Here is a 144,179-nt window from a genome sequence, read left to right as displayed (position 1 = left end):
ATAAATCATATCCACATCAAGAGCAAAGAGAAGGGGCTGGAGGGATGGCTGAGTGGTTAAGAGCGCTGCCTGCTCTTCCAAAGGTCCTGAGTTCAATTCCCAGATACCACGTGGTGGTTGACAACCATTTGTAATGTGAGCTGATGTCCTCTTCTGGCTGACAGGTGTACATGCAGGCAGAGCATTGTATACATACATACATAAATAAATATTTTTTTAAAAGAGCAAAGAGAAATGAATGCATACATGCTACTTGCTTGTTTGGTGGGTCTCAGTTCAACTTCATCACTCTGACACAGTTCAGGCCCCTAACCTAGGGTATGGTCCTGCCCACAGTGGGCTGGGTCTTCTTGTATCAGTTAATGAAGACAACCCTCACAGACACGCACACAGGTCAACCTAAAGTAGACAGTTTTTCATTGAGATACTCTTCCCACCTAACTCCAAGTTGCATCAAGTTGGACAATTAAAGCCAACAATCATACTGGGCATAATAATAGGAAACGAGAATATTAGTTTTAAATTCCATGTATATTGCCACAGTGTTACAGAACAGCACACCAATACGCAGTTGAAAATAGACTGGAGGCCACTTGAAAAATATAATGATCCCTAATATTGCCCACAGCTCCATAAACTCAAAGAGGAAAGTGTCACTCAGCAATTACTTCTCAGGCAAAGTTTTGAAGCTGCATGCTAACTACCCCAAGTCATTTCATGCTCCATGTAATGGCAGCACTAGCCTCTCCTGTTCCTGAAGTAACAACTAATTCTACAAGGTCTAGAAGAGGCGACTCCCCCTTCAGATGTTGAGTGACCATAGGCAAGCCGTCTTCCCAGTCCAGCTCTGCTTTTAATTATGGTAGACCCTCCAGAGCATCTCCTGGCCATCACCCCCAGATTCAGCATGATAGCACTTGGGCTATTTTGGTACAAGCCAGAGCTAGCATGTTCTTCCACCCTTCTTACTGCTGTCTGTCTCTCCTCCAATCACACCTTTTCTTCTCACTCTTCCCCACTCCAAAAAGGAAAGGAGTGACTTTTAACCTTTTCTTAGCAATGTAACCTGCCAAAAAAGATTAAATTTTGATTTAATAGATATAATTTGCTTGAATTAAACATTTGCCAATGTGTAAACTTATCAAAACATCAGTATATAGTGTCCTTCCGGGGTCTAAGGTCACTTCTTCCCTTTGGGGTCAACAGGATCTCAATGAGTACATGGAGGGGGCATCTCTAATGCAACTCTTTCATTGATACAGCCCTTTACGTGACACAGCTTTCCCAATGATACGCCTCTCTTTATTGGGTAGAATAAGGGCTATATATAAACCTCAGGGAAATAGGCAAGGGTTTTCAAGTGAGTGTACATCATTGGCTAGGGCTGAGGTGCTGGGAATGCTTAATTTGCATGGAGAGGAATTCCAGTGGCTATCTGGACATGTCCTTAGAAGGAAATAGAAAGTTTTAACCTGAAACCTGGCCACCAGGCTATGTGACTACCTCAAGGGTGGCAGAGGTCGAGGTACCCATATTGCAAGGACCCCCAAAACCACCAGGAGTCCGAAGTCATATGTAAAAACAAAGATCCTTTATTCCAGCATGCTGGGGTTGACCACTCAAACAAAATGGCAATGACCCTGAGGGAAACGTGCAAGCCTTTTTTTAAAGGTCAGAAAGGAGAGTTCCAAGGTGGGTTGACAACCTTTAACATGATTGGAACATTCAAAAGGAAAACAGGGGCAGACTGAAAAAGTGCGGGCAACCTTAATCTGCGCTCATGAGTTAGTCATAAAACAAGAGATCTAGACCAGCAGTAAACTAACTTTGAACAACCCTATCTTCCTCAGGCCAAGGGTCCTGGCTGTTCCTGATCGACTGTCCATTGCTAGGGAAGATGGTCAAACATTATCAGAGGTGAGTTGATGAAAGCACATTCTTGTGGGCTTTTTGAAGTCCATGCCCAGACCACTTTTCCTTGTCAGAAATGGGGCTACACAGGCCTCATGTCCATTTCCTAATCAAGTCCTCACTCCTGCCTGGAACTTTATGAGGCCAGTTGTAGGCTCAATTTTCTTTCTTTCTTTCTTTCTTTTTTTGTTTGTTTTTAGGCTCAATTTTTTTAACCTATATATTTCATTAACAATTTAGTGACCGAGCATACATCACTTATAACCCGACTAACCAAAACAATAGGAAATGAGGATTAATGGAACAATAACAAAGCCATGAGGCTATCAGTTCCGAGGAACGATTCTCTTGGCACAACCTGCAGGTTTTCTTCTGCTGGAACCTAGCGTAACCAGAACCCAGAACCTCAGCAGGAGCTGGAGCCCCGAAGCCTTCCCTTGAGCAGTTCTATCTAGGAGCATCTTGAAGTGCAGCGATGAACAGGCAAAACTATCCCAAGTCTCCAAAAAGCCCCCCCTCCAGTTCTGGGCTCATTTATATATCTCCTCTCAGAGTCTGTTCACGGGATCTTTTCAGCTGGCAACAATCAAGCTCCTGCACAAGCTGGTTGGTCATCTAGTGGATTAACCTCACCTGTTCTCTCACAAGACCGTTCACCATCCCACACTTGGGAAATAGGTTTGTCTCTCCTTCAGCCAGTCTTTACTGTCTGTTTTTCTTGGTCTTTTGAACATTCAAGAGAATGCCTACTAAGCTTTGTCTGTACAGTAGGCTTCTTCTCCTCCTCCTTTTGAGATAGGGTTTCTCTGTGTAGCCCTGGTTGTCCTAAAACTCTCTCTGTAGACCAGGCTAGCCTCGAACTCACAGAGATCCTCCTGCCTCTGCCTCTTGAGTGCTTGGAACTAAAGGCATGAGCCACTACCACCTGGCCCCAACTTTGCTATTTTTATGTAGAAGTAACTAAATGCATGACAATAACAACATAAGCCAAGTACTTACTTTGGCTTATGTTTCTAAGCATTTGGTCAACAGGTTCTCCATATCACGCAGTTGAGCAGGACATTGTACCTGTCTTCCAGTGATCCACTTACTTCTTCCATTAGGTCCCAACCCCAAAGCATCTAGAACCTCTAATCTAACGCTGCTGTCTGGAGAACAAGTCTTCAGAACACCTGTGGGAGTAGAGCATGTCTAAGGCTCCCAACTGACTCTCTTTCACCTCTTCTTCTTTTTGGTTTTCAAGACAGGGTTTCTCTGTGTAGCCCTTGCTGTCCTGGATTCCCTTTGTAGACCAGGCTGGCCTTGAACTCACAGAGATCCACCTGCTTCTGCTTCCCAAGTGATGGGATTAAAGGTGTGCCCCACCATGCCCAGCTCGGCCACAAACTTTTAGACATACAGTGAAACCACATTAAGCAGTTCCATTTTCTATCCATCACAGATGACGTGGCATCATCCCCCGGGCTTAAAAGAATCCTCACTTACTCTTCTGACTCCCTCCAAGGTGATGCTCAGGGTTTTCTCAGTCCCCAGTGCAGTCTCTTCATTTCCCTGAGGGCTGTTTGATCCTTCCTTGGTCTACACTGAGTGCCTGCTCCTCCTGAGAGGATGCAGAAATGATGAAAGACGTCTTACTTAGCCTGTTCTCTTTTCTCTTTTCCCCTCTACTCTTTCCTCCCTCTCTCCCTCCCTTCCTTTCTTCATTGTCTTTCACTAACCACCCATAGCCAGGCCCTGTGATCAGCATTAAGAGTGAGACCATAGATGAGGCAAGCTCAAGAGGTGTCCCGCCTCTGCTTCTTTATACTGTTATGGCTCCTTTCTTCAGCCCGGGCACGCTCACTAAGTATCTGACTCTGGTAAAGACAACTTCTGAGTTCGGGTGACATGTGTTCTACTACCTTTGTGCATTGACTGCATCCAGATGATACAGAGAGCAGAAGAGGGCAAGGGACTGGAGTCTGTGGGTTTTTTCTGGGGTAAGGAAAGAATCCATGGAAATCTGAAGGGGGAAACATTTAGAAACAGATGAAATTTCTTCTTGGAGTAAAGAAGTTGTGGAGAGAAGGACACACATGGCTGAGAGATCAGAAGGGGGACAGGTCCCATCAGGGAAGTTTCACAACGCAAGCTTGGTCCAGGAAGCTTTCCTAATAATACCATAAAAGACACCATCGAGGCAGCAATGTGCATCAATGGTAAAGGCACTTGTTGCCCAACCTGAAAATCTGAGTTCAATCCCCAGGATTCTGACTTTACAAAACTGTCCTCTGACCTTCACATGTGTGCTTTCTTACACACACACACATACACACACACATAAAATAAATAAATAAATAAATAAATAAATAAATAAATGTGATGTAATTTTAAGAGAGGAAATAGTGGCTTTTTCTGGCCAAATTACCAGCAGCAGGACATGACAGAGCATCAGAGATGCAAGGCAAGCACAGCCCTGTACCACTGAGCTGCTGTCCAGCCCACCCAGCCCCATACATGGGCTCCCAGGACTGCTATCATTAACGTAGCCAAAGTTGCAGGGTTGAGAACGCACAGATCAAAAAGCTCATTTTCTCTCCAGCAGGCGGTTCCCTCTGCCAAATACCATTGCAGTCTGACATATCAATGCTTTCACTCCTAATAATCTCTTGTTATAAGAATATTCTAAACAGCATGATCTTGCCAGAAAAATGGTCATATAGAAATAACAACAAACAAACAAACAAACAAACAAACATAGAAGAGAGGGTACTCCAGGAGATCTAGTCTCACAAATGCAGTCAACTGACCTTGGACAAATGAGCAAAAACAATTTTAAAGAGAAAGGGTCAGCTTTCCAACAACTCTACACACACAGACAATAAATAAATAAATAAAGGTAGAGACCTTACTCTTCACAAGCTACAAAACTAGGAGAAAAATATAAAATAAATCTAGGCAATATTGGACTGGCAATGTTCTTTAAGAAGACATAACCAAAGCATAATTTAAAGAAGTATATTGGCAAATTGGACTTTCATGAAATAACATACTTTGGCTTTGCAGAAAGTTTTGCTTAAAAACTGAAAATTATCCAAGCATGGTAGTGTACAGTTGTAATCCCAACCCCTTAGGCAAAAGGATAATGTGCTCAAGGCTAGCCTTGGCTGCACAGTAAAATCTTTTCACAGAATCTTTTAGAAAAAATGCAAATAACCTTCTTCCCCGGATGCATACGGACTTCATTTATTTATATTAAATTATATACAGTAAGAACAGTTATGAAACAATCAGGCAAGCCATATGTAAAAGTTACATTCAAAATGTTTAGCTCATTTGTATTTGGCAACCTTGAAGAAAACACTAGCTATCCTATTTAGGGGAGTCTAAAGTTTTGTACCTAAATCGTTCTCTATCATATCTTATATTTATCAATTTTTAAAAAGTCTTTCTAGGGCTGAAGAGATGGCTCAGAGGTTAAGAGCTCTGACTGCTCCTCCAGAGGTTCTGAGTTCAATTCCCAGAAACCACATGGTGGCTCACAACCATCTATAATATGATCAGATGTCCTCTTCTGGCCTGCAGGTGTACATGGAGGCAGAGCACTGTATGCATAATAATAAAAATATCAGGAAAAATCTTTCCAGTCCCTAAAACATTTTCTTAAAGGCCAGGCATGGTTGCACATGCCTTTAATCCCAGCACTCAGGAGGCAGAGGCAGGTGGATCACTGTGAGTTCAAGGCCAGCCTGGTCTACAAAGCTAGTCCAGGACAGCCAAGGATATACAGAGAAACCCTGTCTCAGAAAAAAACAAACAAACAAAGAAAACATTTTTCTTAAATCTTAAACAACTTAAGCCTAACTGTGAAACTATATAACTCTCTAGTCTTTCAACGTCATCAGAGACTTGAGAAAGAATAATATTATTACTTAAGTAGGAAGTACAGGCAAGCAGCTTCCAAAACCAAGAGATGACAGAGGCAGTTGCCTACGTGGTCATTCACCCATTCTCTCTATATATAATGGTCGGAACATCATCTTCAGCCTTCTGGCCCAGTATGTTTGGCAGACATAACTGTGAAGCAGGAACTATGAAGGATTTGCTTAGAGTCGCAAAGAAGCTAAGAAACAAGGAGGACCCAAGGGAGGATGCTTGACTCCCACTCAGAAGAGGACATAGAATAGACATCAGAAGTGGATGAAGAGGGGAACTGGGTGGGAGAGTGTGTGTGGAGGGCAACTAGGGTGGGGATCAGATATGGAGGGGGCGGGTGGAAGGAGAGATGGGGGGAAGATGGGAAATCAAGAGAGTCGGGCAACTCTGGGACAAGCTGGAGACCTTCCACAGAACAGGCTTCTGGGAGGATGTGGGGATGACTCTAGTTGAGACTCTTAAGCATCAGGGAACATGGAGATAGAAGTGGTCGCCTCCTAACCAGGTAGGATTTCTAGTAGAGGGAGGGGTATTACAGGATATTTAATCCCATTGTGAACACTGAGACTGTGAACTGCAAAAACCCTGTTTCTAGTTGTGGAGTGGCTCAGCTCTAGCACACACCTTTAATCTAAATGCTTTCTGTAAGCAGGAGTAAAGAAAATTAACCCTAGGTCAAGAGGCAGAGCAAGTAACCATCCGACAGGGAGTAAGCAGAAAGGAGGGACTTTGAGTTTGAGTTGAAGGGTATTTAAGACAGGAGGAGGAGGGGGGAGTGGAGAAGAAGAAGAAGAAGAAGAAGAAGAAGAAGAAGAAGAAGAAGAAGAAGAAGAAGAAGAAGAAGAAGAAGAAGAAGAAGAAGAAGGGGGCTTTTGACTTTTGGCTTTTTTCCTTTTTCCTTCTGCGATGTTGGCTGGTTAGGAAGATCAGCTGGGTGCTTTCTCTGCCTCTCTGACCTAGTAGTTCTCACAGCAGCATCTGCCTCCTGAGTTTTCTTTGGTAAAATCAAACATTCAGTATTTTCTTTCTTAACAGAGGGGACACCAACTGAAGAATCCAAGTTAGCTTAAATTAGCTATAGCTCAGCCATGTTACTTATATGCTTGCTGCTGAAAGTAGCCAAATAGGTCAAGTTCAGAAAAATTTCCACTACTACATCCCACATCCCCTACCCCTCCTTACCCGGAATCCGTTAGCCTGAGATAGTGTAAGGTTCCAGGTGGCCTGAGCTCAGCCACCTTAACAATAGCATCGTAGGCTGATAGCAAGAACAAACAAAACACTGTTAGCCAAGCAAGAGCCCCCACCTCACCTTGTACTGCTTCTACCTCACCCTGCTCAGAATTTACCAGCCTCCGAGAAGAGGTCACATCCATATATCTTACCGCAAATATCTGCCAGAATCAAACTTCCCCCAACCCCCAAAAGGTCACCTTTGTTAGCCCAACAGTTAATAACTAACCACTGTTACTGAGTTCTGCTTCTGTAAAGGGTATTTAAACCCTCAGCTTTTACAGGGTGGGGTCCCCCAACTCTTCTGAGCTTGGTGGACCCCGGAATGTTGGCTCAATAAAATTCCTTTGCTTTTGCATCGACTCTGGACTCTAACTCTCAATTGGGCTTCCGGGAATAGGCTCTGACAATCTGAGTCTAACACAATCTACTCACAAAACTTTCGACCCCAAATTTACCCTGCCTTCAAGATGTGCAGGGATGAAGATGGAGCAGAGATTGAGGGAATAGCCTATCAGTACCTGTCCTAACCTGAAATTCACCCCATGGGAGACAACCAACCCCTGACACTATTAATGATACTCTGCTCTGCTTGTAGACAGGAGCCTAACATAACTGTCGTCTGACAGGCTCAGTAACAGTAGCAGATTGAAACAGACACTGAGACCCACAGCCAAACATTAGGTGGAACTCAAGGAGTCTTGTGGAAGAGTTGGGGGAAGAACAAGAAAGACCCAGAGGGGACAAAAACGCCACAAGAAGACCAACAGAGGCAACTAACCTAGGCTCAAGGGGACCTACAGAGAATGAAGCACCAGGCGAAGAACAGGCATGGTCTGGATCTAGGTCCCTGACACATTTGTAACTGATGGACAGCTTGGTCTTCCTGTGGGTCCCTTAGCAAGTGGAGTCCGGGCTGTCTCTGACATGGACTCTATTGCCTGTTTTTTGATCACTTTCCCTTGGCTGGGCTGCCTTGTCTGGTCTCAATGGGAGGAAGAAGCCTTTTAGAAACATATTAGATAAAGAACCTTTATTCGAAATATGTTAATGAACTTTTAAAATTCAATAATCAGGAAACAATCCTTTTTTGTTTTGCTTTGTTTCGTTTATTTGTTTGGTTAGGTTTGTATTTAGACTGGTTCTCTCTACATAGCCCTAGCTGTCAAGGAACTCACTATGTAAAGCAGACAGGCCCTGAACTCAAAGAAAGCTGCCTGCTTCTGCCTCTCAAGTGCATCAGCACACCACACTTGCTTTTGTTCTTTGAGACAAAGTCTCACTCTGTAGCCCAGGCTAGTCTTCAATGCACAATAATTCTCTTGCCTCGGGGCCCCAAACACTGGGATTAAAATGTAAACCACCATACCCAATGCAAACTATTCTTGGAGGTTGGTCTGGTGTATTTTGATGCTAATTACTGCTTGCTGTCTCTGTGACTCACCTGTACCTTGCCTAGAGCCTAACCTGTTTGACCAATAAAAGGCCATCACACCTGGGTAGGGCAAATGGATAGGCTGGCTAGGATTCCAGGGCTTGGGGAGGCAGAGAATTGGGAGGAAGAGAGAGATGGGAAGGAGAAGAGAGGAAGAAGGAGGCTGCCCCCTCATGGGTTAGGTGGAGGAGAAGTACATGGCCAGCGTGGATGGAGACTTGGCCCACATAATGATAAATAGCAAGTATTTGAAATTATGGATGGGAGGTAGCTTGATAGAAATTATTAGAAGCAGATGGCATGGGATTGGGGCAGGGATCCCATACCTGCCCCACTATGGGAAGTAGTTTAGGGGATTAATATCTGCCCTGCCCAAGGTTAACTAAGGGTATTTTAAAATATATCTGTGTCTTGATTGATTGCTAGCAGGTTAGAAAACACTGTGGTAATAATAATTATAGACCTAATAATAAACATTACATTATTAGGTCTTACTAGTAAAATAACTGCAACAAACTATTTTTTAGCCAAAAAGAAAAAAAATCTAAACAGCTATTTCACTAGAAAAGATAGAGTGCAAATCTGTAATCACAATGCTTGAGAAGCTGAGGCAGGAGGATCACACGTTTGAGGTCAGACTGGGCGAGTGCATTGACACACTGTCCCAAAACACCAAAAATAAGTAAATATAATTTTAAAAATATACATACGGCAAAAGAGCATATGAAAAGGTAGCTAATATCCCATGACATTAGAGAAGGGTACATTAAAGCCACAATGATTGATTTAGTAGAATGGCCAAAACCCAAATAAAGTTGTGAAGCGACAAGAAGCCTTTGATATTTTGGAAATTTCTTTCTTTCTTTCTTTCTTTCTTTCTTTCTTTCTTTCTTTTTTCAAGATTTATTTATTTATTATGCATACAGTTTAATGGCTGCATGTAATGCCTACATACCAGAAGAGGACACCAGATCTCATTATAGATGGTGTGAGCCACTATGTGGTTGCTTGGAACTGAACTCAGGACCTTTGGAAGAGCAGCCAGTGCTCTTAAACTCTGAGCCGTCTCTGCAACCCTGAAAATTTCTTAAAACACACACACACATACACACACACACACACACACACACACACACACACACTTTCAGCATGTGATCCAGTGAATACATCCCTTGATAGTAAGTTTATATCCATAACACCCCCGCACACAAGTGTTTATAGCAGCTATATTTGTAATTGACAAAATTTGGAAGTAATCAAGATGTGCCATTATAGCCTTATATGATGGAAAAAGAAAAGAGCTAAGCTAAGAGTCCCTGTGTGTATTGCTAAGTGAAAGAAGCTAAGTGAAAGACTAAGGGTCCCTACATGTAAACTGCTAAGTGAAAGAAACCAGTCTTGTTTGTTTGTTTGTTTGTTTGTTTGTGACAGGGTTTCTCTGTTTTAGCCCTGGTTGTCCTGGAACTCACTCTGTAGACCAAACTGGCTTCAAGTTCACAGAGATCCTGCTTGCCTCTGCTTCCCAAGTGCTAGGATAGGAAGCCAGTCTTAAATCAACATACACACTATGATTCTAACTATATGACAAAACTACAAAGAGGACAATAAAAAAGTCCACAGCCACTAGGATTTAATAGGAGGGATGACTAGGTAAATCAGGAGTTTGGGGCATGAAACTATCCTGAAAGTTCTTATAATGGTAGATATATATTTCTTAAAATCATTTGGTATTAAAGTGCTTGCTGAGCAAGCATGAGGACCTGAGTTCAATTCCCAGCACCCATGTAAAAGCAGGCACAGACACAAACCCTGTGGTTCCAGCACTAGGGATGTGGAGACAGGAGGATCCATGGGCCTGCTGGCCAGCTAGGTTAACCAAATTTGTGGGCTCTGTGTTCAATAGGAGACATTCTTCTCAAAAGAAGGTGAAGAGGGGTTGATGAAGACATCTAGTGGTGGGCTGGAGAGGTTGGGCTCAGAGCACTGACTGCTCCTCCAGAGGTCCTGAGTTCAATTCCCAGCAACCACATGGTGGCTCACAACCATCTATAATGTGATCTGATGCCCTCGTCAGGCATGCAGGTACACATGCAGGCAGAGCACTGTATACATAGTAATAAATAAATAAATCTTTTAAAAAAGAAGAAGAAGAAAGATGTCAACATCATAATCTCACAAACAAGGGAGCTGGATAGATTTTCCACATTGCGTTAGAGTTTGCAGGTCTAGAAAAGAGTTTGCAAGTTTTCATGCTTTTCAGAGATTTATTCCTATTAAATTTATTTATGAGCAGAGGCCCATAAACAACAAAGCTGAGAGGTCATCAGATCTCAGATGGAGCTAGAGAAACAAGTAGTTAAGTCCCACATTGTGGGTCCTGAAAACTGAACTCAGAACTTCTACAAGAGCAGCATGTGTTTAGGTGAAAAGCCATCTTTCCAGCCTTCAAGAGGGAGCTATGTATGGATGTTTGTTTAAAAAAAAAAATACAAGTTTTTCTATGCCTACCCTTGCTCTTAATAATGACATGGAGACCTTTATATTCAAAAAAGCTTTAGGCAAGCTGGGCATGGTGGCACATGCCTTTAATCCCAGCACTCAAGAGGTAGAGGCTGTGAGTTCAAGACCAGCCTGGTCTACAAAGTCCAGGATACCCAAGGCTACACAGAAAAACTCTGTCTCAAAAAACAAAACAAAACAACAACAACAACAACAACAAACTGATGCCAAAGTCCAGACTGCAATTAGATCTCTGGGTACAGAAATCAGGATCTGAGTACACAGTGCACAAAACATCCTCCAACATGCTTGTTTTGTTTTGCTGAGACTGGGTCTCAATTTGTAGCCCTGGCTAACACAGAACTCACCATATCAACCAGGCCAGACCCAGATTACAAAGATGTACCTGCCTGCACCTTCTGTGTCCCGGTAGAAGAGTGTGTGCTGCCATGCCCAGCATAAGAGTATTTGGAAAAAAAGTGCTTTCTCTCTTTCTTTCTCTTTCTCTCTGTCATGGACACACACACACACACACACACCCTTTTCTCTGCCTCTTTGCCCTCTTTCTCCCCCCCCCCCAATTTTCCACAATAAACCTCCTTTATACCAAGAAAAAAAAAAAGAATATTTGCAAGGAGCGTCCTCTGATCACTTGGATGTGACTGCTGTCAGTCACAGAGTTAGTGGCAGGACAGGGACTGGCTTGCTTAAAGATCTTTCCAGATCTTCATGGACTCCTTGTGAAAAGTGTAAAATGTAAATATAAACAAAACACTTATTTTGGTTCTGAGTTTTCAAGACTCAGATTTCTCTGAATCCAAACTAATGGTCAATGGTTTATATCCCTATAGGATCAGATGTTTTTAGTTTTTTCTTTTCTTTTCTTTCTTTTTCTTATATATATATGTATTTTTTCTTCTTTTTGGTTTTTCAAGACAAGGTTTCTCTGTGTAGCCTTGGCTGTCCTGGACTCACTTTGTAGACCAGGCTGGCCTCGAACTCACAGCAATCTGCCTGCCTCTGCCTCCCGAGTGCTAGGATTACAGGCGTGTGCCACCACGCCCAGCTGACCTTTTAAATTTTTTATTACATTTATTTTTTAACGTGTTCAGGGAGGTGTGCATGTGTGGAGGTCAGAGCAGAAGTTTCAGATTCTGAGTCTCTCCTTCAATCATGCATATTTCAAGGACTGAGCTCCCATCAGGAGGCTTGGCAGCAGGTGCCCCTACCTGCTGAGCCATCTTGCAAGTCCTTGTATGATGTTTTAATTATAGAAAACAATATCATATCCTCCCGAAAATGGGCAATTTGTGTAATCAAAGCAGCTGAGCTGATGCAAAAATAGGGTAGGCAGAATTATCCAGCAAGGCTTCAGCTTGGCATCTGTTTCATTAAAAATATCTTTTTAACTGATTAAGGCACCAATGATATAATGGTTTATTTGAAGCACAAACAAGATTTCTGAGTCCTATTCCATTGGGGTTGTCAATGTGCTACCTAACCACATTTTAAAATGATTCTTTAGACATGTCCAATATCATGTGAACATCTCAGCATCGTATACGCACCAAGATGGGTACAATAGCTTCACCCACAATTGGCTAGAATAACATTATGTGGTTCATGACTACGTGTGTGTATGTGTGTTGTGTGTGTTTTGTTTTTTGTTTTTTTCAAGACAGGGTTTCTCTGTGTAGCCCTGGCTGTCTTAGATTCACTTTGTAGACCAGGCTGGCCTCGAACTCACAGCAATCCACCTGCCTCTGGCTCCCAAGTGCTGGGGTTAAAGGCATGTGCCACCACCGCCCCACCCATGACTACTTTTATTGTGTGCTGTGTGGATGACATGAGGCAGGAATGTGTGTCATGGTGCACATGTGGAGATCAGAGGACAACTTCATGGAACTTACACTGTCCTTCCATTTTAATTATTTATTATTTTTGGTTTTTTGAGACAAGGTTTCTCTGCATAGCCTTGGCTGACCTAGACTTACTTTGTAGACCAGGCTGGACTTGAACTCACACTGACATACCTGCCTCTGCCTCCCAAGCACTGGGAATAAAGGTGTGTGCCACCACGCCCGGCTCCATCCTTCCATCTTTAAGTGACTTCCATGGCAAGTGTCTTTATTCACCAAGCCATCTCAACAGTCTCTATCTTTACACTTTTAAAATTTCTCATTGGGGAGATTGACATTGTGGATGGGAATTAGGAAAACTTCACGATGCCCTAGGATATTGTTTCATGGCTTTATAGGGACAGATTAAGTTCCTGAGTAAGGAGAGGGTCTGGTCATATCTCAGACATCAAGGGTCGTGACTCTTCCTCACAAAGACATGGTAGACTTGGAAGCAGGGCAGAGTTCTAAGCAAAGGAAGTGTGGCCGTGGGTAGCCACTCCCTGTGTAACAACAGCAGATCAGCAGAATTAAGAAAGAGATATGAAAGCTGGGTGTGGTCGCCCATGCCTTTAATCCCAGTACTTGGGAGGCAGAGGCAGGTGGATCGCTGTGAGTTCAAGGCCAGCCTAGTCTACAATGCAAGTCCAGGACAGTCAAGACTACACAGAGAAACCTTGTCTCAAAAAAAAGAAAGAAAGAAAGAAAGAAAGAAAGAAAGAAAGAAAGAAAGAAAGAGATATAAGAGGAGGGAATACTATTCCATGAAAGTAAGGTCAAGATTCTGTCCTTAAACCAGGCGTGATGGTGCACACCTTTAATGCCAGCACTCAGGAGGCAGAGGCAGCAGATTGCTGTGAGTTCAAGGCCAGCCTGGTCTACACAGTAAGTCCAGGACAGCCAAGGCTACACAGAGAAACCCTGTCTCAAACAAAACAAAACAAAACAAAACAACCCAAACAAACAAAAAAGAAAGAAAAAGAAATTATTAGAAGCAGATGGCATGGGATTGGAGCAGGGATCCCAGACCTGCCCCACTATGGGAAGTAGTTTAGGGGATTAATATCTGCTCTGCCCCAGGTTAACTGAGGCCATTTTAAAATATAACAGGTGTCTGTGTCTTGATTGATTGCTAGCAGGTTAGAAAACACTATTGTAATAATAATTATAAGCCCAGTAATAAATGTTATTAGGCCATACTGGCAAAATAACTGCAACACTCTGCTTAGAGTGAACACATGCCGTGTCTGCAGATGTGAAGTGTAGGATGAGTTCTGACAGAGGCCCATAATCTCACTCAGAACCCTGAGATGGTACGTGATGTGACGCCTAGAGCATACCTAACAGCACGCGCCCAGCCTCCTAATGGAGCAGGGTGGCTTTGTCACTCTATTGTTTCCACTCTCACAGCCTTTGGATTTCAAAGTGACACTTAGGGGGTTGTGTACCACGGAAATAAAGATGTTAGTGGGGCCAAAAGAGAAAAGGACGATGTGCAGAAGAGAAAATATTTCATGATAGTTGAGACCAAAAAACGTCCCCAAGCAGGCAGGGACACAGATTGTTTTCCTGGCCACACCAGACTGGAGGTCACTCTTGGAAGCTCTTTGATGTAGAATTGCTTTGTAAAAAGGAAGATGGAAGCCAAGTTCCCTCTGCGCATCTGGGGAGCCAAGGGTGACTCACGCCTGCCTCAGCTCTCACACACAGCTTCTCCCTAACCTGCCTAAGAATTTCACAGAGCTGCCAAAATAGAAGGAGAAGGAAACAGTCATTTGAGAGCATCTGCTTGCGCCGTGATTGGCATTGCCAGGTGCTGTGCTCCTTACTCTTTCCCAAGGCAAACCACGGGAAGGAGCAGACGGGGTGCTGTGCAAACAGGAGGAGGCGCAGAGTGACAGTGGCACATGTGCTCCGTGGCATGGGGGATGGGGGAGAGGGAGGTTGGCTGACACTTGAGATTTACCAGCTGGGTATTTTTGTTTTTGTTTTGTTTTGTTTTTCGAGACAGGGTTTCTCTGGGTAGTCTTGGCTGTCCTAGACTAGCTTTGTAGACCAGGCTGACCTCGAACTCACTGCGATCCGCCTGCCTCTGCCTCCCGAGTGCTGGGATTAAAGGCGTGCGCCACCACTGCCGGCTCAGACGCACACTCTCATGTCAGTTATGTAGGGAACAGATGTGAAGCAGGAAGCCCACAGTGGGCGGTTCTGTGGGGCTGATGGATTTGCAAACACCTTGGCTTGAGCTGTTCACGTTCTAAAACCCAGCTTCACTCTTCACAGGAACTACTGAAGACGGGGTTAGACGTCTGACTCAGAAGTCAGTGCTTTTCAGCCTCCTAATGCTGCACCCCTTTAATACAGTTCCTCATGTTGTGGTGACCTCCCTCCCCACACGCAATCATAACATTATTTCTGTTGCTGCCTCATAGCTGTAACTTGGTTTTTGATATGAATCGTAATGTTGTTGGAGGCAGGGGTTTGCTGAGAGGGTCATGACACACAGGTTGAGAACTGCTGCTTCTGAGACAGACTTGGGAAAGTTCTCGCAACCCATGGAATATGCTACCCCCCAAACATGGCACCTTAGCTTCTAAAGCAAGAGCAGAAGCAACAGCCACGGCCCTGTGTCTACACCCACTGTGCATGATGGCACACATCTTTTATCTTAGCACTCAAGAGACGGAGGAAGGTGAATCTGTGAGTTGGAAGCCAGCCTGGTCTACATCCAGATTTCCAGGCCAGCCAAGGATATACATAGTAAGACCCTGTCTCTTTCAAAAAAAATTTTTTTAAAATTTTTGTTGATATGCATGATATGAGATGCAGAGGTCATGATGGGAGAGAGAGAGAGAGAGAGAGAGAGAGAGAGAGAGAGAGAGAGAGAGAGAATATGCTGGGGGGAGGGGCGTGTGCATGGGGAGACAATGGAAAGTTACCTGCACTTGTGAGTCACCTGACATGGGTGGCTTTTAACCTTGACATGCAAGCACTTGTTTGTTTTGTTTCCTCTTGTATTTTGAGACAGGGTTTCTCTGTGAGGTCTTGGCTGTCCTGGGACTCGCTTTGTAGACCAAGCTAGCCTCAAACTCATGAAGATCCACCTGCCTCTGCTTCCCAAGTGCCGTGCAAGCACTCTTAACCACAGACGTATCTCTCCAGCAGACTGGCACTGCTGTTACAAATATCCAGTGGACAGAAGGCTGCTGTGCACACAGGGAGCAAACTGAGTCTCTTTTGGTTTTGAAACGTCAAGTTTATTGATATGTTTAGAAGGACCCAATGCAGGTTAAACGTCGACTTAGTGAGCACCATTTTGTAGGTATTTTTTCACTGAAGTTTACATGAAGCCTTTTCTTTGGGGAACAGAATGATGACACCACCTCGGTGTGCAGTTTTGTCTGTTCTCGCTCAGTGGTTAGACAGTGGGGAAAAGCAATTACAAAAGCAACGTGCCAGTGCATCCACACTTGGCCCTTTGCCCAGCATTGCACATGCCATTTCTCTGCATGTTCTGTGTATGTTGCTCGGCTGTGTACACGGCGCATGTAATGGACGGATACATACAAAAACCTTCAGGATCTCACTTCCGCATGGGCAGCAGCTGCCATGGCAAAGCAGCTCCGCTAGCACCTTCACACCTTTGTGCTGAAATTCGTGGGACAGTTGTCCTAGGTAATGAATTTGTAATGACTTTTCATTCCACTGTGGTTAAGCTCTGCATATTCTGTACCTGCGCGCTGAGTTTGAAGGCGGGGAGAAGGAAGGAAGGAGGACCCAAATGTTTATATTTACTACAGACTTCAGATCATAGCTGGTGCTCCATTTGTAATTGAAGGAACCAGCCCCCCTTAAGGACCCCCATTAAAGCCAAAGTCTGGGAAAATGTAAAAGTCACCCTACTCAGTCCTCCCTTAAAGACCCCCATTAAGGCCAAAGCATGTACATTTCTAGTGAGTCCAGCTTGAACCGAGGACAGACAGATATCAGATCACTGTATGTGTATGGCAGGGACAGGAAAAACCTTGAAGAGTCCAACTTGACTTAAGGTCTCAGTCTGTGCTCAGACTCAAGCACAACCAGCTGTGTTTAAAATTTCCACTACCCCTCCCCAACTAAAAAAGTTGCTAAACGCCCCTGTGACTGCTTCAACCAATCTTTCCCATAGGTCAGCCTACCCCTCCACCCATTATCCAACCACCAAACGCCAAGACTTGTAACTCCTTGTTGCAGCTTTTCTCCCCAAATGCCAACCAATCACATACTGTAAAACTCATTTCTTTGTCTAAAACCTATAAAAGGCCTGTGCCTCTGTTTCTCGGGGTCTGCAGCTTGAAAGAGCTGGACAGACCCCATCGCGATGGCTCAATAAATTCCTATTCCTATGCATTTGCATCGACAATGGACTCCGTCTCTTAGTGGGGACTCCGGGAATAGACTAGAGATCTCTCTAGAAGTCTCAGTCTTACATAATTTTCTTTTTTTTTTTTTTCTTCTCTGTGTGTGAGAAGAGAGTCCGTGTATGGTTACATAGGTGTGCTCACATGTGCATGTGTATGTGGAGGCTGATATTAATCTTCATTATTCATATTAGGAGCCAAACAGCTGTCCAGGCCATGGTCCGTGTAGTGACCCCTCACCTCTCACAGATGCCACAGGAAGCCAGCCTATTGAGAGGTCCATCTGTGAATTACTGCCCCCCCTCTTTGCTAGAAGGGAGGGCTCATGAGGTGCCACACCTTCCTTAGGAGGTACAGTCAAGTAATACTGTCTGGGGAATGGAAACATGTTGATTCAGGGGTTTGTAGAAAAAAGAATTATTCTTTAAAAAATTATTCTTTCTATATTAAATAATGCAGTAAATTATTACAGCAGTTTTCTTTAACCAGCTAGTTCCCCAGTGACTGACACAGAGAGACTATGATATTTTTTTAACCTGTAAGGCCTATGCTGGGCAGATTCTGAGCTACTCTAATTCTAGTACCTTTAAAACCCATATATGGGCTGGAGAGATGGCTCAGTGGGTAGGAGCCCTGTCTGCTCTTCCAGAGGTCCTGGGGTCAATTCCCAGCAACCACATGGTGGCTCACAACTACACATATAGATAGAACATTCATAAAAACATAAATAAGCTGGTCGTGGTGGCACAAACCTTTACTCCCAGCATTTAGGAGGCAGAGGCAGGAGGATCTCTGTGAGTTCGAGGACAGTCTCATCTACAAAGTGAGTCTAAGCCAGCTACACAGAGAAACCCTGTCTCGAAAAATCAATCAGGCTGTTTCTACAGCCACCTGCTCTGTGCTGGCTTCTTTCTCCCGACTCCTTTCTCTCTCCTCCACTCCTCCTCTGCCTCTTCTGTTTTCCTCCTCCCTAGACTGAAGCCCCAGCACCTAAAACTCTTCTTCCTTCTCTTCTACCTGGCCATAGGCTTCAGGATTTTATTTAGCCAATCAAGGATAATTGGGGAACATTCTAGCCTCATCTACAAAGTGAGTCTAGGACAGCCAAGTCTATTACAGAGAAACCCTGTCTTTGGGGGGGGGGGGGGAAAGCACCTCACCCATGCTCATGAAAGTATCTCTAATTAAATGCATTCCTTCACTAACAAATGCTTTTTTAAAAAAGGTGGTGAATCTGTCAACTTGTAAATATGTGAAAATCTACAGATGTCTCTTGGGTATAGAGTAGTTACGACACTTTCGAGCCAGTGTGAGTTAGGGCCTGCTGATTGGACTGACCTGAGAGGGGAAAAGGGGTGACAAGAAGTGATGTTTTCAGATTTGCATATTGAAGGGCACTAGCACACATGCATCACCTGAGGTGCGTATTTAACATACCAACGTGGACTTGGCCTCCAGATTCTCCCAGCATCCCTCAGTCCCTACCTGTTACAGGGCATAGCTAGAATACCACGCCTCTACGCTGAGCTCTCCAGCCCAGGGACTTCTCTATATAATCGAGACATTTTGGTTCCCTCTCACTCTCTCTGCATTTTCCCTCTCTGTGCCCACACGAGCTCTTTCTCTTCCCCTTCCTCTCAGTCTCCTCCGCCCCCCCACCCCCCACCCCTCCACCCCGACCCCGCAGGCGACTTCCCTGGCCTCATTCCTTGGGACTGTTGAACCCGCCTGAGAACTGCATCCGGTAAACCTGCCTTTATATTTAACTCTGACTTGAACTGGCTCATTTCGTTGCTGATGCCCTCCCTATCTGTTTGCCTCTGATAATAAACTCTGAGAAACGCCACACCGAGCCTAGTCTGTTGCTTTGTGCTTCCTTCTAAATTGCACATTAAGAAAATGCAGAGTTTCGACGGGAACTCTGCCAGTAATTCTAGCTAGAGGCCTATTGGCATTTTTTTGTGAAAATTCTATCGCCCAGGAAGTCAGGAATACAACGTTTCCTCCCAGATCCAGTGGGTGTACAGTGTTACGGGCTATCAGAATACCACACCGCTGGCGTTATTCTGAGTTAGGGAGTTAGTGGACTGGTGCATACTTGGTGTTCGGGGAAAGCATGCCACACACTGTACCAGCTCAGGAGCTGTGTGAACACTCCTCCTCCCCCTCCCTCTCCATCTCCTCCCCCTTTTCTCTCCATCACCTCCCCTCCCCGCCCCTCCCCCACCTTCTCCATAACACCATGCATGTGTTCTCAGCACCTGAGATGTACAGGCAGGAGGATCATTCTCAGCTACCACAGTGCTCTTGAGGCCAGCCTGGGTTTCATAAGACTTCCCCTCTTAAAACAGACGAACAAGAACCCCTTATCAGATCAGTCAGCCTACAGCCCCTTTTGTTTCCAACATTTCCCGTCCCTAACATTGTCTTCTGAATTATATTTCTCTACATAGCCTGACCTAAGTCTTGTCATGCTCTGACCCTGGACCATGTGAAGTCAGACTGAGCATCTGCTTTATGCGATACCAGCTCCTCAGAATCTAGAACGATGTCTGGCATACCTTAGCAGTTCAATAAAATATTTGCTAAATGAAAAAAAAAATGCTGAAAGATGAGATGTTGTTTCATGAGTCTTTGCTGTGTGCAAGATGCCATGCCAGGCATACACAGCAAGATTGGATCTAACCTCTGTTCTCAAAGAGTCTTCAAACTAGGTGGGTGGTTCAGAACAAGATTATTACTACAGTACTGATGATTACAGGAGCTTAGGGAAAGGCAAAGAGCTGAAGGATAAAGCAGAAAGGATCTGCTGGAAGAGACCACACCGAAGTTTCACCTCAGGGAACAGTAAGGGCTCCTGTTTGCCTTGGGTGTTACATCCATCATCACTCTACAGTGACACACTGGAGTGTAAGGGTCTACACCTGTCTGTCTACAGTAACACTCTGGGGTGCTCCACGTCAGGGATACAAGGCGCTTGGATTGATAGGTACAGGGTAAGGCTTTGGGTGTTCCCACATCTGGAAAGTGTCCGTAAGAAGAATTTGAAGGCCAGAAATATCTAACAGAATGGGGTTCAGAAGGTGGACAGAGCATGATTTTGATCATGATGTGTAGAGAAATTGACCCGAGACAGGAATTTTATCCTTCTGGGCCTGGAGGAAAAGAAGATGCTCTGACGTTAAGACTTAAGTAAATGGAAATCAAGAATAATGTTTCCATGACCAGCCAGAGCTGCAAAGAGAGACCAGGTCTCAACCAACCAACCAACCAACCAACCAACCAACCAAGGAGTAAAAAGCTAATGGTGTTTATGACTTCACTTGCCTTCTCAAAAGGTGTGGACCCCGGTGGAGACCCAGGTGTGCAGGAAATGGTTAGAGATAACACACTGTGTTGAGAGGTTCTGCAGACAGGCTGGGCGTGTTGTGGTTAATGTGGACCTACTATGTATGCAAATGTCAATTACTGCCCCCCTCCCAAGTTCTGACTATCCCTCAGATGAGCACATTTTCATGTACACCAACTAATACAGTGTAACTTTGCCTCCCAACGCATGCCTGATTGGCTAAATAAAGTGGCCCACAGCCCGGATTGGGCAGAGGAGAGGTAGGTGGGGCCAAGGTTGGAGGACTTGGAGGTGGCAGAAAGACCACAAGGCAAGAGGAAGGAGAAGAAAGGAGCAGGTCGACATGGGTTAGCATGAACCAGAAGCACATGGCTAAGAGCAGCTTGGTCTATGGACTGGCCTCACGGAGCAAAAGCAGCCCAGTTGGAACATGCCCAAGTAGTTATGGGGCTTTGGAATGGGAAGCAGCCCGGGTAGGAATGATGAAAGGAAATGGCATGGGATGTGTAGCTGGGAGACAGTAAAGTAGCTTAGGGGGTTATATCTGCCTTGCTTCAGCGCTTTGTAAAAATCTAGTAGGTTTCTGTGTCTTTTATTTATATAATAGCGGGTTAAGGAATAACTGCTGCTGAATTAACAATCAGGGCTAATTACTATTATTAGTATGATTAATCCACTTATATATGTATTAGTTAATAATCATTCTACATGGGTGTGGTGCCTCACTCCAGAATCTCAACATTTGAAAGGTGGAGACTCAGGAGTTCAAGGCCAACTTCAGTTCAGCTAGCTAGTGAGCCTGAGTCCAGCTTGGGGTACCTAAGACTTTTTTTTTCTTTCCCAAAGGAGAGATTCTGCAAGCAGGTGTCTGGATTTGCATTTCAGTTTGAACTCTGGCACTTGGTAACTGGGTGGCCTGCTGCAGATTACATCACTTCCTTCCTCACCTGTAAATTGGAGAGGAGGCATCAAAGTATCCCCATTACAAGGCTGGTGTGAGAACTGATACATGCATGACCAGCGCTTTGACAAGTCCTTGGCACAGTGAGTGTGTTGATGGAAGATTCCCAGTGAGCTGAGTGAGAAGCAGGAGAGAAAGGAAGTGAAGAGGGGGCTGGAGAGATGGCTCAGAGGGTAAGAGCACTGTCTGTTCTTCCAAAGGTCCCGAGTTCAACTCCCAGCAACCACAAGGTGGTTCACCACGATCCATAATGAGATCTGGTGCCCTCTTCTGGCCTGCAGGCACACATGCGGGTACTGTACAAATAATAAATAAATCTTTACCCCCCCCCCCCCCCAAAAAGTGAAGAGAGTTTCCAGTGAGGTCCAGGAAACTACAGGCTGAAGTGAACTGGTGGACTACAGGAAACCCTTTCTGCCTCCCATGTGGCCTGGTTAAGACAAAATGTCTCAAGGCCAAGAGTGAGTGCTTCTTTTATTCAGCACATACCAGGCAGATCCAAGACGGCCACTGGTAGCAGACCCTGAATCCCTTTATACTTCATCCACTAACTGAAATCCTTAGTGCCTTGATAGTTGGTTAATGGTAACCACCTGGAAGAGGGTTGGGCCATGGTTGAGTTGGTAGCAGGCTAGCCCAGCATGTTCGAGGCCCTGGGGTCCATCTCAGCTAACATAACCTGGGTGTGGCAGTGCTTCTTGCAACTTCAGAATTCTGGAGGTGGAGGCAGGAGAGACAGGCACTCAAGGTCATCCTTGGCTGCACAGTGAGTTTAAGGACAGCTTGGTCTACCTGTCTCTAAAAAAAGAAAACAAGATGGCCCTGAGAGATGGTATAGCGGTTAAGAGCACTTGCTGTGCCTACAGAGGACCGGGGTTTGGTTCTAAGCACCCACTTGGTGCTTTACAATTATCTGTAACTCCAGTTCCAGAGGATCTGATGCCCTCTTCTTGCCTTCATGGACACATACATGCAGGCAAAGCACCTACACACATAAATAAAAATAAGTAAATATTTTTTTTAATTAAAATAAGTAAATGAAGGAGGTGGTTCTGAAATACCCAGAAAATCTCTGCCCTAATCTCTCTCTTTTTATTCTTTCTTTCAAGACAGGGTCCTACTGTGTTGTCCTGAATGGGATAGAGCTCAGTACACGTGCTGAGCTGTCCTCAAACGCAGATACAGCCTGCCTTTGCTCCCAAGTGCTAATGCCAAAAGCTTGTGCCACTACATTCAGTGCCCTCATTTCTTTTATTTTGTACCTTGCAGCAGACTGAAAAAAAAAAAAAAAGCCTAATCTCCCTCATCTTTTAGGATTTGCTGGGAACACTGAAAGAAAAAAAAAAAAGAAGCTATGCCTGATTTTTGAGACAATGCCTTGTTATTCATGGGTCTGAACTTGGCACATTGCTGATGACTCTAAGTTTTCAAACTGTCTATACCGCCCCCCCCCATCAGTCTAAACTACAGTCTGCCATAGGCTGAGCTCTGAGCCTCAGACTGTTTAACAGGAATTCATCTGTGACAATAGGTGAGTCACCAGATGGGAGGAAATCACTGCTATTCCGAGTAGTTTCCAGTAAACTACCATTATCACGTTTTGCGTTTAATTGTCTAAAATGAAGTACTGGAGGATTTTAAGTTTCTCCAAACATTGCCATAAGTGAGGTGGACCCAAATGTACTTATTTTTTCTAGTAAAACAAAAATATTCTAAGAATAAAAATGGATGCATTAGCCTATTTTGAGAATTCGGAAAATGTTTACTGTGTCATATATTTTATCTAATCTATAAATGAAAACATACAAGTTGATTAGCACGGTTCCTGGTTTATATACATCCATCCGGCAGCCATTTCTTGCTCTTCTCTTTTAATTAGACCCCAGGAGATACAAGTGTCAAGAGCTGGGGGGTGACTTGCCCTTTCTGGGTTATCACTTTCCTGGTACTGTTCCATGTGTAGCAGCACCTGGAGATTTCAATTGAGTATCTTTCTTAAAGGCTCACCTTCTGAAATTGTGGTAAGTTTTGTCAAGTGTAAACGGGATTGAAAGTTCAGATTTGAGCCCAGTGTGGTGGCGCACACCTGTAATCCCAGAACTAGGGAGGCAGAGGCAGGTGGCTCTCTGTAAGTTTGAGGCCAGCCTAGTCTACAAAGCGAGTCCAGGACAGCCAAGGATACACAGAGAAACCTTGTCTTGAAAAGCAAAAAAACAAAAACAAAAACAAAATAAAAAGAAAGAAAGAAAGAAAGTTCAGATTTGTTCAGAAAGTTGAAACCTCAGTGGGGCAGTCCGTGCAAGGCTTCTGAAACAGCAGGGACAACAAACGCTTCTAAGGAAAGCCATTGTGCAAATGAGGAGCCATTAAATGCCTATAGAGTCATAGAAATAAATGCCAGGTCCTGCTCTGGAAGAAGAGAGAAGCATGATGTTTTTGTTTTGGGGGGTGGGTTTTTTGTTTTTGCATAGGTTACCAGCCATTTGGGCCTGACACTTTTCCTTACACCAGCCCAGAAACTTTGTCTGAACCACCAAGACAACAGCTTCTCTTTTGAAGGACGGTCAGCTTGTGCTCAGTTCCATCCCTCAGGTCTGTAGTGAGGAGCATGTTGGCTAGCTAGACTCTGCATGTAGACTCCTGTAGAGTTACAAACTAACAGACTATTCCTAAAGCCATGTCAGTGCAGTCATATAGAAATGATATCACAGGCAAAGTTTGATCACCACAGGAATGGTTTTTGTTGTACTATGAGTATTATTATTTTTGTTTTGTTTTGTTGTTGTTGTTATTTTTCTAGACAAGGTTTCTCTGTGTAGTCCTGGCTGTCCAGGAATACACTCTGTAGACCATGGTAGCCTCAGACTCACAGAGATCCACCTGCTTCTGCCTTCTGAGTGCTGGGATTAGAGGTGTGTGCCACCACTGCTCAGCTTAACATTTTTTTTTAATAGATGTAGTTTTGATGGGGAGGAAAGTGGTTTGGAGTATTGGTAGCCAGGTGTCCAGTTACCCCTGCTCAGACTTGATTAGGTTTTCTTACTTGCAGGCTTAATTAGGTTTTCTTACTTGCAGGCAAAGGATACAGCTGAATGCATTCCTCATTCAATGCCAATTTCTATTGGGTGCAGAGGTGCCTGACTACAGCACTACCTCTTAATAGAACCAGGCAGGAGGCTGGCTGCAGCCTAGAGTTCAGAAGGCAGCCTGGGAAATATAGTGAGATTCTGTGTCTTTGAGCAAACAAACCAACCCCACAAGTTTAAAAAAAAAAAGTCAAGTTCGGTAGTTCACTTCCAACCTTAGCACTTGTGAGGCTATGATAGGGGCTCTCCAGTTCCAGGCAGCCAGGGCTATGCAGTGGTACCCTCTTCCCCAAACTTAAACAAGGTCTGACAAGATGGTTCAGTGGGTAAAGGCACTTGCTGCCGAGCTTGAAGATCTGAGTTCAATCCCTCCCCACATGGTGGAAGAAGACTCCTGCAAAGTGTCTTCTGAATCCCATAATTGCAAGGGTACATGTGCACATGTTTGTGTGTGCACATACATACAATACATAAAATATGTGTAATTAAGGGGGCTGGAGAGATGGCTCAGTGTTTAAGTGCACTGGCTGCTCTTCCAGAGGTCCTGAGTTCAATTTCCCAGCAACTGCATGGTGGCTCATAATTGTCTATAATGTGATCTAATGCCCTCTTCTGGTGTGCAGGCATACATGCAGGTAGAGCACTGTATACATAATAAATAAATACATCTGAAAAAAAATAAAGCAGGGGTAGGTGGCACATGCCTTTAATCCCAGCACTTGGGAGGCAGAGGCATGTGGTTCTGAGTTTGAGGCCAGCCTGGTCTACAGAATAAGGTCTAGGACAGCCAGGACTACATAGTGAGGACTTGTCTCTAAAAAAACCAAATCCACCCAGGTTATGTTTTCCTTTAAGAGTTCATTAGCCCAGCCCTTTCTCCTAGCAATGGAAAAAGACACACCTTGTTGGTAGCGTTGTTCTTTTTTGGGGGGGGGGTGTCAAGACAGAGTTTCTCTGTGTAGCCTTGGCTATCCTGGACTCATTTTTTTAAACCAGGCTGGCCTCGAACTCACAGCTATCCACCTGCCTCTGCCTCCTGAGTGCTGGGATTAAAGGCGTGTGCCACCACACCCAGCTGGTGCTGTTCTTTTATATCAGTCAGGGGCAGAGCAGATGGCAGTCCTTTGCCCATTCTAGCTTGATGCCTGGCTTGATGCCTGGCCAAACCTGTCTTACACCTAGGACACATAAGAATCAAATCAAATCCAATCCAGGCAGTGCAGAGCAGGAGGAGGAAGACAGACAAGGAACTGCGGACTGCCATGCCACCCACAGACCTCCGGTGCATGGCATGGGGGGGCCGTAGCCACCTGCTTACTGCCACTCCATGCATTGTGGGTAGAGGATGTCACCTAGGGTCCCTCCAGCCAAGTGACTAGCCTGTAGTAGGAGCCAGCACAATGCGTTTGTGGTGGACAGATGGGAGAGGAGAGGAGGAACAGCTGGAGCATTGTGAAGAGAAATGGAGCTGGAGACTTGAGGGTGAAAAGGAGTAGCATGCGAGTGGCAAGCCCTGTCACCATGGGCCATGCGGAGGTCCCCACCCAAGCTGCAGAGGCCAGTGTTGATGTTTGTGACCCATATTACCACTAGAGAAAATGGAGATAGCTCTGGTTGGGGCAGCCACTGAAGACCACATGGATGGAACTGTGGGGGGGGCAGGGGCAGGGGGGTACACTGTTCATAAAGTGGCTCGGCTCACTGGCCCTGGTGGTGGGGATGGGGATAGAGGGTGGAGGTCGGATGGGGTGAGGGGATTGGGGAGTGGAGGGTGGGGGTGGGTGGATGAGCTGGTCCCAAGGGTGTGAGTGTGGGAGAGCTGACCCTGCCCCTCATCAGCCGTGTGCTTCCTCTAGGATTTATTTATAAGAAAGTTCCAGGTGATTCTGAAATCCTGCTTTAGATGGTTGTGTTGGTGCCAGTTATGTTCCGGACTGCAAGTCAGCCACCCAACAAATGAGGCAGAATTATTGGACAGCCTTTCTAAGAAGAGGAGGGAACAATCGGTGGGCCCTCACATGGCTTTATCTTCCCAAACACCATGCCAGAAGCAGATGGTGCATTTGCAGGGATGTGTGTTGAGTCAACTTCTATAACCTAAGCCAATGCATAGCTGTAATCTTAAATTATGTACTCTTGAATGTCCTGGATCCAGATAATGCATGTGTGTCATTTGCTGAAAGCAGCAAATACAGAAGAAGTTAAAAGTAACTTCCTAAAATGTACCAGATAGGCTGAAGGCAACCTGTTATCTGATCAGTTGGAGGCAGTGATTTAATCCCTTGTAAAACTCTGCTAAATATATTCTATAAAATATCCCACTCCTTTCCCATGTGATGTTTCTATGCTGTTCAATAAGATAGAGCAAACCCTCTGTTAGGGACAGACACACTCAGAGAGAGACACAAACAGAGAGACAGAGTCACACAATGGACACATACAGTCACATAACAGACACATACAGGGACAAACAGACACAGGTTGAGACTCAAACAATAGACAGAATGGAAGACACAGGAGTATGAAGGCGAGAACTCAAATCTGGACTTGTTCTCAGCTAAGTGACTCCAAAGGGAAATGCTTTGATTTCTTTCCTTAACGTGACATTGATGCATTATCGGTGACTCAGAGTTAACTGCTAATAAGTTATACTCCCAGCCCTGTATGTGTGTGTGTGTGTGTGTGTGTGTGTGTGTGTGTGTGTGTGTGTGTGTGTGTGTACACATGTAGGTACAGGTGCCTCTGGAGTCCAGAAGAAAGCGTTGAATCTCTTTGAGCTGGGGTTATAGGAAGCTATTTGGTGGCCCATTGTGGATGCTACGAATGCTAGGAGCTGATTCAACTCTTCTGTAAGAGCATTAGTTTAAAAACTCACCAGAGGGCCTGGAGTGAGGGCGCAGTGGTCTAGAGCACTTGTTAATTTTGAAGAGGGCCTGTGTTTGGTCCAAGCACCCATATGGTGGTTCACAATCATTCATAACTCCAGTTCTAGGGAATCTGAGTCCCTCACCTGACCTCCATGGATTCTAGATATACAGATGGTATACATACATGCATGCAAATAAGGCATTCACACACATAAACATATTTTTAAAAAAGAAAGAAAGAAAGAAAGGAAGGAAGGAAGAAAGAAAGAAAGAAATTCATGCCAGGCAGTGGTGGTACATGCCTTTAGTCCCAGCACTGGGGAGGTAGAGGCAAGTGGATCTCTGAATTCGAGCACAGCCTGGCTCAGAGTTCCAGGACAGCCAGGGGTACACAGAAAAACCCTGTTTAGAAAAAAAAAAAGCAAAAAACAAAGAAATTCACCAGAAGCTAGCCATGGTAACACATGCCTAGGAGGCCAAGGCAGGATTGATGTGAGTTCCAGGCTAGCCAAGGCTTTTTAAAAAATGGTATCAAGAGGTTTATGGGCTGGAGAGATGGCTCAGAGGTGAAGAGGACTGTCTGTCCTTCCAAAAGTCCTGAGTTCAATTCCCAGCAACCACATGGTGGCTCACAACCATCTATAATGAAATCTGGTGCTCTCTTCTGGAGCGCAGACACACATGCGGACAGAATACTGTACAAATAATAAATAGATACATTTTTTTTAAAAAAGAGGTTTATTATATGAGCATGAGGAGAGAAAGGAAGGGGAGAGGCCGAGAGAGAGAGAGAGAGAGAGAGAGAGAGAGAGAGAGAGAGAGAGAGAGAGAGAGAGGAGAGAGAGACAGAGAGAGAGAGACAGAGAGACAGAGACAGAGACACAGAGAGAGAGACAGAGAGAGAGAGAGAGAGAGAGAGAGACAGAGACAGAGAGAGACAGAGACAGAGACAGAGGCAGAGAGACAGAGACAGAGACAGAGTGAGGAAGACAAGACTTGTAGTCCTGTTCTAGGCAGGTTGGCCTCAAACTCAGAGAGATCCATCTGTCTTACCTCCTGAGTACTGGAATTGAAAGTGTGTGCCACTACATCCAGCTGGCCAAGCCTGTATGGTGGGACACTATATTAAAAAACAACAACAACAACAACAAATAAATCATCATCAGAGGATTCCTTAATATGGCAGGGTAATAAGGCATCAAAGATTAGCACAGGGCAGAAAGCAATGGCAGAGGAAAACCTGCTCCCGTGTCCTGCGCTACATGTAATGAAACTACATGAGCAGAAAAAGCCTGAGAATTCCAAACAGGAGATCTTGGATGTTATGCAAATGACTCATATGGGCTCACCTTACTCCACGCAGAAGGTCAATATAGCTCCTACTTGTCTCAGCTCTCCAGGCTGCTTCCGTTTTTGAATTGATTAAACTATCTCTATTTCTAAAACTACCCACATGGCTCTGGTCCAATTCTTTGCTCTAGGATACAAGAACCTGGACATCTCAGCAGATGCCCTTTGGGCTCAGAACCATACATCTATACAATAAACTCGTTTCCTCTTTGCTTTTAGATTAAAGGAACATTCCTGGGAAATCCAGGCTTTGGAACTGTCTACTCTGAACAAGGAATGTGAGGAGGTAAATGCCACACTCTGATGAGAGGAACAGCCAATTTTGTTCTCGTCAGTCTTCTGCACCAGCTGTGCCTAATTAAATGACCATAATAACTGGTTCTGTGCATTTAGAGAGTTGAATAGGTGAAATTTGGAATTTAAATTAAATTGCTAGAGCTTCGTTTGCATAAACCTCATACCAACTCCAAGCAAGTAAACTGAAATTGCAGTTTTAAACTTCAAAACAACTTGCTAGGGTTGGAGAGCTGGTTCTATGCTATAGAACCCTTGCTGCTCTTTGAAGACAACCTGGTTAGGTTCCCAGAGCCCAGAGATTCACAGAAGCTTTCTATTCAGAGAGCTGACACCTGGTTCACAGCTTGTTATTTCCTTCTTTATACTCATTCTCCACTTGGCTTTATGTGGTTATCAGAATATTCTATATTTAGTGTAGCTCCTTCCTGTGAGAGATTGGGTGACATTACTGAGGATTGGAAACTCTTGCCAGATACACTAGCGTTGCCTTTAGTCTCTTATTTATCAGGAATGCCTCGGCGGCGTCTCCCTTTCTTAGCTGTTGGGGTGGTGCGGGTGTTGTGGGTCAGACCAGAGCCTTGTACCTGTCCCCTCCCCTCCCCCCAGCACTGAGCAAGAGTCCCAGCATGGTTTCTAGTTCACTTGCTTTTACTTTGTGTGCATGGTGTTGTCCCTACAAGTCTGTCTGTGCACCACATGCACCCCTGATACCCAGAGGTCAGAAAAGGGTTTGTTATAGATGGCTGTAAGCCACTGGGCGGGTGCTGGGAAGTGAACCCAGGTCCCTGCCTGGAAGAGAAGCCAGTATTTTTAACTGCTGAGCCATCTCTCCAGCCCATTTTGTAGTATTTTAAACTTGAAAAAAAAAATCACTACTGATTTATTTATAATTTCTTCTAAATTGTGTTACTTTTTAAAAACATCCCTGTCACAGCTCCCTGCTTCCTCTTTTAGCCCCACCCTCTCACTCTCTCCCCTTCTCCTTAGAAATAGGGAATGCCCACCAGGCTACCCACCCACCCAGCATATCCAGTTACATCAGGACTAAGCTCATCCTCTTCCACTTAGGCCCAACAAGGCAGCCCAGCTAGAGGAAAGTGACCCAAAAGCAGACAACAGAGTCCATGTCAGAAACAGCCCCCAACCCTGCTCCAATTGCTAGAAGACCCACATGAAGACCCCCACAATAAAGCTGACCTTAACTGAAGAAGTTAAATTCTGAATTGCACATCAAATAGGGGATAGCTTTTTTTGGGAATTTAAAGTTGTATATATACTTTTCATTTATGAAAGAAAATGCCATGTACATGTATATGTGTGTGATAGAAATCTTTTATATCTATAAATATATTCAGTGACCCATAGAAATAACTACAGGGTTTCTCTGTGTAGCTCTGGCTGTCCTGGAGCTGACTCTGTAGACTAGGCTGGCCTCAAACTCCGAGATCTGCTTACCTCTGTATCCCAAGTGCTAGGATTAAAAGTGTGCGGCCATCACCTGGCCAATAACTACTTCTTAAAGATTTAAATTTATGTGTTTGTTTGTGCCTGGGGAGGCTAGGACCTGAGGTTATGGTAGTTAAGAAATCTGAAATTGCTTTGTCATTCATATAAAGACATGCAGACTACAGAGCAATCTCCTCTGTCTGCAGAGACCTGATGATCGTCAGGTGTGGAATAGCAACAAATCCCACTGGAACTGCTTGCAACACTACGCCAGAGCATTCCAAGTCTGCCCAATCCCCTCAGCACTTGTCCAGTAGTTATGACAATGCCTTAATGCTACTCCTTTTGTTGTTGTTTGAGGCAGGGTTTCTCTGTGTAGCCCTGGCTGTCCTGGACTCACTTTGTAGAGCAGGCTGGCCTTGAACTCACAGTGATCCTCCTGCCTCTGCCTCCCGAGCGCTGAGATTAAAAGCATGCACCACCACTGCCCAGTGCTTCTGCCACTCTTAGTATTCCTTGAGAGAGTTTCCTAAATGTCTAAGGGTAACCACAGGGAGCACACTTCCTGGGGAGACAATTCTCCTTGGGTCCCTAGTTCTGTTAGGAGCATCACGCATCCTCCACCTTCTAATTGCCTTTGGGAGCAGAGATGTCTGCTGCCCAGGGTCACAAAGTTAGCATACTGCTCTGCGTGGAGGCAGAAAACCAACTCTCATGTTAACCTAACTTCTACATGGTGTGCATGTGAGTGTGACACACACACACACACACACACACACACACACACACACACACACACACACCCTAAATAAATAATTAAAATGTAATTTAAAAGCTTTTAAAGCTGACCTCTGGCAGGTCAGAAGGTGCCTGTCAGTGACCGCAATGCTCAGCTTGAGTGCTCTATTAAAAATCGGTAATGTAGGCTGGGAATGCGGCTCACTTGGTAGAGTCCTTGTCTAGCATACACAAAGCCCCAGTTACATTCCCAGCACCAAGTAAACCAGGCACAGAGGCGTACACCACACCCGCAACCCCAGGAGCCAGAAGGAGAAGCGTCAGAAGTTTAAAGTCATCCTTAGTAAGTTGGGGACCAGAGTGGGCTATATGAGACCCTGTCTCAAAAAATGAATGGATTGGTGCCAGTTTCCAGCTCCTTTGGGGGCACCTGCATATATGGGGTACACACACACACACTTAAAAATTTAGTAAAATCTTTAAAAAGCAAAAACTATTCACCTTTCCCCTCAACTTTCTGAAGCTTCACCTCTTACAACACTGATTTATGCTGGAAGACACATTGATGGCAGCACGGAAGGAAAGCTGCACTCTAGCACCCCCCTGTGGTTATGGCTGGTGTCAGGAATCCCTTTTATGGCAAATTCTCAGACATTATACTGTCTTTTCTTCTTTGTAGTCTCATCTTGCCTGAATGCCCAAAATACACCTGGATCATCTCCTTAGGGTGACTTCAGCTCCGCCTTCACCTCTCTCCTTTCTAGTCTGTCTGCATTCCTGTTGTCTCCACTTGCAGTCTCTACAAAGGCTCCTACACAAGCTTGTCAGTTTTGCGCTGAATTCCCACTAATGGAAAAACTGGCACTGGTAGTATCCTCTTCCTAGCTATACTGGAATCAAGAATTAGGTTTGGCTCCACTGCTCTTACTGTGGGGCTCATATACACACCTGGAGAATGAACGGGAGGATTTGGGAAGCCGCCGTTAGCTTACAGCCATCTGAACTGAATGCTCTGGCTTAGTCTACAAATATACTTCACTCCCTTTCTGCAAAGATATTTTTTGCTGAGTTTAAAACTGTGGCTAAGGGCTGGGGGTGTAGTTCAAATCTTGGCTTCATATGCTCTTTCAACATATGTTGTATTTAGTCGTCGTCGTCTTCTCCTTCTTCTTCTTTTTGGTTTTTTGAGACAGGGTCTCTCTGTGTAGCCTTGGCTGTCCTAGACTCACTTTGTAGACCAGGCTGGCCTCGAACTCACAGTGATCCACCTGCCTCTGCCTCCCAAGTGCTGGGATTAAAGGCGTGCACTACCACACCTGGCTAGTACTCAGGATTTTAAACTCCAGCCAGGTAAAGTAGCTTTGCTTTTAGCCTCTCACTTATGACAGAAGTGAGAATAATTGCTGCACAAAGCCCTGGTACCAGCCCCAGCACTGCAGAAACTGGGTGCACTGATACCCGAAGCCCTGGTACTGACCCTAGCACTGCAGAAACTGGGTGCACTGATACCCGAAGGCCTGGTACCAGCCCCAGCACTGCAGAAACTGGGTGCACTGATACCCGCCTGAAATATTAGCACCTGGAAAGTAGAGAGAGGGGATCAGGAATTAAAGGTCATTCTTGGCTATACAGTAAGCTCAGAGCGAATCTGGGATGCACAAGACCTGCTACATAAAACAACACGCCGTTCAAGCTTTCAGACATCCCACTGGCTTGTACTGTGTTTATGAAGCCCTCTATCAGTTGTAACCACTGCTGCTCTTCTGGAGCTGACTCCTCTACGTGCATGAGGTCCCATGTGGCAGTACTGCATGCAGGCAGTCGAGGGAGGAGAGGCACTTGTTTCTGGCCTTGACTGTCTGTCTGCCTTTGCCCTCCACCGCGAGCAGTTTTTCCAGGATACATTCAGACGTAAGCAACACATGATCTGACATCACCTAGAAGCCTGTGAGGTTCTCCTACCACTGCCTATATTCTTCCTCTTCTCTTTCCAGACTCAATCTTTCCCCCCAGTTCTTTTCTTGGCTTGCTTCAATCTGCACATTGCTGCTGACTTACAGGTCTTGTCTTCCAAGTACATTAAGTCTGTGCCTGTCTCTAAGCCTCTTCTTTGAAGGGAGCAGACCCTAGGAGAACAGTCCCCTAACACCAGCCTGCCAGCTCTGTGCTTTGCTCTGGACTTTGGTCCACTAATCCTAGACTCACAGGATACTGCTTTAGAGCTGTTTCCTGTTCAGCTCAGAGACTGTACTTCTCCCCAGCAGGAGTCTGTAGAACCGGCACCAGAGCCTTCCCACGGGGGAAAGGGCGAAAGCCAGACCATGCAGACCTGAACTCAGCATCAGACAGGACGTGGACAAAGAAAAACTTCACTTGCTCTTCAAGAGCAAAGGCCTGCTTCATTTTTGAACAATGGCAATGAAGCTTTCACAGGAAACTAGGCTGGTGCCTACTGTACACGGTTGACATTTATTTTAAACAAAAATATATTAAGTCCTCACAAAGCCAAGTTTTAAAAAAGGCATCTAATAAATTTATACAGTGAATAGTATGTCTTTATTCTATTTACAGTAAATTTGTTATAAATATAATACATTTTTGAAAAGCTTATTTTTAACTTGAGTAGATTTATATTTTAAACAGATCAACTTAATTGTTAAAGTTATATAATAAAGAATATGATTTAATGACAAAAATCTTATTGTGAAATAGTGTGACAGTGAGAGATGAGAGGGGGAATAAAGTCAAACTCCTTCCAAAACTATGTTCAAAGCATCAGAAAAGCTTTTCTTTTTACAGCTATGTATAAGCCATCGGGACACCAGACTCAAGTGCGAATGCCCGTAACCAAGTTCAAAACCGAGCTTACAGAACTGTATGGGGCAAGGCAGGAAAATCTGTATTTAACACTCTATAGAACTTCACAGTAAAGGTAGGATCTTCAGACTAATGGCTTAATGGGAGTATTGCCAGCAAGGCCTTTCCTTCCTCAAGATCACCTCCTAAGAGTCACAACCATCAGATAAACTGCAACAGCAGACTTTGACATTTTTAAAGACACGGCTTAATAATAAGGTGATGGATATGTTTGAATTCTGTATTATAAGCATGTAATTATTATCAGGTTTAAAAGGAAAAAAAAAAAAAAGAATTTAAGCATTCTCAGCCCAGCATTCCATGTGTCAACTAAGCGCCAAGTCCCTGTATTTTGCAGTGATCAGAGAACTTCCTTAACAAGTTGGGTTTTTCAAACGCTGCTGTGAAATTAATTCCACAAAGTCAGACTGATTCTGTGTCTCTCGGCTGTCACGCATTATTGATGATAATCAGAGCAGGCATGGAGTTCTGCTGACTTGTTTCAAATACTGTAACCTGGTCGGATAATCTGGCGAATACCCTTGGAGTCCCAAGGTTATAAACACCTGTATGAACAAAGCATGCCTTCAGCTGCAAACTGTGTGTCTCCTGGCTTTTCAGCTGGAGTTTATACTGTGTCTGTCCAAGCCACGTGAATGATCCATGAGTTTCCAATGCCTCTGGACTAAAAGAAGAAGAAAATGGTAAGTTATAAAATTTTTCCTTTATAGTGTTTATGGGTTTTGTTTGTTTGTTTTTTGTTTTTTCAAGACAGTTTCTCTGTGTAGCTTTGGCTGGACTTGCTTTGCAGACCAGGCTGGCCTCCAACTCAGAGAGATTTGCCTGCCTCTGCGTGTCGGGTTTGGTGTGAACCACTGCACCCGGTTCTTCCTTTATGTGTTTTTGTTCTGAAGCCTTATATTTTTCTTTCATCAAATCCTTTTGTTTCTAGAAATTACTTATGAGATGAACTATTATTAATAACATTACTATAACACTCAACCATGCAATAACAGTTATTACTATTTTCTAGAAACAATGCTAAGAGTAGATTATTCCATTTAGTGCCTATAAATAACATCTAGTAAACAATGGAGCTTGACTTGAAACTGAGCTCTTAACCTCTTGGTTATCCAAATATAAAAAGCAACTGCATGTAAAAGAATGCCCATGATATTAAACTCTATAAAATTAGAAAGTGAAAACAATCCAGTGCCCAACAACACAGCCTAACTTAATGAGTTCATGATATAGTACCATACAATCTACTGTGCTTGGATTTTAAGGTGCCACCTGAAGTGTAACATGCTAACATGTAGTATATACTTCAGATGACTTGGTACCTGCAGAGCCAGAAGGTATCAGAGCTCCAGAACTGGAGTTGCAGAGAGACGGTTGTGAGCTGCCATACAGGCGCTGGAACTAAACACAGAACCTCTCTACAAGAGCACCAAGTGCTCTTGACCACTAAGCCATTTCTCCAGCCCCAGTTTTATTTTCTAATACAAAAATGCCCAAGACAAACTTGCTGGCTCTAGGAGAATTAAGTACTGCAATATAATGCAGACACCTTTGTTAACTTTTTTCTTTTTCTTTTTTAAAAATAGTTTAATTTTATTCTATATGCATTGGTTGGAAGGTGTCAGAGTCCCTGGAACTAGATTTACACACAGTTGTGAGCTATCATGTGGGTGCTGGGAACTGGACCCAGGTCCTTTGGGAAAGCAGACAGTGCTCTTAACCACTGAGCTATTTCACCAGCCCCTGTTAAGTATTTTCAAGTCAAGGGAAACCCTTTCTCATCTACTACCTCTGAGGTATTTCTCTGACACTGTACAGACAAATCTAGGGCATGTTTCACTTAACTCCATCCATGTTAGGCAATGATCTGCAGAATTTCAAAATACTGAATTGCTTTAAATGATACTAAATGCAGAGCTAAGGAACAACCTCTCATAAAATACGTTTTTACCTTGTTGTTTTATGCCGGAGATCAACTATTACATCTACGTCAGCCTTAGAACAGTTAGAAAGTAAAAGGGTGACTGGTACTAAACAAAGGCTGTGGAACAAAGACAAAGAAAAACATCAGTCATGCACTTTCTTCTTAGAAACAAGTTTCTTAAACTTGATAGAACACAGTTGGGTTCTTTTTACCCCCGTTTTTGGTTTTTTAAGGCAAGGTCTCTCTCTATAGCCTTGGCTGCTCTGCACTCTCTTTGTAGACCAGGTTGGCCTCAAACTCATAATGATCCACCTGCCTCTGCCTCCCCTGGGATTACAGGCGCCACTACACCCGGCTCCAGAAAACATGTTTAAAATAAAATTCAAGTAAAAAAAAAAAAAGCTGAGTCACAAAATCAGTCTAGGTAATTTATTTTGAAAGTAAAATACATGAATAAAACCTATCCATACTAAGTATGAGAATGTACGCTTCCTATAAGCAACACTGTTAAGTATAAGTGTTATCTCTAGATACGAGCATGGTTTAGGGTATGCTGGTGGCCTGCAGCATTTCCTTCAGTTAAACTATAAATGTGTAACTCACAAGGCAAAGCCAACACCCAGGAACTAACACTATCCTGGTCCAATATGATCCTCCCATGCTAAATGACTCACACCTTACTTAAATGCTAACAGACAGAAGAGATGTAGACATCTGCATGTCTCCTGGTAAATGTGCAGCACCGCTCACTTCTCCTGCTGCCCATCAAGTCCTCGGACCCTATAAACACATGGTCTACTGAATATTAGGCCTTTCTGGGGCATTTTAAACTGTTAGCCCTTTTCTCTCTCTCCAACTGCCCACTGCTGAGACCTCCTTCCTTCCTACCCTGCTGCCCTTCCCAGCTGTCCTCAGGTGTCCCTCTCCTTGCCTCACTGTTCACCATTTCTTGTCCCTCTCATCATCTCCCTGCCCAGCTCTACCAAGGGTGACTTCTTCTCCAAAACTGTGAACATCAATTGCCACATACACACTGGGTCCAAGATCATTCCACTCCGTTTTACACTCCGTGTCATCAGATTTAGAATTTTTTATTTTAAAAACTGTTTATACGTTACAGTTGTTTGTCAAAATTACAAATAAATCATTCCCTATGATACTTAGTACTTAAAAATTCTCCAGGTAGGGGGTAAGTTTGCAAGACAGTTCAGAAGGTAAAGGAGATTGCTACCAAGCCTGACAGCTTGAGTGTGATACCTAGGCTTCACGTGGTAGAAAGAGAAAACGAACTCCTGAAGGCTGCCCTTTGACCTCCACACAAATGCTATGGAATGTATTCATACATATATACAAACAATGTAAACAGATGTAAAAAGATATTTTAAGGAAATGAAATAGTCTAAATCTCACTGTAGTCATGGTGTAGGCTTGATCTGTGTCTAAACCAGAATGGTTAAAAAATTCCCCCCTAGATTTTGAGTTTATAAGAAAAACCTTAAAGCTCAAAAAGAAAGCTTTTGATAGGGAGAGAGGGAAAGGGGGGGGGGGAGGTGAGGGGAGAAGAGACAGAGACAGAAAAAGGAAGGGAGGGAGGAGATGCACACTCACAAACGCTAATATAGTAAAGGCTAAATCATTTAAGACTCAGTTAAATTTCTTTTGGTGTATGGGTTAATGCTGTTACCAAAATAATGTTAATTAAAATTTTTATTTTATTTTATTTTTTTTCTTTTCTTTTGATTTTTTTGAGACAGGGTTACTCTGTGTAGCCTTGGCTGGGCTGGACTCACTTTATAGAGCAGGCTGGCCTTGAACTCACAGAGATCCACCTGCCTCTGCCTCCCGAGTGCTGGGATCAAAGGTACAGTGATCCAAAATAATGTTAATTTTTAAGAATGGCTGTCTGTACATGTACATAGGAAAATTTAATAAGAATACCGTCAAACCTTTTTTGATGAAAAGGATGATGAAATGATTCTGGGTAGTGGAGACTTGTTTTAATGAGATTAGAAAGCTGTTCTACTGATGGTCTTGTGGAAACTGTAGTGTTTTCTGGCCTGAAAAACTTTAATAGTTCCATTTCTGGTGGTTCCTGAGAATAGACAAAAAAGATTAATAATGAAATGATGCTTTACAAAACTTACAGCATAAAAACTATTTAAAAACCAATGAAGAGAACCTAATCATGAAGAGTATTTGCTATTATTTAAACTAGCAGCTGATGTCATATACAATATAACCTGGGATACACATTAATTTCCCATTTACCTAACAATTCCACACATGAGTTTTGTAATCTTACATAATTACCTCAAAACTTTTCTTATATGTAAATTTTGGTTCCATAATTGATCATTTCAACAGTTGATGTAATTCTTTTTTTTTAAATTCAGATATTTATTCTGTAGTCAAATAAACCATAGCTTAAAGCCACAGCATTATTAAAGGGAAATGTCTGGTGTAGCTGTCTACAGCCCAACAGTGACAGGTATTCTCTTTCCCATAATGGAACAAACTTTTCACTAAGGATCTAGGCAAGGCAAATAACTCTTTGAAACAAACTACCCAATAAATAGGGGCAGATGGAAAAATCCCACAGGTAGCTAACTGAGATCCCCATTTCACACACCTGACCTCTGGCTTTTGTCTTCCTCCTGTGGTTCCTGCTTAGACAGTCCCAGAGGCACTGAGGACTGACTGCTATCAGTGAGCTCATGAGCAACTTTCATCCAGAAGCTCCAGGGAAACTAAAGCTCAGTGTCATTTCCTTAAACAACAGTTTTAACTGTAAAATGAGCTCTGACATTTGACAGCCACCTGCATCTCATACACAAACCAAAACATTGTACCCTTAGCTTTTCCCTCTTTGCAAAAATGGTAAGTATACTATTCAAGTAGAAAAAAAAGAAAAACAGAAATAATGAAAAACTCTATGAAAAAGCTTCATAGAGTTTGTGCCACAAAGTAACCCAGCCCTCTCCATAGGCCGATTCATTTGCTTTGGGGCTGTGAAGCCATGTAGAGGACGGTTAGGCAGTAGACTGCCCCTCCCACAGTCAGAGGCATGGTGGTCTGGTAAAGCATTTGGTCAGGAAGGCCTCACGTTAGGTGGATGGGCCCACCACAGCCTTCTCGAAGAATTTCTGGAGCTCTAGAATTTTGTTCTTCCCAGCATAATCATATGCTGTCACACTGGAGGTCAGTTTAGTCAGTGTGGCAAATATGACAGGTGGTGCCTCTGCGGAAATAGGCTTCCACCCCCGAGGACTATAGGCTTCTAAAGCTCAAGTTCTAGCCAACTTCTGTGTGAAACCACTAAACTTGTAGTACATGTTGGCTGAGCCCGACTTCACAATGCCAACCACCTCAGAGAAGGCGGTTGATATTCCTATCCAATAGAATTGCTTGGTACTCAGGCCATGAATATTTAATTGTATAGCACCAGTTTTAACAGCTGAATCAAGAAGTGATTGACAAACAGATATACTGTCTCAACTATATCACTTAAAGGATAATAAGTACTAAGGAGACAGCTCAGCTACTGCAGCGCGTGCCTGGTATGGATGGGTTCAAGCCCCAGCACTCTATCAGCCAGCAACAGCGGTCCCACTGTGACCCTTCAGCCTGGATAGTGGAAGCAAGAGAATCAGGAATTCAAGGTCAACCTCAGCTACACAGCAAGTTGAGGCTACTGTATAAGGTATCTAAGTTGTTCTGTTTTTCTTTTCGTTTCTCCTTTTTCTTTTTTGGTTTTTGAGATAGGGTCTTCTTTCTTTTAAAGGAGGAAACTGAACAACAGCATCAAAACTACCTCACAATGATCGGAAATACAGTTCTACTTATTTCAGAGCTTCATTAAAACAAAACGAAACCGGGCTGATTTTACCTACACTGTACACAGGACTTGCAAGGACCAAAGGAGAAGAACAGCAACACTGTGTCACACACAAGCATCAAGCCAGCAAGCCCTCTCTCCTAAGCTGTGGACACTTTTACACCTGGTAACATAAGGTCTTGCAGCTGACCTTGCATTCCTCCTCCCTCAGCCTTGGAATGAGTTACTGTTCAGGAACCCACTGTTCTTTCGGTTGGAAAACAATTGTTTCTACACTGAAATGGCCATTGAAAATTAAAGAGCTATGATGTGGACAGGTCTCGCAAAATGGCCTGGCCTGAGGGACCATGATAGACAGGCACCTTAGATCATCTACACATATTTGAAACTAGCAGCTCTGGTTTAGCTTCCTCTTCTGTTGTTGTTTTGTTTTTTTGAGACAGGGTTTCTTTTCTCTGTGTAGCCTTGGCTGTCCTGGACTTACTTTGTAGAGCAGGTTGGCCTTGAACTCAGTGATCCGCCTGCCTCTGCCTCCCTAGTGCTGGGATTAAAGGCGTGCACCACTACCGCTTGCCTCTGCTTTAACTTCTAAATCAGACACATAGTTTAGCTTAACCCGGAAGACAGAGCAGAGGAAGTCAGGAGGAGCTTCTGGGGAGCTACCAGGATCTTCTTTTAGGTTGAAACATGTTTCCATTTGTAAAAACTCTATGCTTATGATACTTTTGATTTTAAAAGTTTAATAAATGCATTATTAGGGATGGAGGGATGGCTCAGTGGTTGAAGAGCACCATATGTTTGCACTTCTAAAGGACCCCATTCATAAACAACCACTCAGAATTCCATGCATATGGTGCACAGACACAATCCTTGAGCACTGCATGCCCATGTTGTTCATACATATGTCTACGGACATTAAGCATGCACATGGTGTACAGACATACATGCAGGCATTATAAAAATTATAAAAATAATGTAAAAAGTTAAATACATTAACATATTCAAGTCATCTAAAACAACATGACTTCCACACTATACTGAATAAAGGCTAAAGGTATAGCTTAGTGGTAGAGTGTGGGCTTCTCAAGCGTCAGGCGCAGGGTTCAATCCCCAGCATAAGTTTCTACATATCACCTGTCAGAAGAAAAGACAAACAGTAGCCAAAGAAGGATATTTAGACAAATCAGGCATGTGACGCATGCCTCTAACTCCAGGATCAGAGGCTAATCCAGAGCCATATAACTAGACCCCGTCTCAAAATTGAGAAGACAAGGGCAGAGGGGGTGAGAAGCATGGCACAGAAAGACCATGAGCACGGGCAAACACGACGCACACACAGAACGCCTCGCAGCAACTGTCTTACCTGTTTCTGAGAATAGGAAAAGGCTTCTTTCCCAACAGTGTGAAGAACAACATGATGCTGGCCTTCTAAAATAAGCTGCTTATTATCTTCTACAACGTACGCCTGAAAATGCAACCAACAGAAATGTCACCTTTCACTCACCGTAGAAACCTCAAAAGTAACCATCTCAACATCTGGTGGGGAGAAAATATGACCTGTATCTATCTATTATCAATAACCCCACTTCAACTTTTATCTGTCTATTCTATCAAAAAACTATCTACCAGGTGGGAGAGATGGCTCGATGGTTAAGAGCACTGGCTGCTCTTCCAGAGACTAGGTTCAAAGGCAGCTCACCACTGTCTGTAAATCCAGTTCCAGGGAATCCACCAATGTATATGAAATAAAAATTAAAAAACAAAACCAAAAAAACCATCTACCCCTCCCTCGTAATCTATATGGGCTTTTATAAAACCCAACTGACCTAAATATTTCAAAGAGACAAACCTTGAGTGTTTTTTCCTTGTTTTTTCTATAGACTTTCAAGAAACCTCAAAGAAGTGTGCCATTAATACAGGCCGTGTGTGTGTGTGTGTGTGTGTGTGTGTGTGTATGTGTGTATGTGTGTGTGTGTGTGTGTGTGTGTGTGTGTGTGTGTGTGTACACCCCTGAGAGCTCCAGCTCAACATCTACAGTTTTCCTCAGCCAACTCTCTCACTGAACCCGGAGCTGCAAGGATCCACCTTCCTCTGCCCAACCCTGCACAAGGGTTTCAGATGCAGGCCAGTACCTGGCTTTTTCCCAGTGCTGGGGATCTGAACTCAGGGCCTGCGCTTGTATAGCAAGTGCTTTAGTGGCTGAGCCATCACCACAGGCCCAAGTAAGGTTTCTTAAGGTGATCTCAGTTATACACCAAGAAGTGATGCATATATAAGCTTCTTTACTCAATTGCCAAAATACAGGTGACTATAATTGAACCCTGTGAGTGAAAATGTCATGTTTTATCAGACTGTATAGTCCAAGGTGGCCTCAAATCTGTGATTTTCTGTCTGCACTGAGTGCTAACATTACATGTGTGTACCAGCATGTCTACTTTAATCTACACATGTGCTTTTCATTTTGGTCCACTTTTCCAAGATGGGCTCTCACAGGCTCAAATGGAATCTGCTATGTAGCTCAGGCTGAAATAAAATTTAAGGCTTCTGAATGCTAGAATTAGAGACAACTGGCACACATGTTTTGGATACACAGGCTTTTTACTACTAGCAAATAGTAAACTGAATTAATTTACTTTAAAATATTTGCTCCAATTTACAATTTTTCTGTCTCTTGAATTGACTGTTCTAGAGAAATATTTGTCAACGGCTTTGATTTACTCTAATTATATAAATAGGCAAGTTTTATCTTTTTTGTTTTTAATTTTATTTATTTTATGAGCATCAATATTTTGTTAGCATGCATGTTTGTGCACTATGTGCATTTCTCGTACCTGAGGAAGCCAGAAGAGAATGTTGGATGCCTTGGGATTAGAGTCATAAGCCACCACATGGGTGCTAGGAACTGAACCTGGGTCCTCTGGAAGAACAGCCCAATGCTCTTAACTGCTTAGCCATCTCTCTAGCTCTGAGTTACTTTTTTAAAATAAGCCCAATTTTCTTTAGATTCAAGAGACTGCATCAGAATGCTACAAGAATCTTAATGCTAAATGTTAAATTTCTGTATTTACTCACCAGTGACAGCTTGTCATTTGGGGTCACCCTATAACTACTACAGTCCTAAGGCAGGCACAGGACCGCCAGCCCACAGCCCACTCAGCCCAGAACCCAGAAGTAAATAAGTTGAACAGCTGCTGCCTTATCCTTACAGGAGCTCACTGATGAAGTCATGAGACAATGTTAGACATCTAAACAGACTCCAGGCCAACCTGAGCAACATGAGACCCTGTGCACGCCTTTAATCCCAGCACTCGGGAGGCAGAGGCAGGAGAGCGCTGTGAGTTCGAGGCCAGCCTGGTCTACAAAACGAGTCCAGGATAGCCAGGGCTACACAGAGAAACCTCTCTCTCTCTCTCTCTCTCTCTCTCTCTCTCTCTCTCTCTCTCTCTCTCTCTCTCTCTCTCTCACACACACACACACAAATAAAAAAAAAAATTAAAAAAAAAAAAAACAAAACAAAACAAATCAAAGTAATTTGACACCCAAGAGAGGAGTTGGGTCCTGAATAGTGTTTAATTCACAAAACCTCCTGTTCCTGTGCATGCTATCCCACAATTAAGATGACTTTACAAGGGTTTAGTAGCTAGCCAGGTGTGATAACACACGCCTGTAATCCCAACAGTTCGAAGGTATGGAAAGAATCAGAAGTTCAAGGCCAAGCTTGATTATATGAGATCCTGTCAGAAAAAGAAAAACCAAACCAGAACGGAAAAAGTACTTTTTGTTTTTGTTTTTGAGACAGGGTTTCTCTGTGCAGCCCTGGCTGACCTGGACTCACTTTGTAGTCCAGGCTGGCCTCGAACTCACAGCGATCCACCTTCCTTTGCCTCCCGAGTGCTGGGATTAAAGGTGTGTGGCACCATGCCTGGCTTGAAAAAGTATTTTTTAATTCTCTTTAATTTACAGACATTTTTTGAACGCAATATAAATGCAGCTCCAGGTATTAATTACAACAAACTCTGCATCCTATTCTTCAATGCATTCACACCTCTACATTCCATCAAAGACTATACTTTACGTTTTCTTTTACATGTGGTCACTGCACCATTTTTGGAAATGTAAAATTTTCTTCCCACCCAAGGTCATTTTGGACTTGACAGTTGAGTACAGATGGTTTCAAAAATATAAACTACTTCCAGTAGCAATAAATAAAGGGAAAAATGAAGGGAAAAAAAGAAGAAAAGGCACACAAAAAAGATGGAACACAGACAACAATAAGCCATGGCTACTGGAACCACGGACTGTGCCCCCTACAGACTCACAGAGCTATTTCTTTCTTGACAGTGTCTGGACATGCTCATGATAACAGAGAGTTGTGTTTATTTGCTTGTTTTAAATTTTTTTGAGACAGGGTTTCTGTGTGTAGCCTAGGCTGTCCTGGACTCACTTTATAGACCAGGCTGGCCTAGAACTCACCAAGCCACCACGCCCAGCTGCTAGAATTTAATGGGACCTGCATATCCACAATATTCTTGGTGACACACAGAAACAACACTAACTCACAGAAAAAAGGCACCAGCTTTTGTTGAATTCTTCTTTTTAGACAAAAACATCCAAAGTCATTATGGAACCACTAAAATTTGTAAAATAATTTCAATATTGAAGCTGAACATTTTAACCAGAAAAATATAAATGAGTTTACATTTGTTCTCCAGTTTGAAAATAAAATATTTAGGCCTGAATGCAGTGCCACAGACCTTCAATCCCAGAAAGATGGGTTTCTGTAAGTTCAAGGCCAGCCTGGTCTATATAGCAAGTTCTAGGCTAGCAGGAGTACGTATTGAGACCCTGTTTCAAACAAACAAACAAACAGGAAAGAAAAGAAAGAAAAGGGAGGCAGGCAGGCAGATATGCAGGCCAGGTGTGATGACACACACTGTATTTCCAGTACTCGTAAAGCTATATCAAGAGTACAAAGAGTTTGAGGCCTGCCGGTGCTGCAAAGAAAAACCCTGTGTCAAAATGCAAAATGAAACCACACAAAACTTTTTGGTTTTTTTTTTCTTTTTTGATTTTTTGAGGCACGGTTTCTCTGTGTAGCCTTGGCTTTCCTTAAACTCTCTGTATAGACCAGGCTGGCCTTAAATTCACAGAGATCCGCCTGCCTCTGCCTCCCAGAGTGCTGGGGTTAAAGGCACGCGCCACCACGCCTGGCTCAGACAAAGCTGAAACGTCTCTAAGTGAGGTTTGCTGAGGACATGGAGTGCCCTACCTTCCATAACACGACAATGTTCAGGTCCACCTCACTGCACTTCTCAATCAGCCTCACAGCATCCTCTGCTGCATGCTTCTCAGGATGTGCAGAAAGCTCATCGCGTGGTTTCTTCAACTCCGAGGATAAACTTCGGTAAAAGAAATCTGCACATGGACTTGCTGAACTTATTATCTGTTAAAAGATAAATTACTTGTCTACATAAGTGTTTTAACTAAATGCCCTGTCAAAACTTACTCTGTCAGTCATTTAAATATACTCTACAAAAATGAACAACTCTAAAGCTCAGGTTCAATTATTAATTTCTTGTCTGTACAGTTGAATATGAGAAAGCCATTTGAATACCTAAAAGACTTAGTGCAAATTACTCAGAACCTGAAAAGATGTTACACCAAAACATTTTATGCTCTCATGATTCTCCAAGCGTCCAGGGAGGATGAAGAAAAAATACAATTCTACATTACAAATGTGCTTCTCATTCTGTTTAAATCCATAGAAACATCAGTCAGACTTTTGAATTGCACCAACACTCATTTCATTGTGTCTGTTGTTAAATAATTTTGTGTGAGGTTTCTGGCTGATTTAAGAATACACTTATGAGGACACTATCCAGGAAACATCTAATAAAATGACACACACAACCATAGACATTAATTTGCCCTTTGTATTTACTTGAAAGAGATGTAAGAAAAGAGTCCAATCTATAGGATTTCTCTTGTAGATAAAATATGCTCTTGTAGTAAAATCTCTACATTTACAGTTTTATGAATTACTTACTATCCATATATCATTTAGATGAAAAGCTTCACAATACAAAGTAAATATTAAATGTTAACAAGTACACACTGGCTGGCAACACCCAGCCTACCTCAAAGAAGATGATGAGCATCAAAGAATCTCTTCATGGAGATGGCTTCAAATGTGGCAAACAAGCCACTGGGCAAAATGTCCTCATTTCTCCCACAGACAGAATTCTGCCTAAAAATGAGCAAGCTTGGGTGCAGGCAGAGTCGATGGCTAACTCCGCCATACAGGGTAAGCAAGTCTTCAATAGTTCCTGCCTCACAAATATGTCTGCCAGATATATTGGGCCAGAAGGCTTAAGATGATGTTCCAACATTATAGAGAGTTTTGCGTGACCGTTCAGGCAGCAAACTGTCTCTGTCATCTTCTCATTTGGCAAGCTGCTAACCTACACTCCCTGTATACTCAGGTAATTAATTTTATTCCTTTTCAAGTCTCTGATGGGGTTGAAGACCAGATATTTTAGTTTTACAATTAAGCTTAGTTGTTTAGGGGTTAAGATGTTTTTAGGTCTAGATAGATGTTTTAAGTTGATAATGATGAGATATGATAGATATTGATTTACATTCAGAATTTTAGATGTACTGAGATAGGAAAGATGTTTTCTTCAAGGCTGTCAAATACAAATAGCCAAAACACTATGAATGTAACATTTATATAATTCCTGATTGTTTCATGGTTCCTCTTGCTGTAAGTAGTTTATTGTTTATATGTGTAATAATATAAATGTACATGTAAAAAATAAAAATAAATATTTAATAACAACTGCCCCCAAAACTATTTTGGATTATAGCAAAAACCAGCCAGGAGACCCATGTGCTTTATAAATGCAAAATTCAATATTTAATAGACTACAGTGATTTTTTTTCTATTTAAATTGACCATTTATAGGGATATTAGTTGCTGTTGGTTAACCTAAATGATAGTTTTATTAGTATAAATGTTATTATTTTATACTGATACTTTAAAAAATTCTAACAAATTATAGAATGTGAAACTAATACTTTAAACTTTAAGGAACATGAGTTAATAAAAACAAAAATAGGGTTGGAGAGATGGCTCAGAGGTTAAAAACACTGACTGCTTATCCAGAGGTCCTGAGTTCAATTCCCAGCAACCACGTGGTGGCTCACAACCATTTATAATGTGATCTGATACCCTCTTCTGGCCTGCAGGTGTACATACATGCAGTCCATTGTATATACAATAAATAAATAAATCTTAAAAAAAGAAAACAAAAATAATAGGCATTTCAATTTTTTAAAAATAAAAATTATTTTAAGAAATACATGCTGGGCCAGAGAGATGGCTCAGCTGTTAAGAGGTAGGTTCTCAACTGAAAATAAAAGTACGACTCCAGCCACTTAAAAAAAGACAAAAACAAAAACAAAAAACAAAAACAAAAACCAAACAAACCAAAAAACAAAGCCAACCAACTAACCAAACAAACAAAGACATTTTTCCCCCTTCTGATGAACCTTTTCTGGTAACCTCATAGTTTTCTTATTAATCTGTACTATCTGGTGTTATTCAACCAAATACTTCAAAAAAGGGCCTTTGTTTCTGCCTTCTTTAGTGTTCATATACAATATTATTTAACAACATATACAATAAAAGTTGCAACTTTTAATATAATTTAAGGGTCCTACTGATTCTTCTAAAAAATTAAATATTTTAAAATAAAATTAAAAAGTGACCCACCAGGTCTGGTGACAGGCCTATCATCCCAGCAAAGACAACTTAGTGAGAACCTTCTCAAAGTAAAACATGGGGTGAGGCTCTAGCTTAGTGGAGAGTGCTTGCCTAGCATATGGAATACCCTAGGTTCAATCACCAGTATTACAATAAGCAAACAAACAAAAAGACAATAAGGAAAAAGAAATGATGAAAATATACAAGTGTAGACTGGAAATAGTGTTAATTCTAACATTTAAATACACACATGCTTTGCAATTATTGGGCCTTTGTAGCTTTCAGATGTTTAAACAGCTGTTTCCTCAAATACTGTCACAGAAGGTTAAGTCAGGTGAAAACTCTTGATCAGAGAAATGCAACACTTCTAGAGAAATCTGGAATTATTAAAGAGCATGAAGAAGTAGTTTCTTTTTTTTTTTCTCCTTTCTTTTTTTGATTTTTTTTTTTTTTTTTTAAAGACAGGACTTCTCTGTGTAGCCTTGGCTGTCCCAGACTTGCTTTGTAGACCAGGCTGGCCTTGAACTCAGAGAGATCCACCTGCCTCTTCTGGGATAACAGGCGTGAACCACCATGCCTGGCATGAAGAACTCATTTCGTTAATAATACATACAATAATACAGGAGGATAGTGTGGCTCATTAGATACCTCTCCAGACTACAGCAGGGCTGATGGTTCAACAGTAATAGCATTTGTCATACACACTTGGTGACCTCAAGTGGATCCCTAGAGCCCACATCTTAGTCCCAGCATCCTTAAGGAAAAGTGAAGGTACATATAGACGCAGCCCAAAACTTGCAGGCCAGCTAGCCTGGGAACACACAGAGTGCAGCAGCAGACACAAGGGAAGACCCTGTCTCACAAGAGGAAAGAGAACTGACCTCAGAAAGTGGTGTCTCGCTGACCTCTACACATGCACCACGGCACACACATGGCACACAAGTATAGTATGAGAGCATACGCAAAATTAAATTAATTAATTTAAACAAAATGTTAATGTGTATTCCGAGCTGAGACATAGCTCAGTTGATAGAGCAAGGACAAAGCATATACAAAGCTTTGGGTTCAACCTCCAGCTCCACATGGAGAGCCAGACATGGTGACATAAGCCTGTATTCCTAGCACTCGGGATGGAGAGACAGGAAGATGAAAAGTTCACGGTCAGCTACACAAAGAGTTTAAGGCCAGGCTGAACTACAAGTCCAGAAAGCTTCTTACCAGAAAGTCCAGATGGTTTCTTACCAACCATCAAGAAAATTTAAAAACAACCGTATTCTCAAACTCTACTGCTGATCATAATGGAGCTTCAGAAGTGTGGGGCAAAGACATCCCAACAAACCTTAGGCCTAAAGACCGAGCTACACTACAGTCTATAGCACCACCCAGAAACTGACAACCACACAGAACCTCAACTCCACCACGGCCATGACACACCCCAGTGCACACCTGTTCCATGTGAAGGGCACTGCTCCAGGGGACTCACGCATATTACGATCAAGGGTTATGGAAAACTTCCAAGTTCCAAGATAGCCTGTGCACCCAGTGTTTCTAGGTCTCGGAACCATGTGGTATGTCCAAGTTTGAAGGCAATAGTACAAGGAAAGAATTTTAAGCAGACTTAGAAGAGAGGAGTCCAGTCTACATGCTATACTATAGCCACTTTTCCTAACCCGAACAGTTTCCTCGAGTAATTATGGCTTTTGTAAAATCCCAAGTACTGCGTCTATTTCTCTGGATATTTTTAGAAGAAATCAGCGCTTTTTAAGTGAAGAGCACACTTGGATTCTCTTAAGGACTAAAGGTGGGTATAATAAAACTCAGTAAAGCTCAGATGCTCACTATTCAGAGACAGTTATTAGTGACACTACAGTTTCCTCAAAATAGATACTCTAAAACTAAGGTATTTACATCACACATTACTGTGCATCGTTGCATACCTGTTCATTTCCAAAGATGATATCTGCAAAAGTGTATTTTTCTGAGGACTGTATAGCATCTAAAAAAAAACACACAGGAAAACAAACTAATCATATCACTTCTGTGGGATATAAAATGGACATTTAAGAAAGTATGAAAATAAAACAAACTTACCTTCTTTTTGTTTACATCTTACTGCCTTGAAGCAAAACTTTCCCTTCTCCCTACTGGCAAGTTTGGCATCTGGGAATAAAAATGTTTCTCAGGTTACAAAATGTGTAAAGCCCAATTTATTATTCAGACTTCCTTAGTCAAAAGAGAAGTTAATTATTAAATATAAAGAGGTTGCATTTGGCTGGATGTGGTGGTGCACACCTTTCATCTCAGAGCTGGAGAGGCAAGCCAAGTTGATCTACACGATAAATTCCAGAACAGCCACGGCTATACAGAGAGGCCTTGCCTCTAGAGGGAGAGGGGACAGAAATTTCATTAACAAAAAAATCTTTGCGAGCTAGATGTGGTGGTGCACGCCTGTAATCTCAGCACTCTGGAGGCAGAGGCAGGCAGCTATCAGTTCAAGGCCAGCCTGGTCTCCAAAGGGAGTGCAGGACAGTCAAGGCTACACAGAGAAATCCTGTCTTGGAAAACCAAACCAACCAAAACCAAAACCGAAAACTTTTGTGTTCTTTTCATGAAATGAATATTAACCATCTGAAAAGCTTAAAACTCAGAATTTTAAGATACATAAGCATATGTGACTTTATAATTCTCTCTGTGTGTATTTGGTATTTAATGTTCTAAACAAAAAGTTCGAAAGGGAGCCAGGCATGGTGGCACACGACTTTAATCCCAGCATTCCGGAGGCAGAGGCAGGTGGATCTCTGTAAGTTCAAGGCCAGCCTGGTCTACAAAGGGAGTCCAGGACAGCCAGGGCTACACAGTGAAACCCTGTAAAAAGTTTGAAAGGTTAGAACCTAAGGTTCTAGGAACCCATAATCTTACCACTTGATCATATCCTTTTAGCTTTTTTCAATCATTATCTTTTAGTATTTTTCCACATGCACTTATGCAAATTATATTTTTGCCATGGTGTATTTCCCACCACTATACCTGGCTTTTAAAAAATGTTGTTATAGCAGGTATGGTGGTGCATGCCTTTAATCCCAGCACTCGGGAGGCAGAGGCAGGGGCGGAGAGCTGTGAGTTCCAAGCCAGTCTAGTCTACAAAGTGAGTTTAAACAACAACAACAACAAAATGTTATTATAGAGCCAGAGAGATGGCTCAATAAGCAAAGATGCTTGCTAACAAGTGTGATGACTCGAGTTTAATACTGGGATCCAAATGGTGGGAAGAGAGAACTAACTCCCCCCAAACTGTCCATTGAGCTCCACATATGTTCTATGGAAAGTGAATGTACACATGAGCACAGACACAAAAATAAAAATAAAAAAGGAAAATTTAAAAAATTAAATGTCGGGGCTGGAAAGATGGCTCAGAGGTTAAGAGTTCAATTCCCAGCAACCACATGGTGGCTCACAACCATCTATAATGAGATCTGGTACCCTCTTCTGGCATCAGGCACCATACAGGCAGAATACTGCATATTTAATAAATAAATGAATGAATAAATAAATAAATATTTTTTTTAAAAATTAAATGCCAATGAATTTTACTGGCCACAAAAGTCAACATGAGTAGCAGCATAATTTACAATGAAACCATAACCATTTATCTGCAGTAAACATGAATGTGCTGTGTACTCAGAATATAGATTTTTCCATATGTTCAGTTAATTCATATTCTTCAAATATGAAATGCCCCCATTGCTAGTTTGAACAAGACTGGGAGCAGGCCTTGCAGTCTTATGCCTATCTACTCTCTTCCTCCTGGCTACAGATGCAATGTGACCAGCTGTGTCAAGCTTCTGCCCCCACACCTTTGCTGAAAGGATGACTGCATCCCTTCAAACTATAGCGAAAACAAGCCCTTCCTCCCATAAGTTGCTTCTTCACATGTTTGGTGATTCAACAAGAAAGTGACTGACACAGTTCCCCAAATAAAACTCAGTGTGAGGCTAAGGGTACAGACCTTTGTTTTCCGAGATGTTCACAGACTTGTGTAGCTGCCAGTACTTGCTACTGCTTGACACCTGCACCATGTGGAACTCCTTAACCCCTGCTTCACTCTGTCAAAGACACACGAAAGTTACTCAGGGTTAAGAGCACTGAGTGAAATAGTCCCAGGAGGACAAAACCATGCTACTCAAGTCAACCGAAATTAACATTAGAGGGCAGGGAGAAGCTCAATGGTAGAGCACTTGCCTCGTGTGGAGATCCCTGTTTAATTTAGTACAGGAAAGGCAGGGCAACCCTCCTAGATTTGGGGGCTGGATAAATGGCTCAGTGGTTAAGAGCATTTGCTGAACTCCCAGAGGCCCTAAGTTTAGTTCTCAGCACCAAAATGGCAGTTCACAATAATCTGTACTTCCATTTCCGGAGAATCAGCCTCTTCAGACTTCTGTGGGCACCAGGCACACATGTAATGCACTTATGTACAAGCAGGAAAAAATTTCATACACATGAAATAAAAAGAACTCTTCAGAAATATATATTTGAAATAATTCAACAATATAAATTTCAACAAGTTATTCAAATCCCTCTCTAACATCTTTAGGTTACAACAAGAAATGTATTAGCTGCATTTCATATCCATACATAAAGTTACTAGAATCTATTGTTTCTAGTAGTATTTAATAATCAAAATTATTTGTAAGCCAGGTATGACAATTCATACCCAGATCCCCACACTGGGTGGCTGGAGCAAAAAAACTACTGTTTATAGACTATGTCTCAAGCTTCAGGCTTCCATGTGTTACAGAATGAGACCATGACTAAAAGAGAAAACAAAACCAAAAGCCCCATCTGCTGTGGACTTTTAATTGAAACTATTCTGACACTTTCTGAGTCAGAGTAACAGCTGGCCCAGCCTTCATGAAGCATTCTATGGACCAGATTTGGTGACACATGCCCATAATCTCAGTGCTCAGGAGGAAGAGGCAAGGGCTGGAGACTGAGTCTGAGACCACATATCTCTCAACAAAAAAGGTACGACATGTTCTTTTATTTCTTCTGATGCTTCTTTTCATGACATATTCTCATTAATGTTAAAAAAAAATGCAAGCAATTAGCTGGACACAGTAATGCAGGCCATAAGCCTATAATCCTGCACTCAGGAGGCTGACAAGTTCCAAGTTCTTAGACTAAAACGTAGTAAGATACCACAGAAGGGAGGACAGAGGAAAGGAGGGGAGGGAAGGACATTTATACACATAAAATGAACACAACTCTTCAGAAATAAAAACATTCGATGTAACATGTATTTGAAATAATTTAAAAATATGTATTTTTTTATAGACTATATATATATAACAACAACAACAAAAAACCCTCTCAAACCAGTGTGCAATTTAAATTGTGCACATGCACACTAGTGTGTGTGCGTGTACATACAGGGTTTCTCTGTATAGCCCTGACTGTCCTGGAACTCTGTAGACCAGGCTGGCCTCCAACTCTGCCTCTCAAGTGCTAGGATTAAAAAGTCATGAGCTACCACCATGTGGCTATTGTATGTAATTTTTATGTTCTCCTAAATGAGAGATAATCTGACATTAGAAATTTCCAACTTTTTTTTTACTCAATAATGAACATTGTCTTGTAAAAACCATCAATATTTTAGCACAATAAACCTCAATCTTTCCTTTTTTTTTTTTTCAAGGCAAGGTTTCCCTGTGTAACCTTGACTGTCCTAGACTCGATTTGTAGGCCAGGCTGACCTCAAACTCAGTGATCCGCCTGCCTCTGCTTCCTGAGTACTAGGATTAAAGGCATGTGTCACCATGCCCGGCCTCTCAATATTCCTTAAAAAGTGGTCTCACAGATTTCTGAGGCTAAAAGCAAGCATTACAGAAGTAATAACATTTGATAAGTATCTGAACTCATCACCTTGAGGCTCTATAAGCTTTACAATCATATTTTTAAAAAATATATTTAGAGTGTTCCAACACAAATGTCTTATCTACCTGCACACCAGAAGAGGGCACCAGATCTCATTATAGATGGTTGTGAGCCACCATGTGATTGATGGGAATTGAACTTTGGAAGAGCAGCCAGTGTTCTTAACCTCTGAGCCATCTCTCCAGGCCCAGAAATGTCTTATCTAAAGGGAATGGTACTGTCAGAAAGTGTGAGCACAGAATTATTATTACTAGAGAGAGTGAAATCCTTACAGAACTACACACACTTCATTACCATCCTATTATCAGCAGATCCCTTCACAAAATCAAAGCCAGTAGAGAATTTTAGGATGTTTTCATACTAGTCCATGTGTATAGCTCTAAATTCCTACTTAGGATAAATTGTGGGGAAAAAATTACTAAAAACAAACGTTTCTAAATAATTTTGAAAACAAAATTAAGCTTTAAAATAACTTACAGTATTGGTATTTTCCACATCCACGAAGACTAGCATGTTGCCTCCCCTGCCTTCTTCATCTTCAAGTGAATTACTTCTGCAGACAGTCGCTCGTACATTCAAAGACCGGCTAGTACAAATAACTGCAGTGTGTCTTAATACTCTGTGTCTGAAGATTAAAAATACATGCAAACTGAATCTAAGATTCTCTCCCTGTGTTACAAATCTCTAATTTAAATAAAGACCAGAAACATGAATATAACCAGAAAAACAAAGAATACAATGAGGTAAAATTATAGTTAGTAAGTTCAGTTCAGTTGTCTCTCCTCAGTTTGGAAGGAAACTAACACTATTCCTGGCTCTGGGCTTTTCTCCTGCCCCTCAAGCTCAAGCGTATCATAGTGAAAATAACCTTCACATAGCAACAACTATAGCTTCTCTCTTAAAAAGGGCTCCAAAGATGTCCCAGGAGTACAGTGAGGCATGCCTTTAAACAAGGCAAAGGTAGAAGGATCTCTATAAATTTGAGGCAAACTTAATCTACATTGAGTTTTAGGCTAGCCAAGGCTACATAGTGGGATCTTATCTCAAAATAAACAGGTCCCAAAATTAAAACTACCAGCTGGGCACGGTGGAGCTGGCCTGTAATCCAAGCACTCAGGAAGCAGAGACACGCAGAGCTCTGTGAATTCGAGGCCTGGTCTACAAAAGCGAGGCCAGGACAGCCAAAGCAAACACAGAGAAATCCTGTCTCAAAAAACCTTTAAGTAAGTAAATATTTAAAACTACCAAGCTAAACCCACAACTTTTAAAAGAAATTTGTGTGTGTATGGCTAGGTGTTCAAGAAGGCCAGAAGAAGGCACCAGATCACACAGAATTAGATTACATGCAATTATGAGACACCAAATATGGAGGCTGGAATCCAAACACAGGTTCTCTGGAAGAACAGTAAGAGCCCTTAATCACTGAGGCACATCTCCCAAAGCCCAAAACCTGAACTTTTAACTCGATGGTCAAAGCTGTACATTTCAAATGTTATGTTTTTTAAGCTAAAGTCTTGTGTAGTTCAGGGTGGCCTTCACCCTGATTCCAGGCACATGCTACCCCATTGAACCCTACTTGACTTCTTTCCTACAATTTGTACCGTGGCAAAGCATTAGTTCTTATTTTCTAACTGGTACACTGTTGTTGACAGTCAAAGCTACTCATTGAGGTGGCTGGTTCCTATCCATGTGGTTTTTACATTTGAGATCTCTTCTGCCCTCTGAAGCTTATTTCACTACCACAACATTAGGAGTTTCTCTGGCCAGAGTGTTCTCCTTCTATCTATCCTCTTAAGGAGAATGCACATTACTAAAGACCTAAGATGTACCATCACTTCAAGTATGTTCCTGTTTTTGCCCTTACACAGGACATTTAGATATTCTACAGAATAAAAAAATATTAATTTTAATTTTATAAAGTTGATAGTAACATTAGAATCCTCCTGTGCGACATGCAGGCCTGATGTACAGAACAGGGAGGCTGCACTTCTTAAGTGATCGGTCCACTGGAACATATCACCACACACACATTTCTCCTATCTGCCAAAACCATAGTCTTACAAAAGGATGGCTACTTGGGAGAAGACTTCTCATACAAATGACACCGCATGTAAGTCTATCAAAGAATCAGTAAGTTTATAAACTACAAACAACTAAGTTTTGTTTAGTTGCTTTCATTTTCTGATAAAAAAAATTCATAAAGTTAATTTTTTCTATCCTTTTATTTGGGGGGGGGGGAGGTTACTTTGTTTGAGACAGGGTTTCTCTGTGTAACAGACTTGGCTGTCCTGGACTCACTTCATAGACCAGGCTGGCCTCAAACTCACAGAGATCTGCCTGCCTCTGCCTCCCCTAGTGCTGGGATTATAGGTGTGCAACACTTTGCTCTGCTAATATATTTTTTTTCTGAGACAAGGTTCCTCTGTGTAACATGCTTGGTTGTCCTGGACTCACTTCGTATACCAGGCTGGCCTTAAACTCACAGAGATCTGTCTTCCTCTGCCTCCCGAGTGCTGGGAGTAAAGGTATGCCACCATGCCTGGCTTTGCTCTAATTTTTTTTCCATTCTTAGCTACCTAGAATTAAGTTATAATTATAAAAAGTTTAGATACATAAACATCATGCATAATTTGGAATATTGTTACTTCTTAGTAAGCAATGATGTATAATATATTAAAGTGAGGATCTTACACTTTAAAAGGCTTAAATTACCCACCGTCTTTTAGGCTGCTTTTTAACGCTTTCATAGTAAAAGAGAAAGTTAATCTCATGAACACCCTCTTCGTCAGGCCCACGAAGCCACATTGGCAGCTGGACAGAAGCTCCAGGGAGCAGCACAGAGTCAGGAAGTGGGACAGGAATGGCCTCCAGCTGCTGTCCTGTGCCAGTCCCAAAATTCACAGGTGACGCTGATGATACAAGTGCTGTGCCCGTGGAGGGGGAACCTGTCACAACTGTCTTATAAGCACTGCAGTGTTCAGATGTGGAAGGGCTCAGCGGCGTTAGAGCATCAGTATTGCCACCAAAAGTGAAGAACTCTGGGCGCTTAGACACAACCTTCAATCCAGTCAGAGGACACTTGCTGACATTGACAAATTCTACATATGCTTTCCGGATCTCTCCACAGAGGAGCCCTGTAGGAAAATGTATAAAGAACACCTGCATTGGAGGGAAAAAATATTATTACACTGTTAAAAATTCTGAACCTCTAATAAGCAACTCTGTAAGAGACTGCATTTCTTTTCTAAAAGAACAATTACTTCATAACTCTATCTTTTTTGTTTGTTTTTTTGTTTTTCAAGACAGGCCTTTGTGTAGCCCTGGCTGTCCTGGACTTGCTTTGTAGACCAGGCTGGCCTCGAACTCATAGAGATCCACCTGCCTCTGCCTCTGAGTGCTGGGATTAAAGGTGTGTGTCATCAAGCCCGGCTTATAACTCTATCTTTGAGTCAAGTATCTAATGACATTCTGAATTTAAAATACAAGAACAACATGATTAATTTACCAACTGGCACTATGTAGAGTATGGACAAGTAACAAGCTGTAGAAAGTAGAAGAAAATTGGTCTTACAACCTTCATCACAGCCAGGTTTAAAATTAGCTAACTGCATCAGTAAATTCTCACGGCTCCCACAGGAGAACATAGAGAACCATGATTCAAAGGCCAAAAGGCTCCACAAAACCCCAGGCTTTTAGGAAGTCAATGGGGCAAAACTAGATCTAACAAATTGAGGGTTTGCAACCTGTGAATTAAAGTCAGGCATAAGCGAGACCACCCAACAACCGTCTTTGCGCTCATACAATGAACAGAAATGCTAAGAAACCAAAACTAGAAACATAGTTAATGATGTCTCAGTGATTTAGCAGACAAAAGACAAAAAGAAAGTCCCAAAAAACACATCCAACACTCACAAACAGCCTCTGGTCCCCACGTCAACCCTAAATACAGATAAATGTTGGTTCTTTACAAGACTTTTGTTTGGTTAGCCTAAACCCTAGTTGTTTCTATGTAGAGTAAAGCTGCCCCTTTTCAGCCACCTTGCCCAGGTACAGCAGCATCGATAACAATGTTCAAACTGCCCAATATAAGAACAAACACATCATAGCACAAGCAGCTCCAAACCCAGGAGGGATAGAATTTGAAGGCCACTAAGTTCCACAAAGTTGGAGCCAACAGCAGTACCTGGTTCACATAACCACCTAGCCAGTCAGGAGCGTTCTAAGGTTAGACACAGCAATGGAGCTGAGGATAAAGCTCTGGCTATAACCATGTGTCAACTGAGAGCAACTGTCGTGCACCACCTACACCTTAAGCTTAGCAACCATCAAGGGAGAAGGGGTAGAAAGACTGTAAGAGCCAGAAGACCAAAGGGTCGTCTGTTAGTGTTTTCTACGTACGTCAAGGAAGACGCACCCATGAACTACCAACAACATGGTTGCCAGAGCAAGATCAACAAAACGACAGCACCAGCTGATGTGAAAACACATGCTGACAGGCGAAATTTTCCATGATCCCACTCTAGATGAAGAGCTGCAGATGTTAACTGCTGATAAGAAAAGAAACTGAAGGAACTCTCACATAGGTCACACCATACTATGTAGTCAGCCCTGGACAGGAACATACTAGTGAAACTGGACGCAAGTTTACCCAGAAACACGCAACAATAATACTGTATTTTTCGGACTATAAGACATACGTGACCATAAGACACACCCAGTTTTTAGAGCAATAAAACAAGAAAAACAGTAAAAACAGCAATCAGACCATAAGGTGCATCCTAATCCCTGCCCCCCTTTCTTGGGGGAAAAGCATGTCTTATGGTCTGAAAACTATGGCAATTTTACAAGAGGCTACAAAGGTGGGAGGGAAGACGCAGAAGGAGTGGGGAGCTGGAGGGGTGGGAACGATGGAGATGTGGGGCTCATGTATGAAGCCCTTTCAAAAGTAAAATTACTAAATTAAAGAAATGCCAAAATATACTCCGCCCTGCTTTTGATTTTTTTGAGACAGGGTTTCTCTGTGTAGCCCTGGCTGTCCTGTAACTCGCTCTGTAAACTAGGCTAGCCTCAAACTCAGAGGTCTGCCTGCCTCTGCCTCCTGAGTGCTGGAATTAAAGGTGTGCATTACCACTGTCAGGCTAGACACACTTTTAACAATTTTAATAACTAAGGAACATTTCAATTATATGGTTCAGCAAAACCTGTGAACTAGTAGAATCAAGTATGTCTCTACTAATTTATTTTGAAAACTTCCTATAGTGATCAGAATATCAGCTTTTAAAAAAGGATTTATTTATTTATTTATTTATTATGCAGTGTTTGTTTATTTATTTACTTATTATACAGTTTTCTGCCTCCATGTACACCTGCACACTAGAAGAGGACATCAGATCACATTATAGATGGTTGTGAGCCACCATGTGGTTGCTGGGAATTGAACTCAGGACCTTTGGAAAAGCAGGCGGCGCTCCTAGCCATCTCTCCAGCTGAGCCATCTCTTCAGCCCCCAGAATATCAGCTTTTAAAAGTAAGACTCATAGATTCCAGACAAACATCTATAATTTTAAACTTTAAAAGAGAACAGACCTTACATGACATTTAAACTCTAATCTGTCTCAATTCATCTCCAAGAGCTAATCTTACCTAGAACTATTTAATGTCAATGAATTATTATTGAAAGAACTTGACAAGCCAGAATAGGAAAGTGGGAGACTCAGAGATTAACATGGCAAACCCAAAGACATGAAACATACAGAAATAAGGAAATACTGCTGAATCAAGTGGGCAGCACACAATGGCAAGCAAACAGCCACACGTGGCAGCCTATGTCTTTAAACCCAATACTCAAATGGCAGGGGCAGGCTGATCTCAGGCCAGCCTGGTCTGTGTATGAAGGTCCAAACTAGCTATGGCTACATAATAGACCATATCTGAGCAAACAACAACAAAAGCTTTAAATAAACAAGAGTGGATATTTTCAGACTGTCAGCAAATAGACAGCACGACGAGCAGCAAACACTCTATTGAGAGGACCAGAAACAAACTTTGGTCATCCTCCCTTGACACTCAGAAGAGTACACAAATGTGACAGGCAGGGTGCCCAGGTACTTGGTACACAGAGCTGGGAAGGCCAGCAGTCCCAGGGGACTCCACATACATGATGAGAGTCAGCAGGTGACGGGATTGGCAGGAGCTCGGCTCTCACACTCACACGGCAGGAGACAAACAGCTATCCTTCGACTTCACACGCATACTCTAGTATGAGCACCCATACACTCATGCAGAATAAACAATGTGAAGGGAAACACCAGAAATAAATGGAAAGAATATGGTTTTTTAAAGCATACAGACACTAGTAAATAAAGACATAGCTGGGTCAATGGCAGAATGTCTATGTCTAGCACATGTGAGGCCCTGGTTTGATTCCCAGCATCACAATCAATCAAACTTAACTTAATTAAAAGATTTTAACTAGAAGAGCCAATATAGAACAAAGAAACAACAAATAAAAGCTATATAGTCTAGATAAGTAAAATCCCTCATATGGACAAGGGTACCAAATAAAGTTAAAACACGCATTTAAAATATTATCAACAAACAGCCGGGCGTGGTGGCGCACGCCTTTAATTCCAGCACTCGAGAGGCAGAGGCAAGTGGATCGCTGTGAGTTCGTGGCCAGCCTGGTCTACAAAGTGAGTCCAGGACAGCCAAAAGCTACACAGAGGAACCCTGTCTCAAAAAACTAAAAATAAATAAATAAATAAAAATATTATCAACAAGAAAATGATATTTGGGCTTGTAAACACCCTCCCCTCACCCCCTGCTGCCATTAAATCCTGCCCCCTTTAAATGCATTAGATCAGAGCAGAATATATACAGCTCAACAATGGTTTCCCCTCAATACGTATCACTACTACCATCCAATCATGTGGCATGACGCTATTTATGACAAACTACCAATACTATATTTAAGATCACATCACAAGGTCTAAAAACATAAACACCATTGTGGGATCACACGACAGGCACCTTTTGGAGGAAGGTGGTCTCCTGCCAACTTCCCTAATAGGCAAACTGGAAACTAGCACACACAGCATTAGGTCTCACTACAGCACCTTTCCTTGATTCTCTCATCTTTTCCCCCATTCTCCTAGCCAACCCTGTACTCTGCCATACCCCAACACAGACTTTCCTTTTGCACATGACATCCTATTGCTTTACCTTCTGTTTTGACACCTTTTTCTCATGGTCTCTTTGCTACTGGCATAGCCTGGAGACCCCTTCACCTACACACACACACACACACACACACTACAGGTCATTTTGTTTGAGTCTGGGTTACTCTCCAGATGCATACAGCCTGACTCCTGCCAATAAGAACCACTTAGCTAGTTTAACAGTACTTTAAAAGTGCAGTTCAAATCCTAGCACTCAGGGGGCAGAGGCAGAGGCAGGCAGATCTCTGTGATTTTAAGGCTAGCCAGGACAACATAGAGAGACACTGTCTTAAAACAAAACAAAACAACAAAAACCCACTACCACCACCAACAACAACAAAAGGTGCAGTTCAATGTACTATCAACAATTTCAGCCTAAAATTAATTTCTGTGAACCATCATCTGGCTCTGCAGTCTTTAGGCCATGGCATGGGGAGAAGTGTGATACCTCCAGAAGTGGCATCTCCTCTGTGACTATAGGGTCTAGACGTCGGTCGGGACCGTACTTAACAGACGTCTTCTCTTCCTTTGTGTTGTTAAGTCGAGGGCCTTGAATTTCTAAATCCTGCCTCCCTCGGACCGACATACTCAGAGAATGTTTTCCTGAAATTAAAAAAATAAAAAGATAAATCAATAATCTAAACATATGATAGTTTGATTATTTAAGTTAACTTGACTGTATGAATACTACAGACTTTCATAAATGCTAGGTTCCAGGCAGCTGCTGAGTAACACACCTAACTACAGTGGTACGGATACTTTAGTTCCATGTTTAATGTCATCTATGGTATGCTATTCAATTTCTTATTTTCTTTTGGATTTACTCATATTGCATAAAGCCTACTCATCATTGAAGAGAAGTCTTTAAAAAACATGCATCTTATAAACCATAATTCCTATTCACAAAAAAAAACCCAAGAACTACAATCCCACTATTGACAAGGCCATGAGGAAATATTAAGTCAATACATAACACCTGTCAGCTTTTTACTTTTATTCATATCAAATATGGCACTAATTTGACAATGTATAGCTGACTACATCTTCTCAGAAGGCTGAACAATGAAAATTATAATAGTTCCTTTAACTTATTCAGTATCTATGTGAGGTTTCACCAAAGGCTTCACACAGTACTCACACAGGTGAAAGGACTCGCATGGACGTACAACTCCATCTTTGCTGACGGTTACTCAGGGCTTTTGATTAATTTGACAGTTCCAGATTAGCGTTCGCACAAATTATTATGCTCAGATCCCTATGAACATTCTGTATGAAAAGAACCTACACTAAAATGTCATGAAAACTCTTTAAAAGATGAGACTTTAATGGTAATTCAAGGTCACTGTCCCACACTAGCATAAATTATGATCTGTTTTTATCACCCTATTAGCTGTATTTTATGGCTACCATAACTCTGTGGTACTAAATTAAAAGTTAAGTACCAGTGAAAAAGGAGAGTAAAAAAATTCTCAATACTCACTCACACTGCTTTTAAAATGCAATAAATTAGTAAGACTATTTACAAATGACCTGTCTAGTAATTATTAAACAGGAAGCATAAATATTGTAGTAAAACTCAGAAGACCACATTCAACTTTTGTGTTTTTGTTTGTAGTTTTTTTGTTCCTAGTCATTCATCCTTTCTATTTAAGTTTCTTGTCTGTCCAAGGGGAGATGTTAATTACAAGTACAAAGTTCACCAAGTGTTCTCAGAGATCCCTCTGTTAGCAATCAGCTTTTATTAATGTTAAACTCACACACATCAACTCCATCCAATTTTAAGTTGTTATAAGATATCTACTAAAGTAAATTCTGGAACTACAGCATTTTATTGCAAACTCCCTTCTCAGCATCTTTTCAACCTAAACTCAACCAACTATACATTAAATATAAGGTAATATTAGGATCTTGTAGAGTTCCCCAAATTATTTAAAAAACAAACAAGACTCAACAAGCCACGTATATATATCTTTAGTTTTCTTCAAAGTTTGCAGAGAATACTGTTTAGGGAACCAAGAATATCAGCTTAAAACTAAATCTGCTCCTTTTGGGTATAGAGATCAATATTTCAAGTGACTTTTTTCTGTTGTTGGTCTATACTGGAGACTGAACCTGGAACCTCATGCTAGTCAAGTCACTACCAGGGAGGTACAAATTTTACCATTTTTATCTTGAGACAACGTCTATATACTTCTCAGGCTATCCATTTCTCCTGTCTTAGCCTCCCAAGTGGCTGGAATCATGGGCATATGCTGCCACAGGTGGCTCTGAGTAATATCCAATGAGAAAACAGTTTCTTTACTATGTTGTTTTATAGAAAGGAAACATTAAAAACAAAATATACTAAAGTGGTTTTGTATTGGCAGCAACATTTCAACATAAAAAATTTATTTAAGGTAGAATTTGGTAAATAGAGATCAGTAGCAAAATATTATCAAGAGAATAAAATCCCTTACTTTTAAACCTATGTCAGTAGTTAGAATAACCTAAATTGCTAACATATGCCTAGATGCCATTATATAGCAGGTTTGTTCAGCCTGTAGCCTAACACAAAATTAGAGGCTTACTTAAAATATTATGAAATTATTCTGGGCAATATTTTTAATTTGACTACAGTACTCAAACTGGAACTTAGTAGATGACAACATAGCCTGGGCAATGTCAAAAGGCTGGATATATATGTTCGAAAGGCACATTAGACCTATTTAGGAAAAAACGTTTGCTCACTCATTGTATTCTATGGGATGGTGACGTTTGGTTTTGTTTTTTGTTTTTTGAGACAGGGTCTCTCTGTGTGGCCTTGGCTGTCCTGGACTCACTTTGTAGACCAGGCTGGCCTTGAACTCACAGCGATCTGCCTGCCTCTGCCTCCCAAGTGCTGGGATTAAAGGCGTGCGCCATCACACATGGATAGGATGGTGAAGTAGTAGTACGTTTTAACTGCTTAGCAATGTTATAGCTTTACCTGTGTGATATCCAGGAAGAGCACCAATGCCATCTACTGTCACGGAGCCCTGGATAGTGCCAAGATTATACACAACTCCCAGAATGTGCAGTTCCCCTATGTGATGGGGAAAGAGCTTCAGTCTTGCCTATGGAAATATTGAAGTCATTCTTATTGTTTTCAAAGGATCTTAAATAGCACAGTTCCTCAATTTTGGAATGTTACAGAATTAACTCATGATCTCAACTTCAAAATGACATTTTTCTTATGGAAAATTATCCTTTTATTTTAATTTTTACTTCAGGGGAAATCACAGGGGCCAGCAAATCCTAAGTGCAATGGGAGAGCACTGGCCTGGGAAAATCACTTTCTTAAGAGTCATAGTCTCTCCTCTGCTGGATTAAATATGGAAAAACATCTTTCTTAGAAAAAGAGCTATAAATTCAGTAATCGTTTTAGCCCCCCTCTCTTTTGGTTGTTTTGTTATTGAGATAGGGTCTCACCATGTAGATTTGGCTAGTCTGGAACTTGCTGGCCTCAAACTTATATAGATCTACCTGTCTCTGTTTTCTGAGTGCTGGGACTAAAGGTATGTACTACCACGCCAAGCAAAAAGCAAACAAATCAAATATTTTATGTCTCAATCCTTAAAAATATTATTTTTTCTTTTGTAGTACTGGGACACAAATACATGGCCTTGCACAAACTAAACAAATCCCAGCCCTAAAAGAATGCTTATAATTTAAAAAAAAAAAAAAAAAAAAAAAAAGCTTGGCTGGGCACACATTTTTAATCCCAGCACTCAAGAGGAAAGCCAGGTGATCTCTGTGGGTTCAAGACCAGCCTGGTATACAAAGTGAGTTCCAGAGCAGCCAAGGGTACACAGTGAGACAAGAAAAGAAAGAAAGACACAAAGAAAGAAAAACACAAAGAAAGAGAGAAAGAAAGAAGGAAAGGAAGAAAGAAAAGAGGAAAGAAAGAAAGAAAGAAAGAAAGAAAGAAAGAGAGAAAGAAAGAAAGAAAGGGGAGAGAAAAAAAAAGAAAGAAATCTGTACATTTTAAGTGTCTGTCTGTTATGCACCTTTGTCATATTAACACCAATGGTCAAAAGTCTGTACCAGGCTTCTCCAAAAACTTAATCAAAGATAAACTACTATTTTCTTCAAACTTTAGACTTAAAAAAAAAAGCTAGAATATGTAACAGCTGTTGGAATTAAGCTGGTCTTTTAAATTTTGTTTTCAGTTTACAAGTTCAGAAAGGTGAAAGATAGAAAAATTATCAAAACAATTACCACTTTAGATTCTTCACTGTTAATTAAGAATTCTGAAATAACTTCAGTTCCAATCATTTCAGGTTCACCTGTAACCTAAAGAACAAATTATATAATTTTTAAAAATCAACATACTAAGGAGTAAAATAACAAATTATTAACATCTCACTGGCCAAATTTACAAAGAGCACAATCGACTGACGTTAGCTCTTCTAAGTGCTTACACTGTGTGTTCTCCATGCCCACAGTAGAGCCAAGCTATAGAAGGCACTTGATGTATAGTTTTCATTTTGTTCAGTCTGATTCATCTATAGCAGATAAATGATCTATTCAAAGATGCAGTCATCAGAGGACAAGACCGGAAGAGAAGTTCAACTGCTCACAGTTAACAATAGCCAAAATAATGACTTAAAGGCTGTGCACAAAAACACCACAGAGTATGTGAGTGTGGCCTGCCTCACACAGAAGGGGCCATAGGTTTGACCCAACATTCTACCACAATTTAAATTTAAAATTTCACCATGGAATTATTCTGATAGTAAGCATGGAAACATTCAAACCAACTAGTAAATGACAGTAAAATAGTCTATGAATCATCCATACAACAAGTTATTTTTAAAATGAAGTATTAAACATTTTAACACTAGAAAACACATCCTAAGCAGCATAAGCAAATAAAGCAACATGAATAGTAGAAGGAAGTCTATAACACGAGCAAAACACAACAAAACAAAACCATACAAATAAAAAAGTCAATATAGAGACACATAGCAAAATGTTACTGTGGTTACTTCTAAATGGCATAAAAGGTAGTTTTAAGTTCATGTTTTTCTGTATTGTTACATTTCAAGCATAAGCTCATGTGTTTATAACTAAGGAAAACTAAGTGAAAAAATAGAAACAGCAACAAAACGTTAGGCAGTAGCTGAGACACCTGTTAGTAACTTACTCGTTCTCTAACCTTTTCAATGTCTTTTCCACTGGCATCTTTAGGCTGAAACTTCCAGAGCAATGACAAATCAGACAGCAAAAGTGGGACTTTTAGAGGGTTTCTAAAAGCCACTTCCACTGTAATTGGCTCTACAAAAGAAAAGGGCAACATTTAATAACTTTCGCCAACTCAACTCTGCCTCTCTATACATCTTCTGTGAGTTGTTTTTGTTTTTTGCCCCAACTGTCTTCTGTCACCTTACAGAACTCAGTTTGGAAGTGACTTAGATGGCTCTAATGTAACTCTCTTGGTACTCCAGCACCATGTCACATACATGGATATTAGAGCCCCACCATTGTTTATAAATGCAGCTCAGTACATAGTGAGTTGTCCTCATGCACATGGCCTCCAGTAACATGACATATCATAAATTATCTAGAATTTGCTCTAAGAACAAAAAGCCATAAATAAACAATCAAGCATTGAGCTGGAGATGGCTCAATGGTTAAGATCACTTGCTGGTCTTACAAAGAACACAGAGGGCAGCTCCCAACCATCTCTTAACTCCAATTCTAGGAGGTCTATTACCCTCTTCTACACACTAGGCATGCATACGATACATATACATACACACAGGCAAAACTGTCGTCCACATTATTTTTTTAAGTTAAATTCTATCACCTTCTACAACTGCAAGTGGAAATCTGGAGTTATCGGAGTAGCTGTTCAAACAGTACTGTGTGGGGTAGAAACTGGACGGAATCACTCCTTTATTAGCCACAGCTACAGCATGCTCCTCCAGTTCTCGCCACTGCTGGGACGACTCAGAGTCATATTCCTGATCAAGACTTATGTGAGTAGCTGCTTGCTTTTCACCTTTAAAAAAAGAAAAAGAAAGCAAATTTCACATTTAAATACACACAAATACCTGCCTCATAAAATGGTATCTCAGAGAAGAACCAGAAGTATCAAAATAAATACACAAACACATATATTTTCTTGCCCAATTAATTTCTAATTCTGTGATCAATAAAGTATCTACTCGTTAGTCTTAGCCCAACTGCAACTTTGCTTCTAACACTGATATCCCCTCCTGCATGGCTCAGAAATAATGTTATTTTGCCTAAATTCCACAATTTTTACATGAAATATTTCAACATACAGAAAATGGATAAAACGCTGCTTAAAGATTAAAATGTTGTTTTTGATTCAGCATTTACTCATAGCTCAGGTTAGACTTGAACTAGCTATGTAACTTAAGGACGATAGAAACTCATCTTCCTGCCTCCACCTCCCAAGTGCTGGGATGAAAGGTATGGACCATCACTCCAGGCTCGTATCTTAATTTTTTATTTAGTTTAGTTTTGGTTTTTCGAGACAGGGTTTCTCTTTGTAGCCTTGGCTATGTAGATGAGGCTGGCCTTGAAGTCAGATACCCATCCACATCCTCTACCTCCCAAGTGCTGGGTTTAAAGGCCTGCACTACCACTGCCCAGCTTTCTTGCTTTCTTTCCTTCTTCTGTTTTGTTTATTTTTTGTTTTTGTGCTTTGCTTGCATGTTTGTCTGTGTACCATTTGCATACCTGGTACCCATGGAGGCAAGAAGGTTTTGGAACCTGGGACTATAGAAGTTTGTGAGCTACCATATGGATTCTGAGATTCGAACCTGGGTCCTCTGGAAGAACAGGCAGTGCTCTTAACCACTGAGCCATCTCTCTAGTCCAATTGCTTTTATCTTAACAAGTTTCTTTTAAATTACATTTATTTATTTATTTATTCATTCATTTATTTATTTGGGTGGGTAGGTGGGTGCATACTTGCTAGAAGTGTGGAGGTCAGAGGATAACTTTTGGGCATCAGTTCTCCATTCCCACCATGTGGCTTCCTGGGTCTGAATTCAGGTCATCAGGCATTGCAACAAGTGCCATTACCTCTTGAGCTATCAAGTGAAACTCATATCTTGAAATTTTTAAAAGTTAACTTTCATTTTGTGATCTTGATTTTTTTTTTTAACAGAGAGAGCATTATAGTCAGTCAATACGCTCTCCTCCCTATCCTAACACCCCCATCACTCCCACTGGTATCACTTCTCCTCTCACTTTGATCCTAGCACTTTCAGGCATATTTGCATATTTTTCTTGCAAACTTTATGAGAAGTATATACCCAAAAATACATAAAACTGGTTTCTGCATTTCAAATTTAAGCTGTAAATAATTTTTTTTTACTCAACATTATGTTCTATTATCTAAAGTTAAACATGTAGCAAGAGTTCGTTCAGGCCCCAAAGCCTATATATCCCTTATGTACATATATCAAAATCTTTCTGCTATTAAAAACAATCATGATACAAAGTTGATTTTGACTTAAAGTAGAAACATGTTGAGCTGAAATGTGAAAGTTATCTATGATGACAACGCATAGCTCACCACTCATCAAGAACAGGAACACATCCAACTTTTGGTCTAAGAGTGAAGGCCTTTTCAGGCCTCAACTCTGAGGAAAAGACCCTGTACACATTTTAAAAGGAGTGGTGACATAGCTTAGTCAGAGGGTGCTTGCCAGAACATAAAAAGTGCTAAGTTTGATTCCTAGAACCATATATAATTAAGCAAGGTGACAAATGACCTATAATCCCAGCACTTGAGAGGAGGATTGGTTTAAGGCCTAAGGTACAAAGTTTGAGGCTAGCATGGACTACATGGAATTTTGTCTATATTTTTTTAACCCTAAAATCTTACAAGCAGAGGAATAAAATATGTTAAAGACCTTAAGCGGGATATGGTGGTGAGCAACTATAACTTATACTTAAGAGACAGGCAGAAGGTTTGCTCCAAGTTCAAGGCCAGCCTGGTCTACAGAGTTTCAGCTACCTTGGGGACCTAGTATATGGACAGAAAAATAAGATAAAAATAAAATAAAAACTAAGTTTTATACAGGCTCATTAAAATATGATTTTATACAAGCTAAACTCACTCAGTACAGCAAGGATTTAAAGGTGTTTTATATGCAGTGAACAGAACATATGACAAACACTAAAGATGCTTGCCATGGTGAGAGAGTAATAAGCACTTCTTATGTGAGAAAAGCTGCTGTAATGGATCAAAACTGTTTGCTTTTTATTATTTTTATATTTTTGGACTGGAAAGAAAAAAACAATAAAGTAGTGACTATAATTTCTAACTGGAGAAAGAACATTTCAAAGAAATAGTCATTAGGTAACTAGGCCAAGTGAAAGTTTACTAACCATCTGCTGGTCGTCTGTCATGGCCAAAGAAAACCCGTGTTGCTGAACTGTTAATGTACGGTAAGGGAAGCTGTGGTAAAGGGCCATCTGGTGACAGCTGATTTACATTCTGGGAGAAATACAAAAGAAGGAAAAATAGTTTTAAAGAAAACTACATTTTTTCATGTTTCCTAATTTTTTAATACATAAGGTATCAAAATGTTATGCAAGAAAATTTAGACATACAAGTACTAGTTTACGTACTCTATCAGAGTCATAAAGATGTACAACTAAGAACTTTAGACATAACTTACTCTACCTATAGAAAACCATGCTAGCCAGGCCTGGTGGCGCAGACCTGTAACCAACTCCAGCTACTCAGGAGCCTCAGCCTCAGGGCAAGTTCAAAGCCAGCCTGAGCAACTCAGCAAAGACCCTCTCTCAAAACACAAAGTCAAAGGCCAGGAGACAGCTCAGAGCAAGCGTGCTGTCTGGCAGGCACAGGGCCCTGGGTTTAAGTCCCAGTACTACTTTTAAAAGTAGAACCTTCCTGGAGAGCACTCAACTATTGAAGTTGGTTTTTGTTGTTGTTGCATATTAAACTTCCAAATTGTACTTCAGCGTGACTTTTGCTTCTTGTTGACTCATTATAGCATTCTATCTGCCAAATTTTTAACTCGTCTAATTTTAAATTACTAAGTCTAAAAGAAGTTATTTCCTATGTGGGAGCTGACATAGTCACCCTTTTCCAGGCCTTGAAGAGGAGGATGAGACACCCTAGTTTCCTACCCAGCAATGATTTGTGGTTTCTATCCACCCAGATCACAGTACAACACCTGCTATAAACCCGCCCTTCATCTTTCCTCAGGAAAACAAAGGAGCACATGCATCTAAGGTGACAGGAGGATCCATTGTTTTGTAATATCAGCCGCAATCCTATAAAATTGTGATAAAATAGGTCCAGCACATGCCCACACTCCTGCATTTGTGAGGTGAGAGGCTGGAGAATCAGGTCAAGTTCATTCTCAGATACACAGAATTCTAGGCCATCCTGAGCTACGAGACCCTGCCTCATAACAAACAAACAAATAATCAGTCAATCCAGAAATCTTAAGGTATTTCTTGTAAAGATCCAAAACAGTTTCAAATTAAAGGCATCTGTGGGTGGTGCACACCTTTAACACCAGTACTCGGGAGGCTCGCAGGAGGGTGAGGCATCTGAGGCCAGCCTAGCTAAAGAGTTAGACCTATCTCAAAAGAGAAAAGGGGCTGGAGGCAGCTCAGCAGCAAAGAGCACCAACATCCTTCCAGAGCACAGGGTTTGATTCCTAGCACCCACATGGTAGCTAACAACTATCTGTATCTTCAGTCCCAGGGGATCCAACACTTCTTATGGCCTCTGTAGGCATCAGGCGTGTGGGGAAAACACCCAAATACACTAAGTAAATAAGTAAATAAATAAATTTAAATTAAAAAATAATCAAAGAAGAAGAGGCTATCAATGTGAGAGGAGGGGCTATAGGAGGAGTTTAAGGGAAAGGAAGGTCACAAAAAAATGTTAACTAAAATATTAAAAATTCTCTTTTAAAAAGTGTGTAAGGGCCATGCAATACAGATCTATGACCAAAAAAAAAAAAAAAAAGAACCCTTCCACAACTTTTTTATGACCAGTAATTACATACTCTGTAATAAAGCCAGTTTTAAAACAGGTTGAATGTTCATTCCTGAAGAGAAATACTTACCTTATAAACATAAAGGTACTCTCTGAGAAAGGCCCCTTGCTGAGCAGCAGACTGCTTGCTCTCATTGATTAAAATATGTCTAAAAGCAGACACAGCATTGTCCAGCTGCCTCAGAGTATAGGACTGGCGCCCAATGGTGAAGTTGATGTGATCCTCTGCCAGAGACCAGCCTTTCCCTTTGTAAACTTGCATGGCTTGACAATAGCAGCGCAAAGCATGCTTTTTCTGTAGGAAAATAAGTGACATATGTATTAGTTTAACTTTTTCTTGAACTGGAAAAAAATAAACACAAACACATGCAGAGACATACATAAATAAAAACAAGTAACTGGCTTATCTGTTAGAAGAGAATGTGATGAAGAAAATGAAGCTAACAATTAGATCATCTCATGATTACTCAGCTCTATGTGGAACCATAGGTTAGGTCTCCTCAGCCATCCACAGTGTGAGTGTGCATGGGTTTCTGTCTGTTCTATTCCTACCCCTTTTTTCCTTAAGAGTAACTTCTGAGGAAAACATTCATCACTCAGTTTGGCTTTATTTATTTCAAATTCTTCCTATAAACAGGTAAGGTACACTGGTTAGTTTTCAATGGACTTACATTGTATTTATGGATACACACCTCTGAGAATGTCTATGACAGTGTTTCCAGAAAGGTTTAGCTGAGGAGGGAAGATACACCTTGAATAAAGGAGTACCATTCCATGGGGCTTGGGCTGCTATACTGAATAAGAGAAAGGGGACAGTGAGATGGCTCAAGGAATAGAGACTCTTGCACATAGGCCTAATATTCTGAGTTCAATTCCTGAACCCCACAAAGTGAAAGGAAAAACAGACTCCAAAGAATTGTCCTCTGACCTCCACAGGCATACAATACCACAATACCATGTAACCTCACACACTTACACTAATGACACTAAACGAAAAATTAAAAATTAAAAATCAAAACCAAGGCACAAAAGTTAAGTAACCACATTCAAACTGTTTATACATCCATAAAGATTAAGCTTTTATCTGTTGAAATCCAAATCAATGTATTATCTGAAAACAAAATTTCAACTTTTAGGATTAAATCATAAAAAGTTGGCAAGCAGGGGAGGGCGGGTAAGAGTCCTCAGTGTCGGACTCTGCTGTTAAGACCGAAGTCTGGCATTACAGCAAAGGCCCTGAGCTCAGCGCTAAATGGCAGACTCCCTTCTTCAGCTGGGTTCCCTCTGCTCCACCTGATCATACAGCCCTCAGGGAGATCACAGGCCCAATTGTTTCCCCCATAAGAAACCTGTTCAGTGTGCACCTGGGGATTCCTAGAAAGACACTCCCCCATATGAGATGTCTTGGTACCTTAGCTTTCAACCAATGACCTTTTTCCATACCTCTAACTGTTCCTGGAGTTCTTTCCCCGCCCCCTGCTGCCCATAGGATAATTAAGTACTGTGTTCTCAGTCTTAGGGTTGTGCTGCTGCATGTAAATGAAGTATCCCCCTGGCTCTCCTAGCCCCAGTGAATAAAATGCATTCACCCCTCAAAAACCCCTCCCACTGCCCAAGGTTTATAAGTCCCTGTTTTACATGAAATTAGGGACCAGTACCATTTACTTCATCAAAGATCATCTGAAACTTATGGTTGTCTGTTCACAAAGCTGGGTGTCCTGTTGCCACCGGGCTCAGTCTCAGTGCCCTGAGCTTTGGAACCTGTATTCCAGCTGTAAGCCACCAAGGAAGAGGTGGAAGTTCTGACTCAGCGCTTCACCCTTTCCACCCAGGACCCAAAGCATTTGACATATGCAGAGAAACATGTACTCCTAGCACTGCACTCAGCAGCAGTGGGAGATGCAGAGCAAGACTCAGAAGGTAAAGGTTGCAACCAAGCCTGACAACCAGGGTTCAATCCCAGGGTGCTCACGCTGTAGGAGGGTAAGAACCATATCCTGCAAGGGCAGCCACACACAAACGCATAAAGGAAGGAAGAAGGGAGGGAGAGGAAGAGGAAGGAAAGGAGGGAGGAGGGAGGGAGGGAGGGAGGGAGGGAGAGGGGGAGGAGTATGACAAGAATCCCAGCAGGCAGAGAGAAAGGCAGGCAGATCTGAGTCTACAGAGAGAGTTCCAGGACAGCCAGGACAATAGAGACATCTTGTCTTAAAAAACAAAACAAAACATACATATATTTTTGTTGTTTTGTTTATATATGCATACATACAAATAAATTGTAAAAATTTTAAAAATAACCCTCTTAAGAAAGATTTGCCTTCATTTTAATTATGTGTGCACACGTGGGCCTGGGCTCACAGGTGTCTGCAGGCACCTGACAGCCCAGGGAAGGGCACCAGATCCCTGCAGCAGCTGTAGCTACAGGTAGTTGTGAATGACTCAGTTGGGTGGTGCTGGGTCCCAGCTCAGGTTCTCTGGAAGAGCAGCAACAGCTCTTAACCACTGAGCATCTTCCAGTGGCAACGACCTTTTACAGAAAATGTGCTTACCTGGCCTGCTTTACTAAACCGGTGGCCTGCCAGGATCATATGAAACGCGTATTTTCTAACCATGGGGCTCTTCATGTTTATGAAGCAATGTGCAGCCTGTTCCAAAAGAAGTGCACTTCGGAGATCAGAATCCTGTGTGTGTAAAAGAAAGAGCAGTTAGTGCCAAACGTGAAAGTGAAAGAGGTTTGTTTCCTAGTATACAACACAGCCAATGTGTAGCTTAGAGTAAAAGAGGGCAGAGGTGAAAGGGCAAACAAATCTCAATTCTTTCTCCAAGCAGCACACATTTTATTTAAAAAGTCTTCGGAAAAATGACCTTTTCTTGTTCCTTTTTATAAATCCAAATGGCCAATGATGATGTGCACTGTGTACTAAAATCTCTGAATAGCTGCAATCCCTCTCAGCAGTTACAAGTGAGCAGGAGAATACAAACTGAGAGTCAAATACAGGGATTCTAACTAAAGACAAACTCAAAAACACCAAACACAGAGAACAGTTCTATCCGCCTCGTTTCTCCGGATATTACCTGGTGACTAATAGCATATTTAATGTACACCCCTCCCCAAAGAATGCAGGATAGATTATGTGTAGATTATGATGTAAGCTGATTTATGACTTTATTCTCTTTCAAGAACATTTATTTAAAGGAAGCCTCATTTTTTAATGAAATATTGAAGGCTCGCAAGACTCTCTTCACAGGCTCTTGTGAATCAGCAGAAGGACTGCAAGCCTTCCCTGAGGGCCCTGCCTACCCAGGAGCTGTGGAGCTCACCCTCACTGCCTCCCCTCCTGGGAAGCCATGCTTCAGAGATAAAGGAGAAAGTGATGCAGGTTGCTGATTAACAATCAACAACTTTCCCCAACTTTCTCTAAGTCTCCACCTCAAGCTGAACTTACCAGGCCCTTCCATGTGTTCTGGTGCCATTATTTTCCCCAGGGAAAGTTGAAAACAGAAAACATTGACTTTTAAATGCAATTGTTTCAATAGATTAGTTACATCAAACAAAACACTATTATAAACTATCTTTGTAGCAATCTTAAAGTCTTAGAGACATACTTCCACCTCCCCAATATAAATATATTTATTTATTTAAGGTAACTGTAAAAAAATAAAATGAAATACAAACCAAAACTCTTTGCCACCCATGCTACAATTTATTTGCAGAAGACTGTTTCCAATTTGATGATTTTTTTTTAAAAGATTTTATTATATATACAGTGCTCTGCCTGCATGTACACCTGCAGGCCAGAAGAGGGCATTAGATTACATTATAAATGGTTGTGAGCTACCATGTGGTCGCTGAGAATGGAACTCAGGATCTCTGGAAAAGGAGAATCAGTGCTCTTAAGCACTGAGCCATCTCTCCAGCCCTTGATGCTGTTTTATCAGTTTCTCTTTCCATGTATATGAGTGTTTATGTGCCTAACATGCATGTATGAAAACCCATTTTATATACAAGTGGTAGTATACAAAATATCTGCTTTGTTCCAAGCTATTTACATCTTTTATTTCTTCTAAAAGACTATATTCTAATATGCAAAAATATAACTTACAGTCACCAATTAATGACACATTGTTTTTTCTACTACAAAATGATTAAGTAAATATATTTATAATTTCTGTGTGCATGTGCATATGTATGTATATGCATGTGTATGTATGTGTGTTGCTGGGAACTGAGCCTAGGCAAGTGCCCTACCACTGAGCCATAGTCTCTGCTCTTACTTCCTGACATAATAGCGCACAATGTAGCTTAAGCATGGTCTAGAATTCTCCATAGCCCTGGTTAGTCTCAAACCCACAGTCCTTCTGCCTCCTGTCTCTTGCATGTCACCATACTCAGTCATAAAAGACTCAGTCATAAAAGATTCAGATATTTTTGTTACTCAAATTTCTGGAAGTAGAAACAAGAAATTAATAAAAATACATAATCTCAAATTCTAACCACTGCAGACAAACTGTGCAAAAAAAAAATACTACAAATAAATATTCTCATCAATGGAGATTAAGAATTCTGGTTTCTGGAGCTGAAAAACGATCCAGCAGTTAAGAGTGTGTATTGTGCTCAGTGTGGTGGCATATGCCTGTAATCCAAGCACTAAGGGAGGCAGAGGCAGGCAGATCTCTGAGTTGGAGGACAGCCTGGTCTACAAAGGAAGTCCAGGAGCCAAGGCTATACAGAGAAACCCTGTCTCAAAACAAAACAAAACAAAACAATAGTATATATTACTTTTACAGAGGACACTAGTACAGTTCCCAGCATCTATGTCAGGAAGTTCACAGCTACTTATAACTTATAGCTCCAAGCCATACCCTAAAGCAATAAATGACAAATCGTAGATTTGAGTTAAAAACAAGTAAAAGGTTATAATACAAACAGAAGAATGTGTTCTAAAGAAAGTTCACATATGGGGATAAAAAGACAAATACATTTAAGCAAGAGGAAAAAACCCAAAGAAAGTGCATACTAATTCCTGGACTACAAATTCTTTGTTTATCACTGATAACCCTAGGTTGAAAAACACCCCAGAGCACTCAAAGTCAAGATCAGATTCACTATTAAAATAGAGCATGAATACACTCAGGAGCCTGGATTCAACAGCACCAAACAACTCATGTCTGACACAATGTGGTTGTAGAATAAGAATGGCCACCACAGGCTCACATATTTGAATGCTTACGTCAGCAGAGTGTGAGGATGAGAAGGACTAAGAGGCACAGCGTTGTTGGAGGTGGGGTGGGCACACCAGGCCCAGAATGTCTTTCTCTCCATCAAATCAGGAGGTAGCTACTGCTCCAGCCCCTGCCTGGTTGCTGCCATGCTCCTTGACATGATAAGAGACCAACTAAACCTCTGAAACTGTAAGCAAGCCCAATTAAATGCTTTCCTTTATAAGAAGTACCCTGGTCATGGTGGTGTTTTACAGCAAGAGAACAGTAATGAAGACAGAGCAGTTCACTCATCACACATATACCAATTACTAAAAACTTTAAATATCACACATGACATTAATATATCTCAGAGAAATATTTTAAAGTTATTTATTCAGCTTAACGAACATTTCTAAAGTATCATGTGCAAACGTCAGTGTTAGGTATTAGAGATAAAATTGTAAAAGACGGACAGATGGCTCAGTAGTTTAAAAGCAAGGGAAAGACGACTTTTGCAGAGGTTCTGATTTTGACTCCCAGCATCAACGTCAGACAGCTCCCAGCTCCGTGTATCAGCACTAGGGAATGGGACACTTCCTTCTGGCCCCTGGGGGGCACTGTACTCACATGAACATAACTATACACGCACAATTAAGAACAAAAATAAATCTTGTACAAGAAAAGTAAAAGCCAAGAGGGTGTGGTCACATGCTTCTCTGTAATCTCAGCACTCAGAGGGCTGAAGCAGGAAGAATCTGAGTTCAAGGATAGCATAAACTGTAGAGGGATAGCTCAGACCAGCTGGAATACAAACCACAACCGGCTCAAAAACAAAACAAAACAAAAACAAAAACGGCTGACCACAAGTAGGTAACAGACTAAACACAATTTCTAGTATAATATGATGCCAGGCTTTCTAGTAATATATGAAAGAATAGAAGGAAGCAGGGAGGGTTACAGGGACGAGATGACTATAAGCCCAGGACACGACCAGCAAGTTATGTGAACAAACAGGAAAAGGGCCCAAGTAGAAAGAATAGTGATGTGAACCAAGAAGGTGGCAGAGGCCGAGAGAGCGAGAGAGAGCGAGAGAGAGCGAGAGAGAGCGAGAGAGAGCGAGAGAGAGAGAGAGAGAGAGAGAGAGAGAGAGAGAGAGAGAGAGAGAGCGCTCAGCACTTGCCCACAGCCTGACCACCTTAGATGGATCCATCAAACCTACTGAAAGGAGGAGAGAACTGGCTCCATAAACATATTCTCTGGCCTCTGCCTATGTGCCAGGGCACTCCTGACACTACACTGTAAGGGCAAAATCAATGCCACAGTCTACATGTAATGTGTATTTTGCAATTAATGATGGTCTGTAGGAGAACTTGTTGCCTAGGTGACCCTTCTCCCTGCATTCTGGGAATGACACCTGCCAGCAGTCCCCAGAAACTCCACCCGAGCGATTACATACAATTAGATCCCAACCTTCCTCTGTGATAAAAAGACTTCCCCTCCAGACCCAGCATCCACCCAACCTGCCCAAAGATCAACATTCCTGGGACCTACAACTTCCCTGAAGATCCAGCTTCTACCCAACCTGCCCAAAGATCAACATTCCTGACACCCACAACCCACCCCCCTTCCCTTTGTAAGCCTATTGCCCTTGAAGTTTGGGGTCACTCTCTTATCCTGCTGAATAAGGAAGGATTGTGATCCAAGGCTCTGAGCCCGTAATACAGGACCCTGTGTATGTTGCATCGGTATTGAGTCCTGGTGGTCTTTTGGGGGGTCTCATGATCTGGGTGATCTCAGTATTACACTGAGCGATCTTGGTATTACCACACCATCATACAAACCACACATAATAACAGTATAACAAATTAAAAAGAAAGTAGTAGACTTTCAGGGTGACCTTTGAGATATGAATGAATATGTTTCAGAGGATAAGAAGTATAGGCCCAAGCGCCAATTGTGGTGGTGCACATTTTTAATCCCAACACTTGGGAGGCAGATGCAGGCAGATCTCTGTGAGTTCGAGGCCAGCCTGGTCTACGAGTGAGTCCAGGACAGCCAAGGCCACAAAGAGAAACCCTGTCTCAAAAAACTAAAAATAAAAAACTGAGAAAAAAAAAAAAGTATATCCCAAACCATCAGCAAAGCGCAGCCCGTCTATGACAGGATGACTGAACACACAGTATCTCAAGCACTACAAGCCTCTTCCTTCTTCCTGAGCAAGACTGCTGAACACGACACAAAAGTAGTGGGTAAAAAGCATTTTATTTATTGATATGTTACATCCAAAGTAGTATGGCCAACCATCTTTTAGATTTATCTATTTTGGATGCATTTTTAAAGTTTAATGGTTTTCATTAAATGGTCATAAAGGTAAAAACTGAGATTAAATATTCCTCTGTGATTTTTTTAAGCACTAGTTTAATATTAAATTGAAACATGCGCATGTCTTAGCTATACATAGTATAGAACTTGAATCATAGAACTTGAATCAAACAAGATGCCACATACATGGCCGTGGTTAGTTAATAACGAAAGGAAGACTGAGACCATACACACAAAATAAAGTCAATCAGAGCTGTAAAGATGGCTCAGTAGTTAAGAGCACTGGATGCTCTTGCAAAGAAGCAGTGTTCAGTTTCTAGCACCCATATAGAGGCTCACAACCATCTGTTAACTCCAGTTCCAAGGAACATGAAACCCTGTAACCTCTGTGAGCACCAAACATGGATGAGGCACAGACATACACGTAGGCAAAAACTAATAAACATAAAGCCAATACATTTAAGAACATAATGTTTAATAAATATTCAAATTATAAAAGATACGCTAGCTTAGTGTGGTATTCGCAACTGAAATTCCAGTACTCAGATGGCCGAGGCAGGAAAATTGGTAGAAATTTAAGGCCAGCATGGACTACAAAAACTATCTCAAGCTCTTCCTACTACAAAACAACCAACAAACCAACACCGACCCCTGCCTCCCTCCAAAAACCCCCCAAAACCTTAAAATGAAGTTAACAAGTAACTAGCAGTGTTTAAATCCTAAAAAAGAGAGCCCATCCTTATTTTATCTTTTATCAGCACCTTATTACAAATCAATGAAATCAAACACTACACAGTCCAGTACCTCGCTTGTCAACCGTATAAGAAGAGCTGCAGCCTCTGAGTATTTGCTTTGACTTTTTAAAATTTCGGCACTAAGCAACACACATCTTTCAGCTAACACCATATTCCTAAATGAAAACAAACAAGAAGAAAAGTCAGCATCATAGTTAGTAATCCTTCAGCACCTTGACGTTACCATGCATTCAACAGGTCCACTAGCAGATCTGAGCAGACGGTCTGCCCTGGCAGTTGCTTGCACATATTCACAGCTAAGCCTGTGCCTTTCCCATCTTTCTAGCTCTTTTTTTTTTTTTTTGAATACACGCTACAGTCTTATGCATGCTTACTGCCAACTTGACAACCTCACTTGCTCGAAGAACTCGCCCTGCGTCCACCCAGCCCCATGCAGCTGCTTGTCAATCTCCACAGCTGAACCTGCCTCTCTTGGACCCTAACTCAAAAGGAAAGGCTATCTCTTCCTCGTCTCCTTCCAGTACCTTCCAGTTTGCCTCCCTTTCTGTCACTGTTATCAAGTTCCAATAAAATGATGAAGATTAAAAAAAAAAAAGTCATTTTCTACCTACTTATTTTTTTTAAAAGAGCAATTCTCATAATCTTTAGCCCATTAGAGGTACTAGGGATCAAGCTGGGAGCCTGGCAAATAAGAAGCGTGAGGCACAACATTTTTCGCATCATACAATTTTAAAATAAGAGCATAGCAAGTCTGCTCATAGTGGTGTGCACCTATAACCCCATCAAGTTGTCCTTGGCCTCCGTATGAATACCATGGTATGGCCATACCCAAATATTCAGAAACACACAACAAAGAATTAATGTGTTGGAGGGTTTTTACTCTCAACAAGTATTGTGGGTTGGACATAATATCACAAGCCTTTAATCCCAAAATGTGGAAGGCAGAGGTAGGAAGACCTGTGAGTAGGAGACCAGCTTGGTCTACATGGTGAGTTCCAGGTCAGCCTGGGATACAGGGTGAGACCCTGTGTTTTAAAAGAGAAAGTCACAGCAGGTCCCAGAGCTTACACGTGTGAATCCAGCACTCCAGAAGTAGAGAGAGGATCAGAAACTTAAGATCACTTTTAGTTACACCCATACATAACCCCTCAAAACAAATACTTTGATGATCTTTCATACTTTCCACAATTTACATTTTTAATCAGGTATTCCTGAACAGCTAAATCTGCCTTAATGAAAACAAAAGATAAACTTGTAATGTTCACCACATATCTCAGGTTCCTAATTTCTATAATCTGTTAACTTTTTCCCATTAATTAATTAATTAGTTAATTAATTAATTTAATCACTTTAAATTTAAGCCTGATCCCAGCCCCTCCCTCTAAACTGTTACATTTTTAATAAATTATTTTACTTGCATTATATACATTTATTTGTGTATATGTACATGTGGAGGCACAAACACACTTGTCATACAGCACTCATGTGGAAGTCAGGACAACTTTCAGGAGTCAAGTCTCTCCTTCTATCACGGGGTCCCAGGTATCAAGTAGTGAGGGTTAAGAGCAACCACCTTTAGCCACTGGTATCTTGCCAGTCCTCTGAATGCTGGGTTTTTTGTAAGCACTGCTATTACTATTACCTCTAAATGAATGATAGGAGGCTCAAAATTATACTTCTACTGCTGTCTTCCAATGCATCCATTCTATGACAGAAACACTAGGGTGCAAGGCATGTAAACCAGTCGGTAAAATTCTTGTTCAATCTAGCCGTCTGATTAACTTAGTAAAAAACTGCTTTTATAATGATGAATGTCTACTCAAATATACAGTAATTTTCATTCACTACAATGTAAGCTTTAATACCAGCTTAAAAAGAAGAAATGACAGTTAAGGCTACTAACATAAATTTATCTCCTATCCTTTCGAAATCTATCCTTCAATATTTTCCATATACATAAACTGTCCTATTCGTGTAACGCACAATTCTAGAACAGTCTCCATGGCTGTAAACCCTTGGCCACACTGAGTGTAAACCTACTGAACACCCAGGAGCCTCCTCCTCATAAGCTCTGGCGCAGTCAGCCTCCCTGTCCTAACAACAGGACTCACTACTCTCATTTCTCCCTGAGTCTGTATTATGAGATTTTTCATGCTTCTGCCTAATTACCAAGAAACATTCAAAATGGCTAATTTCTGTAGGAAAAAGCCACAAAACAAAACTTATCCCCAATGTAGTACAGTACCTCAACACTACATATATCTACTTGTCATCCACAAATGCAACCCAGCTGGGAACTGAAAAGAGAAGCACCATTTTTCACTTTAATTTGTCTCTAAATTAACTTCATTTGAGAATCTAAGGCATGAAAAGCAAAGAACTACTTAAATCAAATCTGTCTCAAAATAGGCAAAATCTAATATTATAGGCACCTACTTGCAGATATCCCTGTATGTCTGAATTGCTGTGTCCATGTAATGAGCAGGATATGGCCTCGGAGCTCCTGGCTGAAGAAAGGCTGACACTGCTGCCATTTCCTAAAGAGGAAGAAGAAGGAAAAAAAACCTCACCAGTATTTCAGGAAAAGCATTCTCATAGCTAACGCTCAGTAAAGCTAAATACTGGAGGTCTCAGAATACATAAGTATAAATTACAGAGTTTAATTCAGTCAAAACCATAATTTGTTTTGTTTTGACTTAAAATTCTGGTCTTTGCTGGGTATGATGGCCACTGCTAATCTCAGCATTTTGAAGTCTAGCCTGGTCTACACAGTAAATTCTAGGCTAGGCAGGCTACACAGAGATCCTGTCTTAAAAAAAAAAATGAGAACACAAGAGTCATACATGATAAAGGAATATCCTTCACGTCCACAACAAAGGTAAAACTGAAATTTTTGTTGTGAGGTGATTTTGTTGTATAGACATCAGAATATGCTTATATAAAGCAAAATGACTATAATATCAGTAAGTGAGGTTTTTGGTTTTTGTTGTTATTGTTGTTTTGTTTGGTTTAAGTTTTGGTTTTTCAAGACAGGGTTTCTCTGTGTAGCCTTGGCTGTACTGGACTCACTTTATAGACCAGACTGGCCTCAAACTCACAGAGATCCACCTGCCTCTGCCTCCTGAGCACTGGGATTATAGGCGTGTACCACCACGCCCAGCTGAGAACATTTTAAGAAATAATTTTGTTTTGTTTTTTAAGATAGGGTTTCTCTGTATAGCCTTGGCTGTCCTGTAGACTAGGCTGGCTTGAACTCAAGAGATCCTCCTGCCTCTGCCTAAGTGCTAGGATTAAAGATGTGTACTACCACCACCCAACTTAAGCTATAATTTTATTGGAATGCCATCATATATTCAGTCTATTGTTATACATTTAAACAAAAACAAAACCTATGCTTTATGGCTCTACAATTTTCCCATTTTTATCTATATTTGATAAATATTGCAGCATCTAGTAGCAGCTATATGGAGAAGAGTTTAGTGCAGAAAATGAGGTGTATTTATCATAGCATTATACATTTATAACTGAAGATACTTGTAATTTATAAGAGCTATTGTAAAAGCAATAAATCTGAGAGGAACAGTTTTGGAACAGTCCTCCTGAAGCCTACTCATCTGTGTAATCAAAGCACGAACAACACCATCAACTGGTAACTTGGAAGATGCCCTACATAACTTGATGGCCAGCTTTGCACGGCTAAAGGATACGATGTAAATACTGAATGCTTCCTCCCAGTGGACAGAGATGAAGAGGAGCTCCTAACATGAGGGTGGAAGGGGAAGAGAAGTCTGCTTTGACCCAAGAACTGTACAAAGAGGAAGAAGACAGCAGACACTTCTCTGGAGAGGAAGTCCATATCCACAAGTACTGACAATCAACACTAATTTTCTAAAATGCACCAAAGGTTTAGGGATATAGCTCAACAAGACACAGACAAGTGCCTAGCCCATGCAAGGTCCTGCGCTTGATTCCTAGCAGCACAAAATATACGAATGAACAGGACCAACCAAGGCACCAGCTGCATAAAGCATTGCTTGATCATTAAGAAAATCCTTCTTTGCAGTGTGATAGCAACTGTAAGCCAGATCATAATGTTGCACCAAAAAGCACAAGTCAGCCATTTTCCTGATCTGAAGCTCAGGTGCTTCTGGAGGATACCTAGGACATAAGAAATAATTTATCATTTGTGGTACATCACACCATTACACATAAAATGTATAGTAAGTTATTCAACTATCCAGAACACGAATTTGATCTGTTTTATACAATCTACCTTCAAGGAAGCATGTCAATTTTCAAAACTATTTGAAGTCAAAAGTTAATTATATGTTTAAGTTATAGCCCTGCAAACTTTTCACTTGCAGACAAACATTTGCCCCTTGGACAAGTTATAAAGTAAATAACTGGTTAGTACCAGGTAACTTATTTATATAACACACACACACACACACACAGTCATTAAAAAAGATTTGTTTGTTTGTTTTTCAAGGCCAAGTTTTTCTGTCCTGGACTCGCTTTGTAGACCAGGCTGGCCTCGAACTAGCAAAGATCTGCCTGCCTCTGCCTCCCCAGTGCTGGGATTAAAGACATGCGCCACCATGCCCAGCTAAAGCAAGATTTTTTTTTAAAGAAACAAAATTTGCTAAATATATTCTTTGTCTTAGAACATCAGGCCAAGGAGCCCAGCACGGTGACACACTAATGCTTGGGAGAGCGCCTAAAGCAGGAGAGCGCCAAGTTGAAGGATGAGTGGGGCAATTCAGCAAAGCATTTTAGACAAAAAGGGCCAGTACTGAGTACCCAATCAAACTCCATCATCTTATTAACAGAGAAACAGGTTCAAAATAAAATGACATTGTGAGTTATTTGAGCTTTGTTTGTTTTTGCTTATCGCTGCTCTAGGCATGGGCTGTTGACTACCGTATCGGGCATGAATACATCCTGGTCAAGCCTCAAATCCAACCTAAAAGCAATTAATTACACATGTAACCTTGATGCCACTATTGGAGCAGTGCGGTGGCCTGGCAGATGGCTACTGTGACACTAGGACCACTGGTGACTTTCTGGCATTAAGAAAGCTAACCACCAGGGAGTAAACTGTCCTCATCACTTCCAGTCCGCTTCCTCAGGGTTCTGAAATCAAATCACATGGAGTCTTCAGTGACAGTTACCGTGAGTGAGCAACTAAGAGCAACAGCAAAAATCCTTGCTGTTTCGGCTGAAGGATTTATTTTCCAATGTCCAATTAAGCGAATGGCAGTATTTCACACCAGAAAGCCCAGGACTTGGGACACTTAAATAGGATTATTACAAGTCCCAAGCCAGCCTGGGTTCAAAGTCAGACTCCATCTCAAAAAATAAATTAATTTAAAAGTCTAGTAAGAATTTTTTTTGTTGTTGGTTTTTGGTTTTTCGAGACAGGGTTTCTTTAGTGTAGCCTTGGCTGTCCTGGACTCACTTTGTAGACCAGGCTGGCCTTGAACTCATAGAGATCCACCTGCCTCTGCCTCCCGAGTGCTTGGATAATGCACCACCACGCCCGGCAAGAATTGTTTTTTAAATCAGAATTTAATTAGTGTCTTTCTTAGATATCTGAGTTTTGACCAATATGAAAATAAGAAACTAAAAAGGTAATCACATTTTTGTGGTCAAACACACAAAGTTAAACACAAAGAGTTAAGTACTGTGACATTTTACTCACAACAACCCAGATGTATTCTTCAGCTCGTTAATGCTCTTTTCTGGAACTTTACTGCCACTAAACCATTTCTTAGTGGCAGAAAACAGAGATCGACTCAAACCTTTCCTTGATATTAGCTAGAAAAAAAATTAACAGATTGACATACATAAAGGCTTGAAATATTTTCTATTAAAAAATTTAAGCTTAACTAATGAATAAACAATTTATTTTTTTTCAGGAAAGGGTCTTGGACTCACTTGTTTTGTAAACCAGGCTGCCTGCCCTGCTCCTAGTGCTGGGATTAAAGGCATACAGCACCACACCTAGCTCTGTAAACAGTCATTTCAGTAACAGTATGTTAAAGATATCTAGGGGCTGCGGAAATGGCTCGGTAGCTAGCAGCACTTGTTGCTCCTGCAGAGGACCTGCGTTCGGCTCTCAGCAGCACATTGGCCCTCACAACTAACTGCATCTCCAGTTCCGGGGAATCCAACACCCTCTTCTGGGTTCCAGAGGGACCAGGCATGCATGCGATACAAATAATTACACAGGAAAAACACTCATACACATAAAATAAAACCAAGAACAGTTTTTTGTTTAAGATTTATTTATTTATCTATCATTTATCTATTTATTTACTATGTACACAGTGCTCTGCCTGCATGCCAGAAGAGGGCACCAGATCTCATTATAGAAGGTTGTGAGCCACCATGTGGTTGCTGGGAACTGAACTCAGGACCTTTGGAAGAACAGGCAGTGCTCTTAACCTCTGAGCCATCTCTCCAGCCTAACAGATTGTTTTTTAAATGTCGAATATAGGCTGTAGAGATGGCTTCGTGGTTAAGAATACTGGCTGGGCGGGAGGCAGGGCAGGAGGGGATCACTGTGAGTTCAAGGCCAGCCTGGTCTACAAGGCGAGCCCAGGATAATCAAGGCTATACAGAGAAACTCTGTCTCAAAAAACCAAAAAACAAAACAAAACAACAACAACAACAACAAAAACCACAGCTGTTCTCGCAGAGAACAGAAGTTCACTTCCTTGCACCTGCATGGTGTCTCACAACTATCTGTTACTCCAGCTCCAGGGCAGCCAATGCCCTCTTCTGTCCTCTGTGGTCACCAAGTACAAAAAATAATGTGTACATACATACATATGGGCAAAACATTTATACATATAAAATTAAAATCGACAAATAATCTTAAGAAAATAACCTAATAAACTGAAAAAGTTGCAAATGAAAATGAAAAGAACTTTACCACTGATACTAATTTCAGTTAGTTTTCACAACTTCACAACTTATTGCAAAACAAAACTTTTTTTAAAGATTTATTTATTATTATGTATACAGTACTCTGCCTGCATGTACACCTGCAGGCTAGAAGATGGCACCAGATCTCATTATAGATGGTTATGAGCCACCATGTGGTTCCTTGGGATCGAACTCAGGACCTCTGGAAGAGCAGTCAATGCTAGTAACCTCTGAGACATCTCTCTAACCCCAAAACAAAACTTTTAACAGTTTTACACTCAGACTTAATTTGAAGATTATTAACCCCAAAAACTTAAGTCTTACCTGATCATTTAACTGCCGAATTGTTTTTTCTATATGTGGCAAAAGGCCACGGAATGTAAACTCTTGTATAAACTGTCGGATTCTATCATGATCAGTAAGTGTTAAACAAGCACCACGAATCACTCCAGTAACTACTTTCTTTGTTTCGTGTACTGAAGAAGCAGATTTTGCATGATCTGAGTCATCGGTATTAAGAGGGTCACCGCACTGGTCTAATTGAAGTGGATGAACTCTGAAGTTATTTGGTAAGCCATCTACTGAAAAACAAAACTCTCTTTTACTCTCAGAACGCAATGGAAAACTTAACAAAACTACTACAGCATTAAAGGAAAAGATGCCGAAGCCCTTCTCTCTGTATGTACTGAGATAAAATACCATTAACATTTTCCCACCTTAAATTAAGTTAAAGGCTTGAATTGGTGAGATGATTCAGGGAAAGCTCTCTGAAAACTGAGTTTGATCCCTGGACTCCACACATGAACAGAAAGAATCAACTCCCTACAAGTTGTTCACTGACCTCCACATACATGACACTGAGCCCATATGCACATGCTTGTACACACACAATTAAATGTGTGTAATAAAGGTTTTTAATTAAACTAAGGCAGCACTTGAGTAAATAACTGTTGCCTCTACACAAGACTCTAGGCAACTCAGTTTTATAATACTACGTTGAACCACCTTATTTTTGGAGGACAAATAAGGTTTTATTGAAAGGCAGAGTAATAGCTCCTGATGCAAGGAGGGTCCGGAAAACAGGCTATCTTATACAATGGATTGTTGTTAAATATCATAGCTGAGATAGAAAAAATTACAACAGTTGCACACAGTGGCACATGCCTACAATCCCAACACCTGGATAGCTGAGACAAATGGATCTCAAGTTCAAAGGTAGACAGTGAGTTCCAGACCATGCTGAGCTACACAGTAAGACCAACATAACAAAACCAAATAAATTTTAGAGCTATCATTACCAAAACTATAGTTTAAAATATAGGAATATAGTACTAAAAAATCATATGAATTTGGGAAATTATGCTGTATATTACATTTCCCTGGCTTTCTGAAAGAAAAACCTAATAACACTGTTCTCTTTTTAATGTGATATTAGTAGTTTGATTGAACCAGCATGACCATTTTTAAATGTTTCATTTATTTGAGTGTACATGAAGCCCACAGGGCCAGCAGAGGGCATTAGGTTACCCTAGAGCTGGAGTTAAAACAGTTGTAAATAATTTGGCGTGGGCACTGAGATCTAAATCAAGGTCCTCTGGAATAGAAGAAAAAACAAAACACTGAGCTCTCTCTCTAGCCCTAGGGATCTACTATTCTGCCCACCCCGACAGGGTTTCTCTGTGTATGTAGCTTTGGCTGTCCTGGACTTGCTTTGTAGCCCAGCACTTACATCGATCTGTCTTTCTCTACCGCCCTGCCCCAACCAAGCGCTGGGATTAAAGATGTATGTCACCATGCCTGGCTCTGGCCTACTATTCTTATAACACAAAGTTTTGAATGTAAACAACAGCAACAAAAACCGGAATTCAAAGGACTTCATAAAGTGAGGAAAAACTCTTAACATCTGAGCCAGGTATGCTGGCACATGCCTATCTCCCAGTACCTGGGAGGTAGAGAAAGAGAATTTTAAATTCAAGGACAGCTTATGCTATACATAGAGATGCCTGAAATTCCAGCTGCTTATGAAACTGAGGCAAAAAAAAAAAAACCAATTTAAAACATAGTCTGATAACTTAGTCAAGACTTCATCTTAAAATTTAAAGAAGGAAAGGGTGAGGGCTGGAAAGATGGTTCAGTAGTTAGGGCCATGAACTGCTCTTGCAGATAACCTGAATTCAGTTCCCCCCACCACATCAGGCTGCTCACACTACTGTATGTAACTCTAGCTGTAAGAAGATCTCATGCTTATGGTCTCCTCTGGCAGAGCCAGAAACACACACAACTTAAAATAAATCCTTTTTTAATTTTTTAAAGAAAAGGTGCTGGGGATATGTCAGGGATAGAGTATTTAACTAGTATCTGCAAAGCCCTAAACTCAATCACCAGCACTGAAAGGTGTGGTGTTGAACATTTATCCATTCTTTTGTTTGTTTTTGTTTTGTTTTTTGATACAGGGTTTCCTTGTGTAGCCCTGGCTGTCTCGGAAATAGCTCTCTAGCTTTGTAGGCCAGGTTAGCCTGGTCTCAAAGAGACCAGCCTGCCTCTACCTCCCAAGTGCTTGGATTAAAGGTGTGCACCACCACCACCCAGCAAGAGAGCTTTAATAACAATAAATACTTTCAGCCAAAAGAGAACTTAGAGAAAGTATAACAAGACCTTTAACTTCGTTATCTAGTCCATCCAATGAAAGCAAGTTACTATCAGAATTCTTACTGGAGGGCAGAGTACAAGGGCCATCTTCATATGATTCCTAGCAAAATAAAATGCAAAGCATTAGCAATAAAATTAGTCATATTTAAATACTGCCAAATATAGTAATACCTATGCCTCTCCTGCTGAATGTGGCTTCATGGACTTGCTAAAGCACTACTCTTCTCTTCTGGCTATCTATTCCATAATGATCCATAATGCTGTGTTTTAATCTTTTTTCATACTCAGTTGAACTATGCTAATTCTTCTACATTCAAATGACGTCCATCTCAAATGTATCTTAATATTCATGCAGATAGTTACATGGGTACATAAATATGGCCATGAATCCTAAAAACGTAATGGCAAAGGAAAAGTATAAAAGAGTAAGGCAGGAGGAAAAAAGAACAACCTCAAAATCTCCCAGGTTGCTGGGCGTGGTGGTGCATACCTTTAATCCCAGCACTCGGGAGGCAGAGGCAGGTGGATCTCTGTGAGTTCGAGGGCAGCCTGGTCTACAAAGTGAGTCCAGGGCAGCCAGGGCTACACAGAGAAACCCTGTCTTGAAAAACAAAAACAAAACAAAATCCCCAGCTCACAGACATTAGGCTAACAGGAAGGGCTGTGAGAAGTACCCAGCACAGAGCTCAGCTCTATAAAGGTACTGAATTCTCAGGTCACCCCTGAGCCTACAGCACTACTCCATGACATGATCATTAAAAAAGCAAAACAAAACAAAAGTTGTTTTGCATCCAGTTAGTTTGGGTTCCTTTACGTCTAAAGTCCTCTGCCCAGCATAATATGAAACAAATCCAGCATTATTTTTTTAATTTATTTATTTATTAATTCATTCATATTACATCTCAATTGTTATCCCATCCTTTCTATCCTTCCATTTATTTCAATATTAAAATGAGTAAAATGGGCTGGAGAGATGACTTAGTGTTAAGAACACTTAGTGCTCTTATAGAGGAAGCAGGTTCAGTTCCCAACACCCACATCAAGTGGTTCTTAACTACCTATGCTGCAGTTTTAGGGTTTCCAATGCTTGACAACATTCACATTTTATTAGTAAAATCATTATATCAATAAATCTTAAAAAATAAATGAGTAAAATATTAAATACCATGCCCAGATTAAAAATTCTACGTGACAGAAAGATATGGAAAATAAAAATTTTAACTAACATTTCTATTAGATCAATAGTTTATAAACTTTTTAAATGATTTTTAAATATCACATAAAGAGCAAATAAAGTAGTGTAGCTATATAAAATAAAATTTCCATTTATTTGAAAAATCTTCCTTTTAGGGGCTCAGAGGTTAACAGCACTGCCTGCTCTTCCAGAGGTTCTGAGTTCAATTCCCAGCAACCACATGGTAGCTCACATATGTGACCTAATGCCCTCTTCTGACCTGCAGGTGTACATGCAAGCAGAGCACAATATCCATAATTAATAAATAAATAAAAATATTAAGAAAAAAAAGAAAAATCCTCCTTTTAAATGAAAGAATCAAATCTTCTTGTTGTTTGTTTGTTTGTTTTTTCAAGACAGCCTGGCTGTCCTAGAACCCACTCTGTACACCAGGCTGGCCTCAAACTTAGAGATCCACCTGCCTCTGCCTCCTGAGTGCTAGGATTAAAGGTGTGCACCTCCACTGCCAAGCTAAAAAAGTCAAATCTTTACTAATCAAATAAACCAAAGACTCTTGGCATTCACTCTACCAAGTTGCACACAGTGTTACTTGATTATGTGAAAGACACTTTACAACTATCCACTTCAACCAACAAATAACCAACACTAGCTTAAAACTCAAGAAACTAACAAGGAAGGAAGAAATAACACGTCAAAAAATCAAGAACAGAGACCAAATGACAGGAGCAAAATCCACCCATTAAGAAAGTGAGAACGTAGGAAGACAACCCCAGCAGAGGGAAAATAATAAAGGACAAACCAACAACATTGTTAGTTTGGGGGATATAGGATGGGGCTGAGGTAGGGTCTTACTGCACACGCCAGTCTGGCTTTGAATTTATAGAAATCCACCTGCCTCTGCCTCCTGAGTGCATTCTTGCTTAATTTAATAGATGAATCCAAATGTCGATCTCTACATGCCTTTATGAGGCTGAGGTTTTACTGGAGGAAAAAATATCACTTGGGCCAGCTTTTGAGGGTTTATAGCCTCAAGCCATTTCCTGCTTGTTCTGTTTACTTTGTGTAGACAAAAAGTGATCTCTCTGCTTTCTGACTACCAGGTCAGCCTCTGACTCCTGCTTCCATGCTTTACCCAGCATGATGGACTTCATTTCTCAGAAACTGTAAGGTGAAATAAACCCTTTCTTCATGGTGTTTATCAAGCAACAGAAAGTAACTGATTCAGTATGTAATTCACTTTTGGAAAACATAGCTCTCATATACCCCCAGGTGCTGTACCTGATTAAAAACCACTTTTGAACCATTTTATTTAAGAGCTCACACTAACGGATCAAAACTCATCACATTAGTACTTGTTGTCTTAGCTAGCCACCGTGCAAGGCGGTACCTTTAGGGGCCAGCCTCTTATGTTGATGTGCCTTCACAGTAGCCTCGCCTTTATTTTCAGTTCAAACTTTAAAGTGTAAGATGAGAGTGACCAGAAACATTTCTATCTGTCACTTTAGCCTTTTCGTGTGCTCCATGATCTGAGGTGCGCATGTCCAACAACACATTTGTCTGTCCTTTAAGTTATGAGTTAAACTAAGCATGCTTGGGAAGAAACACAACAGAGAATGTTTAGGAATGGCCCCCAGATGAAATCCTCATGATTCCTCTGATCGAGGGTGCTGCTGCTTTGGAAATAACTCCCCTGTCTGCTGCGCCTGCTGCATGTAAGACACCTTTCTTCCCTCTTGTATGTCTTAGCTATGCTTGCTTTGGCTTTGCAAAACCACTATGTTCAGTTACAAAACTAATAAAAATATTTTGGGCCTGTGCTAGTGCATATCAGAAATTTCAACACCAAGCTGGGCATGGTGGCGCACGTCTTTAATCCTAGCACTAGGGAGGCAGAGGCAGGCAGATTGCTGTGAGTTTGAGGCCAGCCTGGTCTACAAAGAGAGTTCCAGGATAGCAGGGCTATTACACAGAGAAACCCTGTCTCGAAAAACCAACAACAACAAAAGTCAACACCTGGGATGTTGGCATCCTGCTGGGGCAGGATGATTCAGAGATGGAAACAGACAGCCTGGGCTACATAGCAACTTCACACACAGCCTGCCTATCCTATATGTAAAGAAAACAAAAAGCTAGCCAGGCCTAGTGACACACACCTTTAATCCTAATACTGAGGTGGATCTCTTTGAGTTTCCAGCCAGTCAGGAATAAGGACTCTGTCTCTATCCACCCGTCAAACAAAACAAAACAAAAAACTCCCATAAACAAACAAAAAACTAAAATTTTTAAAAATAAACTTATAAACTGTCTCTGTCATTTTCTCACTTTGGAAGCTGCTAACCTGTAATTCCTGTATATTCAGGTAATGAATTTTATTCCTTCTCAAGTCTCTAATGGGGTTAAAGACCAGATAGTTTAGTTTTACAGTTAACCTTAGTTTAGGGGTAAGATGTTTTTAGGTCTAGATAGATGTTTTAAGTTGATAAAGATGAGATATGACAGGTATTGATTTACATTCAGAATTTTAGACGCACCAAGACAGGAAAGATGTTTTCTTCAAGGTTGCCAAATACAATAGCCAAAACACTATGGATATAACATTTACATAATTCCTGCCTGTTTCGTGCTTCTTCTTGCTGTAGGTAGTTTATTGTATGTATGTGTAATAATATAAATGTATATGTAAAAAAAGAAAAATAATTTTTTTAAAAGTGAGGGAAAAAAAGAAAGAAACTTAAATACAACCTTTGTGGACTGGTTTGGTTTTTCCCACATACCTGGTTTTGAATACTATTTTTCTGAAGATACTGACTCCACGGATCTGGTATCTGTTCATCTGATGCTCGATTCGGTGCTCGAGAGTTAATTTTAAGTAAATAGCAACCCTGAGTTCCATATTTCTGTTTCATTTCTTCATAAATTGATTCAGCCCTAAAGAAAAGAGAAAGAACTTTGTAGTAACTTTAGACAGACCTTAATTTCTCATTTATTTGTCCATATATTAGCTTCCTATTTTCATTTATGTGTGGAGGCTAATGACTCATCCCACAGTGCATATGGGAACATCAGAGGACCATTTACAGGAGTTGGTTCTGTCCTTCTAGCACATGGGTTCTGTGGACTGAACTCAGGTCATCAGCCTTAGCAGCAAAAACCTTTATCCACTGAGACATCCAGTGAGCACACACAACAGATTTTATTTTATTTAGGCCTTTTAAAATGTGTGTGTATAAACCTGAATGGATTTGATGTGCACTATCTGCATGCTATAGCCCAAGGAGTCCAGAAGAAGGTGTTAGATGTCAGGTCCCCTGGGGCTAAATTACAGGCAGTTGTGCACTATCATGTGGGTGCTGGGACCTGACCCTGAGTCATCTGCAAAGGTGGCAAGTGCTCTTAACCCTGAAAACAGACTGCAAATAACCCAAGAATAACCCCCCAAAAGGCAAAACAGAACATTAAGAGAATATAAAAATGTAAAACAAAAACTCAGATCTTAATTAAAACTTATCAAATTTGTTGCACAGGCAATTCTGATGGCCAAACTACAGAAAACAAAATTAGTTTCTTTACAGTACAGACCATCTGGAGCCCTCCACATGCATAGTGCAGATTGCCTACTTCCAGAGCTACTTTGAACATACAGATACCAGCTTCCTGTCAACTGTGGGAATTCATATTCAGAAAACATAATTTGAGAATCTTTTAAAACCATTTGTTAATAGATGAAAAAAATTACAACATCAAAAAATTTATAGGACAGGGAGGGATAAAAGGAAAGAAAACTATACCACAGCAGATGACGCTCTCACTGCACAAACCTATCCTTTGTTCTTGAAATTTTTGATTAGCTGAAGCCTTGAGCTACTTCTCAGATTAAAAAGAAAAATCTTTCCATATTTTGAAAATACCATACATGCCATCTTGGACTACATACCAAGTTTGAGCCCAGCTTAGGCTACATGAAATAGTGTTTCAAAAAGAAAGAAAGGAAGGAGGGAGAGAGGGAGAGAGGGAGGAAGGGAGGGAGGGAGGGAGTTAGTTACTATGCTAACTGTTGATAAGAGAAAATGAATTGAAATGTAACAACCTAAAAAGCAAATAGCTCAATTATAAGAAATTAAATTCTAGTGCCATTGGGTTTGGTCTGCTTGATTGTTTATAATTTTTTAAATCTTCCAAGGCTGGATATTGAACCCAAGCCAGAAAAAAGAAAAAAGAAAGAAAAGGATAAGCTGTATGCCAGAGCTACACACATATCTAGTCCCAAGTCTAGTTTAAATAGGTATCTTTAGTCAATTGACTATCACGGGGAGATGGGGACACCTGGAGAATATGAAGACTTATTCACAAGCAAATGCTGATATTACACAGATAACACACACACACACACACACACACACACACACACACACACAAATTATTTTAAAAATTAAGAATCATTGGCCTAATTTTTAAATGCCAATTGGACATCCTTATTACAACTATTCAATAGAAGAAAATCAGTGTTCAACTCACTCAAAGGAATTTTAATAACCAGCTCACACTATTTTCTTTTTAATTTACATTACTCTTTATCCAATGAGCTTTGAACTTTTTTTTTTTAATCGTAAAGATGAATACTCTAAAAGAAGTATTTGTTGTTTCTGAGTTTAATTTTATAGGAAATTAGAGAGCGGGTGGAGTTATTGCTGAAAAGTAGACTGTGCTGAGGATACAGTAGACAGTATGTTCAATCTCAACTACTGATATCATTACCAATCTCAATCAGTGATTACTTATGTTCAAAAATAAGGATTATAAGTTTTAAAAAAAAGACTTATGATTTATATAGTATTTGAGCCAGCAGGCCAGAAGAGGGCACCAGACCTCATTATAGATGGTTGTGAGCCATCATGTGGTTGCTGGGAATTGAACTCAGGACCTTGGGAAGAACAGCCAGTGCTTTTAACCTCTGAGCCATCTCTCCAGCCCCAGGATTATAAATTATAAGTCCTAAATGGCAGTCAGATATCAAGAACAAAATAAAACAAGGTTAATTTGACCTACACCTTCAAACAAATGCCAAAGTAAACTCTAAAGCATAAACATAAAATTATTTTTGTTTATATTACAAGAACTCATTTTAGGAGCTAGCAAAACAGCTCAGTAAGTAAAAGCATTTGCCACCAACAACCTAAGTTCAATCCCCAGGCCCCCAAGGTGGAAGAAGAGAATCAACACCTAAAAGGTATCTTCTGATCTCTACATGTGTGCCATGAGACATATGCATATGCATGCAAGTGCGTGCTCCTGTGCACACACTCACATGTACACACACACACACACACACACACACACTTGATTCTTTTTTTTTTTTAAAGTAAGACAATTAAAATATAAAATATAACACTTACCTCTGCTCATCTCCGGAAGTTACATCATGCAAAAGCACATAATATTTAAGTGTATTTGGGATAAACCATTTAGGGTAGGAATAATCACTGTTGTGCTGAATTCGATGCTGTTCTTGTGACAACTTTGAAAACTGTTCCATAGGTTCAGCTTCACCAGACGATGCCACCAACATACCTTATAACCACATTGTCAGGGAAATTATTACACCTCTCAATGAAAAACACTGCCTTATTTATTTATTTGGTTGGTTTTTAGCGACAAGAGTTTCTCTGTGTAGCCTTAGCTGTCCTGAACTCACTGGCTGGCCTCGAACTAACTGAGATCCACCTGCCTCTGTCTCCCGAGTGTTGGGATTAAAGGCGTGCCCCACCACACCCAGCAACACTGCCTTATTAATATAAATTTTAGAGGAGATCTTCTAGCCACGACTCATGGCACAGGCCTGTAATCCCAGCTACTCTGAAGGCTGAGACAAATTCAAGGCTGTGTCTGCATTACAGTGTGAGTTCAAGTGAGTGCAAGCCTGAGCACCTAAGGAAGACCTCCTCCTCCAACCTCCATGTGCACACACACTTGCACACCCACATGAGCATACAGCAATACACACACATTCTCTCTCTCTCTCTCTCCTCTCCCCTCCCCCCCTCTCTCACACACATACATTTCTTAACTACCCAGATCAAAAAGTCTAAAATAAAGAAAAATAAGTTTGAATGTGATATCATTACCAATAAAAAATTAATTTCTCCAGGATGGATGGTGGTGTGCACCTTTAATCCCAGCACTTGGGAGGCAGAGGCAGAGGCAGAGGCAGGGGGATCTCTGAGTTCAAGGACAGTCTGGTCTACAGAGTAAGTTCCAGGTCAGCCAAGGCTGCAGAAAAACTCATCTCAACAAATATAATAATGATAACAATAACAACAACAACAACAACAATAATAATTTCTCCATTTCTTATAACTTCTCAAGAATTTTGTATTTGTTTCTATGATTAATAACTTCCTGCCTTTCAGATGACTTAAAGGATACATGCTAAATAATGGTTCAGGAACTCGTGATCTGATGCTGGCATGGACTGCAGAAAGGTCTCTCTGTAAGACTCAAACCATGGAGTAGTAGCTAAAATTAACAACATACAAAATGATTAAAATTCATCAAAATCAGATTATAAAAGACACTAATTTCTAGTAATAAACAAGTATTTTTATCTGTGCTTTAAGATACATTTGATATCAAGGCCAACAACAATTTCTTTCATTTGTGGATGCCACATTTTATATAAATACATCAAATCACTGACATGAAGAGATATAGCATTCATGTCATACATTTTACACTATTCATGCAAACACATACACACACACACATGTGTGTGTGTGTGTTTGTGTGTGTGTGTGTGTGTGCAATTACTGAGGTTTGTAGAAAGACAGTGTCACTCCTAAGCCTGTACAGCATCCCCAGAACTACGTACTTACTACATCAAAGTAGCTAGAACTAAACTTTAGGTCCCTGGAGCAGTCATCTCATGGTCACAAACAGTTCCTGTTCATAAGAAATAACACGTTACAACACTGACTCTCTACCAAGGTTGATTTTACCCCTCAGGAATAACTGAGAAGTACTGGAAGGTAGTTTTGGTTGTCACAACAGAGGAGACATGACTTCTGGTAGTAAGGGGAAGAGGTCACAAACTCAAAGACATCTAAAGAGTGCACAGAGCAAACCAGTTCCACACACACAAAGAATCAACTGGCTCAAAATGTCAAGATGAGTATGTGATGAATTCTATAGCTTGATGACTTCAACATGACAACAAAGCCTTTTAACATTTTTACATATTATCATCCCCCCTTCACACACACACCCTATGCAATGAGGAGGGTTTTTGTTTGGTTTTCGTTTTTCAAGACAGGATTTCTCTGTGTAGTCCTGCCTGTCCTGAACTTGATTTGTAGACCAAGCTGTCCTGAAACAGAGGTCCACCTGCCTCTGCCTCGCCAAGTGTTGGGATTATAAGTGTGTGCCACCATGTCCGGCCATGGGTTCTAGGAACTGAACTCAGGTGGTCAGGATGCAGCAACAAACACCTCTACCCACTGAGCCATCTCACAAACCCATCAAAGCTTTTCCAAAGAGACTTTCAAAGGATAATTACTTTATAATCAAGTCAACGTTTTAGCAACCAATATCGTTATCTTGGGGCTGGACAGATGGCTCCGAGGTTAAGAACACTGTCTGTTCTTCCAAAGGTCGAGTTCAATTCCCAGCAATCACATGGTGGCTTACAACCATCTATAATGAGATCTGGTGCCCTCTTTTGATGTACAAGCAGGCATACATTTAAGCACAATACTGTATACATAATAAATAAATAAATCTTAAAAAAAAAAAAAGAAGTTGACCATACTTAGAGTAAGTTGGGCACTGTGGCTCATGCCACTAATCCCAGCGCTCAAGAGACTGAAGCAGGATAATAACAAACCTGACATCAGCCTGAGCTACAACGTGAGATCAGGTCTCAGACAGTTGAGTGAACAAAAGAGAGAGAACAAGGGAAAAAGTAAGGGTGCTGGGCAAAGCCAGTTAGGCAGGCATAGTGGCACATGTCTGTAATTCTAGCATTTGTAAGGTGGAGGCTAGAGGACCAGGCCTAAGTGACTAGAAAGGGAGAAGAAGAAGAAGAAAAACGATACGGGTTGGCCAAATACCATATCTCATCTTGTGCCAAGTAAGTTTTTTGTTGTTTGTTAACTGTTTTGTTTTGAGATAGGATCTCCCTATGTAGCCCTGTCTGACCTTTGATTATGTGTGTGTGTGTGTGCGTGCGTGCGTGCGTGCGTTATAACTGCAGCCAGAAGTACATACCTTTGATTCTAACACTGGGGACACAGAGACAAGAAGATCTCTGTGAGTTCAAGGCCAGCCTGGTCTACATAGCACTACACAAAGAGACCCTGACACACATGCCTCCCAAAAAAACTAACTACAACAAAAATTCTACAAGAAATGCTCATACTGGACAGTGGTGGCACATGCCTTTAATCCTAGCACCCAGGAGGCAGAGGGAGGCATATGTCCGTGAGTTTGAGGCCAGTCTGGTCTACATAGTTCCAGGACAGCTAAAGCTAAACAGAGAAACCCTGTCTCAAAAAAAAAAAAAAAAGTCTGAAGAGATGGCTTGGTGCTCTTCCAAAGGGCCTGAGTCCAATTCCTGCAACCACATGGTGGCTCACAACCATCTATAATGGGGTCTGAAGACCTCTTCTGCATACATAAATAAATAAATCTGAAAAAAGGGTATTTTGGGGCTGGAGAGATAGCTCAGCGGATAAGAGCACTAACTGCTCTTCTAGAGGAACCAGGTTCAATTCCCAGCACCCACATGGCAGTTCACAATTGTCTGTGACTCACAGATCTGAGACCCTCACACAGACATGTATGCAGGCAAAACACCAACACACATAAAATAAAAATAAATAAATTATTAAAAACAAAGAAATGCTCATATTTGGAGTCTGGTTAGGAAGACATTATTATAACATTTCCCAGCAAAACCATATTCTTCATGGAAATGGAGAATGAATAACACAACTTATGCATTTGTCACAATAGGAAACTAATTTTCTCACCAACCAGAACAAATTCTTCCCTCCAAATCAGTTAAAAATAATCTCCAGCTAAAAAATTCATGTGTGTTTTTACTAAGTAACAAAGTATGTCACAGAAAATGGCTCCCTTCACAAAATGGCTATATAGCCATAACAATTTTGATTAATTTGCTCACCTTTGTTGCCTTACTGTTGATTAAAAATTAACAAAATAAACAATAACAAAAAGAAAAAACTGTAGTCACAGGAAAAAGTTTATGTTTGGTAGTAATCTCCCAGTTTTCCATGCCATACTATATTAACTGTATTAGCGGATTTTAGCTGGGTGTGACAGCAAATACTTGGACTCCTGGCAACTAGGAGATAGAGGCAAGAGATCCAGAGTTCAAAGCCATCCTGGGCTACATGATCAACTGTACCAAGGGAAAAAAATTTAAGGAGAAAAAAAAGTTATGCTAAATTAAAAGTCTATCCATTAAATGGTACACTATGTAAACTATATACAGTCCATCCGTTAAATGGTATACTATGTAAACTATATATAGTCCAACCATTAAATGGCACAGTATGTAACTAAAAGAGAAAGAGGAAATTCTCTCCCTAAGGCTGTGAAGGAAAATGAGCAGCAGCCAAATCTAGGCATGGTGTCTCATCCTAGAACCCCGGCATTACAAGTCCAAGGCAGCATGGGGAGAGGAGCTGTGAGTTCAATGACAACCAACACTGTAAGGGCCAGACTGTGTCTCAAAAAACAAACAAAGTAGCAGCCGAAAATTACACATTTTGTATAATGAAAGAAAAAATGTGAAAAGCTACACACATACTGTTTATATTTTCAAAGACAAATAATGGAGAAATAACCCTAACACAGGAGGGCTTTGGTGTGACATTTGCTAGCATGCATGAGGCCCTGAACTTGATCCCAAGCTCCCACAAGAAAAGAGTCTATTCAATTACCTCTCAGGAAGAAGAAAGGAGAGGGAAAGAGGGAAAAGAGAGGGAGAGGAGTGAATATAGAGGGAGGCTAACTCTGTCCCATGGGTTTCTTTGGTCTTTTGTTTTAGTGTCTGAGACAAGGTTTCATAGAGACCAGGCTGACCTGAACTCACTGTGGCGAGAACGGTGACCTTAAAGTCCTTGTGGAGATCTGAATGTAACATGTCCCCATAGGCTCATGTATTTGAGTATTTGATTCCCAGCTGGTGGCACTGTTTGGAAAGGTTCTGGGATCGTCAGAAGGTGGACCTTGCTGGTGGAAGATACATCACTAGAGTTGGACTTTGAGGCTCTCTAGCCTGGGCTCATATTCTCATCTACTTCGAGACTGCTAAACAGCATGACTGGCTGCCCTTGAGGTCATTTCTTCCCCAAAAATCAACCTTTTCTCTCCTAAGTGGCTTCTGTCAGGGTATTTAGCCAAAGCTAACAGAAATTAAACTAATACACTTCTGCCCCCTTTGCCTCCCCCTCCCAAGTGCTAGGACTACAGTGTGTGCCAACACACACGGCTTATGTGGCGCTAAGAATCAAACGCAGAATACCATGCATCACAGATAAGCACCCTACCGCTGAGCTACAATCCCAACTGTGTTTCATGATTTGACTTTGGAACTTTATAAACATAGTTATATATAAAAGTATATATAACTCTTAATTAAATTGAGGAAAAAAGAAAAAAGCAAGATACGCACTCAGAAACAGTTCGTGAGCATAGAGGAAACAGACATTAAGCACAGTTTTGGGAAACAAGACAGGAATGAGTTTTCATCTCTCAGACAGGTGAACAAGTTTTTAACTCAGCCACATGTTTTCCTTAGGTGCTGTCAACATGTGTGGTTCCTTTGTCTGCCTTTAACTTTGTTAACTGCCAAACTATTTTTGTTGTAATTTTAAATATGCTTTTTGTAGGACGTGGAGGAGAAATGGTACTTTTTAATTTTTGTGTTTAACATAAGACTTTAACACTTAAAATGACAGTTCTCGCAACAAGACAAGCAAGCACTAAGAATGCAGACGATGAGACATTTAAGGTTATCCTCAGCTACAACAGGAGTTTGGAGACTAGCAGCATCTCTATACAATGTACTTTGCCTTGGTTGGAAGGGATAGTACTTTTTTTTTTTTTTAAGCAAAATTAGATGCAGGTCAAACCAGGCTATTCCAGGGCACTGCATGGATTTAGCACAACAGATAATAGATGATGAACAGGTAAAAGTTTAAAAAGGACCAGAAGACCACTTCATATATGAAAAATTAAAGACATGTTAACTGGCACAAATATGAAAAGTACTAGAAATGGAGGCAATGGACAATAAAATAGATAAGAAGGAATTTGAGAACAATCTGGGGGGAAAGACCTATTACAAGAAATTACCTGTATATAACCAGGATTCTTTTAATGTCATTAAAGGGTCTTTCCAATTACTGTACCAATGAACACTAGCTTTAATTGACTGAGCTGATGAAGAAAATATGGCAATGTTAAGCCAGGCTTATGAGGTAAATAACTAACATCTACTGCTTAAACAGGAAGAGTGAAAAGTATGCCAACTCAGTCTAAAAAACTAGTACAGATCAGTAAAAAACTAGATGCACACTTCTCAACATATCTAACCTGCATGACAATGGATAATGCTGCTTTTAAAATAACCTTCAGTGCCACTAGGGAATGGTGGCACACACCATTAATGCCAGCACTCGGGAGGCAGAGGCAGGTGGATCTCTGTGAGTTCATGGACAGCCTGGTCTATAAAGCAAGTCTAGGACAGCCAAGGGTACACAGAAAAACCCTGTCTTGGAAAAAAAACAAAAAAACAAACAAACAAACAAACAAAAAACCCTCAGAGTATCAAGCTATCATGACGAAATTAGATTCTAACTATTTCAGTACTTCATTGTCTTTCATTCCTAGTTTCCAGAGACATAAAACTAAAGCTAAGCTCTGAGGCTGTGGCTCAGTGATAGAGTGCATATGCTCAATCCACAGCAGCCAGATAAATAAACTGAAAGGAGATAGCCTGGGTAATGGAGAAGCTAAAGAAAATGTTTGTTTTGGTTTAGCCTAATAATTTTTTGATAATTTGTCTAAACAGTTCAGCTATTAATAGTCCTGCTTTTAAAAGCAAATAGCACATAATACTCTTGAATAAAAATGCTGAAAGGGATCTGAGAATACAAGTAATATAATTAGTTAAGTTTGACAATCAAATAATAACTACACTATTTCTATAAGCTATCTAGAGAAAGCCACTTTAAGAAAATACTTAAGAGCTGGGCGTGGTGGCGCACGCCTTTAATCCCAGCACTCGGGAGGCAGAGGTAGGCGGATCGCTGTGAGTTCAAGGCCAGCCTGGTTTACAAAGTGAGTCCAGGATGGCCAAGGCTACACAGAGATACCCTGTCTCGAAAAACAAAAACAAAAAAACAAAAAAACAAAAAAACAAAAAAAACAAAAACAAAAACAAAAAAAAATACTTAAAACTAAAGCCATTCCTGTTGGTCCGGTTGCTGCCCAAATGAGCAGACTCATATACCCCAAAATGTTTGTAACCTTACCAAAAAACTTACCCCTGTTTGACCAATAAAAAACCAACGCAACAGGACAGGGCAATGGGAAAGGTGTGGCTAAAGTTCACGGGCTTTGGAGACAGAGAGGTTCTTGGTAAAGGAAGCAGTCAGAGACCAGAAGATCTTAGGAAGGAGACAGGAAGAGAAGGAAGGAGGCCACCGCCATGGGTTAGGTGGAGAAAGAAGCACATGGCCGGGCGAGGATGGAGGATTTGGCCTACATAAAGATGATTAGCAAGTATTTGGGGTTATGGATAGAAGGAAGCTCAGAGGAATTATTAGAAGCAGATGGCATGGGATGGGAGCAGGGAGATATGGGAGGTAGCTTAGAGGATTAATATCTGCCTTGCCCCAGGTGAACCAAGGCTATTTTAAAATATAACAGGTATCTGTGTTTTTATTGATTGATAGCAGGTTAGAAAAATACCACTGTAGTAATTATAGCCTAATAATAGAAAATTATTAAGCTGCTTTTTTTTTTTAAGTTTTTTGAGACAAGGTTTCCCTGTGTATCCTTGGCTGTTCTGGACTCACTTTTGTAGACCAGGCTGTCCACGAACTCACAAAGATCCACCTGCCTCTGCCTCCCATGTGCTGGGATTAAAGGTATGTGCCACCACCACCCGACCACAACACATTCCCATAGTTAACAGAAAGCAATGTTAAAAATCCACCTCTAGAGAAAATAAATGGCCCCAAAGAAAACAATTACATATAATAAGTACTGGAAACCAAACACCTCCAAGTCTACACAGCCTTACCACAATATAAAGAACTGATTGTTGAGTCTTCTTTGTGCCCTCAAAAGAACATCTTAACAACTCAAGGTGAAACAAGAAACCAGCTTTAACAGATATGAGGAACCTTCCAACATGAAAAGAACCAAAAAGAAAGAGTATGAATGAGAGAAAGGACATAGAATAAAAGAAAATTGAAAAGTTAACAAGCCACTAACAAGCCGGTGTGGTGGCGCACACCTTTAATCCGGCACACGGGAGGCAGAAGCAGGTGGATCACTGTGAGTTCCAGGCCAGCCTGGTCTACAGAGCGAGTTCAGGACAAGAAAGGTAACACAGAGAAACCCTGTCTCAAAACAAAACAAAAACACAAGAACAAAAAGCCACCAACAAGTAATTAAAACTGATTTTTAAATATCCTGAGTTAATATTTCCTTTAAAAAAGGACTCCTGGCTATCATGGAACCCACTATGTAAACCAGGCTGTTTTCAAACTCAGACAATTCTTCTGCTTCTGCAGGGGTTAAAGGGCATGTGCCACCACACTTGTTTTAAAGAACTATTGTTTTTAAGAGACAGGAAGCAGTAACATTTCAATATAAGAGCCAATATAAAGTAAAAATGACAAAAACTGCAATATTTGTGAAAATGATCAGAAGACTGACTATCCATTCAAATTCCACATCCAACTAAAAATAGTTCCAAGGGTGGAGAAGTGGAGAACAACTTCAAATAAAAAAAGAATTGAAGAACACTCACAAGACTAAAGACCATGCAAAACCAGATGGCTATTATTGCTCACTGCAGAAAGCTCAGAAGCCTTAAGTGGCCGAACGTGCATCTCAAACAGCAGGGCAAAGAGCCTCTTCTGAGTTATTTAAAGCTGAGAATAAGTAGGTTTCTTAAGAGCAACACTAGAAGCTCATAAGAGGGCAAGTATCAAATCTGAGGGAAAATGTTTCTTATTGGTTCAGATAAATGATCAGTCAACTACAAAGTACATTTTCATTTACTTCTCAAAAATTTTAAAGAGAGATGACTCCATGGTTAAAAGAATTAGCTATTGTTCCAGAGGACCCAGGGTCTGTTCCCACCATCTATATGGTGGTTCACAAGCATCTGTAACTCCAGTCCCAGAGGATCCAATGCCTTCTTCTGGCCTCCTCAGGCACTGCATACATGTAGTGCAGAAATATACATGCAGGTAAAGCACCCATACAAAAAATAAAAGGAAAGCATTCTAAGAATTTTTTTCCTTAAAAAATATTATTTTCTATACATCTTTCTCAGAAAGCTACTAGGAAAGACTCCTCCATCAAATCAAGGAAATTCACCAAAAAAGATGAGAATTAATCAAGCTGGTTCCTCTTGCCTCTGATCCTAACACCCAAGAGTCAAGCAGGACAAGTCAAGCAGGAGAATTCAGTCCTGAGTTGGAGGTGACCCAGAGCCAGCAAGCTCTAGTGCAGTCTACATTATAAAGAAGAATCTGAGAGAGAGAGAGAGAGAGAGAGAGAGAGAGAGAGAGAGAGAGAGAGAGAGAGAGAGACAGACAGACAGACAGACAGACAGACAGACAGACAGACAGACAGACAGTGTGTTGGCTAGCTGGCTCAGGAGGTAAAGGCCCTTGCTGCCTGACACAAGTCTGAAAATGAGTATGGTCCACAGAACCTCATAATGTGGTCCTCTGACCTCCACACATGTGCCATGGTACTCACATCACAGATATACATCCACAATACTAATGATGATGTATTAATAAAGAGAAGGAAAGAAAATCTCTAGGATGACAGCTGTGGAAGGTGCCTTCTGTAGTCACGAGACCAGGATGGAGTAGATGAACACTTTCCAACTTCTGTTTTGTTATCTTTCACCAATAAATGTTCTTATGCTTTTTTTTTTTTTTTAAACAGTGTCTTAATCTGTATTCCAGGCTGGCCTGGAACTATGCAGCCCAGGCTGGCCTTGAACTGGGAGCAACCCTCTCCCAGCAGTCTTTAGACTTATTTTCCTAACCACTCCTTCCCTCCCATCTTTTTCCCAGCTTGGGGCCATGCACACACTAAACATGTGCTCTTTCACTAAGCTACACTCCTGACTCAAAAATGTTTAAAATTATATATTCATGGACATGGCTCTTTGGAGAAATAAGAACCCTGTAATAACTAAACATTTTGCCCCCAAAGCAATTTTCAGCTCCATGGGGGATGATACCATCCTCACTGGAGATACCAGTGATAGAGAAAGAAAAGACTCTAGAAGGAGATATTGATGAAGAATTACTTGAAATGGGTGAGAGCCAACCCCCGACACTATTAATGATACTCTGCTATGCTTGCAGACAGGAGCCTAGCAGAGCTTTCCTCTGAGAGGCTCCACCTAACAGTGTCTTGAAACAGATGCTGAGATTTACAGAGAACCATAGGGAGTCTAGAGGAAAAGTGGGGAGAAGAAAAGACCTGGAGGTGGCAGGAGCCTCACAAGAAGACCAACAGAGCCAAATGGCCATGGCCCAGAGGGGCCTGCTGAGACTGAAGCACCAACCAAGGGCCTTGCATGAACTAGATCTAGGCCCCTACACAGATGTAGCCAGTGGGTAGCTCGGGCTTCACGTGGGTCCTCTATTGAGGGGAGGCAGGCTCTCTCTGGCATGGACTCTCTTGCCAGCTTTTCAACTACTTTCCCCTGGTGAGACTGCCTTGCCAGGCCACAGGGAAGAGGGTGTGCTCAGTCCTGGTGCAACTTATTTTTTCCTTCTTTTTTTTTTTCTTTTCTTTTTTCTTCTGATGCAATGTGACAAGCTTAGGTGGGGCTCCCCTTTTCTGGAGATTAGGAGAAGGAGGAGAGGGGAGGGTGTATAGGACTGGGAGGTAAGGAGGGATGGGGCTACCAACAGGATATAGAGCAAATGAATGAATGAATGAATGAACGAATGAACGGAAAACTGACCTGACAAATTCAAAGTCCTACTCAGGGAAGTTGAGAGAATACAAAAAATTCTGAGCAAAATGATTTTTAAAGATGGCTGCTAACACCTGAAAAACCAAAGGAAGCATTTGGCCCTGCAGTAAACTAGTATATTCAGAAATAATATTGTAAGTAGTGAATATTAACCAGAAATTATGGAAACTGTACTAGGTGGTACAGAAAAATTAGAGTAAGTAATCATCTCTGTCCTCAAAATTAACTATCCTTACTGTTTAGATTAGTTAAAAGCCATTATTAATTGCTTAATTAAAACTGATGAAGACATGGACACCAACATACAGATGCTACTTATAGCAAGGTGTGGTGACTCACACCTTTAATTCCTGCACTCAGGCAACAGAGGCAGATGGACCTCTATCAGTTCAAAGCCAGCATGGTCTACATACCAAGTTCCAAGTCAAGCAGGACTACAGAGTGAGACCCTGTCAAGACAGACAGACAGACAAGAAAATAATGACATAGAAAATGTAACACAAGGCTAGTGTGATGGCTCAGTTAGTGCTTATATGCACTAGTTGTCAAGCCTAACGTCTGAATTCAGTTTCTAGGACCCACATGGTAGTTAGACAGGAACAACTCCCACAAGTTATCCTCTGACCTCCACACTTGTGCGTCCATACAAGAGCTAGATGGATGGATGACTCAGCAGTCAAGAGCTCTTGTTGCTCCTGCTTGGGTACCAAGTATGCACATGGTCCACAAACATACATGTGACCACAAACACACAGCTAGAGCAGTAGCTGAGAGCTTGCGTTTCGAGGCAACAAGCATGAGGTGGAGAGGATGTTTAACTCCACAAAGCTTCCCATTGCCCCCCAGTGACATGCCTCCTCCCAAAAGGCCACACCCCACTATCCTTCCCAGATAGTCCTACCAGCTAGGGACTGAGCACTCACAATGGGGACTGCGGGGCCATTCTCATTCAGACCCCCACACTACATCTCCATGATAAGTCTAAAGCTTTTTTTTAAGAAAATATAACACTATAAAACAAAACAAAACAATAAAGAGCTGGGCATGGTGGGACATGCCTGTAATCCCAGCACTTGGGAAGAGGAGGCAAGTGAATCTCTGTGAGTTTGAGGCCAGCCTGGTCTACAAAGTGAGTCCAGGACAGCTAAAGCTACACAGAGAAACCCTGTCTCAAAAACCCAAAAAAGTTGGCACGGCAGAGAAGAAAACTGCTTTCTCTCTAAGTGTTTTAAGCAATCTATCTATGTAAGTTTATCGTTGTTACTAGTTCTGTTTTATTTTTCTAAGTGAGGGGGGTGAAGGATCTTGAAGTCAAAAAATACTTTAGTATAAAAATAGATGCTTTGTACATATCGATAGCCCCAGAAAGCCCATGGGAGACAGAGGTATAAGATCAAAAGTTGAAGCCACCTTAAACTACATAGTGAGCTGCAGGTCAGCCTGTTGGCCTGGAGATCTAGTGTGGTGGATCTCTGTGAGTTTGAGGCTAGCCTGGTCTACAAAGTGAGTCCAAGACAGGACTGTGTAGCCAGAGCTACACAGAGAAACCCTGTCTAAAAAGAAAGAGAGAGGGAGAGAGGGAGGGGGAAATGAAAGAAAGAATGAACAAACGAATAAACAAACAAACTGGGCATTATGGTACACACCTTTAATTCCAAGACTCAAGAAAAGAGGCAGGTAGATTACTGAGGTGCCAGCCATCTAAGGCTACACAGTGAGACAGTGTTTCAAAAAACACAGCAACGGGGTTGGGCAGATAGAAAACAGGAGAACAGGGAAGGGAATGAGGGGGGGGAGGAAGGGAGGAAAAAAGAGGAGGAGTGGGGACAGGAAGGGAAGGAGTAGAGGCAGGAGGGGCAGAAGGAGGGGGTGGAAGAAGAGGGGGAGGAGGTCAGATGGAGAAGGAGAGAACAGGGAGGGATGGAAGTAAGGAAGAAAGAATTAATCTAGTCAAGTTCATGTTTTCAGAGATGAAACAAAGCCTTAGTAACGCGCCTCAGTTCTTGATTAACTCAGGGTTTACAGTATGAAAGCTTACGACACTAGCGTCTGACTTCCTGCCTCACTCTCACAACACTGATGACCAAACAAACAAACAAACAAACAAAATCTCAAATTCTACCATTTCTCAGGTAAGTACTTGAAATTTTGCATCACAATAAAATAAACTGTGCGAGAAACTAATTAACCCCATATCTAAAAATAGAAATTCTTTTGGTTGGTGTATCTCAGTGGTGGGCTAGCATGTTTAAGCCCCTGGGATAAATCCCAACACTATAAAATTAAAAAAAGATAAAAAACTGAGCTGGAGAGATGGCTCAGAGGTTAAGAGCATTGGGTGCTCTTCCATAGGTCCTGAGTTCAATTCCCAGCAACCACACAGTGACTTGCAACCATCTATATAAAAGTCTGGTGCCCTCCTCTGGCCTGAAGGTGTACATGCAGGCAGAGCACTGTATACTTGATAATAAAAAACCTTAAAATAAATTTAAAAAGATAAAATTATCACATTAATCTATGTTGTTGTAATTGAAAGTAATGGAAAAGAAAGATATGTCAGACCAAAGCACAGTAATTCTACAGATATTTCTTTTCTTTTTTTCTTTCTTTCTCCCCCCCCCCCCCCCCAGGACAGGGTTATTTTGTGTAGCCTTGACTGTCCTGGACTCACTTTGCAGATCAGGCTGTCCTTGAACTCACATCAATCCACCTGCCTCTGCCTCCCTCTACAGATATGGCTAAGCATGCATCTTACAGACTAAATACCATGGTGACCTACAAGCTGCCACTACGTTCTCTGTATACAGTAGCAAGATCTGCATTATTATTGCTGTTGTTGTTGCTAATGAGGGGTACACGTGTGCCACAATGCCCATGTGGAGGCCAGAGGACAAATATGTAAACACAATTCTCTTCCACATTCCCATGAGTTTTGGGGCTCAAGCTCCAGTTGTCAGGCTTGCAAGGCAAGCATTTTATCAACTGAGCCATCTCATTGGCACAGGAAGATCTTAGCTATAGAATTAGCAAGTATAAAAGTCAGAATATCAATTGTACCAATCTTTTAAAAAATTAATCTGCTGTTGTAAAGCAGTTTTTAAGCTATTGAGATTGCAATTAGACAACACATGTTTAATATTTTTCTCTTTAAAAATTCACCTCATGCTTCTGGGTTTGTTTGTTTGTTTGTTTCTGAAACAGAGTATCTCTGTGTCACCCTGGCTGTCCTGGACTCTGTAGACCAGGCTGTCCTTGAACTCAGAGATCTGCCTGCCTCTGCCACCCAGCCAACTCTTATATTTTTGATAAGTAAAGACTTTTGGGCACTGGAAAAAAATCAGATCAAATATTAACTCATTCTACATATTTATGTATTGTTTTCCTTATCAGTCTTATCATGAAAACAGTTACTATCTAAACCAGTGTAAGGAACTTAACTATGTATCTACATCCATTTTATAAACATTTCCACTTAACACCAAGCAAGATTAAAAGTATAACATGCTTTTTACTTAATAACAATATTACATATTTTTAAAATCCATTATCTACTGTTAGTTTTATCATGAAACACTGATGACCCTATGTTATTTACTCCAGGTGCTAGAATAAAACAAAGAAATTCCTGGGAACGCCTTTCAGTCTTGCTCTGTAGGCCCAGCCCCAGTACCCTTTCAGCACTGAAGTACTTGGTTAAAAGGTCTCCAAGACACAGAATTATTTCCCTAACAAAAGGAATTTTCATTTAAAAAATAATAACAACACTTGTTACATACCACTGATGTTAAGGTCATAATCTCCCGCTGTAATCACATTAGCCACTAATCCTTCTGCAGGCTGGCAGCCAGAAACGACATCATTCAAAAGCTTCCCAATGGCTCCCGGCTGAGGTGGCTGGGTGACAATGTTGCTGACTGCTATCTTCAAATTTTTAATTATATGCAGTTGATTATTGGGATCTCTCATGTGAACTTTTAAGAAAGAGAAAGAAAATTTAAATTAACTCAGTATAACGTATCCTCAACTAAAATTGGGTTAATGGTTTTCAAACACAAAAGAAACTCAAATCAGAAACTAAGAATTAAAAGAATAATCTTCGAGAATACAACTGGTTTACACTTTCCTTTACAAAGCAAAAGAAATACCTATTAATCATAAGCTTCTTAGGCAGGTGGTGGTGGCGCATGTCTTTAATCCCAGTACTTGGGAGGCAGAGGCAGGTGGATTGCTGTGTGTTCGAGGCTAGCCTGGTCTACAAAGAGAGTCCAGGATAGTCAAGGCTACACAGAGAAACTCTGTCTCGAAAAAACAAAAACCAAACCAAAACAGCTCATCCAGATGTAAAGCACATACTTATCACCCCAGCATTCTGAAGTCATAAGCAAGAGGATTATTTTGAGTTCTAAGACAGGTTGGTCTACATACCATGTTCCAAACAAGCCAGGGCTGCATATAAAGGGCAGATTTCAGAAGTAGAAAAGATTATAAAAAATTAAAATATGGCCAGGCATGGTGGCACATGCCTTTAATCCCAGCACTCAGGAGGTAGAGGCAGGCAGATCACTGAGCTACACAGAGAAACCCTGTTTCGAAAAAACAAAAACAAAAAACAACACTATAGGCTAGAGAGATAGTGGCTCACAACCAATGGTAATGTGATCTGATGCCCTCTTCTGGCCTACAGGTATACATGATAATAAATAAATAAATCTTTATCTTAAAAAAATTAAAATATTACCCAGGTACTGTGGCTTATTCCTGAATCAAGCACTCAAGCAGCTCAGTCTTGAGTAGAAAATGAGGCACCATTTCAAAAACAACAAAATTAAAAATAATAATACCTAAATAACAGATGCCATGAATAGTTGCCTTGTTTTGTCGTCTGGGCTGGCTTTGAACTTCTAACCAGGCATCCCTCTGAGCTGCTTCAGTACTTGGGTGACAGCATGAGACAGCAGAGGCATGGTGGTGCAACAGGAGAATCCTGGGATACTCAAGGGCCAGCCAGCATGGCATATGCAGGGGTGAATAAGGAGACCCTAGCTCAAACAAGGCGGGAGGCACAGACACTTATACAAACACACCATGAGCACACTTCTCACATGTATACACACAAGGAGTTAAAAGGATGACAAGCTTTGCATTTTCTAGCTGAATAGTGAAGATGAATGTTTATTGTATTCTCCGCATTTGTCTGTGATTGTTGTTTTCTCATTTCAATATACACAAACCTCCCTCAACAATTAAAACTTCCCGTGGAACATAGTATGTAGACCAAGCTGCCTTGGAACTCAAAATAATCTTCCTGCTTATGCCTTCAGAATGCTGGGGTTATAGGTATAATTATGACACAAAAAAGGGAAAGGGAAAAGGAAGGGAAAGAGAAAAATGAAGGAAAAGAGAACAGCCAGAGTGCTACAGTGGGATACCTCTGAAACCTTTAGGAACATACTTTGCATGTATTTTCTTTAGGTTGTCCCATAATTGTCAACCAAATATGTAGCACACCTTTCGTTGAGGGTTGGGAGCAGTGTTATGTATGCTTACACTGCATATGCACACATTTCAAATCCTCTGAGATGAATTACCTAGTTACATCACCATAGCAGTAGCTGCGATGATTCAGACTATCAATTTGGCAGGCTCTAGCGTCACCAGGAGACACACCTAAGTGTGCTTTACAAGGAGGTTCTGGCTTGGATTGAGAAGTGAGAGGACTCACCCTGAATTAAAGAGAAAGAGAGCTGAGCATCCCCACCCATTCATCTCTCAGGTGACTGTGAATGTGAGGTGACCAGCCAGCCTCCATCCAGTTCCAGCTGTCATGTCTTCCCATAATGCACTACACTCTCAAACTGTCAGCCATAATAAACTTTTCCTCCTTTAAGATGATTTTTGTTGTTTGTTGGCCACCAGCCCAGGAAGGTAGGAGGAGCAGAAGGCGAGGTGCAGAGCTTGGAAGGCTAGGAGCACAAGAGAGATCAAACACTCCGGGAACCACTTCAGGAGCTAGTCCAACTTTACTCAGGGAGAACAAAGGCTGTACGTCCTTGGGGAGAGGGTGGGGCTTCCAGGATAGGTGTACATAATTGGCTGGAACCAGGCACTTTTAGGATGCTCGTTTTGCATTTGGCAGCATGCTCTATCATATGAACGGGAACACAGGACTTCATTATCCTATAGGCGCAGGGAGGGGCAGCCAGCGGGGAGCTGCGTCAAGGGCCATATTTCAAATGTGGCTAGGGGTATCATTGTCTAAAGACACTCTCCAGATGGAGTCAGGCAGAGAGCGGGAGGCCCTGCTGCAGAGAGGGAGTCCTACATCTACGTCCAAGCTCAGAGTGGCCATGTGGACTGGAAGGACTGCAACCTCAAACAACAGCGTCCTTCCAACAGTTCCTATCAGGTATTCTGTCACAGTAATTAAGAAAGTAACTGATACGAAACTGACAGCAGAAGTGGAACTTGGGATAAACCTGACCATGCTAGCGTTAGGCCTTTGAGACTCTTCACAGGAAGACTATCAAAGGGCTTAGAACTTTGGGCTTTAAAAAACCCTAGATGTTGTAAGGGGAGTTTAACAGGCCATTCTGGTGGGAATTTGGGGAATGAGATTCACAAGAAAAACGTAACAGTGGAGGCCTTGCTTTGGGGTTTCAAAGAGGAAGGGCTCCACTGGGAACTAGGTTAAGAAGCCATTCCAGCTATATTGTGACAAAGAATCTGGCTGCCTCTGCCTATAGCCTGAGAACCTCAGTGAGGCCAATCATTCAAATGGTTGGCTGAGAAAATTTTAAGCCAGATAGTACCCAGGCTGTGTCTGGATTACTACTTACTGTTTCTATCCAGGTCTACAGTAAGAGAGAACGAGGGGAGCAAAATAGGAAAATGTGCTATTTGTTAGGAAAGGGAGCTTAAAGCTGAATACAGGAAGCAGCAAGATGATTCGGCAAGTAAGGGCCTTTTCTGCCAAGCCTGAGACTGGAGTTTGATCCCTGGATCCTACATGTTGGATCCACCTACACCTGCACGCACCCATGCACGCACGTAAAATCCAAAGTTATAGATAAGCCATGTTGGTGAGAAAGGAGATGTAATCATTTTTTTTAAAGGCACTATTCTAGATAAACCTGAGCTGAAACAACAGGAAAAGTGCCCAGAGTGTGAGACTCCATTCTCTCAGTACTATATCTTGAGAAAATCCAAATTCCCTTAAAGAAGTCTAAGCAACGCTACTGAAAAGGAGCCCTGCTCAAAAACAACTACAAGGAAAATTATCCCCCCAGAGTCATCTTGAAAGGCAGAGAACAGTTCAACTGTGGTCCCAGGCCTAAGTACATCTACCTCAAGCTGGCAACACCTGGCATCATACACATGGTACTAGTTTTTTGTTTGTTTGTTTGTTTGGTTTTGGTATTTTTGTTTGTTTGTTGTTATTGTTGCTGATGTTTGAGACACAGTTTCTCTGTATAGCCTTGGCTGTCCTGAACTTGCTCTGTAGACCAGGCTGGCCTCGAACTCACAGAGATTAGCCTAACTCCACAGTGCTTGGATTAAAGGTGTGTGCCACCAGCACCCTCCGGCCATAGTACTAGTTTCACAGGTATGGGAATTGCAAGTGTGAAGGAGCATGGAAGGCTATGGCAAGGTTCTAAAATGCCTCTGAGGCAGGGTAATACGTGACAGGGTTGGACTCCCTGCTAAGAGAGCCTAAGAGACCATTGTGTGAAGTGGGGTAAGTGAAAGCATAAGCTGCACTGGGAGATCCTGGCATGACACAAAAAGGCCAGAGCAATGGAACATCTGCTGAGGAAAGCTACAGGCATGGAGTGAACCCACTTTGAGAGACGGTATGTGCTGCAGATGGCAGATCAGGAAGGGTGGGGCTATCCCAGCCACCTGGAGCACAGGGCCAGACACCCAACAAAGACCATATGATGTGATGTTTGTCCTGCTGAGTTTCAGTCCGGCATAGTCCAAACTGTCCTAGATATACTCTCATTCCTCCTCTTATAGAAATGAGAGTGCTCATTTTCTGTCATCCCATATTGGAAATATGTAATGTGTTGGGTTTTCCCCCTTTTTTAAAATAGGGGTTTAGGGCTGGAGAGATGGCTCAGAGGTTAAGAGCACTGGCTGCTCTTCTAAAGGCCCTGAGTTCAGTTCCCAGCAACCACATGGTGGCTCACAACCATCAATAATGATATCTGGTGCACTCTTCTGGTGTACAGGTGTACATGCAGGCAAAACATTGTATACATAAAAATACATCTTTAAAAATAAAATAAAATAAAATAAAATAAAATAAAATAGGGGTTTATGTGAAGACACCACCAGAGTTTCAGAAGAAACTTTGCATTTAACTTCAGAGTAATATTGTACTTTTTAAGGACTTTTAAACTAAGACTGAATATAGAAGGTATGGCTTTAAAATGGTATGTTTGGGGAGCTGAAGAGATAGTTCAGTGGTTAAGAGCACTAGCTATTCTTCCAGAGGACTTGAGTTTTATTCTCAGCATCCATGTGGAGACCCACAACCATCTATAACCCCAGTGCCGGGGGATCAGCCAGCCTCACTGATCTCTGAGGGTACTGTATGCACCTATATGTGCATAGACAAAATTACACGGCTTTAGTACCAGCACTTGGAAGCAGAGGCAGGCGGATTGCTGTGAGTTCGAGGCCAGCCTGGTCTACAAAGTGAGTTCAGAACAGCCAAGGCTACACAGAGAAACCCTGTCTCAAAAAAAAAAAAAATTGGTTTGGCCCCTGAATATCAAAAAAAGAAAAAGAAATAAGTTTAGAATTAAAATATATTTAACCTAAAAAAATGGTTATGATGGTTATAACAAAAAAGAAAAGTGAGGTGGTGTACATCTAAAAGGATACAATAAAATAGTATTTGAAATTATTTTTTAAGGTTTATTTACTTATTGTATATGAGTGCTTTATCTGCAGAAGAGGGCATCAGATCACATTATAGATAGTTGTGAGCCATGTGGTTGCTAGAAATTGAGCTCAGGACCTCTGGAAGAGCAGGCAGCACTCTTAAGCACTGAAACTATCTCTCCAGCCCCCTATTTAAAATTATTAGAGAACTACCATTAAACAAACAGTAAGGTATGATTAACTCTTTGAAATAGATGGCCAAAGCTGGACATGGCCACCACGCCCTTAATCCCAGCACTAGAGAGGCAGAGGCAGGCAGATCTCTGTGAGTTCACGGCCAGCCTGGTCTACAAATTGAGTCCAGGACAGCCAAAGCTACACAGAGAACCCCTGTCTCGAAAAACCAAAACAACAACAACAATAAGAAAATAGACAGCTAAGGAGTAAGAATACAATAAAAACCAAAATACAGTAAAAAACAAATCTGTATATGACAAAACAACCAAATAAGAACAAAAAAGGACAAAAAGCAAACAACCCCACATATAGACACAAAGACATACATTCTCACACACAGGAATCCGGTAAAAAAAAAAAATCAAAACTGAAGTCATAATATATGTGCAAAAGAAAAAGAAAAAAAGCAGCAGCCGCCTCCTCCTTGACTTCTCAGTATGAGTCAAAAACCTCCACAGATGCTGTAGAGTTTTCTGTATTATGGCTCCAACATCTTCACAAGACATGCATTCTCAAGCATCATAATGTCCCAGTTCAATTTTCAGCACCACAGAAAATAAGTATTAGAATCACAAAATGTGTGAACGGTGAATACAAGTTGGATGGACCACACATCAACAATATATACAAAACCATTTAGTTGTGCTTTATTGATATATTCGGTGCATGTAATTTTTCTTAGGTTGTTTTTCTTTTGTTTTTCTTTGGTTTTTGTTTTTCGAGACAGGGTTTCTCTGTGTAGCCTTGGCTATCCGAGACTTGCTTTTGTAGACCAGGCTGGCCTCAAACTCACAGCGATCCACCTGCCTCTGTCTCCCGAGTGCTGGGATTAAAGGCATGTGCCACCACCACCCCAGCTTTTTCTTAGGTTTTAAAAACATGCAAGGAACCCTAAATGGCTCTCTATAATCTGTTTACATGCATATAAAGCCTAAACTCAAGGCTTTACAAAGCCTGCCTATACAAAGGTCCTATACAAAAACAGTACTCAAATTTCTTCTGGCAATCTTCTTTTCCGGCTTTTTGGGGTTTTTTGTTTTGTTTTGGTTGGGTTTGCTTTTCGAGACAGAATTGCTCTGTGTTAACAGCCCTGGCTATCCTAGAACTCACTCTGTAGACCAGGCTGGCCTCGAACTCAGAGAGATCCACCTGCCTCTGCCTCTGGAGTGCTTTTTTAATTTATTTCTAAACTATGCGTTTTTCTAATGAAATCTAGAGATATGTCTACTAGAAATACTTGACACTGTACTAAGCCAAATTTGATCTCAGAAGTCAAGGCAAATCAAACAAACCTGCAGGCCACAAATAAAATCTAGTCTTTCTTGTTTGTTTGTTTACATTCCTTTGTCTGTAACTTGGGCTACAGAACAGAGATGGTTCAGTAAGACCTCTGGCTGTTCTTCCAGGGGACTGGGTTCAATTCCCAGCACTAACAGGGTGGCTAACACAGCCTGTCTCTCCAGTTCCAGGGGCTCCAAACCCTTTTTTGACCTCTGCTGCCAACAAATCCATGTGGTGCACAGACAGATATGCTGGCAAAAAAAGACTCATATTCATAAATAAAAATACATGAATCTTTTAAAAAATAAAATTTAGAGCCAGGTGTGATAGCACAGGCCTTTTTTAATCCCAGCACTTGGGAGGCAGAAGCAGGCAAATCTCTGAGTTCTGAGGCCAACCTGGTCTACAAAGTGAGTCCAGGACAGTCAAGGCTACACAGAGACACCCTGTCTCAGAAAAAAAATAATAAATCCAAAGTATTATTTACCAACAACAAAAATAAGGTGAAGTGTTTTGCCAAATTTTTAAACATAATATTTTCCATTAACTGAGAATTTCATGTTTATATATTTCACATTTATATTTCATATTTTATTATACTCAAGCCTTCTACCCCCTCAGCCCCTCCCATATGTGCCCCAAGCCTCCTCACAACTTCATGTGGACACTGCAGCCTGGATCTCAATCACCTTTGAACTTTTTCTTTTTTGAGTACTGCAAGCTGGCATCAAGCAAGCAACCCTCCTGACTTAGCCTCTAAAGCAATAAGACACGTATCATGACTGCTTAAAGTTTTAAAATACTCATACTAACTTAGGAAACTTTATAAACTACAAACTCAATGATCTGGCAACACAACCTTTTTCAAGAACTCGATTGCCTCATATTTACCACTAGAAACAAAATCTAAAAGCCCTTGAAACTCAAGTGTCTCCCCTCCCAGCTATCTCCTTGGCATTCTGTGCCCCAGAAGACAGCTGCTCTCCCCTAACCACTAGACTAGAATGCACACCTGACCTAACCATTCCATGGCAGTCTTTTCTTTTTCCCCCTGGAGACAGGGTTTCTCTGTGTAGCCTTGACCGTCCTGGATTCGCTTTGTAGACCAGGCCGGCCTCAAACTCACAGCAATCCACCTGCCTCTGCCTCCCGAGTGCTGGGATTAAAGGCTTGGGCCACCACCACCCGACTTCCACGGCTGTCTTAACCGCAAACCACTGAAAACTGGGCATGCCACTGCAGGGCTACCTTGAGTGTGATGGTTACTCCGCTGTAGAGGGAACTAGCTCCTTCAAAGATCCTGGACTGTATAAACAGGAAGAGAACCAGCTCTAACTTGCCGGCATCCTGTTTCCCGACTGTGGATGCAATGTTACCAGATGCTTCAGGCTCCTGCTGAATGTACTACACTTTCAGTGTGAGCTAAAATAAAGCCCTTCTCTCTTTACGCTGCTCTTGTCAGTGTCTCATCCCAGGAACAAGGGGAACTAGGACACCATTCTACCCTCACTGCTTCCTGACTCCTGAATAAGCACTGACGGCTTTTCCCTTTCTACCATCTCTCTATCAACACTGTACCACTTCCTAATCTTTCCCAGGCAGCAAAGGGAAAAGGAAGTGATAGTTCACTGCACTGTCCAATGAAAGCTGTGCCACCTCAGAAGACTTACTGAGTCCTTAAAAAGGCACCTACTCACAAGGAAGGATATTTAAGTGTAAAAACACCGAATTTCAAAATCTTTGCAATAAAAAGGAATGCAAAACCTCCCAATTTTATCTTTTATATTGGATATCTATTAAAAATAAATCTGCCAAAATTTTAGAAATACATGGGTTAAATAAGTTATAGTACTAGAACTAATCCTACCAATGTGGAGAATATACCCAAGTGGAAAAAATATAGTCCAAGAGGTCCCAAGTTCAATTTTCAGCATAAGAAAGATAAAGACAAAGACATTTTCATTTGCTATTTGATTTCTTTATATATTTTATTGTGCCGGGCAAAAATTTAATAACATATATGAGGCCTGACATGGTGACACATGCTTGTAATCCTAAAATTTAGAACATAGAGGCAGGAACATCAGGAATTCAAGGCCAGCCTGGGTTACATGAGATCTTGGTCTTCAGTATAAATAAGTAATTTTACGCACTTCCAAAAGATGATTGATGATTCAGATCACAATATATTGAGTAACACTACCTGTTTTTAAATTTTTCCTAGATATAAAGCTGCAGATAAGCATTTCTGTACCTCAGTGTCCTCAGTTACATTAAAATGGCAATAATGCCTAGGTAGTGGTACATTTTTAATCCTGGCACATAGCAAGCTGGAGTAGGAGAATCACTGTGAGCTAGAGGTCAGCCTGGGCTACATAGTGAGTTTAAAGCCAGCCTGAGCTACATAACCAATCCTGTCCCAAAATAACAACAATAATAATAAATAAATGGCATACCAACAAAAGACTCAGTAACTAAAAGAAAATCTACATGGAAGCCGGGTATGGTGACGCAAGCCTTTAATCCCAGCACTGGAGAGGCAGAGGCAGGCAGATCACTGTAAATTCGATGCCAGCCTGGTCTACAAAGCAAGTCCAGGACAGCCAAGGTTAGCACAGAGAGACCGTCTCAGAGAGAGAGAGAGAGAGAGAGACAGAGAGAGACAGAGAGAGACAGAGAGAGAGAGAGAGAGATTAGCATTACTTCTTTTTCTTGAGTTTCCTTCCTCCAACCCCCACCCCAAAACTGGGTTTCTCTGTGTGGCCTTGCCTATCCTAGATTCAGTCTGTAGACCAGGCTGGCCTCAAACTCAGCTATCCACTTGCCTCTGCCTCCCTGAGTATTGGTATTACAGGCGTGCACCACTGCACCCAGCTTGTTTCTTTTTCATAACACAACAGGAAAGTGCACAGGCAAAGTCAAACCAACTTCACAGATGTTCATTTTTTAAGAATGTAAGACTGTAGAGGGGCTAGGGATGTAGCTCAAGGAGATAGCTCTTGTTTGGCAAGTGTAGAACTGTGGATCTGAACCTCAGTATGGGAGATGAGGAAACATTTAAGGCTGTAAACTGAAACAAGGCATGGTGATACTCTCAGAAGCTGAGGCAAGAGGGTCCCCTGTCCCCTCTTCCTACCCATCTCCATCCCCCCATAGAGTCGCATCCTGTCCCCTGTCTCCTCTTCCTACCCATCTCCATCCACCCCCACAGGTGGATCTAGTTCAAGGCCAGCCTGGTCTATATAGTAAGCTCCAGGACAACCAGGATTACACAGATCCTGTCTCCAAAATGCAATTCTTTTCCGCTTAGTTTTATGTGTCTGTATACTACAGCTGTGTACTGTAGTGGACAGGGCTGTGCGAGAACAACGCTGTTAGACCCTCCAGGACTGGAGCTGCCCGCTGCCAAGCAAGAACACAACTGTGGTCCTCTGCAGAGCAAGTGCTTCAACCACTGCACATCTCTTTCAGTCCCGCTAAGTTTGGATTTTTAGACAGCTCTTTCCTAACTGCAAAGGGAAACTTACAAAGCAGCTAGTCTCCAAAAGACTGCCCGAGGCATGTAAACACATGAACAAACAGCAAAGCACTATTGTTTTGTGGATAAACACCCCAACCAAATAAACACCACTGTCATTTGATGAACAAATTTTATAAGAGAAACTTCCTCAACAGTATGTAAATTTCCAAGGAACTTTACCTGCCTTTTTTTTTTTTATAGGTTCTATTTGAAAGAGAGCAGTTAAGGCACACTTGAGCATATACTTAAATAAAAATTTTTAACCTTTTTTTTTGCCATGGATTTCTCCCAGAGCTAGAGTTACAGGAAGTTCTGAGCCACCACACACGGGTGCTGGGATAAAACAAATAATTATTAAACATGAATATATTATGATCAATTACCAATAAGAAAAAAGCAAAATGTTTGAACTGACCTAGTCCTATAGATCTAGATAACTTGACGTATCTACATTGTTAACTACAATTTATCCTTTGTCATTTTTAACTTTAAACTTTTTATTTTATTTTATTTTTTCTCTTGAGATGGGGTCTTATATCCCTGGCTAGCCTCGAACACGCTACATAAGCTGGGAAAGACTTAAACTTCTTGCCTCTGCCTCTGAGTGCTGGGATCACAGGTGTGCACAGGTTATGTGGTGCTGAGAATCCAATGGCCGGTGGCTTCCAGCATGCTAGGCAGGCACTTTACCAACTGGGCTCATCACAGCGCCCATCCTTTATTATTCATGTAGTACGTTTTGCTTGCTTTCTTGAGACTGGGCAAACTGCTGTAGAGCTAAGAACTCGTTTGAATGGTCAATAGGAAACAAAAGTCAATAACCTAATAGAAGTTCAGGCAGAGGTGGACCTCAACGCTAGATGAATGTCATGAACCAGGTAACTTTGAAAGACCTATGTAATGCTCGATGGGAGGGGACGTGACAGATCGTCACGATCGCACTCTGTTTTGGAGGATGCATCTTTCTACTTTGTCTAGTAATTGCCCGAATCCTGTACGGTGACCGCTAAAAGCAGTCTCGACTCCCTTGCGTCGGGACTCCGGTTTATCTTAGCGACTTAAAGACCCGGTTCGTCCAAGGAAGAAAAAGAGCCTAGAAACCCGGGCGGTGAGGAGCGCGCGGTCTTGACAGCCCCTAGTCGGTCGGGCCGCCGCCCCTCTTGTCTTTTACTTGCTCCCAACTTCCTTCTCTCGGCCGCGGCTTGGCTTCAGCCCGGGGGGAACGAGGAAGGACACCACGTACCTTCGGAAGTGAGGCGAGAGAAGGGCTTGAGCAGCTCGGCGAAGCTCAGGTGGTTGAGGCGGGTGAGCCGCTCGGCTTCGTCGCTGCACAGCGCGGCGACGCAGGGGACGAAGGAGTCCGGGATGAGCTCCTGCACCGACTGCACGCACTGGGCCATGGCCGCGGCCGGGAGCACGGCCTCCGCCCCGCCTCGGAGCCGAGCTTGCCGCAGCCGCCGCCGCCGCCGCCGCCGCCACCGCCTGCCCGGCCGGGCGCGGCCCCACTCCGGAGGCTGCAGCCGACTGCGCGTAGCCGCCGCTACCTCGTCTTTTCGGGGCCTGGGCCCGTCCCTGCCTCCGCTCAGCACTCCCCGAGGCTTTGCATTCCCACCCTGGCAGGTGGGGACGCCGACGACCGCCGCTCAGTCCTCCCTACGGCAAAGCCTTGGTCACTGGCCGACAGGAACCGCCATGTTGGGCCGAACCCTGACCCGCCGGCAGCACTTCTCCCGGCAGGCCCTGCGAGCGCCCCTCATGTGACTGTGTCAAAGACGCGCAGGGGCGGGGCCGGGGCGGATGACTGGGGAAACCCGGAGCGACGGAAGCCTGTTGGAGGATTGGAACCGGAAATACTGTGACTACTGGGTTCCCCCCGCCCCCGTTGGGCGTGGGCGGGCCATAAGATGGGTGGGCGTGGCCGAACGGGGTTGGCCAAGTTCTGTGACGGGTGGGTACCAGGCAACTCTCTGTCAAGGTGATAGTTGTTCTGGCTGACCTGACCTTCTTGATGTCCCCAAAGAGCCCATCAGCCTGGAGTAAGAAACTGATTTAACTCGCGCTGCTTTCTAACGGCTCGCTCCGCCTTTCCCTTTCTAGGCGACAACTGCTCGAGGGACTAGGGGTGTTGACGGCCAGATGCCTAAGGGGTTCCCTCTGCAGGTTCCCAGGACAGACTGCGTATCTTCTGAGCATCGTCCTGCTTTTAGAAGAGGACTGCCGTGTATGTGCTCAACCACCGAGCCGGAAAGTGTGCTGTTGAAGGTGCTTTAGTTAGCATGGAGTATGAGGGGGGGACGACATTTTTCTGGATCTCTGGGAACCGATGTGGTTTGTTTTTCAAGATGCATCCTAGGATGTTGTGCGCTTGTCTCTCATACATGAAGTTCTGACTCGCTGGATGTCTTGGAACTCCTGGTTCGGTCTCCCAAGTGCTGGGATTACTTACAGGCCTGTGCCCCGCCCCCCCCCCAACACGGCTCTGCCCCTCCCCCTCCTTTTCTTTTTTAGAGTATTTACTTCAACCGGCGGTGGAGAAGCCAGTACTTATACACTATGTGGCTGGCCATTTTTGCATCTTTCAGACTTGTCAGCCCCGTAATCACATAGCTAACAGGGAAATACCAGAGGCTTGCCACAGACACAACAGAGAACAGAGAGTTTTACAGGGCCAGAGACTGGGCCCTAGAGCTGGCCATTAGTAGAGGCATGTGGATCTCTGTGAGTATGAGATCACCCTGGAAAATGGAGCAAGTTACAAGCAGTCAGGGCTCTATGCAGTGAGACCCTGTCTTAAGAAAAAAAAGGGGGGGTGTATTTTCTCCCTATCTTGCTTAGCTCTTGGCAAAGTATTATTGGGACTGTTGGACTTAAAAGAGATGACATTACAGTGGGCACCTCAACACTTCAAATGTAGAGTCCAACTATGTATCCTTAGCTGGCCTGGAACTTGCTTTGTAGACCCAACTGCCCTCATACTCAAGAGATCTGCTTGCCTCTGAGTGCTGGGATTAAAGGTGTGTGCCGCAGTACCCAATGGTGGCAGATTTTTAAATCAAGAGTGTTGTAACTTCGAAACAGAAATTATCTGGATGTGGTGGCCTACACCTTTAATCCCAGCAATAAGGAGGCAGAAGCAGGTGGATCTGTGTGAGGCCTGGTCTACAAAACAAATCTAGGACAGCCAGGACCATTACACAGAGAAACCTGGACTGGGGGTTGGTCCTAGTTAATGGGACTGGAGAGATGGCCCAGCGTTAAGAACAATTACTGGTTTTTCTAAGGAGTTCAATTCCCAGCACCCACATCAGGTGGCCCACGCTACCCAGTAACTCCAGTTCCAGGGGACTAGGCACTCTCTTCTGACATTAAGGGCACCTGTAATTATGTGTACACACCCCACATAGGCAAACACACATGTGTACATATAAATAAGTCTTTAAAAAAAATAAGTGAAAATCAGGCATGCTGACACATGACAGTAATTCCACCCAAGTAATTCCAGGCTGGAATTGTCAGGTGTGGGATACACCACAGTGCCAGAAATAAGGAGACAGAGGCAGGTGGATCTACATGAGTTCAAGGCCAGCCTGAACTACAAATTGAGTTTCAGTACAGCCAGGGCTGTGCAGAGAAACCCTGTCTTAAAAGAAAAAAAAAAAAAGAAGACTGAAACAAGATTATCATCCTGAGCTACAATGAGATCCTATCTGGGTGAAAAGTGTAAACTGGCCATAGTAGGACATGCCTGTCATCCCAGCACTGGAAAAGTGAAGGCAGATAGATAGATGTTCAATGTCAGCTACATAGCAAGTTTCAGGTTAGTCTAGAATACATGAGACTCTGTACAAAACAACATCAAAAAGTGTATCCCAACAGCTGGGAGACAGAAGCAGGAACATCAACACAAGTTCAAGTCTAGCCCAGTCTACAAAGTGAGTCCAGAACAGCCAAGGCTACATAGAGAAACCGTGTATCAGAAAAACAAAGAAACAAAAAACCAAAAGGTAGCCAGGTGTGATGGCCAGTGCCTTTAATCCCACCACTCAGGGAGGGGGAGGCAGACAGATTGGGTCGCTGTGAGTTTGAGGCCAGCCTGGTCTACAAAGTGAGTCTAGGACAACCAAAGCTATAGAGAAACTCTGTCTCCAAAAACAAAAACAAACAAACAAAACAAAATGTAAACCAGAAGGTAAGGGTCTACCAACATACAGGTAGAGGAGAGCTAAAGCTCACAGAAAAGGAGGGTGTGCTACAAGCATAACCCCAGGTTTCCTCAGCATCCTTTTCATGCTTCCAGAAGCTTTCTGCCCAGTGTAAAGCATGCCTCACATGGCCAGACCCCACACTCTCATCTTAACAAGTTCATTCCCAGCATCACTCTGTCCCAGGGATGCTTGTGATTCATTCCACTGTGACCATTTGCCTTTCCCTGAGCCACTCAGGTTCTGGGGAGGTTGGCTAATATCAACCAGGCATGGTCATAGTTCTGCAGTGTTTACCAGCCATATAAAAATCACAGATCATGCCACAAACTAATCATTGGCTTCTCTATAACCATACATAGCCTTCTTTCATAGCTGTGATTTTAAGAATGCCTTGATGCAAAATTATCCCTCTTACTACTAAAAACAGACTCATCTTTTACCTAGAGGCAGCCATGCAGAAGTCTTTATAGGCTGGGCAGAGTGGTATACGCCTGTAATCCCAGCACTCAGGGAGGCAGAAGTAGATGGATCTCTGTGAGTTCTAGGCCAGCTTGGTCTACAAAACCAGTCCAGGACAGCCAAGGCTACACAGAAAAGCCCTGTCTCAAAGAACAAAAAACAAGACAAAACAAATCTTCATAGCCACTTACAACCCAGGAATCTCTGGATGTACTTCTTCATGCTCTATGAGCAATAGAGTTCTATTTATTTATTTATTTCTGAGGCAGGCCCAGGCTCCAATAGCATTCTATTTGTTTGTTTATTTCTGAGGCAGGCCCAGGCTCCAACCAACTATATAGTCAAGGTTGACCTTGAATTTCAGGTCTTCTTGTCTGTACCTCCCCAGTGCTGGGATCCCCCCATTTTATGTGGTGCTAGAGATCTAAAGCATTCTATCAACTAAACTACATCCCAGACCCTAATTTTTTTCAAATTTCATTACAGGTGTTTATTTATTTGTGTCTGTTTATATGGCTATACACACACATGCAATGATACATATGTGGAGGTCAGAGAACAGAGAACGAACTTTCTCTCCTTCTACATGTGGGTCCTGGCCATAGGACTCAGGACAGCAGGCTTGGCAGCCATCATCTTCCCAGACACACACACACACACACACACACACACACACACACACACACACACAGAGAGAGAGAGAGAGAGAGAGAGAGAGAGAGAGAGAGAGAGAGGGAGAAAATAGGTGAATTGAATGTAGTCTCCAAAGTCACTAGGTAGTAGAGGTAGACCTTGATCTCCTGGCCCTCCTGCCTCTACCTGCTGGGGTTACAAGTATGTAATACTGGTTTAAAGTGAAGACATAGGGTATGGATATAGCGCATTGGTAGAGTGCTTGCTTAGCATGCGCAAAGCCACGGGCTTAGTCTCCAGAACTACAAAATGAAGGGGGTGGGGATCAGATCAACCTGTTGGTTCTTCTGACACTGCTGTGCCCACTACTTTTTTTTTTTTTGCAATATAACAGTTTTCTTTGTTAAAAGCAAAATGAAGTCATAAAACTATCATTCAATACTTCCACATTCTCCTGGACCCAGTAAGTTTTAGACAGCACCTATCTCCTAAGGAGACTGGAAATGTGAAGGTCCAGGGTCCTGTTGCTAAATCAAAAGAACCAATGGGTGAAGAGGATGAGTACGGGTCCATACCTAGGTGTCTCCTCCACACTGTGCAGGGAACGATGTGCTGTGCGGGATGTGTTTGCAGGTCTAGTTTATGCTCTTCTGTATCTACGCCTCCTCTGGAAACTGGATGTGCTTATATTATACATATTTTTGAACAGTTCACTGTGTCCGTAGCTTGGTTATATCCTACCCTCAAGGCCAAGAGGACAAAGTTGGTCACAAATGAGTAAACACTTGTTGAACAAAGCTCAGCGATGGGCTACTTTCTCAGAACTGAGTCATTAGGCAAGTCCATCACCTTTGGGTATCACGGAGTGCACTTACACAAAAACAGGTGATATCTTCCTGGGGAGAGGTACATAAATGTCCACTATTGCTGATAACCAACTGTCTTAGTTAAGATTTCTATTGAGGTAAAGAGACACTATGACTGTAGCAACTCTTAGAAAGGAAAACATTTCATTGGGGGCTGGTTTACAGTTCAGAGGTTTATTTCATTACCATCATGGCAGGAAGCATGGTGGCCTGCAGGCAGACACGGTGCTGGAGAAGGAGCTGAGAGTTCCACATCCAAATCCAAAGACAACAGGAACAAAGAGTGACACTGAGTCTGGCTTGAGCATCTGAAACCACAAAGTCTGCCCCCAGTGACTCACTTCCTCCAAAAAGGCCACACCTGCTAATGGTGCCACTCCCTATAAGCCTACAGGAGCCATTTTCATTCAAACTGCCACACTGACTAAAGAGACAATTACACCAAGCTTGGTGACCCAACAAGTTTATTGTGATTATTTACAGGAACATATTGAAGGGTTACTTACAGGAACATAGATGGCTCCAAGGCAGTTGCATCATCAAAATGCCTGCCCCAGTGTGGGTGATGACTCAGGAAAGCTGCAGCCTTGAAACTCGCTATACCACCATCAGTCACCAATTTTCTGATATAGGAAGTAAACCATAGGGCAGTTAACTTTCCAGGAAAGTCAACATGAAACTAGAAACAGAATTAACTCTGCTTCGTCTCATTGGCTTCACCATGAGGAAGTCACTTTCCCACCGAGTTTCCTTGTTCTGAATACACCTACAGACATTTTAGCTTGTGTGCATACACAGTGTTTGTACTGGCTAGTTTGATGTCAACTTGATTCCTAGCATCCACATGGTAGCTCACAACCAGTGGCTGTAACTCCAGTTTCAGAGGCCCTGACACCTTCTTCTAGCTTCTTCACTCTCCTCTAGCACCACACAGACTTGTACATAAATATGCAGCTAGGCAAATATATATATTTATATATATACAAGCATTTTTTAAAGAAATGTTTTGCCTATATATAAGTCTGCATGCCAGAAGAGGGCACAAGATCTCTTATAGATGGTTGTGAGCAACCATGTGGTTGCTGGGAATTGAACTCAGGACCTTCAGAGGAGTAGCCAGTGCTCTTAATCTCTGAGTGATCTCTCCAGACCCCAACATTTGTTTTGTTTTTTGTTTTTTGAGACATGGTTTCTCTGTGTGTAGCCCTGGAAATCCTAAAACTTACTTTGTAGACCAGGTGACCAGGCTGGCCTCAAACACAGAGATCCGCCTGCCTCTGCCTCCCAAGTGCTGAGATTAAAGGCATGTGCCACCACTGCCTGGTGACATTCTTTTTTTTTTTTTTTTTTAATAAAGAGAACACTACTTTTCTTCCAGGGGACCTAAGTTTGGTTCCCAGTATGCATGTCTGAGAGCTCAGAGCTACATATAACTGCAGCTCCAAGGGATGCATCACTGTCTTCTGGCCTCTGTAGGGGAACATAAAAATAATCCCTAAAATTATTTGTAAAGATTTTTTTAAATTTTTACTTTATATATATGAGTGAGTGTCTCTGGTTTCTGCAAGAACAAGTTCTCTTAGCTCCTGAGCCATTTCTCTAGCTCCAAAATTTTTTTCCTGGTTTTTGAGGCAAGGTTTCTCTGTGTAGCCTTGGCTGTCCTGGACTGGATTTGTAGACCAGCCTGGACTCAAACTCACAGAGGTCTGTCTGTCTTTGCCTCCAGAGAGCTGGGATTACAACCGTGCGCCACCATGCCCAGCCTAAAAAATATTTTTAAAAAGGTTGGTTAGGTCAGTGAAATGGCTCAGGATGCTTATTGTAAACTTGATGACCCTGGTGGATGGAGGCAGTCCACAAAGCTGTTCTCTGATCCCAGCATTTGCACTGTGACACACACTTGCCTGCACTTACACTCACACAGCATATACACATAATAACTGTGTTTTAAGTTGAGGCTAGATTTTTTTTTATTCACATAAAGGTGAAGACCTAAGTCTTCCCACTTCCCAAAGTCAGCCCACTGTAATTACTTCCACTCATTTTGAATGTGAAGATCAATCTACATCTCAAAGCTGTAATGGCTCCCACTCTTTCCAACAGCAGGTGGTGCTGTTGAGTGTTGTAATTAGTAATTGTAAACATTTGTAGTTATCAAACACATAGTCATCACATAGAGAATACCTCTATATCAAAGTATTGGAAGTTTGGGACCCTAAAAATAATTGTAGATTCAGATATATTTGGGAAGCGGTTAAGAGGACTGACTGCTCTTCCAGTGGACCCACGTTCAGTTCCCAGCACCCACATAGTGACTCACAACTACCTGGAACTCCAGTCCCAGGGGATTCAGTGCCTTTGGGGGCACTGCACATATGGCATACAGACATACATTCAGTGAAATCACCTATACACATAAAATAAAAGTGGAAAAATGTAGCCGAGTGTGGTGGCACACGGCTTTAATCCCAGCACTCCGGAGGCAGAGACAGGTGGATCGCTGTGAGTTCGAGGTCAGCCTGGTCTACAAAGTGAGTCTAGGACAGTCAAGGCTACACAGAGAAACCAGGTCTTGAAAAACCAAAAAAAGGGGGGCCTGGACGGATGGCTCAGAGGTTAAGATCACTGACTGCTCTTCCAGAGATCCTGAGTTCAGTTCCCAGCAACCACATGGTGGCTCACAACCATCTATAATGTGAACTGATGCCCTCTTCTGGCCTGCAGATGTACATGCAGGCAGTGCAGGCAGAGCACTGTATGCATAATAAATAAATAAATAAATTAATTAATTAATTAAATCTTTTTTTAAAAACCCTTTTTAAAAAAAAACCCGAAAGTTGAAAAGTTTTAAGTTAATTACATTCAAATATTTGTAATATGCTACTTGAAAACATTGAAATAGGAGGAAAGTTTAAATACATAATTTCTGGGATGAAAATGTAGCTCAGTGCTAAAGTATAAGATATAAAGGCTCGATGGGTGGTGGCGCACGCCTTTAATCCCAGCACTCTGGAGGCAGAGGCAGGTGGATCTCTGTGGGTTCAAGGCTGACCTGGTCTACAAATCGAGTCTAGGACAACCAGGGCTGTTACACAGAGACACCCTTTCTCTAAAAACCTAAAAAGAACAACAAAATAATGGCTCTAGGTTTAATCCCCAATATGCCCCCATACACACAGGAGGGAGGGAGGGAGGGAGGGAGAGAGAGAGAGGAGAGGGGAGGGGAGAAGGACATATACACACATAAAGCATGTCTGTATAATATGCTCACCCATAGTAACCCTGTACTCTACATGCTGGTTCATAGTCTTTAACAGTTCTGGAAGTTGAAAGAGAGAATTTTTAATTAGCTCTCTAACTCATAAGCCCAAATAGTTGAGAGTGCAGGTCGGCAGGTATGCTAGCCCAAGGCCCCAGAGGATAAGTCACAAAGAATGCGGAGCTAGGAAACAAAGACCTATTGAGTGTTCTAGGGTCCTGCTGGCCATAAAAGATAGGGAGGATACACAAGGACAAATTCCTGAGAGAAGCAGGTACCGGACATGATCAAGTGAGTAATGAGCCAAGATCCCTCATCCAATCTTATGGTGTCTGCTTAATCCCCCTTGAGGCCCGCACACAATGTTCCAGGTTTGAGTTTAACCAGATGTGTCGTCAGCTCAGATAAAACATCTACCCTCGGGTTTCAAGAAAAAAAGGAACCAAGGACTGTTCCCGTGTGATTAAGTCTGAGCTTACCCCAGATCTGCCTACGCAATTTGCTGATGTTCAAATGTTTGAAACAACCAATTGTGTGTGGCCGCGCCAAAACTTCCCACTCCCCCCGACCCTTGCCCATATAAACCCCAAACCCCTGGGCTTCTGGGTCGACCCCTCTGTCTCCTGTGTGAGATATGTGTCGACCCGGAGCTCCACCAATAAACTACCTCGTGCGTTTACAGCAAGACAGTCGTTTGTGTATCTTTGGGTGCGCGCCATCCCGAGGCTTGAGTGAGGGTCTCCCTTCGGGGGTCTTTCAAAGTCACACAACTTCATCGTTACTAGATGAAGCCCTCTTCTTCTCTGCTAACCTCAACTCTGGACCATAGCTTTTGTTTTTTAGACAGATCCTCATGTGACTAAGGCTGTCCTTGAGTCCTGGTGCTCGCGCCTCCACTTCCCAAGTGTTAAGATTTCATAGAGGAGCTGAACAGATGGCTCTGCTGTTCAGAGCACTATCTGTTCTTCCAGAGCACCCACATGGTGACCCACAGCTGCTGTCACTCCAGTTCCAGAAGATCCAACACCATCTCCTGGCCTCCATGAGCACTATACAGAGGTGGGGCACAGATTGCATGCAGGCAAATTACTTATGCATCTAAGATAAATAGGGCTTTTATATGTGGGGCTTGAGGTATAGCTCAGCAAATAAGTTAAGAGTGCTTCCAGAGCCGGACATGGTGGCACAAGCCTTTAATCCCAGCACTCGGAAGGCAGAGACAGGTAGACCTCTGTGAGTTCGAGGCCAGCCTGGTCTACAAAGGGAGTCAGGACAGACAAAGCTGTTACACAGAGAAACCCTGTCTCAAAAAACAAACAAACAAACAAACAGAGTGCTTCCAGAGACAGAGTTTGGTTCCCAGAACCTACGTCTGGAGGCTCAGCCAGCAGCTATAAGGGATCCAAGGCAGGTGTTTGCCAGTCTAGAGGCAGTGGAACCTGGAAGAATGGAGCCAGTGTAGGAGGCAGACTAAAGTCTCATGCAATAGGCAACTTTGTTCAGGGCATCATTGCAGTTTATACTCTGAAGGCTAAGAAAGGTCACATGAGTTCACACTGTATACAACCATCAGGACAAGCCACACATGGCAAGAACCATTTTTTTCCCATAGAGGTATATAAACAAGTGACACTAGTCAGTTGTAACAAATAATCTGAAGTGAACGCAGTCATGTCTGCTATACTGGGAGGGGCATGAAAACACCTTGTAAGAACAATTCTGTGTTTTGAGATCACAAGACCCTTATCTTGTTTTCTCGAAAGCACTGAGAATTCCCTTCAACAACTGCGTTCTTGGACTATGTTCTGGCATGCAAGCATCTTCCAACACACACATGGCATAATTTAGACACACAGAGATACTGTTGTTTTAAGTGAAAACCCCAAACATTCCATTTTACCAGTAAAGACTCAGGAGCCAGATGCTGGGGTAAAAACCTGCTAATGCAGAGAGGCAGAGGAAGCACCTAGCTGACCTTCCTAGCTCAGGACTTGATGGTAAATGCCCAAAAGGCTCGGTGGCTCAGCTGACAACCCCGGAGGAAAAGGCCAAAAACCTCCAAGGCCAAAGGCCAAAGGCCAAGGCCAAAGGAGCTAAAGAGGCTCAAGAGCCAAAGAGCTAAAAGCTAAAAGCCCAAGAGCTCCTCCTCCTCATCCAGGCTCTCTTAAACACCCCTCAACTCAAAGTCCCTCCTACTCTTTAATCCCTGTCAGCTGGCTTCTTGCTCCACCTCTTGATCTAGGGTTGACTTTATTAAATCCAGTGTACAGAAACCTCTTGGATTAAAGGTATACCTTAGGGGCTCAACTGTACCAAACAAAAGACAGGTTTTTACAGTTCACAACCTCAGGGATCACAATGGGATCAAAGACAGGTTTTTACAGTTCACAACCTCAAGGATCACAATAGGATCAAATATCCTGCAACAGGATACAATTAGTAAAATAATTTGAATCTTATAAAATTAGGCTAGTGAGATGGCTTAGTAAAAAGCATTGCCATTCAATCAAAAGCCAGACAGTGAAGCACAGACAGATATTTCCAGGAACTTCAAATATGTCAGGCAATGCCACAAACTCTTACTTAGGGCAAGACCAGGTCTGGTTCCGTGGCTAAGAATGCTTGCTGCTCTTTCAGGGACCCACTGTTGAGTTCCCAGCACCCACATGACGACCTATAATTCCAGCTCCACGGAATCCAACACCGTCATCTGGTCTCCAGGAGGATAGGAACATATGTGGAACACACACACACACATACACACACACACACACACACACACACACACACACACACACACACACACACACACACATTCAATTAAAACCAACCAACCAACAAAACCTTTGAACAAAGCCAACCATGGCCACCTCAAGTTGTGCTGCTTATGTTGGTGCGGCCTGGGGCTGCTATCCATGGTTCTGAACCAGGCTTATTCATCAGGACTGGTGCTTACTTCACTAATGTTCCCTGTGTAAATCCTTCTCCCATGCTGGCAAGCAAAGAAAAGACAAAAATGTCAATAAAAGAACATTGGAGGGCTGGAGAGATGGCTCAGAGGTTAAGAGCACTGGCTGCTCTTCCAAAGGTTCTGAGTTCGATTCCCAGCAACCACATGGTGGCTCACAACCATCTATAATGAGCTCTGGTGCCCTCTTCTGGCATGCAGGCACACATTCGGGAAGAATACTGTATAAATGATTTTTAAAAAATGTTTTTAAAAAAAGAAGACAAGAAAGTGGAAATGCTAGTCAGTGGTGGTGCACACCTTTAATTCCAGTGCTCTGGGGACAGAGGTAGATGGATCTCTGTGAGTTCGAGGCCAGGCTGGTCTACAAAAGTGACTCCAGGGCAGCCAATGCTACACAGAGAAACCATGTTTCAAAAAAAAAAAAAAAAAAAAGGAAAGAAAAATGGACATGGGCGATAAATACAATGACTAATCACAGGTTCATGTGGGGGAAAAAGGGAAATTCACTTTTATGTGATTTTCAAATACTTTTAAGTATCTAGCCTGGTCCGGTGGTGCACTTCTTTAGTCTCAACACTTGAGAGGCATAGTCAGGTAGATCTCTGTGAGTTTGAGACCAGCCTGGTCTACAAAGAGTCCAGCACAGCCAGGGCTACTCAAAGAGAAACCTTGCCTTGAGGGGAAAAAAAGGACCCTATATCACCCCCAGGACCCCATCCCACCCCCAAAGAGTTCAAGGAGGGGCCAGTCATGGTGGCTACACAGCTCATCTTCAGCTGCTTCAAGGTTCACTGATTAACTCTGAGTTACCAATAATGAATCAGTGTTAAGGAAAGAAATAAAAGTGAATCCCCTTGGAGTCAATTAACCAGGAGTGAGTCCAGATTTAATTCTCTGCTCCACGTCCCCTGTGTCTTCTGTCCACGTCTGTCTGTTGCAGGAGTCTGAATCTGTGCCTGCATCTACATCTGTTCCTGTGCGTCTGTCTTTCCTGTCTCTGTGTCTGTCCCTAACCGAGCATTTCCTCTGTCTTTATTGAACAGCCTAGAAGCATCGCATGGAGAAGGAGTGGGATATTTTACAGAAATCTTTAGCAGAGTTTTACAAGGAATTAAGACATCAATGTTTATCAACCATAACGGTCGTTATCCATAAATGGTTGCTTTCAACTTCAATACTTTCTGCTTTCAGCAAGTGTCTCACACACACACACACACACACACACACACACACACACACACACACACATTATCCATGTGGGGAAAGGAAAAGTACATAATTTAAGATTATAGCTATGTGTTAGCTGTAATTAGGCAAGGTTATAAAAGCTGAGTACGTGAGAAATCCAAGGCAAGTATTGTACTATTACTTGTTATATATTTCTCAATACAGTTTGAGTACACTAGCAGCCTTAAGCCTTTTTTTTCCCCTTTTATCTGCATTTATTTTATGCCATATTTATTCCCATGCCATCAGTTTTTGTTTCTTCAGTTTCTTCTTTTCCCTCTGTGCCACCTCCTCCTCTGGCTTTGGAACACTCTGCTCCTTTTCAGTGAGGCTCATCTCGATGTGGCAGAGGAGGAGAGCTCATGCATGGGTTAATCCCCCAGCCATGGGCTCTGTAAGCTCGTCAGTGCATCTTAGGTGCCTTGTTCACCTGGATGTGTTCAATGACCAGGGAATCTACATCTAAACCCTTAAGCTCAGCATTACTTTCTGCTTTTTTCAGCGTGTGCAGTAAAATGGACTCAGCAGCGACCCTGAGTCCAGCCCCACTGTTCTGCCCGGGGCCACCTCCTGACTCTACCACTCCACTACCTGAACAACACACACTGCTTCTTTAAAGTGACATATTAAAAAAATAAAGCGACATCTTTCAGACACTTGGTGGCTTTTCAGAAATGCATACCCTTGATGGCCTGGGCAGTTTCTAGGGTGTTCTTTAAGTGAACTCGAAGATTTGAACCTCTTGATTTGCATGATTTTGTGAGGTTTTCTGGATCAAGTGAGTAGTGAACCATCTTCGCAGGTCACCTCTGGCCACTTACAGTAAGAGCACAGCCTTAAGTCTTAAGTGACTACAATGTATGTGATTAACTCTGGTCGTGAGGTTCCAGTCTCTTAAAATATACGAGATATTCTTAGAATACTCTATTTCTACAAGCTACAAGGAGATTGAGGCCAGACTTGGCTATTTGAGACCTTAGCTTAAAAAACAAAACAACAACAACAAAAACAAGTTTTAGCTAATGTCAAACTTACAACAAATTAAGTTCTATACCCAATATTCATACCCATAAAAGACTACTGGAGAAATGTAATTTGTAAATGTTTAAAAGTTAATTAATTTTCTCAAAAAAAAAAAAACCAAAAAAAGTTAATTAATTTTATGCTTGTAAATGTCTTGCTGCATGTATGCATGTGTGCCATGTCTGTGCCTGTGCTCATGAGGTCAGCAAATAGTCTTGGATCCCCTAGAACTGGAGTTATAGATGGTTGTAAAACATGTGGGTGCTGGGAACTGAACCTGGGTTCTCTGCAAGAGCAACCAGTGACCTCTAGTGGTGGTAGTGGTGCCACACACCTTTAATCCCAGCACTTTGAAAGGCAAAGCCTCTGAGTTCCAAGCCAGCCTGATCTACAGTGAGTTCCAGGACAGCAGGGCTACACAGAGAAACCGTTCTCAACAAACAGAACAGAACAGAACAAAACAAAAGAGCAACAAGTACTTTTAACCTCTGAATCATCTTTCCAGCCCAGGAGAAAAATATACACTGGGCAAAGCAGTGTTAAGACATGTAACTACGCCGGGCATGGTGGCGCACGCCTTTAATCCCAGCACTCAGGAGGCAGATGCAGGTGGATCGCTGTGAGTTCGAGGCCAGCCTGGTCTACAGAGTGAGTCCAGGACAGCCAAGGCTACACAGAGAGACCCTGTCTCAAAAAAACAAAAATAAACAACAAAACAACAACAAAGGCATATAACTACATGAAAATTTAGAGATGTGGTGAATGAGGCACCATTATCTGCCAGGTCTTATTGGAATGCTGGAGGCTGTTAATTTTCTTTAGTAGAAATCTTTAAAGCTTTGTAGAAGGCTAAGATAATAATTTATATTTAAATTTTACGTGTAGGGGCTGAAGAGATGGCTCAGTGGTTAAGAGGGCTTGCGCAGGGCCTGAGTTCAATTTCTAGCAATTACATTAGGCTTTTCACAATTGCCTGTAACTTCAGCTCCAGGGAACAAAACTCTTGTAGCCTTGAAGGCTTGAGACAGACTCTCACGTAGATACCTCAGGTTGGCCTTGAAGTCCTGATCTTGCAGCCTCTGTATCTAATGTAGAATCACTGAAGTGTGCCACCACGCCTGCTTTACACAGCCATTTTTGTTGTTGTTTTGAGACAGGGAATCACTCTGTAATCCTGGCTGGTCTTAAACTCACAGCGATCCATCTGTCTCTGTCTCCCTTGTGCTGGAATTAAAGGCATGAAATACTACACCGGCTTTGACTAGTTTCCTACCACACCCTCTCACTAAGACTTTCAGAACCAAATAATTCCTGGCCGAGAAACTGAAAACTGCTGACTAGGACTGGAGAGATGGCTCAGCCATTAAGAGCACTGGCTGCGTATAAGGACGTCATGATGCCTCCGTGTCTACTCAAATGCACTTTGTTAAAATCAGAGGCTTCTGAAGAAAGTGTGTCTGATTCTTCTCGTAAAACATAACCTGGATGGGGAGGCCTGGTGGCACTCAGAGGAAGGATAGCAGGCTACGAAGAAGAGACTTGATGCCCTATGAGCATATACAGGGGGAGGAGGTCCCCCTCAGTCACAGTCATAGGAGAGGGGAGTAAGGGGAAAATAGGAGGGAGGGAGAAATGGGAGGATACAAGGGATGGGATAACAATTGAGATGTAATATGAATAAATTAATAAAATATATTTTTAAAAATAACTGAATTATTTTGGTTTTCTTTCTTATTTCTTCCACCAGTTGTTTGATGTGGTCCTCCATGAATTCAATTTTCTCATTCTTCAGGGCATGCGCTTTCTGCAGCCTCAACCAGCATGGCCTTGTCCACTTCTGGGAAGTTGTCCACAGCAACAGAGGAGCTGGTGTTCTCTGGAGATCGATCTTCAGCACTGCTTCCAGTATTAAGTGACCCTGAGGAGCTGGAGCGGCTTCCCATACATTGTGTGGAGTGAATGTAAAGGCCCTAAGGCAGTGCTTATGTGTGCACCTATAGCACAACAGAGCATTCAGTGTCTTCAAATAGGATGTTTCTGTATCTTACTTAAAACACGATTATATCTTAATAGCTAAAGGAACTGTGGAGGCAAGTTGTATCTTGTTGGATATGTTGCCAATTGTAAAAAAAACAAAAACAAAAACAAACAACAACAACAAAAAAACCAACAACGCTGGCTGCTCTTCCAGAGGTCCTGAGTTCAATTCCCAGCAACCACATGGTGGCTCACAACCATCTATAATGTGATCTGATGTCCTCTTCTGGCCTGCAGGTGAACATGCAAATAGAGCATTCATACACATAAAATAAATAAATATATAAATAAATAAATACATCTTTTTAAAAAAAGAAAAGAAAGGAAAACTGTTGACTGAACCAGGCAGGACCCATGACAAGATTCTGTAGAATCTCCATGGTTCTAGAAGGAATCATGATGTGGTACATCTGTTTATGATTGGTATTAACAATAAGTTGTTGTTGGTTTTGTTGTTGTTGTTGTTGTTGCTGCTGCTACTGTTTTGGGACAGGGTCTCCGGAAGCCCAGGCTGGTCTTGAACTCACTACAGAGCTTGGAATGACCTTGAACCTCCCAGGTGCTAGCATTACAGAGGTGAGCAGTGCCAATCCTCAACAGTCACTTTTACCACATCACGCCGAAAACGTCTACACCATCTGTTAGCTGTTACTGGGAAACTGATTTTTCTCTTTCTTTTAACTGCACCAGTGGGTTGGCTTAGCAGTGTGTTAAATATTTTTAAATCATTTTATGCAGGCCGCTGTGTTTTGTGCTCGGTCAGGTCGCGTCCAACCCCCGGTGGGACATCAAAGGCAATGGAGTCCAGGCAGTGGTGGCTGCATGTGGGAGAGATGCAGAGATGAAGAGTGACCAAGGGGCAGACTGGGAAGGAGTCTGAGAAGGGACTGGTTTGCTGGAAGCATGGAAAAGCAGAGTATATGACACTGAGACAGCTCAAGAGGTTCAGAAAAGCTGACGTCGTAAAGACTGTGTTTACTCCCACCCATCAGAAAACTTTGGAGAGAATAGAAACCTTATACCAAGAATGGAAGCAGCAAAGGCTACAGCCTGCATATATCACGACTTCTTCAGTGACCAGCGACTTGATTTTTCAGCACAAGTCATCTCATTAAAGACCCTGAATATAGTCACATGGGTGCCCATAATATATGCACTCTTGGTCTCCCTTACAGCAGAGTTTTATGGCAGAAGAGGAAACTGTTTTACATAACATTCCTTGTATGAGGGATGTGGTTCTTGATCAGGATGTCACTTTCACTGAAAGCGAAAGTCAAAAAGCCAAAACCAGGCTGGTCTACAAAGTGAGTCCAGGACAGCCAGAACTATAAGAGAAGCTGTCTCAAAACAAACAAAGTGAAGAAAAGTACATGGAAACAGAAAATGTAGATTCATACATGGTGATATTTTTGTGGAGTTGCTAATGCGCTTGATCAATATGATGGTGATAATGATGATGACAGAGACAATCCTGATGAAAGAGAAGAAAAACAGATCCATCCAGTCAGGATGGTAAAGTTTCAGACATTGACATTTTCCTGATGATAAAATGTTTGAAGCTATTTCCTCAGTGTTTCCAGATAAAGGCACAGCAGAGGAACTAAAGGAAGAATACAAAGAATTCATAAGCAGCAGCTCCCGGGTGCTCAGCCTCCTGAATGTACTCCAAATATGGGTGGACCAAATGCTTAATCTGTTCAGAGAGACTAAAGCTTACATTCATTTCATACACGTTCCTGTCGGCGATGTTTTAAGTATGACTGTTTCCCACATCCCCTTCCATGCAACACCCAACACATATAGTTGGAAGAACATGAAAACAACTCTGGACAACAGACCTTATAAGCCTTGCGGACCACAGTCTTACCAGGGGCTTGCTTCCTCTTCGCTGCTGAGGGGATAAGGACACCTCCCAAACACGCAGGGGGCAGCGGAGGAGGAAGCCTTCCAAATAACAGCAGAGCCCCAGAACTGCCATCATCCACGTGCTGGAGTCAAAGGGCACAGACAGTGACAGACAAGCAGGGACTGCAGCAGGGGGTGGGGGGTGGGGGGGACAGTGGTGAAGAAAAAGAAGAGAAAAAAGATGAGACTTCCAGCTCCTCTGAAACAAATTCTTGTCTCAAACACTAACAACGATGAAGACAAATAGTTGAACCTCCTAGGAACTTGTAGTGGAGTGGCGCCGAAGCCTCAGTGCTTACCGAGTCCTCGTTGGTACTTACTACTGTAAGTTGTGTGCTGTTACTTGGCTGATTTAGACCAAAACATTTAGAGAGGCTTATGAGTTTAGAGTCAGAATCCAGAATCATAACACATGTTTTCACTGAGGATGTGAACACTCCTCCGAGAAAGAAGAAAGCGCTGGTTCTGGGCTGCATACTGCAGGAAGATACCACTGAAAATACATCAAAACCTCTTTCCTAGGAGCTGGGACTAAGCAAGTGCAACACCAGCATCCATGCTACTAGGCTGTCAGAGACTGTGACCCTGACCTCTGACCCTGACCTCTGTCTCCCAGGTGCTGCTGTTGGCCACCAGGAGTATCCTACCAGAACTAAAGTATTCAGCAGGGTTCTGAAAAGCACCTACTGCTGGCACCATCAGATGTGGCTGGCTAGGAGATCTTTATCAGAGATCCTGTACGGAAAAAATGAATTCATCTCAAAATGCTATGTAGAAATTACTTCTCAGGATGAAGCAGACAGATATGACAAATACACATGCAGCTTCTGCTCAACTTGAACAATGACTATTGTGGTGGACACAATCCACATCGGCAACAAAATCCATTTTGCTAATCATTCAATAAATCCAAACTGCTACCCACAAAAGATATAATGGTTAAGAGTGATCACAAAGTAGGTATCTTTGCTTAGAAAGCCATCCAGATACCGTTAAACGGATGTCCTGAAACTGTGGGCGTTGAGAGAGAAACGGAAATCCCTTGACATCGCTACCTCTTCCCTTCTCTCAAACAGCTGCCTTGGCTTCAGAAACCTTGAGTACTATAGGCAATTTAGAAAAAGAAAATGCGCCGCCTTTAATCCCAGCACTTGGGAGGCAGAGGCAAGTGGATCTTTGTAAGTTTGAGTCCAGCCTGGTAAACAAAATGAGTCCAGAACAGCCAAGGCTACACAGAGAAACCCTGTCACAAGAAGAAGAAGAAGAAGAGGAGGAGGAGGAGGAGGAGGAGGAGGAGGAGGAGGAGGAGGAGGAGGAGAAAAGAGGAAAGGGAAGGAAAGGAAAGGAAAGGAAAGGAAAATGCACTAAGCCAAGCATAGTGGCGCACACCTTTAATCCCAGCACTTGGGAGGCAGAGGCAGGTGGATCACTGTGAATTCCAAGCCAACCTGGTCTACAAAGTGATAGTTGGACATCCAAATCTACACAGAGAAACCCTGTCTTGAAAAGCAAAAGAGAAAAAAATAAAATGCAACTTGAAATTCTGAATTTGCAAAGTAATGTAACAGCAATTTTTAGTAATGGGTTTAAAAATCTACTTTTTATTGTCTTCTCACCAGCTGCAAAAGTGTTTTGTACCAGTGAAATTTTGCAGTAATGCAGTATAGTACATTTTTCAACTTTGGATAAAGAATACTTGAATTTGTAAAAAAAAAAAAAAAAATCAATGCATTTTTAGATTTGATTTACATTTGTGTGGTATGTGTGAGGTGTGAGAGGCCGCGCTCACATTCGCCATTACAAGATGGCGCTGACATCCTGTGTCCCATGCTGACAAACAACTAATCTGCGCATGTGCGAAGGGATTTTCCACTTGTTGTGCTCTGCCTCTCCCATGGCGTCATCTCGCCCGATGAGCAACAGCCAATCAGGGACTGACACATCCTAAGCGGAGGACAGTTTCCTATATAAGGGATGGGTTTCTGCTGTTTGGGGTCTCCATTTTACTTGCTGTAAGCTTATGCTCTCCCTCTCAAGATGCATTAAAGCTTTACTGCAGAAGGATCCTGTGTGTGTGTGCAGCGTCGTTCTTGCTGGCGAGACGGTAACGCAAGCCACAGTGAGGTGTGTGTGTGTATGTGTAGTGGAGGGATATATGTTGAGTGTGTGTGCATGTGTTTGTGTGTGTGTGTGTATGTGTAAGAGAGAGAGAGAGAGAGAGTGTTGGGATGGGGTATGGGTGCTGTATGTGGTGTTTGTGCTGGGTAGTTTTATGTCAACTTGACACACACTAAAGTTATCTGAGAAGAAGGGATCTCAATTAAGAAAATGCCTCTATAGTAATAATAAATAGTAAATATTAAAATGCCTCAGCTGTTGAGCATTTTTTCATCAGTTTTTGTGGTGGTTTCAATAGGATTGGCCCCCATAGGCTCATATATTTGAATGCTTGGTCATTAAGGAGCGGTGCTACTTGTCAGGGATTAGGAGGGGTGGCCTTGTTGGAAAACGTTTGTCTCTGGAGTGCACTTTGGGGTTTCAAATGCTCAAGAGTGTCTTTTTCCTTCCTGCTGCCTGCAGATCCAGATGTAGAATTCTCAGCTCCTCCAGCGCCATGTCTGCCCGTGTGCCACAAGGCTTCACTCCATGCTGCTAAGGGAATAAATCCTGAAACTGTAAGCCACTCCCATTAAATGCTTTCTGTTATAAGAGTTGCCATGGCCATGGTGTCTCTTCACAGCCATAGAACAGTGACTACAATAGTCATAGATGTGGGAGGGCCCAGCCCCTTGTGGGTGGAGCTATCCCTGGGCTGGTGGTTCTAAGTTCTGTTAAAAAAAATCAGGTTGTGCTGGGCATGGTGGTATAAACCTTTAATCCCAACACTCAGGAGGCAGAGGCAGGTGGATCTCTGTGAGTTTGAGGCCAACTTGGTCTACAAAGAGACTTTTAGGACAGCCAGGGCTATTATACAGAGAAACCCTGTCTCAAAAGCAACAACGACAAAGCAGGCTGAGAAAGTTCTATTGTGCAAGCCAATAGGCAGCACGGCCTCTGCATCAGCTCCTGGCTCCAGGTTCCTAGTCTCCTTGAGTTCCTGTCCTGATTTCCTGCGATGATGAACTGTGACGTGAATGCATAAGCTTAATAAACCCCTTCCTCCCCAACTTGCTTTTTGGTAATGTTGTTTTTATCACAGTAATAGAAACCCTAACTAAGGGCCTGGAGAGATGGCTCAGTGGTTAAGAGCACCAACTGCTCTTCCAGAAGACCTGGGTTTGGCAGAGCAGTAGTGGGTGCAGCCTTTAATCTCAGCACTACAGAGGCAGAGGCAGGTGGATTGCTGTGTGTTCAAGGCCAGCCTGGTCTACAAAGCTAGTCCAGGACAACCAAGGCTACATGGGGAAACCCTGTTTTGAAAAAGCCAACCAACCAACAACAAAAATAAAAAACAAAACAGAGGACCTGGGTTCAATTCCCAGCACAACTAGATGAGACTCCAGCTCCAGGAGATCCAACACACCCTCACAAAGACGCAAGCAAAACATCAATGCACATACAATAAATATATAAATAAATAAATAAATTGTAAAAAGAAACCCTAATTAAGACTGTATGTGTTTATTGGGTGTGTTGTTTGCATGTGTATACTGTGGGTAGTGTGTGTGTGTGTGTGTGTGTGTGTGTGTGTGTGTGTGTGTGTGTGTTTAAGTGTACATGAGAATAGAGCCTGCCTGTGGTAGCCAGATGAGGGTGTCAGAATCTCTGGAGCTGGAGCTAACAGGCCGTGGTGAACTGCCAGGTGTGAATGTTGGAGATTACACTGTGGGAGTCTGCAAGAGCTGAAAGTGCACTGACCACTTTCTCCAGCCATGGACTGAACATTTATTACAGAACTTACAATATTTGTACCATACTAAACAGCAAGAGCCAAGGTTCTTATTTTAGAACAAAACACTACTTCCTATTTATTTTAAAATTGATATGAAGCCAGGAATGGTGGCACACCCCTTTAATCCCAGCACTTGGGAGGCAGAGGCAGGTCTCAAAAAACCAAAATAAATAGATTAATTAATTAATTAACTAATTTGATATGAACTGCTGTTCCTGGCTAAAAGTGAGATAAGTTGTTTAGATGATTTAATTTTTTCTTCTTGCATCTTTAAGGTAGTTTTCTGTATCTTAAGCTGACCTTAATTCACTATGTACCAGCAAGGATTATCTTATACTTCTAATTCCTCTGCCTTTGGGATTACTGGCTTCTCGTGTGTGTGTGTGTGTGTGTGTGTGTGTGTGTGTGTGTGTGCGCGCGCGTGCGCACACATGCATGTGTGTGTGTGTAAGAAATTTTTTTTATTTATAGGTTTATGTGGGTGTCTTTGTGTATCTGTCACCTGAGGCCAGGTGGCTCCAAGACCAGAAAATGGTGTTGGATCCCGTATAACTGAAGTTGCAAGTGGTTGTGAGTCACCCAACATGGGGGCTGGAAACCAAACTAAGGCCCTCTGGAAGAGCGGTACTTGCTCCTAAGTGACCAGCCATCTCTATAGCCTGGCCCCTTTTAACTGATGCTCCCTCAGTCTTCAAAATAGAACAAACAAAACAGAAGCAAAAAGCTAGCGATGTAGCCATGGTTGTTTGGATAGTTGAGGCCACACAGTGTTGTTTAGCAGGAATTCCATGGTTTGCTTTTCCCACTGCAGTTGTTGGACTTTCCCTGCATGTATCCTATTGAAAGATGGGATCATGGGACAGCCTGCAGAGGCAAGTGACTCAGCTTGTTCACTTTGGACTTTACCTGACCTTGCATATAAAGCCTCCTTTATAAAAACAACAAGGCTTACAAAAGCAATAGCAGTGTTTGTAAGGTGGCTCTGGGCCTTTTTTTAAAGATCACGATTTGAATATTCTCTGGAGTTATCCAACATCTGGAGGAGAAGCGGGTCCTGGCTGCCTCATTCTTTGCTTGTGCAAGTACCTTTACACATGTGTGTCTAACCTGTCTAGGTGTTCTTTTTGCCTCTTTGGGTTTTTTTTTTATACTGCTCTACTAACTAGTCTATAACCTGAGTTCTAAGCAGTCTAATTTCATTTACTTACTTACTTATTTGTTTGTCTGAGGTGGGGTCTCTATATGTAGCCCTCGATATCTTAGAACCCTCCAGGTAGGCCAGGCTGGCCTGGAATCCCAGAGACCTGCCTCTGCCCTGGGATTAGTATATGCCACTGCACCAGGCCTACACCTCCTAATTTCAGAGAGATGATACTAACACAGGCAGTGAAGTTCAGTGACAAGGTGTCTACCTAAGGCTCCCAAGGCCCCGGGTTCAATCCTGAATAAATTTGAAAAATACAAGCTAGCATTCAGATA

General features: G+C 42.0%; 1 protein-coding gene and 2 pseudogenes across 6 annotated transcripts; all 3 read right to left on the bottom strand.

The window, feature by feature from the left end:
* Positions 1 to 33,828: 33,828 nt before the first annotated feature.
* Positions 33,829 to 121,983, bottom strand: TRAPPC8 (trafficking protein particle complex subunit 8). 4 transcript variants are annotated; one of them, XM_084780440.1, is made up of 29 exons: positions 121,467 to 121,983; positions 110,073 to 110,267; positions 96,450 to 96,539; positions 95,420 to 95,594; positions 92,801 to 92,954; positions 88,838 to 88,931; positions 86,507 to 86,763; positions 84,954 to 85,069; positions 83,260 to 83,410; positions 81,689 to 81,789; positions 79,302 to 79,407; positions 73,523 to 73,654; positions 71,047 to 71,271; positions 69,326 to 69,434; positions 66,762 to 66,956; positions 66,099 to 66,229; positions 65,171 to 65,245; positions 63,900 to 64,026; positions 61,383 to 61,537; positions 56,434 to 56,876; positions 54,195 to 54,342; positions 51,793 to 51,889; positions 49,878 to 49,946; positions 49,724 to 49,782; positions 45,291 to 45,464; positions 41,385 to 41,486; positions 38,133 to 38,278; positions 36,214 to 36,303; positions 33,829 to 34,926 (listed from the first exon to the last, which is right to left on the bottom strand). In XM_084780440.1, exons 1-29 carry the CDS (start codon positions 121,621 to 121,623, stop codon positions 34,692 to 34,694), a joined length of 4,308 nt encoding a protein of 1,435 aa, XP_084636566.1. In that variant the 5' UTR covers positions 121,624 to 121,983; the 3' UTR covers positions 33,829 to 34,691. The 4 variants fall into 4 exon arrangements, with proteins under 4 accessions (XP_084636566.1, XP_084636568.1, XP_084636569.1 ...); XM_084780442.1 differs by having other exon boundaries at positions 66,111 to 66,229; XM_084780443.1 differs by having other exon boundaries at positions 88,895 to 88,931.
* LOC311595944 (cytochrome c oxidase subunit 7A2-like, mitochondrial) lies at positions 38,320 to 40,952 on the bottom strand (annotated as a pseudogene). The gene has a single exon. The product of its transcript is annotated as a cytochrome c oxidase subunit 7A2-like, mitochondrial (transcript).
* A 12,025-nt stretch (positions 121,984 to 134,008) lies between the features above and the next one.
* On the bottom strand, positions 134,009 to 134,652 carry LOC311596908 (large ribosomal subunit protein uL22-like; annotated as a pseudogene). The gene has a single exon. The product of its transcript is annotated as a large ribosomal subunit protein uL22-like (transcript).
* Between the last annotated feature and the right edge of the window lie 9,527 nt (positions 134,653 to 144,179).

This window comes from Acomys minous (assembly GCF_964271855.1).
Source record: "Acomys minous genome assembly, chromosome: 4".
Taxonomy (NCBI): Eukaryota; Metazoa; Chordata; class Mammalia; order Rodentia; family Muridae; genus Acomys; species Acomys minous.
The sequence above is the reverse complement of the archived record's forward strand: the minus strand, read 5'-3'. Positions and strand labels throughout refer to the sequence as shown.

Excerpts from the sequence above, each read along its gene's own strand:
- TRAPPC8 (XM_084780440.1), bottom strand. The coding sequence starts at position 121,623 with ATGGCCCAGTGCGTGCAGTCGGTGCAGGAGCTCATCCCGGACTCCTTC. Across the intron at positions 71,272-73,522 it reads GGTTTAGTAAAGCAGGCCAG|AAAAAGCATGCTTTGCGCTG; the intron begins GTAAGCACATTT and ends ATTTTCCTACAG. Across the intron at positions 64,027-65,170 it reads ACAGTGAAGAATCTAAAGTG|GCAAGACTGAAGCTCTTTCC; the intron begins GTAATTGTTTTG and ends ATATTTCCATAG.